This window comes from Manis pentadactyla, chromosome 6, assembly GCF_030020395.1.
Source record: "Manis pentadactyla isolate mManPen7 chromosome 6, mManPen7.hap1, whole genome shotgun sequence".
NCBI classification, from domain to species: Eukaryota; Metazoa; Chordata; class Mammalia; order Pholidota; family Manidae; genus Manis; species Manis pentadactyla.
The window spans coordinates 117203495-117347673 of NC_080024.1; the positions used below are offsets into that span (position 1 = coordinate 117203495).

The following is a 144179-nucleotide window of genomic DNA, read 5'->3' on the forward strand; positions in this document are numbered from 1 at the left end:
TGATTTGTTTTCTTCTTATGGCTGAATAATATTCCATTGTGTATATGTACCACATCTTTATCCATTCATCTACTGATGGACACTTAGGATGCTTCCATTTCTTGGCTATTGTAAATAGTGCTGCGATAAACATGGGGGTGCATTTGTTTTTTTCAAATTGGGCTACTCCATTCTTAGGGTAAATTCCTAGAAGTGGGATTCCTGGATGAAATGGTGTTTCTATTTTGAGCTTTTTGAGGAACCTCCATACTACTTTTCACAATGGTTGAACTAATTTACATTCCCACCAGCAGTGTAGGAGAGCTCCCCTTTCTCCACAACCTCGCTAACATTTGTTGTTTGTCTTTTGGATGGTGGTGATCCTTACTGGTGTGACGTGATATCTCATTGTGGTTTTAATTTGCATTTCTCTGATGACTGGCGATGTGGAGCATCATTTCATGTGTCTGTTGACCATCTGAATTTCTTCTTTGGAGAACTGTCTGTTCAGCTCCTCTGCCCATTTTTTAATTGGATTATTCGCTTTTTGTTTGTTGAATGCATGAGCTCTTTATATATTTTGGACGTCAACCCTTTATCAGATCTGTCATTTATGAATATATTCTCCCATACTGTAGGTTGCCTTTTTGTTCTATTGATGGTGTCCTTTGCTGTACAGAAGCTTTTCAGCTTGATATAGTCCCAGTTGTTCATTTTTGCTTTTGTTTCTCTTGCCAGGGGGGATATGTTCATGAAGAAGTCACTCATGTTTATGTCCAAGAGATTTTTGCCTATATTTTTTTCTAAGAGTTTTATGGTTTCATGGCTTACATTCAGGTCTTTGATCCATTTTGTGTTTACTTTTGTGTATGGAGTTAGACAATGATCCAGTTTCATTCTCTTACATGTAGCTGTCCAGTTTTGCCAACACCAGCTATTGAAGAGGCTATCATCTCCCCATTTTAAAAAATCCGTTGTGATTTTTCCTTTCCCATTTCTGATTCTGTTGATGTGTGTAGATTCTCTTTTTCTCTTAATAAGTCTGGCTAGTGGTTTATCTATTTTGTTCATTTTCTCAAAGAGCCAGCTCTTGGTTTCATTGATTTTTTCTGTTGTTGTATTCTTCTCAATCTTATTTATTTCTTCTCTGATCTTTATTATGTTTCTCCTTCTGCTGACTTTAGGCCTCATTTGTTCTTCTTTTTCTAATTTTGATAATTGTGTCTTTAGACTATTCGTTTGGGATTGTTCTTCCTTTTTTAAATATGCCTGGATTGCTATATACTATCCTCTTAAAACTGCTTTCGCTGCGTCGCACAGAAGTTGGGGCTTTGTGTTGTTGTTGTTATTTGTATCTATATATTGCTTGATCTCTATTTTGATTTGGTTGTTGATCCATTGATTATTTTGGAGCACGTTGTTATGCCTCCATGTGTTTGTGAGCCTTTTTGCTTTCTTTGTACAATTTATTTCTAGTTTTTTACCTTTGTGGTCTGAGAAGTAGGTTGATAGAATTTCAGTCTTTTAGAATTTACTGAGGCTCTTTTTCTGGCCTAGTATGTGGTCTATTCTGGAGAATGTTCCATGTGCACTTGAGAAGAATGTGTATCCTGTTGCTTTTGGGTGTAGAGTTCTATAGATGTCTATTAGGTCCATCTGTTCTACTGTGTTGTTCAGTGCCTCTGTGTCCTTACTTATTTTCTGTCTGGTGGTTCTGTCCCTTGGAGTGAGTGGTATGTTGAAGTCTCCTAAAATAAATGTATTGCATTTTATTTCCTCCTTTAATTCTGTTAGTATTTGTTTCACCTATGTTGGTGCTCCTGTGTTGGGTACATATATATTTATAATGGTTATATCCTCTTGTTGGATTGACCCCTTTATCATTATATAATGTCCTTCTTTATCTTTTGTGACTGTCTTTGTTTTGAAGTCTATTTTGTCTGATACAAGTACTGCAACACCTGCTTTTTTCTCCTTGTTGTTTGCATGAAATATCTTTTTCCATCCCTTGACTTTTAGTCTGTGCATGTCTTTGAGTTTGAGGTGAGTCTCTTGTAAGCAGCATATAGATGGGTCTTGCTTTTTTATCCATTCTATTACTCTGTGTCTTTTTATTGGTGCATTCAGTCTATTTACATTTAAGGTGATTATTGGAAGATATGTACTTATTGCCATTGCAGGCTTTAGGTTCATGGTTACCAAAGGTTCAAGGTTAGCTTCTTTACTATCTTACTGTCTAACTTAACTTGCTTATTGAGCTATTATAAACACTGTTGGTAATTCTTTATTACTCTACCTTCTTATTCCTCCTCCTCCATTCTTTGTATATTAGGTGTTTCTTTTTTTGTGGGTGTGTGCTCTTTTGTGTTTCCTTTGACTGCTTTTGTGGGTAGCTGATTTTATTTTTTGCCTTTAGTTAGTATTTGATTGTTCTGCTTTCTTTGCTGTGATTTTATTTTCTCTTTTGACATCTGTTTAGCCTTAGGAGTGCTTCCATCTAGAACAGTCCCTCTAAAATACCCTGTAGAGGTGGTTTGTGTGAGGCAAATTCCCTCAGCTTTTGCTTGTCTGGGAATTGTTTAATCCCTCCTTTGTATTTCAATGATAATTGTGCTGGATACAGTATCCTTGGTTAAAGGCCCTTCTGTTTCATTGCATTAAATATATCATGCCATTCTCTTCCGGCCTGTAAGGTTTCTGTTGAGAAGTCTGATGTTAACCTGATGGGTTTTCCTTTGTAGGTGACCTTTTCTCTCTCTCTGGCTTCCTTTAATACTGTGTCCTTTTCTTTGATCTTTGCCATTTTAATTATTATGTGTCTTGGTATTGTCCTCCTTGGGTCCCTTATGTTGGGAGTTCTGTGTGCTTCTGTGGTCTGTGAGGCTATTTCCTCCCCCAGTTTGGGGAAGTTTTCAGCAATTATTTCTTCAAAGACACTTTCTATTCCTTTTTCTCTCTCTTCTTCTTCTGGTACCCCTATAATGCGGATATTGTTCCATTTTGATTGGTCACACAGTTCTCTTAATATTCTTTCATTCCTGGAGATCCTTTTGTCTCTCTCTGTATCAGCTTCTCTGCATTCCTGTTCTCTGGTTTCTATTCCATTATTGGCCTCTTGCATCTCATCCCTTCTGCTTTTAAGTCCTTCCAGAGATTGTTTTATTTATGTATTCTCCCTCCTTAGCTCTTGCATATTTCTCTGCAAGTCCATCAGCATGGTTATGACCTTTATTTTGAATTCTTTTTCAGGAAGATTGGTTAGGTCTATCTCCCCAGGTTCCCTCTCAGGGGATGTCTGTGTGATTCTGGTCTGAATCAAATTCTTCTGCCTTTTCATGGCGATGGGCAGATGGTGCATGTGTCAGCTGGGAGAACAAAATTCCTTCCTGCTTGCTTCTCGCGTTTCTCTCCTAGGAGATCGGCGACCCCTAGCGACTTGTGTTGGGCAGCTGTGTGGAGGTGGGGCCTCTAAGTCTGGCTGGGGCTTCTGCTGTGGATGTGGCCATCCTCAGGCTGCTGCTCTGCTATGGCAGAGCCGTGCCAGAGGGGGAACTGGCAGGAGGCTGTTTATCACCGTGAGGGGCCTCAGAGCTGTGCTGCTGCCCGGGGGTTAGGTCGCCCCGAGTTCCTCGAGATTCCCAGCTGCTGGGCTGAGTGTCCCGGGATGCTTCCATCCAGTTGTGATGCCCCTGTCCCTTTAAGACTTTCAAAAAGCACTCACTTTTCTTTTGTCCCAGGGGCGCCGGCTGTTGGGTTCCGGTCACAGGTTTTACTCTCCTGTTTCTCTAGTATCCAGCACACCACACACTGTGTGTCTGTGCTCCCGGTGCAGATGGCTAGGGCTGGGTATTTAGTAATCCTGGGTTCCCTCTCCCTTCCCTCTCTGACTCCTCCCCTCCCTCTGGGGAGCTGGTGTAGGGGTGGCGCTAGAGTCCCGCCGGCCGCGGCTTGTATCTTACCCCCTTTGTGAGGCACTGGGTTCTTGTAGATGTTTATGTAGCCTGGCTGTTGTGCTGTATCTTCTGGTCTCTCTTTTAGGAATAGTTCTATTTGTTGTATTTTCAAAAATATATATGTTTTTGGGAGATTTCTGCTGTCCTACTCACACTTCCTTCTTGGCTTCTCTCTCCCAAATAAGTCATTTCTTTATAGCACATTTCAAAATTATTCTCAGAAAAGACAAATGTGGCCCTTCTACTATTCATAGCCAATAATTTAAGGGACTGGTATGTAGGCTGATTGGATTACCTATGTTATCCTGTGGGTAAAGGTACTTTCTAGGAGATAAACAAGAGCAGAGGCTCTATTTTATAATAGTGAACTTTACTTTGATCCTAAATACTTGTGGTATATGATACAGAAGATTATGTGAAATACCAAAGCAGGAATTGGATGGGGAGAGTGGAAAATAGAACCACATTTCACAGCCATAAGTGGTATAATGCCATTGCTTGGTTTTCTCTGTGGTTGGAGTTAACTTTTAGTAACACCTCAATTGTTAACACACACAATGACATTTATGTGATATAATTACTAGGGATGAATAATGATAATGATAATTTAAAAAAATTTGTATGGGAGAAAAAATAAACTGGGAAAATGTAATAAAACTTATGTCACAGATAAAGGGTTAATACATCCAATATACAAGAGCTTTTAAAAATATAGGAGAGAAATACCAAAACCCTACAGAAAAATTGGCACAAGATTTGAATGTGCAGTTAGTAGGAAAAGAAGTAAAAATGCCCTGCAACGTGTAAACAGACATTCAATCTTGTTTGCATTGAGAGATACAAGTCAAAATTATGCTGATAATTGTTCTTAGCTATCAAAAGTAACATTTCCTGTAAATACCATTGTTTGATACTCATACCATGTTCTGTTGGGGAAGCTGAATAGAAATAAGCATTCTTATATATTGCAGGTGGAATGCAAAGTTGTATAACTCCAATGGGTGGATATAGTGATACTTAGCAAATTTCACACACATTTGCTTTTTGATCCAGCAATTCCAGTTCTAGGTATCTATTAATATTCACTGGCAAAAACACAAATGACTGATGTACAAGGTGATTTATCACAACACCATCTGTAGTAGAAAATACAGGAAAGATCTCAATTATTCATCAATAGGGACTGGTAAATAAATATAGGAGCAATTATATAATGGACTGCTATGTAGATGTAGACAGAAATGAGTAAGATCTCTATACACTGCTATGGAAAGATCTCTAGTATATACAGTAAGGTACAGAATAGTATGCTCAGTCTACTGCCTTTTATTTTAGAAATGAGGGGGCATAAGAATATTTACATATTACATACAATATATAGTTTGGAACATTTACTATATAGTGTACAATAGGTAATAATCAATGCCACTGTATTAGGATTCTAGAGATATAGAACCAGCAGGATATATATGTAGGATAGGCTCATGCAGTCATGGAGACTGCCAAATCCCAAATCTGTAGGGTGGGCCAGCAGGCTGGAGGCCAGGAAGTGTTGATGCTGTAGTTCAAGTTTCAGTTTGCTGGCACAATTTCTTCTTGCTTGGGGGATGTCAGTCTTTTGTTCTGTTCAGCTCTTCAACTGGTTGGATGAAGCCCACACACACTGTGGAAGACAGTCTGCTTTACTCAGAGTCTACTGATTTAAATGTAAATCTCATCCAAAAAATATTCCTCCAGATACATCCAGAATAATGTTTGACCAAATATCTAGGTACTGTGGCCCAACCAAGTTAACATATTAAATTAACCATCACAACTATATAGAATATAATACAGAATATATTTGGTTATATTTAAAAAATAAATGAAAGAAAAAACTCCCAAACTGATTTTTAAAAAAGTAGTTCCCTATAGGGGAATAGAGGGAATAGATATGAAAGTCTGAAGTCTCAGGATATACTGTAGTTTAATTTTGACTTTGGAATTATATAAATTTCTTTTGTAATTAAGAAACAAAATTAAATCAACGTTAAAGAGTAATTCTAACGATTTGAGAGGAAAATGAAACAAATGAACTTGTGCACAAAGTTGCTTACCCACACTGAGACAAATATTTCAAGTGATTTTAAGGCACATCAATTTGTCACTGTATATCCCTGGTGGGGCGTATTTTAAAGACAAAAAGAAATCTTAAGCTTTTTTCAGGATTCATACCGTTGGTAATAATGCCAATTATTATTTAAAAATATTTTGATCTTATCCTTATTTTAAAGATATATTATGCACACAGTTGGCTTAAGTGAGTTTTGATAATGTGATAAAAAACCTTGGTTTTTAAGCAATTAGGAAAAGAGATACAAATATAAAATCGAATAATTATGTAAACCTACTGTATTTTTAAATTGAATTGGAAATTTCAGTATTGGCTCATGAGGTATTTTTTATCTGCCTACAAACAAGGCTAGAAACAGTGACCGAACCTGCCTTGATTATGTCTGTGAATATCATGTCACCTAAAAGGAACCAAGATTCCTTGAACAAATAGCTAATATCAGATCTTAGAAATTATGTAAGATGACTTTGAAATATTTGGTTGTATCAAAAAGTGAGGAGGCTGGCAAAGACAAGTGGGTCATGTGGAAAGGTCTCAAGCTCCCACTAGCCAATAACTGGACAGTTTGAAAATCAAAAGGGTTAATTACCTCAGTGGATTGAAACATATAAACTATGTTTAAAAATCCATGAATATATAAGGGTGATAAATTACAAAAACACTTATTGGTTATATTATTATTCTGAAAATAGGTGACTAGAGAGAAAGAATCAAATTAGGGAACAAATTCTATTTCCTTAACAAACACTAATTCAGGTAACTGAATAGTAAATAGTTTGTTGGGAAAATTCTCTTTTAAGGAATACCAGCTAACAAATGAAAGAGGAATAACATAATTAGACTATCTTCATTTTACATCTCTAATTTAGTTATATTTTGGATCCAGGCGATGATCATTATTGGTTGCTGAAGTCATTAGAGAAAGGCTGTTGGGGACTGCAGCAAGTGTCTGTGAAGCTCATGCAGCATCCTCTTGAACCAACTCTGAATTTAGTCTCAGTACTGTAGGCAGATCTGTTGTACTCAGATTCTTCTCCCACTGCCAGGATTGCTGAATGCATATGGACTCTTTGCTCCCTGCTCCAGAGCCTTCTCTGCTACCCTTTGAGTTCTCTGGGCTCCAGCATTTAATCAGCCATGAGTGTGGAACAGTTAATGTCCCCAGGAGCAACCCTTAAACAGGAGGTGGGAGCTGAAGGACAAATGCTTTGCCTCCTAGTTTCTAAGTGGACCATCCTTAGAGGTCTTTTGCATGCTTCCCAGGAAGTCTCAGTGGAATTGCTAATGCACACTTTCATTGCTTTCTATCCTTTCTTGTCACTGGCCTTGCTCCGTCACTGCTGTTCCCTGAAATCTCCCAAATAAACCTGCTGCATCCAGGTTCTTGGTCCAGACTCTGCTTGGGAGAAACAAAAGTAGGACAGAAACTCTATAATGGATAGATCAGGCTGACAACGCATGAGCTTCCTGGTTCATGTCATTGTTACAGAAAGTGAGATAACCAGACACTGAGTTTCCAGTACCTTATATGTTCTTTTAAATACTGAACTTGAGTCTGATTAGGCCTCTAGATTTAAGCACCCATTCACAGGAACATGTTAAACTATTCCCTAGGGATGCAATCAATAATCCAGAATGTGGGAAATTCTGCAGGACAAATGATCCAATTCTGCCACAACTAAATGGTACAAGAAAGAAAGAGGGAGAAGAAAACAATAGGTTAAAGACACTTAAAAGAGAAATCAACTAAACCTAATAGTTGAGAACAAACTATAAAAATGCTGAACTCTAAAAATTATGAAACAATTGGGGAACTTTGTTGGTATTAAGGTACTGTTACTAATTTTAAGTGTGGTATTTGATTAAGTGTCCTGTCTTATAGGGGTGTATACTGAAATATTTGTGAACAAAATGATATGTTTGGGATTTGCTTTAAAATAATCTGGTGTGTCCTCACACCAGTTAGGATGGCCATCATAGAAAAGACTAGGAACAACAAATGCTGGCGAGGATGCAGAGAAAGGGGAACCCTCCTGCACTGCTGGTGGGAATGTAAACTAGTTAAACCATTGTGGAAAGCAATATGGAGGTTCCTCAAAAAACTAAAAGTAGAAATACCATTTGACCTAGTAATTCCACTCCTAGGCATTTACCCAAAGAAAACAACTTCTCAGACTCAAAAAGACATATGCACCCATATGTTTATTGCAGCATTATTTACAATAGCCAAGAAATGGAAGCAACCTAAGTGTCCATCAGTAGATGAATGGATAAAGAAGATGTGGTACATATACACAATGGAATACTATTCAGCCATAAGAAAGAAACAAATCCTACCATTGCAACAATGTGGATGGAGCTAGAGGGTATTATGCTTAGTGAAATAAGTCAGGCAGTGAAAGACAAATACCAAATGATTTCCCTCATTTGTGGAGTATAACAATGAAGCAAAACTGAAGGAACAAAATAGCAGCAGACTCACAGACTCCAAGAAGGGACTAGTGGTTACCAAAGGGGAGGGGTGTGGGAGTGTGGGTGGGGAGGGAGGGAGAAGGGGTATCATGATTGGTGCACATGGTGTGTGTGGGGTCACGGGGAAGACAGTGTAGCTCAGAGAAGACAAATAGGGATGACTCTGTGGCATCTTACTACACTTACTGCAATGGGTTATGGGGAGGGACTTGATAATATGGGTGAATATAATAACCACACTGTTTTTCTTATGAAACCTTCATAAGAGTATATATCAATGATACCTTAATAAAAAAATAAGTAAAATAATCTGGTGTGTGAGGAAGTGGATGGGATATAGGTGTTATGAGATCATCTCATGAAAATGATGTGGAGATGAGCGATGGACACATGGGCGTTGGGGGGTTACTTTATCCTTCTCTTTACTGTTGAGTATGTTCAAAATGTGTAATAAAACCCTTTTTCAAGACAATGTATTTATCTGGACACAGAAATGAGAAATTAATGTACTAGAACTTCCAAAACAGATATATGCTTTGACTTTGTGCTGAGCCATTTGGCTTCTTTGTCCTTCTGGGCCTGTTACTTGTGAAACATGAGCATAGGCAGATTTATTCCTTGCTTTCTTGCAGGAAGTGCTGGGCTCCTATCAAGCAGGGACTAGTCTCTTTGACTAATCTTTTTTGTGACTATTGGGACCTGAAAGTGATGTTTTGGTGAAGTAAGTGCACATGCTCAATTCATGATAATGAACCTACAGCTTCCTTCCCCCTCATGGTCTCTATTTTGATGATATTTCTGAATCTCTACCCTTTGGGAAAAGCAATTTATTTTGTTAATTTTATCTATCCTGTAACACCCATCCTAGTGTGTTCATGTGATATTTCATTGTAGCTGATGGTGTGGACTGAATGTGTGTTTTCTCACCTTGTAGGAGAGGCTTGGATTCTGTCTGGGAAGATGAGCCTGTTGCTCACCTCACAGGTCAATAAGGGTGGGGTGTGTGTCCTCTAACTCCTGCAATTGTGGTGGAAGCCCATAAATTTTGACTATGTACCAAGCATCATATTGTGTACTCACATCATCTTACTTCTTTATCTTTCACTGGGATGCAATGTTTCAGATGGTCTACTGCCCCTGTAATCCTACCTTATCCTGTCTTCTGGTGTGATTTCAGATGTTTCCGTATTAGTTTGCTAGGGCTGCAATAACAACAAACTGCAGACTGGGTGGCTTAAGCAACAGAAATTACTGTTTCAGTCTGGAGGCTGGAAGTCCAAAGTGAGGGTGTGGGCAGGTTCCTTTTGAGGGTTATGAAGGAAAATCTGTTCCAAGCTTCTCTCCTTGACATGTAGATGGCTGTCTTTTCCCTATACCTCTTCCTATTGTTCTCCCTCTATGCACATCTCTGTGTCCAAATTTCTAGTTTTTAAAGGGACACTAGTTATACTGGATTAGAAGGGTCTACCCTCATGATCTCATTTTAACTTGAATATCTCTGTAAAGAACCTATTTCCAAATAAGAGTATGAGGTACAGGGCATTAAGACTTCAACATATGAATGTGGGTTGGTGGGGAACCCAATTCAACTCATAAATCTTCAAAAGAGAGAATTCCTTTTATTTATGGAATAGCTTATGACCTTTCTGAGGATTGGTTTTATTCCTTGCTCCAAAGTGGGCACTAGTAAAGAAACTTTAGGGATGGGAAAGGGTGAGAATGTTGAAGTTGTGCTTCTGGAAATTCTTAAGACACAGACAAGCGTGACGTTTCTGGCAAACTGTGAAGTACTTGATGTTCCATGTGAATTACCATGCTTACAAGCCAACTATTGGTTTGATAGTTTTCACAGGTAATTTGAGCTTCTGAGTAGCCTTTCATTAGCTTCATTTCTTGCTCCAATTTTTCAGTAACAGACAAAAAAAGGGTTAAAGAGGCAAAAGCTCTATTGATGTCAGAACTTTGGGACTTGCTGTGAGGGATGGGACAAATGGAAAGGAGGCAAAGCCCTGTTAGTGCCCTTATTCTGGCCCCAAGAGTGTGCCCTCTTCCAGTTAAAAAAATCTGAGGAAAAAGGGAAGAATAATTCCTTTAATAATAAATAGAACCAGAAAGGAGATACAGAAAGGGTATAAATACAGATGTTTCTGTTTGCTAATCTCTGTAAGTGTTATGAAAATGGTGAGGAAAAAAGATGAGGGAGTAGCTCATGTAGAGCGATGGGAAGGAAATAGTGAAGGGAGCATTTTTGGCAGTGAGAGCACTGTGGGGTACAGGATAGCCAGCTGCTGAAGGTTGCTGGGATCCTGATAGTCTCAGGATCCTGATCTTGTAGGACCTGGCTTGGCTGTGGCCCAGAGGCTTGTCCTGTGCAGTTCTGTGCACTCAGCTACACACTCACCCCGGTGCTCTGGGCTTCCTTGCTTTCTCATTCCCTGGCTCTAACTTGTGGGCTTTTCATATGTGCCTCTCTACTTAACCACCCATCCAGTCTTTACTCTAGAATTGCTGTGTGGGTCTCTGCTCTGCACATTCTCTTGCTTTTAGAGATTCCATCAGCAATGGATGAAAAAAAAAAACCCCTATGCTAGCTCAGTGCCATGGAATGCAACTACAGATTCTTGTTTTTCTTTTTTATCTGACCAGAGAAATGAATTTGCAGCTGAACTGATCAACCTGTATTCTGTGCCCCAGCTGCTTGAGGAGAATGAAATCAGAAAGCTGCTGATGAAAACTTTCTACAGATACAAAAATATGTATATTATAGTTTTAAGGACTACACAGCTTCCATATATTTTCTCTGGGGATCAAAAGCAAATCCAGTGTTAAGTGGGGGACTGTCAGTAGTTGCTTTTATACCTAGATGTGCCAGCCTGCCTTACCTCCTGGCTAGGACTTGACATGTAAATTTCATTCCAAAATATTTCTTTGGGTTCTCAGAGGTTGAAAAGAGAAGAGTGAGACTGGATGATCCCAAAGACAGGCTCTGATGTGGGGAGTATGCTGAAAGGATGCTAAGGGGAAAGAGAAGTGAGAAGGGTCTTTGGGGTTTTGTATAGGCACTGGTTTTGCCTCCCGTGGAAAGTGTAATGGTTCTGGTTTCTAAAAGAAGCCCTCTGGTTTGCAGAGGCAGGGACTGGAGGCTCTTTGAGAACATTCTTTCTTTCCTGGACCTTTAAACTCCTCGTTCTTTTCTCCCATGAAGCCTTCTCAGTTTCTCTGCTTCTCCCTGCTATTTCCTCCTTCCTGTCCTATGTCATTTCTACAGTCATGTCAACACTCCCACCGTTGCCAGACTATTCGTCTTTCCTTCTTTCTTGAGAAGATCCAGTACAAAGAATGCAAAGCTTTTTTGGGAGGGAGGGGAGATACAAGTTCTTAATGAAGATAGGAACAACAGACTTTGAAATTCTAGTGGAATTCACTGACATTCAGACATAATATTAATGCACTGGTGTCTCTGTTTTGATTCTGAAACTAATCTTAACTGTCAGGTCAGGACCCAAGCTTTCATTGTAATTCCTAACAGCTTCTTATTTGAATATAAGGGAATAACATTGATTTCTCAGGGTGAATGGCAATAACTCTGCTGGAGGAGGCCTTTCCTGAAAATTTGGTTAGAAAGGCTTTTATATGATTATGTCATGGTGACAAAAGCTAACAGTTTGTGCTTATTATCTTATATCTGTCTATCCAACTATCTATCATCTATCTATCCACAAAGAGTCAGTCATGTGGTCTTATTTTCCTTGCTAGTTGATTTGGCCATGGGCAAATGACCCAATCCTGGACAATGGAACCCAAGGGCAAGTCTGCTTGGGAGCTTCTGGAAAAGTTTCTTTAATTAAAAGTAAATAAATAAACAAAAACAGATACTCAATGTGGAATGCCCCTCCTACCTGGATGTTATCTGTTGCCTGCGAAGCTTAGAATTGCAGCCTGTTGGGACCATGAGGGGAGGCAATACTGAGAGACCAGAGTGGGACAGTGAAAGAACTTGAGTCCTGGTGGTGGTCCTGCTGCTGGGTTTTCAGTTGGCTGGTATTGTTTTGTCATGCCTCTTACTGGTTAAGCTGTTTTTCAGTACAGCTTGATCTGAGAAGCTAGTATGTGCCTTATAAATATAATTGTTTTGAATATGTCATAGACATATATCAGCTAAGGCTATGGACAGATTGAAATATGAGCAGCTGTGAAGAAGAAATATGATGAGGTAGTTAGGAACATGGGCTCTGGGATCAGTTGCTTCAGTGCGCCTCTCTGTCCCATGTCTTAGTACCTGGCTCAGGCTGGGAAAATTATTTAGCCTTTCTGGCTGTCAGATGTCTGGTATATAAAATGAGGATAATAATGGCACTGCCTAGGGCTAAATGAGTAATGGAGGCAAAGCATTGAGCACAATGGCTGGCACAGATTACATACCCAATAAGCCCTCACTATTATAGTTGTTATACTTGAGAATATCAACAGGAGCTCCAGAGAAGGTATAAAAATTGTCAGGTTTTGAAAAGAAAAAGTTTCTCAAAGATAAAAAATATTTTGAATGTTCATGATTTTCACTCTTAAGGTACAAAATTTAAAAAATGATCTGGTAATAAAGATGCATAGAATATATGAATATATAGATGCTTTGTTTTAACAAAGATTTTTAATTTAACGTAAAAAATCAAAGAGACATAATAGCACTATGTTGTCATAAATGGAATAATATATAGAAAAGACTGAATTGTGATTTAACGGCTAATCTGAGAATGCTACAAAATAGAAGAAAGGTTCAGGGACAGATTATCCAATATTTGTATTCGCTCCAAAGGTAATGCTTCCTTTAAATAGTGATGGATGATTGGGATTTAAGTATTGGCTAATATAAATTTCGCCTTTATCTGTGAATCCTAATTACTCCAATCTAATCATCAGAGATAATTGGGAATTAGGTGGTTTGCAGGATAGAATAATGTGACTGGCTTAGACTGTTCTCAACTGAAATAAAGTGTCACATCCATCTGAATATTTAACTATTAACTCTTTAAACACCATTGTGTATTTACTCCTGATACATGTTTTAATGGACCTTGTGATAGAGTTCCTTTGTTCAGTTGTAAATTATTTGGCCAGAAACAAATATTATGAAAGAGATCAGTTGATTTAAGATTGTGATGCTGACTTTTAGCTGTAGCTGCTTGCCAGAAAATTGGTAGAATCCTGGCATTCCCTGTAGAATTCTGTAATAGCTTGGTGTCATGCAAAACCTTTAGCCATTTATCACTATAATGTAATAGAGAGGTACCTTATGGGAATGAGGCTAGAAAAGGCTTTTATATGATTACATCATATGGTGATAGATGCTAACAATTTGAGCTTATTATTTTTCTGAAGAGAATTCTTGATAAATTTTGAAATTGCTTTTTACTAGATGTATAAAGATATAGCTTATATTATATCATAAATATAAATAATAAAGTTAGAAAAGGTAAGAGGGGTTGAAAATTTGTCTGGAAGGAACAAATTAGAATTTGTGCATATTTGCTCCGATCTCCTTTGATTAAAGGATGACTGGGGAGAATGAAAGAAAAGTATAATTTAGAGAAAATATTTGCTGGAATTAAAATCCATGTCTTTGTAACCCATTACCCCTGGAATAATTACTGAAGGGCACACAAGCAGAGGTCAGAAAGGATATTCCTTGCATATCTGAGTTAGAACAATACATAGACTGAATATTATTAGATGCTGAGAGCTCACTATATCTGTGTTCTTCTTTTTTATATATCTCTGTTCTTAGAGCTCAACTCCCAAGATAAGCAGCAGGCCTAATACTACCTCTAGGAGGTCATTTTGGAGCCTCTGAGCTAAGAATATGGGTACTTCAGAAATGAAGATGCCAACTTCTTTCTGTAACCTCATGTCTTGAGGGCTAAACTTACTCAGGAAGACCTCCAAGGCTCTGCTAGAACTCACCTGTTACTATACAGTGGGAGGGAGGTAAATAAATGTACATTGGCACGTGTGTATTTTTCTTGACTGGCTAGTAAATCAGTGTCAGTCAATAAAAGTTTAAGGAATTTTTACTATGTACTTAGCAATGTGAAGGTGTAATACATGGCTCCTACTCACTAAAAGCTATATTTAGGATTTATAACCTAATTAATCCAGGTCTACCTGGATCCAAATCCTATATATTTTAATACACTATACCGCTGGCTAGGCATTTTCCTCACATTATTTTCTTACATTTTAATACACTATACAACTGGCTAGGCATTTTCCTTACATTATTTTCTTACATTATTTAATATTCACAGTCAACAAAAAAGCTATTATTATAATTTGCCCAGAAACCTCAACCATTTCAGCAGAAGGAACCCAATCAACAATATAAGAAATGGAAAAAAGCATTTTTCAAAATCAAAGGAACCAAGCCAATTACACTCTATTTACAGGCTCTTGCTTATATACTTATGAAAGTATTTTCATTCTTATTATATATGAGGAAACAGAGGTCCAGAAGAGGTAAATAACCTTCCTAAGTTTTTACTGCTGGAGCAGTATATGCAGAACTCATATATAAACCCAACTCTGATGATTTTCCTTCTCTCATGCTGCTTTCCTCTAGACCGGGCATTTCAGCCTAGCCTTGGCAGTCAGGACTGTTATGGACAGACACGAGGCATGTATGTAAGAATAACCACCCATCTCTTAAAGTGATCAGAGGGACACAGGACCCATCACTTAGCTCTCAGGTGATTCAAGATAGGCCTCTGCAACTCTAAACCACCCTCTTGGAGGATTTTAGTCATAATGGGTACTTAAAACTGTGTAGCTGAATGAGTGAATAGCTGAATAGTCTGATCCAGGTTCTTAAATGAATGCTTAAGAGACTTTTTCATGAACCAAAAACATTTGTCTTCAAAGGGAAAACACTATGTTAGCTTAATTTTCTTTTGACAGATACTTGGTGATCACTAATTTTAAAACGAGGATTTTAGTCATAATGGGTACTTAAAACTGTGTAGCTGAATGAGTGAATAGCTGAATAGTCTGATCCAGGTTCTTAAATGAATGCTTAAGAGACTTTTTCATGAACCAAAAACATTTGTCTTCAAAGGGAAAACACTATGTTAGCTTAATTTTCTTTTGACAGATACTTGGTGATCACTAATTTTAAAACTACTGAAGGTAAAGAAGACAAACTGAATTGGAACCCACACAAGAGTGTTCAAGGCATGTGGGAATAGTTGCCCTTATCCCATCTGCTTCTGGAGGATCTAGAAGCCATAGGCCAACAGTAAGCGTCTTCACATTCCTGCTATTTCATCATTTATCAGGGCTTAGCGATGCTCACCAGATGGGCTTTCATGAGCCAGTAGAGTTGTTTCTCTTTTTAGGTACCTTACCTACACCCTTTTTTATTGTAATTCAACTCTGAAGTACCAGGAAAATGAACTGCTTGCTGTAATAATTAGTTCGAAAAGTTTAAATGTCACCCATTTTGTGCAAGTTGTATTCCAAAATTTTAAGAAAGTTCATCTAAAAGGTGAAAAAAGTAGCGATAGCAGTCTTTTCCGAGAAACATCAGGTTTTCCATCGTTAATTAGTTAATACAGTACTTGTAAAGTGCTTAGAAGATGAAAAGCACCATGTAATTAAGTGTTGCTTTTCTTATCAGCACCAATAGACTTTAATCACATCCTAAGGTTATAGTCTATTTGACTATACTGGAGAGCATTTTTTTTCTTTTCTTATATTGTAAATATTTCTTTAGAAGAAAATGTGGAAAGCAATTATTTTCCCTGGTTTTCGTTCTGTGTTTTCTGCCCTTAAGCCAATTGAGATTTTTGTAATTTCTGTAGGTTTTGCAATCTAGTCATAAATTCATAATGCCTTGGGGTGGGAAAGGGGAACATTTAGACCATCATGGGGTCTGGGATGACACTGAAATATAAATGTACCTCTGTAATACTGATCCCCACTCCCATCCTCTTCTGAATACTCTGCTTTTTGCTGTCTAAGATGCCTATTGATCACGCAGAAACAAAACATGTTTTGGACAAAGTTTTCCACATACACCGTTACCTCTAATTTTATTCTGATTTACGCACTGCCATCCTTTTTACTCTCAGGATTGTAAATTTGTGGTTACCATTTATTAATCTTCTCTTGAATCTCAGTTGTCTAGCCAGTTACTAAGTCCCAGACTTACTGAATTTGTCTCCTCTTTGCCAAAGACTCCAGTAACAGGTTTGGCTTAGGTCTTCTGGCCACTTGTCACTTTTCTGCTTCCCTTTCTTTATCTAAGCATATTTCTTGCATTTTGAAAGGGTCCTTGGGCATCCCAGGTGAAGGTTTTTTTTTTTCTTTTATCAAGGAATTCCATTTAAACTGTGAACAACAGCCTCATACACTGTGCATAGCATTTGTTATCATTATCTTGTGATGTTAAAACCTTAAAATTCTACCATAAGTGGAAGTCTTACCCAAGAAATTACTAGTGGTTTGTTGGGGGAGATAGTTAAATAGATTTCTTTTTTCATGAGTGAATTATTTATTTTGCAATTAATCAAGGTTGGCATACTCTTTAAACTTTTATATTGAAGAGTCATATTTTTTAAAAAATCAGAAAATTCAGGGAAACTATTTTTCAAAATAATATCAGCACACAATAACCTAGGAGGAAGAAGAGCAATGAATTTATATTCACATAAATGACTTATGTAGGGGAGGAAAAATTCTCTTCCCTCTTTTGGTCTCTGGCTGAGCCTAAGAATTAAACTGATATAAGCAAGTTGAAAGGAGAAAAGCATATACAATTCATGGAATTTTTACATGTACATGGGAGCTTTCACTAGAAAATGAAAGCTGAAGAAGTGACCAGAGCAGGAAACCTATACCTTTTAGACAAGGAAACAATAAATTTATGAAGAATTGACAAGACAAAGTGATTTGAGCTATGGGTAGTAAATGGTGAGTAACTATGAAGATAAGGGTTAGTTTAACAAGGTTTGTTTACACAGTCTTCTCAGTCCTAAATTCCCTGTGCCCAGGATAGGGATATCTTCTGTCCTCCTGGTGCAAGGAGGGTACCTTTTCATATGTAACCATAATTCCTATGTTTATTTAGCCTTTTGTCTGTATTTATATAAATAATTTCAAAGCTTCCCACTTTTTCATCCTTTTCCAGAGCTTCTCTGTTTTGGCATTCTTTTTTAGATTCACCTTGTCTTTGATGGGACTTATCCCTCAATTTTTGAAGAAGTATTGTATTCATGTACTCTCAGGTAATTTTTTTTTTTTTTGGTAGATAATTTTTTTTTATTGAAGGGTAATTGACACACAGTGTTACATTACATTAGTTTCAGGTGTACAACACAGTGATTCAACATTTATATACATGATAATTCTAGGTACCAGCTATTACCATACCAAATTGTTACCATATTTTGACTATATTCCTTATGCTATACACTACATCCCGGTTACTTATCTATTTTACAATTGGAAGTGTGTACTTTTTTTGTTGTTGTTGTTGTGAGGGCATCTCTCATATTTATTGATCCAATGGTTGTTAACAACAATAAAATTCTGTATAGGGGAGTCAATGCTCAATGCACCATCATTAATCCACCCCAAGCCTAATTTCCGTCAGTCTCCAATCTTCTGAAGCATAATGAACAAGTTCTTACATGGAGAACAAATTCTCACATATTGAATAAGTTACATGGTGAGCAGTACAAGGGCAGTCATCACAGAAACTTTTGGTTTTGCTCATACATTATGAACTATAAACAGTCAGTTCAAATATGAATACTCATTTGATTTTTATACTTGATTTATATGTGGATACCACGTTTCTCTCTTTATTATTATTATTTTTAATAAAATGCTGAAGTGGTAGGTAGATACAAGATAAAGGTAGAAAACATAGTTTAGTGTTGTAAGAGAGCAAATGTAGATGATCAGGTGTGTGCCTGTAGACTATGTGTTAATCCAAGCTAGACAAGGGCAATAAAACATCCACGTATGCAGAAGATTTCACTCAGAACAGGGGGGGTGAGGTCCTAAGCCTCACCTCTGTTGATCCCCAATTTCTCACCTGATGGCCCCCCTGCGACTGTGCCTGTCTTAGGTTGTTCCTCCCTTGAGGAATCTTACCCGTCTCTGGCTAACCAGTCATCTTCCGGGGCCATACAGGAAAATGTAAAGTTGGTAAGTGAGAGAGAAGCCTTATTGTTTGAAAAGGTTAGCTTTTTACTTCTTTGCATATTTATGCCCTGTGGCTTCTATGCCCAGCATTTGTCTTGAGGTATCTTTACTACTTGGAAGAATTATGATACTCGGTAAATTTGATATGAGGCACGAATTCTATTTAAGGGTTGTAATTAGGAAGGAAGAAGAAAAGCTATAGAAGAGGCAGGCGGAAGAAAACATGGGAAGATTGATTATTTCTTTGACATATCTTCTTGTAGAATAACTTCAGCATGTATAGGTTTTAAACTACTAATTAAATTGCGCACACACATTAACATAATAGGAGTATAGTTACATAACCAAAGCATATCTGTAATTACCAGCCATCTCCAGTGAAACCAAGAAAACCAGTTAGGCACCTTAGGGATTTGTGAAAACTTATCTATGATATGGTGGATATTGTCCAACTAAACTTGAACAGTCTGAGAGAAATCAGACAAATTAAAACAACCCATTCCTGGGGAATGTTCACATCCCATATGTTCTTTTAACAGTAAATAGTCTGTAGTTGTAAGATTTTGGAGTGCTACAATTTGCACTTCTCCTAATTCTTGGTTGAGTTCCAACAGTATAGATCCAGTCAAATTTGTTGTTTTACTGTATGCACATGCCAGCTTAGATATCTCCTTCTTCATTCCCATGGCAAGTCCAGGAACTGGTGGGATGAGTGCATCTACAGCTGTAGCAGTGCGTGGATCTTTGTTGGGGTTTTTTGATGATCATCTTCTGGCATGATTCTTCCAGAAAGTGCTGATGTTGGAAGTTCTTTCTCATATCGTATCGTAGTTCATTTTCGGGGTAGCCCAATTAGGCTTTGATCCTCTGTATAAACACAAACAGACCCTTTGCCTACATTTTATATGCCCTATATACCCTTGTGTAGAACTCATTGGAGGTCTCCACACAGGAACTGCCTTTATTTATTTATTTATTATTGTGTCATTAATCTACACTTACATGACGAATATTATGTTTACTAGGCTATCCCCTATACGAGGTCCCCCCTATAAACCCCTTTACAGTCACTGTCCATCAGCATAGCAAATGTTGTAGAATCACTACTTGCCTTCTCTGTGTTGTACAGCCTTCCCCTTTCTCCCCCCCACCCCATGCATGCTAATCTTAATACCCCCCTTCTTCTCCCCCCCACTCCTCCCCCCCCACCCATCCTCCCCAGTCCCTTTCCCTTTGGTACCTGTTAGTCCATTCTTGAGTTCTGTGATTCTGCTGCTGTTTTGTTCCTTCAGTTTTTCCTTTGTTCTTATATTCCACAGATGAGTGAAATCATTTGGTATTTCTCTTTCTCCGCTTGACTTATTTCACTGAGCATAATACCCTCCAGCTCCATCCATGTTGCTGCAAATGGTAGGATTTGCCCTTTTCTTATGGCTGAGTAGTATTCCATTGTGTATATGTACCACATCTTCTTTATCCATTCATCTATCGATGGACATTTAGGTTGCTTCCAATTCTTGGCTATTGTAAAGAGTGCTGCGATAAACATAGGGGTGCATTGGTCTTTCTCATACTTGATTGCTGCATTCTTAGGGTAAATTCCTAGGAGTGCAATTCCTGGGTCAAATGGTAAGTCTGTTTTGAGCATTTTGATGTACCTCCATACTGCTTTCCACAATGGTTGAACTAATTTACATTCCCACCAGCAGTGTAGGAGGGTTCCCCTTTCTCCACAGCCTCGCCAACATTTGTTGTTGTTTGTCTTTTGGATGGCAGCTATCCTTACTGGTGTGAGGTGATACCTCATTGTAGTTTTAATTTGCATTTCTCTGATAATTAGCGATGTGGAGCATCTTTTCATGTGTCTGTTGGCCATCTGTGTTTCTGTTTTGGAGAACTGTCTGTTCAGTTCCTCTGCCCATTTTTTAATTGGGTTATTTGTTTTTTGTTTGTTGAGGTGTGTGAGCTCTTTATATATTCTGGATGTCAAGCCTTTATCGGATCTGTCATTTTCAAAGATATTCTCCCATACTGTAGGGTTCCTTTTTGTTCTATTGATGGTGTCTTTTGCTGTACAGAAGCTTTCCAGCTTAATATAGTCCCACTTGTTCATTTTTGCTGTTGTTTTCCTTGCCCGGGGAGATATGTTCAAGAAGAGGTCACTCATGTTTATATCTAAGAGGTTTTTGCCTATGTTTTCTTCCAAGAGTTTAATGGTTTCATGACTTACATTCAGGTCTTTGATCCATTTTGAGTTTACTTTTGTATATGGGGTTAGACAATGGTCCAGTTTCATTTTCCTACATGTAGCTGTCCAGTTTTGCCAGCACCATCTATTGAAGAGACTGTCATTTCGCCATTGTATGTCCATGGCTCCTTTATCAAATATTAATTGACCATATATGTCTGGGTTAATGTCTGGATTCTCTAGTCTGTTCCATTGGTCTGTGGCTCTGTTCTTGTGCAAATACCAAATTGTCTTGATTACTGTAGCTTTTTAGTAGAGTTTGAAGTTGGGGAGTGAGATCCCCCCTACTTTATTCTTCTTTCTCAGGATTGCTTTGGCTATTCGGGGTCTTTGGTGTTTCCATATGAATTTTTGAAATATTTGTTCTAGTTCATTGAAGAATGTTGCTGGTAGTTTCATAGGGATTGCATCAAATCTGTATATTGCTTTGGGCAGGATGGCCATTTTGACGATATTAATTCTTCCTAGCCATGAGCATGGGATGAGTTTCCATCTGTTAGTGTCCCCTTTAATTTCTCTTAAGAGTGACTTGTAGTTTTCAGAGTATAAGTCTTTAACTTCTTTGGTTAGTTTTATTCCTAGGTATTTTATTTTTTTTGATGCAATTGTGAATGGAGTTGTTTTCCTGATTTCACTTTCTGTTGGTTCATTGTTAGTGTATAGGAAAGCCACAGATTTCTGTGTGTTGATTTTGTATCCTGCAACTTTGCTGTATTCCGATATCAGTTCTAGTAGTTTTGGAGTGGAGTCTTTAGGGTTTTTTATGTACAGTATCATGTCATCTGCAAATAGTGACAGTTTAACTTCTTCTTTACCAATCTGGATTCCTTGTATTTCTTTGTTTTGTCTGATTGCCGTGGCTAGGACCTCCAGTACTATGTTAAATAACAGTGGGGAGAGTGGGCATCCCTGTCTAGTTCCCAATCTCAGAGGAAATGCTTTCAGCTTCTCGCTGTTCAATATAAGGTTGGCTGTGGGTTTATCATAGATGGACTTTATTATGTTGAGGTACTTGCCCTCTATTCCCATTTTGCTGAGAGTTTTTTTCATGAATGGATGTTGAACTTTGTCAAATGCTTTTTCAGCATCTATGGAGATGATCATGTGGTTTTTGTCTTTCTTTTTGTTGATGTGGTGGATAATGTTGATGGACTTTAGAATGTTGTACCATCCTTGCATCCCTGGGATGAATCCCACTTGGTCATGGTGTATGATCCTTTTGATGTATTTCTGAATTTGGTTTGCTAATATTTTGTTGAGTATTTTTGTATCTACATTCATGAGGGATATTGGTCTGTAGTTATCTTTTTTGGTGGGGTCTTTGCCTGGTTTTGGTATTAGGGTGATGTTAGCTTCATAGAATGAGTTTGGGTGTATCCCCTCCTCCTCTATTTTTTGGAAAACTTTAAGGAGAATGGGTATTATGTCTTCCCTGTATGTCTGATAACATTGTGAAGTAAATCCATCTGGCCCGGGCGTTTTGTTCTTTGGTAGTTTTTTGATTACCGCTTCAATTTCGTTGCTTGTCATTGGTCTGTTTAGATTTTCTGTTTCTTTCTGGGTCAGTTTTGGAAGGTTGTATTTTTCTAGGAAGTTGTCCATTTCTCCTAGGTTTCCCAGCTTGTTAGCATATAGGTTTTCATAGTATTCTCTCATAATTCTTTGTATTTCTGTTGGGTCCGTCGTGATTGTTCCTTTCTCGTTTCTGATACTGTTGATTTGTGTTGACTCTCTTTTCCTCTTAATAAGTCTGGCTAGAGGCTTATCTATTTTGTTTATTTTCTCGAAGAACTAGCTCTTGGTTTCATTGATTTTTGCTATTGTTTTATTCTTCTGAATTTTATTTATTTCTTCTCTGATCTTTATTATGTCCCTCCTTCTGCTGACCTTAGGCCTCATTTGTTCTTCTTTTTCCAATTTCGATAATTGTGACATTGGACCATTCATTTGGGATTGTTCTTCCTTTTTTAAATATGCTTGAATTGCTATATACTTTCCTCTTAAGACTACTTTTCCTGTGTCCCACAGAAGTTGGGGCTTAGTGTTGTTGTTGTCATTTGTTTCCATATATTGCTGGATCTCCATTTTGATTTGGTCATTGATTCATTGATTATTTAGGAGCGTGTTGTTAAGCCTCCATGTGTTTGTGAGCCTTTTTGCTTTCTTTGTACAGTTTATTTCTAGTTTTATGCCTTTGTGGTCTGAAAAGTTGGTTGTTAGGATTCCAATCTTTTGGAATTTTCTGAGGCTCTTTTTGTGGCCTAGTATGTGGTCTATTCTGGAGAATGTTCTATGTGCACTTGAGAAGAATGTGTATTCTGTTGCTTTTGGATGTAGTGTTCTATAGATGTCTATTTGGTCCATCTGCTCTACTGTGTTGTTCAGTGCTTCCGTGTCCTTACTTATTTTCTGCCCGGTGGATCTATCCTTTGGGGTGAGTGGTGTGTTGAAGTCTCCTAGAATGAATGAATTGCAGTCTATTTCCCCCTTTAGTTCTGTTAGTATTTGTTTCACATATGCTGGTGCTCCTGTGTTGGGTGCTTATATATTTATAATGGTTATATCCTCTTGTTGGACTGAGCCCTTTATTATTATGTAGTGTCCTTCTTTATCTCTTGTTACTTTCTTTATTTTGAAGTCTATTTTGTCTGATATTAGTACTGCAACCCCTGCTTTCTTCTCACTGTTGTTTACCTGAAATATGTTTTTCCATCCCTTGACTTTTAGTCTGTACATGTCTTTGGGTTTGAGGTGAGTTTCTTGTAAGCAGCATATAGATGGGTCTTGCTTTTTTTATCCATTCTATTACTCTGTGTCTTTTGATTGGGGCATTCAGTCCATTACCATTTAGGGTGACTATTGAACGATATGTACTTATTGCCATTGCAGGCTTTAAATTCTTGGTTACCAAAGGTTCAAAGTTACCCTGTTTAGTATCTTACTGCCTAACTTAGCTTGCTTATTGAGCTGTTATATGCACTGTCTGGAGATTCTTTTCTTCTCTCCCTTCTTATTCCTCCTCCTCAATTCTTCATATGTTGGGTGTTTTGTTCTGTACTCTTTCTAAGAGTGCTCCCATCTAGAGCAGTCCCTGTAAGATGTCCTGTAGAGGTGGTTTGTGGGAAGCAAATTCCCTCAGCTTTTGTTTTTCTGGGAATTGTTTAATCCCACCATCAAATTTGAATGATAGTCGTGCTGGATACAGTATCCTTGGTTCAAGGCCCTTCTGTTTCATTGCATTTAATATATCATGCCATTCTCTTCTGGACTGTAAGGTTTCTGTTGAGAAGTCTGATGTTAGCCTGATGGGTTTTCCTTTATAGGTGACCTTTTTCTCTCTTGCTGCCTTTAAAACTCTTTCCTTGTCCTTGATCTTTGCGATTTTAATTATTATGTGTCTTAGTGTTGTCCTCCTTGGATCCTTTCTGTTGGGGGTTCTGTGTATTTCCATGGTCTGTTTGATTATTTCCTCCCCCAGTTTGGGAAAGTTTTCAGCAATTATTTCTTCCAAGATACTTTCCATCCCTTTTCCTCTCTCTTCTTCTTCTGGTACCCCTATAATACAGATATTGTTCCTTTTGGATTGGTCACTCAGTTATCTTAATATTGTTTCGTTCCTGTAGATCCTTTTATCTCTCTCCATGTCAGCTTCTATGCGTTCCTGTTCTCTGGTTTCAATTCCATCAATGGCCTCTTGCATCCTATCCATTCTACTTATAAACCCTTCCAGAGTTTGTTTCATTTCTGTAATCTCCTTTCTGGCATCTGTGATCTCCCTCCAGACTTCATCCCATATCTCCTGCGTATTTCTGTGCATCTCTGTCAGTATGTTTATGATTCTTATTTTGAATTCTTTGTCAGGAAGACTGGTTAGGTCTGTCTCCTTCTCTGGTGTTGTCTCTGTGATCTTTGTCTGCCTGTAGTTTTGCCTTTTCATGATGATAGGAATTGTTGTCAGAGCTGGGACGAGTGATGGCTGGAAGAACTTCCCTTCTCGTTGGTTTGTGGCCCTCCTCTCCTGGGAGAACAGCGACCTCAATTGGCTTGTGCTGGGTAGCTGCGCCAGACAGGGTTTCTGCTTCCTGCCCGGCTGCTATGGAGTTTATCTCTGCTGTTGCTGTGGGCGTGGCCTGGATCGGGCAGCTGCTCCAAAATGGTGGATTCCCATTGGAGGGGGAGTGGCCTGGAGGCTATTTATCTCCGTAAGGGGCCTCCGAGCTCCCTGCAGCCCAGGGGATTAGGTGCCCAGAGATCCCCGTATTCTGTACCTCTGGATTAAGTGTCCCACCCTGCCCCTTTAAGACTTCCAAAAAGCACCCACCAAAACAAAATGACCACAAAAAAAAAAAAATTTGCAAAATTAAAAAAATAAAATAAAAAAATAGAATATGCCCGCTCGTTTTTCTTTATTCTCTGGCGCCAGCCTCAGACATCTGCTCACCGGTCTTGCTGCCCTGTTTCCCTAGTATTGGGGTCCCTATCCCTTTAAGACTTCCAAAAAGCAAAACAGAAAAAAAAAAATGTCCGCTTGCTTTTCTTATGTCCTCCAGTGCCCACTCACTGTTCTTGCTGCCCTGTTTCCCTAGTATCCAGGGCCCCCCGCGCATGCACTCTGTCTGCACTCTGGCCCAGATGGCTGGGGCTGGGTGTTCAGCAGTCCTGTGCTCCGTCTCCCTCCCGCTCTGCCTACTCTTCTCCTGCAGGGAGCTGGGGGAAGGGGCGCTCGGGTCCCGCGGGGCGGGGGCTTGTATCTTACCTCCTTTACAAGGCACTGGGTTCTTGCAGGTGTGGATGTGGTCTGGATGGTGTCCTGTGTCTTCTGGTCTTTATTCTAGGAAGAGTTGTCTTTGTTATATTTTCATAGATATATGTGGTTTTGAGAGGAGATTTCTGCTGCTCTACTCATGCCGCCATCTTGGCTCCAATCGTCAGGTAATGTTTTATTTGCTCTTCTTTTCTTTTTCTCCCAAGGTCATTAAGCATACTTTTAAAACTCTTGTCTCATTATCTCTCTTTTATATCTGTCTTTTGAACAAGAAAGCAGGATATTTTAAAAGTTTGTCATCCTTTCTGAAGGCCCAAGATTCTGAGGAAAATTTTAACTTGTAATCTCTTCTTTTTAATTAACCCATGTGCATACACCCTCAGTGTTTAACGTGGAGAACACATACTGCAGCCTATTGGCTTTATAATATCACTGTTGTTTAACTCATCAACAATAGTCATGTTTCAGGTAAATCTATTATAAAGCTCTGCAGCAAAATCTTGAAGTTTTCTCTTTAATAATTTTCACATTCTAAAAGTTTTTATTGCGCTTCATCATAAGTACAGACCACAAATGTCAGAAATTCCTTAGATTTCTTTAGTCAACCTTGAACCCCATGAATTTTGTGTCTTCTTACCATATCATTAAAACATGACCTGACTCCTATTTTTAACTCTTCCAGTGACATGGAACTTGCTATTTTGGCTGAAGTTCTTTTCATTGTTGAGAATTCTTATATAAGCTCCATCATTATTCCTGCTAATTATTTGATGTAATGAAAGTGGGCCTATTTCCTCTTCCATGAGAGTTTTTCAGCACTTTGAAGAGTTATGTCTAACCTAATTCTTTTCCATTCATTTTCCTCCTTTGTAATCTCTATTTTGAAAAAAGATTCTGAGGAAAATTTTAACCTGTAATCTCTTCTTTTTAATTAACCCAATATCCTTTTAAATCACTTCCTTTCTCAGAAAACTGTGCAAATATAGTTTATGAGTATGAATTGTGTAAAATTATAAAGCAGAAAGGCATTTGTAGTAAGAATATATGTGATATCTGTATAGTACAAATTCTTAACTGCTAAGAGGATGGCATCAATGCTAGTTAAATAAAAATATTACACACATGTTGGGGACTGGAATTGTGTACCAAAAACAAAACAAAACAAGTCTGTGATACCACATAAAAGCCATCCATGTAGGCAAGGGTTCCTGAGTTCCAAGTCAGATGAGGAATATAGGTCCACTCCTTGTCAGGTGCAGTGAGGATAAGCCAGCACAGGTTGCTCACTACATTCAGTGAAGGATGTAAAATTCTCTAAAAAGCTGTTAACTGAAATCAACATAGCTATTGTATAAAAGAGAGAGAGTCTATTCAGAGTCAAACTGTGGACATAGCTGCTGTATAGCCTGGGAGGACAGTCAGTCAGACTGTTCTGAATAGACTGTTCCTAAGCCCTTTGCCTGGTGTGGCTTATATACCTTTTTACAAGAGGGAACATGTGCAGGAAAGACAATACATTAATGAATACATCAAACAGTGTGTCCAGAAGACATCAGGTGTCTTACAGGAACATACTATGCACACTCTGATGCTATCTATATGAGAGGAGACAAGGATTAGGCTTGTTAACCATTCTTCTAAAGATTTCTACAAAGAACGTGAGAAACAGACTCTCATCCAGTTTATCTTCTTTGCTCCCATGTACTTATCTTCTTTGAGCATTCCAGGCTGTTTCTCTTCTCAACAATGGGTGGGGGGCTGTGGTGGTCTTGCTGACCCACGCAAGAATGGCTGCATGGCATCTTCACAGCACAGCCTGAGTTGATTTGGCTGATTTAGGGCCTTTACAATTTGTTCAGCTCTCCTTGCCTGTGGGAATACCATGGAGATCCAAAATTTTTAAAATTTTATTTCACAAAGCCATTTCAGGATGGAGCAGCTCTGAAGATGGTTTTCACTTCCCATTTCTGTGGACATCTCTGACTTTTAATATTGCTAAGTAAGTTAATAACAAGAGGAAACATCAGTGCCTTTTCTTTCCTCCTCCCCATTTATTTCTTTTTGTTTTACAGAATAAGATGGAGGAGAAAAATAGGTTGTTATTGTTTTTGGTTTCTAAGAAGCACTGGAGAAAAGCTGTCTGTGGTAGTGTCAATGATAAAGAATCTTGAAATGTAAATCTATATACTCTTGGTCAGTATTTCTCTTAATGACCTAGTGTTAATTATCCAAAACAGAACTCAAACTAAACACCATGAGTACACAATATTCTCAAATTCTTGATCTGGATCACTTTAACTAATGAGGCTTAAGTTTTCATTATCCTCTTTAGGCTGGTTTATACTGTTGGTTCATACTGATTTTATAATTAAGCAAATTAGCAGGTAATTTTCATAATAAATGTAGTTAAAGAATATCTCCTCATGCTGTATTTGTGCAATTAAAAAATTCTAAAATTTAAATGCAGGATTTACATTTATTTGTTGTCCAGTTTTTTTTGATGTTGGTTCAAGACAGCAAGATAATTTTGAATATTGAGCCCATCATATCACATCAAGGCTTTATTTAGATTTCTGTGAGAAATGTGTTCTCATTTAGATAAAAACAATTGCAAACTGTTGTATGAGACAGAAGTTTGGTTGAAGCCCTGTGGCATATGCAAAAGTCCTTCCTCTAGGTGGATATTTTGCCATTAGTCAACACTGTTTACTTTATGTGAGTCTGCTAGCCATGAATCCATGGAACTCTACTGTCATGCAGCCAAGATTTTAGTGTTTTAGTTACATGCACCAAAAAACTCACATTTTCATAGCAAAGATGTCTAAAATCAAGGTATATGATATAGATGGCATTCCCCAGTATAATACTCCATTCTTAAATATTAGAAGATTTTTTCTGATTTCTTGTCTATTACTTTTATTTATGTTTAAGTCATTTTGTCATTTATTCCCTGCCCCATCCCCACCCCCTGCCGCCAGCTACTGCTTTATCCACTCTCTTTACTCTGTTCTGTTTTCAGTTTGAGGCACTCTGAATGAACACAGAGCTGCAGATTTGCTGAAACATAGATATACACCCAAGGAAATGATTACCTATTGATTATTGGTCTGAGAATTAAGAACTATGTGTCTGCAGCACCAAGCTTGAATGGTTCTTAACATGTGAATGTTTGCTTTCTAAAGAAACCAAAAGAAAGTATTAATTTCATCTTCAAGGTATTGATCTATAGAAATGGAGGAGTTGTTTGATTTAATTTTCTCCCACCCAAATGTAACTGTGGGATTCTAGCTTATGGGTGAAATAATAAGAAAAGATCAGAGGCAAAGACGTGGCAGGATGCTAGAAATTCTAAATGGTTTTAATAAAAATCTTCTGATCTGTCACATCAAGTGCTGTGAACCATTTCCAGACAGGAGAAAAAAAAGGTGAGTGAAAGACAAACACTGAGGGGTATTGCTTAATAATTGAGGATGAATTTGGCAAATGGCAGCTCCATTCTCTGCCCCCAAGCAGGGGGAGGATAAAGTGAACTTTCCTCTGGAGAGAAGAGAAAGTAGCTCTTTTACACCTTGATAGATGCCAGTGGATCTGGGTATGTTCTCTGCCTTTGTCTGATATTTCAGCTCTATGTTTCTGAAATAGAACCTGTCTAGGATGTACTGGCAGAAATTCCTTTTTATGCTTTGAATAACAATCCTGAAAAAAGCTTACAGTTGTATGATAACCAGTTCTGAATCACTATATTAGAATTTTTACATGATCACTTGCAATGAGTTGTCAATATAAGAGAAATTAAGGTAATGTATAAAGATGTGACACCAGGTAGGTTACACAGAACTCTTTTGGATGGCAAGAGGCTAGTTATATAATTACAACATTTCTGAGTTGGAGAAGACCTTCAGATAGATTGCTTAGTCCAACCCCCTTATTTTTGGATGATTAGGATAACATTAAATCTCTTTGTGCCAAGATAAAATAATTAATAAATTGTGTTCATTATTTCCATGATGATGAAAACAATAAAAGTGAACATTAATGGAGTGCCAGGTACTGTTATAAACACTTTGCATATGTTATCACATTTAATCCTTACAATCAGCATAGGAGATGAGTACAATTTTTTTTTAATTCACAAGATTATTGAAAGCTTTATTTACAATTGGAATCATTCAATGAAAAAGCAAAAGCAAATGAGCCTGAAAAAGGAACTAACCTGTTATCTAGAATGTCCTCAGAACATCGGTACCTCAGTAGCTAGGCTGCCTCTGTACCTGGGGGGCATGACAACAGTGGCTCAACATACACAGCAGTTGCACTAACAGCAGCACAAATATTCCCCTTAAAACTTGCCCAGAAAAAAGCCAGACAACAAGGGGAGAGTATAAACTCTGCCAAAGTGAGTGTTTTTAAGTACTGCATGAAATTGTTAACAGCCTGAACCTTTTCCCTCACTGTTGATAGTTACAGATATAGTAACTGTCATTTAGCAAATGCAGAAAGTATGATGAAGAAATCAGGTGGCCTTAAAAATCCAAACATGAATGGTACTGATGAACTTTCCTGGTCTATCTTCAAGGTCGTCTTTCATGACTTTTCTTTGTGTAAGAATAGCTCCAGCATTACCGAGCACCTGAAGCAAAGGTAAAGCAGCTAGCAGTGTTCCAAGCATTCAGTCACTCTAGAGATAGATTTCTGGCTTGTGGTTCCAACCGCACTAGTAAGATTCATGAAGCTCAGGAATTTTTTGAGCATCTCTGTCATTATTGAAAAGTCCCCTTCTGGCAGTGACTCCCACACGGCAGTCACATTGATTGGACTCTCCTGGCAGAGATACCCGAGAAGCAGCGCTGTGTACAAGGCCGCGATGCAGTCCTCCATGTGTTTGCCAGCATGCTGAAGAACTTTATTGAGGTCAAGTTCTTCATCCTCCTCCTCCTTCTGTTTCTCTTCTGTACCATCGGGCTTTTCAGTTGATACCTACTGTACCTCTCCACTTGTTTCTTGCCACTCTCTACTCTTATCCTGCTGAATGGTGGGAGCGTCTGATCAATTCATCTGTTTTACTTTCTGCCAACTGGGCTGCTCGCTCTCGCTCAAGGAGTAGCTGCACTCAAGCCTGAGCAGCATGAGCTTGTCCATCTGTCCTTAAACTATCATCTCCTTCTCTGCTACAGAAGGAAGAATCAAAAGAACATGACAGTGTCGATTCTGACACTATACTCCACTAGATTTATCAGTAGACCTAAGCCCAGCACTCGAATATCAAATCTCAACTCCTGAGGCAGGTATTTTGGAACCTGAGGCACACAGTTCATAGCTGTGCCAATCAGGCCATCCTGTTCTCCTGTTTTGGTGCTGCCCCACTCATTATCATTAGTCAAATTGAGCAGCACCCCAATGATGGCCCTCATGCAGTCTTCCACTGCTTTGCCCACGTGGCTGGTTACATTCTGGTGAGGCAGAGGCTTACTGTCAGGTAAACGTATACTGTTCTCAGCATGGTATATTGCTGAATCAATTCTTCACAATGTTGTAATCTTTAGCTGATGAAACAATGAGTTGTGAATCTTTATATACTATCAAATAGCTTTGATTCTCTGGATTATGCACTGTTATACTTCCTAAAACTCATAAACATCTCTCTGCTCCCCATAATGAGGCTACTAGTTTCTCTTCATCCTCATGTCTACTTAAATGATCCACACATTCTTTCACTTTATCTACAATATGATCCAGACCACCCGAAAGCTGGAATTCTTCTTTAAACCAGTCTCCTGCTCTTTTAGAAGTAAAGGATAGGAATGTCTCCATAGCTAAATGTCCCGTCGTCGTATTTTCTAGATCAAGATGCTTATTGTGTACAGTTTCACAGAGCCTTCGAATTTTTTCTTTGATTTTGTCCTTTTCATTCAGTAGCTTAGCTGAAGAAGCATCTTGTTCCAGTTCTAGAAGTCGAATCACTAGATCTACGCTAGTTCTATCAAGATCCATGTTCAAACAATCTCTACTCAATATGTACATAAGGGCAGCTGTACAAAGGGACAGATTCTGATGGTGCTGAGAATCATACAAAGTTTTAAAGACCATTGCTACCATTCCATGTGCTCTCAGGTGCATTTGAAAAGTGGGCATGACGCATTTAATAGCCAAGCTAATAACACTAAGGCAACGTGTGTTCAGAGGCTGAGTGCTCTTTAAGCCACTTAACAAGTACTCAATGTCATCAGTGAACTCTTGATTTTCACTGGATTCCACCACATCATTGAAGTGCTTTACATGCTGAGCAACAGTATATAGTTCTTTGTCTTCTTTTCTGTATTTCAGTGCAGTAACTATATCCTGGTAGGGCTGAGTAGGTATTGTCACAGTTTTTATCACTTTGGGTGGTGGTACAGGAGCCTTAAAAACTCCATCATCTTTTTGATTTGGTTCCTTTGAAGACAGCCTCACTGGGACACTTGGAGGTTTTACTACTGGCGGCTCAGGTAGTTCTTCTGAGTCTGGATGGTTCCAATGTCTGGCATTATATACAGCTTTTGTAGGAGACTTTTGTTACCTGTATTCAATGTTCCAATATTCAATCACGGTGAAAGAAGGGGTGCACCTTTCCTGGAAGTACTGCACTACCAGGCCAATGCATGAAGTGGACAGAGCAAGCTCCTACTCCAACTTCCTGCTCCAAAAATTCATTTAATATATTGTCCTCAGATAGAGAACGTAACAGATATTAAACTGATAAGAACAGATACTATACGTGATCTTAGCCAAAAGGCCGAGAAGAGATGAATACAGTTTTTATGTCCCAATTTTCTGATGGATAAGCATGCAGAGGTAATTTGCTTAAGAGATGTGGCAGAGCCTTGGATTTGAACCCAAAAACTCCAGTTCCTTAGCCTACAACACTTAACTGCAATGCTGTCTTACCTGTCAGGATTGTAGAAAGATAAAAGTAACTACAAATTTGAAGTATAAACTATTTGCTGGGGGTTAGTTAATCAGTGTAATAAGTAATCAAGGATGCTATATTGGTGGCAGTTCTGGACTGGTAGCATAAAAATGGTGAATTTGTCAAATTTAAGTTCTGTCCCCAACAAGCTTGGAGTTGTATGATAATTTGTCTGGTCTTTGTCCCAAGTTCCTGGCATGGAGCTTTTCAAGCCCTTGGAACTTCCCAAGTGATGAAAGTATCCTCGTTATTCATGAGCCCCTTGGATCCCTTCTGAGTTTAGGGAGTCATGGTAGGCTCCTAGGTAGCTTCAGAAAGACCAGTCATTTAACTGGAGGGTTAAAACTGAGCCAGCCTGACCTCTGTGGAGGGACATGTGGTCAATGATGTAATCAGTCATGCTTATGTAATGGAACCGCAACAGAAACTCTGGACGTCAAAGCTTAGTAACTCCTGGCTGGTGAACACATTGATGTGTTAGGAGGAGGATGTTCCTCGATTCCACGAAGACAGGGTGCAGAGGCTCCATGTTTGGGACCCTCCCAGGCCTTGCCATGTGTGTCTCTTTGTTCGGTTGTTCCTGAGTTATATCATTTATAGTAAAACTGTAATCATAAGTATAGTGTTTTCCTAAGTTCTGTGAGTCAGTCTAGTGAATTATCAAACTTTAGGGGGCTTGTAAGAATGCCCCAGATTTGTAGCTGGTTGGTCTGAAGTAAGGGTATTCTTGTAGACCAGATGCTTTAACCTGTGGGCTCTGTACTAACTCCAACTGGTTCATATCACGGTTGAATTGAAGTACACCAGCGGAGGTGAATAAAGACAAATTAATTACTTCCTTGCATTTGGTAATAAATCTAAGACTTTATTTCATTAAGTACTGCAGTTAGGGTTGTAGAGAGATGCAGAAGATGACTTTGATCTTGAGTTCTTCCTGAAGGATGTATGTGTGTGTATAAGTGCACTGTGTAAGTGTGTATAAAAAAATGGAACATTTTGAACTATATAAGTCATTATAAGCTTTGATTAGAGAGAAAAATACTACCAAGAAACAAAAGCTGGAACAGTTTAATTGGCTTAGAATCTCTCTTTTCATTGCAAATTTATAAACCCTTTGGTAGGAAGGAGCTTATGATGTCACTGAATTTACTCCTTTTACTTTACTTATGAGGACATTGAAATCCTTCAATTCAGATTTGATAACTTATCTAAGGTCACACATCTAATCAGGATAGAATTGGGACTGAATTCCAAACAGCTCTAAGGCTTTATATGCTTTAGTCTACAGTTCTATTCATTGAAGAAGAGGTTGTGCATATATATTAAACATTTATATATTTGTACTCTTTATGTGAATTCGCAAATAATATATACATGCATCTATATTGGAAATTTCAACAACACAAATACCTAGAATAACTGTCAAAGTTCCTTTTCTCCCACACTAACCAGAGTTCCATCCTGGAGCATGCCATTTTTGCAGTTTGGTATATATTCTTCCAAACATTTCCCAGGTGTTTGCATATTCATAGTGATATATTGGTTTGGTTAAAAGTGCTTTTCCATAAATGAGTTCATAAATACATGCTCCTCTTCAACATTCTTTTCACACTTAATGATAGGTATTAGGCATATTTCTATGTTAGCATTATAGGTCTAATCCATTCTTCTAACTTCTGCATGGATTGTACATATTCAATTGTGTATAAAAAACAAAAAAGAAGAAAACAATCACATCATATGACTGAGAGCAAACCAAGGAGTTTCAGTGCTTTCCTTTTATTATTGTTGTTTCCTGTGTTGTATTTTTTCCCTGATATTCAGCTGTTTTTCTCTAAATGTCTTTCATCTCTTTCTCCTTCCTAAAAGAAATGTATTTATAAGAGTTGCCTTTTGCAGCATTTTCTAACTTTAGCTTATTTAAATACTTCATCGTGTGATTAATTGTAAATCCAAGTCTATTTCTTTTTTTTAAGGTATGATTGATATATAATCTTATGAAGGTTTCACATGGAAAAACAATGTGGTTACTACATTTACCCATATTATCAAGTTCCCACCCATACCCCAATGCAGTCACTGTCCATCAGTGCAGCAAGATGCCACAGATCCACTGTGTGCCTTCTCTGTGCTACACTGTTCTCCCTGTGATCCCCCACCCATGTGTACTAAACATAATACCCCTCAGTCCCCTTCTCCCTCCCTCCCCACCTGCCTTCCCACACCCCTCCCCTTTGGTAACCACTAGTTCATTCTTGGAGTCTCTGAGTCTGCTGCTATTTTGTTCCTTCACTTTTGCTTCGTTGTTATACTCCACAAATGAGGGAAATCATTTGGCACTTGTCTTTCTCCACATGGCTTATTTCACTGAGCATAATGTCCTCCAGCTCCATCCATGTTGTTGCAAATGGTAGGATTTGTTTTCTTCTTATGGCTGAATAATATTCCATAGTGTATATGTACCACCTCTGCTTTATCCATTCATCTACTGATGGACAATTAGGTTGCTTCCATCTTGGCTATTGTAAAAAGTGCTGCAATATACATATGGGTGCATATGTCTTTTTGATTCTGAGAAGTTGTATTCTTTGGGTAAATTCCAAGGAGTGGGATTTCTGGGTCAATGGTATTTCTATTTTTAGTTTTTTGAGGAACCTCCATATTGCTTTTTTCCACAATGGTTGAACTAGCTTACATTCCCACCAGCAGTGTACGAATGTTCCCCTTTCTCCACATCCTCGCCTGCATTTGTTGTTCTTAGTCTTTTCGATGCTGGCCATCTTTACTGGTGTGAGGTGATATCTCATTGTGGTTTTAGTTTGCATTTCCCTGATGATTAGTGATGTGGAGCATCTTTTCATGTGTCTGTTGGCCATCTGAATTTCTTTGGAGAGCTGTCTCTTCATATCCTCTGCCCATTTGTCAATCAGGTTATTTGCTTTTTGGGTGTTAAGATGTGTAAGTTCTTTATACATTTTGGATGTTAACCCCTTGTTGAATATGTCATTTACAAATATATTCTCCAATACTGTAGGATGCCTTTTTGTTCTGTTGATGGTGTCCTTTGCCATACAGAAACTTTTCAGTTTGATTTAGTCCCATTACTTCATTTTTGCTTTTGTTTCCCTTGCTTGAGGAGATGTGTTCAGGAAGAAGTTGCTCATGCTTATATTCAGGAGATGTTTGCCTATGTTGTCTTCTAAGAGTTTTATGGTTTCATGACTTACATTCAAGTCTTTAATCCATTTCAAGTTTACTTTTGTACATGGGGTTAAACAATAATCCAGTTTCATTCTCTTGCATGTAGCTGTCCAGTTTTGCCAACACCAGCTGTTGAAGAGGCTGTCTTTTCCCCATTGTATGTCCATGAATCATTTATCATATATTAATTGACCATATATGATTGGGTTTATATCAGGGCTCTCTATAGTCTGTTCCATTGGTCTATGGGTCTGTTCTTGTGCCAGTACCAAATTGTCTTGATTACTGTGGCTTTGCAATAGAGCTTAAAGTTGGGAGTGTAATTCCCCCTGCTTTATTCTTCCTTCTCAGGATTGCTTTGGCTATTTGAGGTCTTTTATGGTTCCATATGAATTTTAGAACCCTCTTCTCTAGTTTGTTGAAGAATGCTGTTGGTATTTTGATAGGAATTGCATTGTATCTATAGATTTTGCTTTAGGCAGGATGGCCATTTTGACAATATTAATTCTTCCTATCCATGAGCATGGGTTGTGTTTCCATTTATTGGTATCCTCTTTAATTTCTCTCATGAGTGTCTTATAGTTTTCAGAGTATAGGTCTTTCACTTCCTTGGTTAGGTTTATTCCTAGGTCTTTTATTCTTTTTGATGCAATTGTGAATGGAATTGTTTTCCTGATTTCTCTCTCTGCTAGTTCATCATTAGTGTATAGGAATGCCACAGATTTCTGTGTATTAATTTTGTATCCTGCAACTTTGCTGAAATCAGATATTAGATCTAGTAGTTTTGGGGTGGATTCTTTAGGGTTTCTTATGTACAATATCATGTTACCTGCAAACAGGGACAGTTTAACTTCTTCCTTGTCAATCTGGATGCCTTTTATTTCTTTGTGTTGTCTGATTGCCATAGCTAAGACCTCCGGTACTATGTTGAATAGAAGTGGGGAAAGTCAGCATCCTTGTCTTGTTCCCGATCTTAAAGGAAAAGCTTTCAGCTTCTCTCTGTTAAGTATGATGTTGGCTGTGGGTTTGCCGTTTATAGCCTTTATTATGTTGAGGTACTTGCCCTTTATACCCATTTTGTTGAGAGTTTTTATTATGAATGGATGTTGAATTTTGTCGAATGCTTTTTTAGCATCTATGGAGATGATCATGTGGTTTTTGTCCTTCTTTTCATTGATGTTGTGGATGATGTTGATGGATTTTCGAATGTTGTAGCATCCTTGCATCCCTGGAATAAATCCTACTTGATCATGATGGATGGCCTTTGTGATGTATTTTTGGATTTGGTTTGCTAATATTCTGTTGATTATTTTTGCATGTATGTTCATCAAGGATATTGGTATGTAATTTTCCTCTTTTGTGGTGTCTTTGCCTGGTTTTGGTATTAGTGTGATGCTAGGCTCATAGAATGAGTTTGGGTGCATTCCTTCCTCTTCTACTTTTTGGAAAACTTTATGGAGGATGAGTATTAGGTCTTCACTAAATGTTTGATAAAATTCAGCAGTGAAAACATCTGTTTCAGGGGTTTTGTTCTTAGGTAGTGTTTTGAATACCAATTCAATTTCCTTGCTGGTATTTGGTCTGTTCAGATTTTCTGTTTCTTCCTTGATCAGCCTTGGAAGGTTGTATTTTTCTAGAAGGTGGTCCATTTCTTCTAGATTATACAGTTTGTTAGCATATAATTTTTCATAATATTTGCTAATAATTCTTTGTATTTCTGTGGTGTCTGTAGTGATTTTTCCTTTCTCATTTCTGATTCTGTTTATGTGTGTAGACTCTCTTTTTTTCTTGATAAGTCTGGCTAGGGGTTTATATATTTTGTTTATTTTATTGAAGAAACAGCTCTTGCTTTCATTGATTCTTTCTATTGTTTTATTCTTCTTGATTTTATTTATTTCTGCTCTAATCTTTATTATGTCCCTCCTTCTACTGACTTTGGGCCTCATTTGTTCTTCTTTTTCTAGTTTTGTTAATTGTAAGTTTAAACTGTTCTTTTGGGATTGTTCTTCTTTCCTGAGGTAGGCCTGTATTGCAATATACTTTCCTATCAGCACGGCCTTTGCTGCATCCCACAGGTTTTGCGATGTTGAATCATTGTTGTCATTTGTCTCTATATATTGCTTGATCTCTGTTTTTATTTGCTCATTGATCCATTGGTTATTTACAAGCATGTTGTGAAGCCTCAATGTGTTTGTGGGCTTTTTTGTTTTCTTTGTATAATTTATTTCTAGTTTCATACCTTTGTGGTCTGAGAAACAGGTTGGTACAATTTCAGTGTTTCTGAATTTACTGAGGCTTTTTTTGTGGCCTAGTTTATGATCTATTCTTAAAAATGTTCAATGTGCACTTGAGAAGGATGTGTATCCTGCTGCTTTTGGGTGTAGAGTTCTGTAGATGTCTGTTAGGGCCATCTGTTCTAATATATTGTTCAGTGCCTCTGTATCCTTACTTATTTTCTGTCTGGTAGATCTGTCTTTCAGAGTGAGTGGAGTGTTGAAGTCTCCTAGAATGAATGCATCATAGTCTATTTCCCCTTTTAATTCAGTTAGTATTTGTTTTACATATGTAGGTGATCCTGTGTTCAGAACATAGAGATATTTATAATGGTTATATCTTCTTGTTGGATTGACCCCTTTATCATTATGTAATGTCCTTCTTTGTCTCTTGTGACTTTCTTTGTTTTGAAGTCTATTTTGTCTGATACAAGTACTGCAACTCCTGCTTTTTTCTCCCTATTAGTTGCATGAAATATGTTTTTCCATCCCTTCACTTTTAGTCTGTGTATGTCTTTGGGTTTAAAGTGAGTCTCTTCTAGGCAGTGTATAGATGGGTCTTGTTTTTTATCCATTCAGTGAGTCTATGTCTTTTGACTGACACATTCAGTCCATTTACATTTAGGGTGATTATCGATAAGTATGCACTTATTGCCATTGCAGGCTTTAGGTTCGTGGTTACTGAAGGTTCAAGGTTAACTTCCTTAGTATCTAGGAGTCTAACTTAACTCACTTAATATGCTATTACAAACACAATCTGAAGGTTCTTTTCTTTTTCTCCTCATTTTTTTCCTTCTCCATTCTTTATATATTAAGTATCATATTCTGTACTCTTTGTCTATCCCTTGGTTGACTTTGGGGATAGTTAATTTAATTTTGCATTTGCTTAGTAATTAGCTGTTCTACTTTCTTTACTGTGGTTTTATTACCTCTGGTGACAGCTATTTAACCTTGGGAACACTTCCATCTATAGCAGTCCCTCCAAAATACACTGTAGTGGTAGTTTCTGGGAGGTAATTTCTCTCAGCTTTGGCTTATCTGGGAATTGTTTAATCCCTCCTTCAAATTTAAATGATAATCTTCCCAGATAAAGTAATCTTGGTTCTGGGCCCTTCTGCTTCATTGCATTAAATACATAATGCCACTTCCTTTTGGGCTATAATGTTTCTGCTGAGAAGTCTGATGTTAGCCTGATGGGTTTTCCTTTGTATGTGATCTTATTTTCTCTCTCTGGCTGCTTTTAATGGTCTGACCTTATCCTTGGTTTTTGCCATTTTAATCACTATATGTCTTGGTGTTGTCTTTCTTGGGTCACTTGTGTTGGGAGATCTGTGCACCTCCATGGCCTGAGACACTATCTCCTTTCCCAGATTGGGGAAGTTTACAGCAACTACCTCCTCAAAGACACTTTCTATCCCTTTCTCTCTCTTCTTCTTCTGGTACCCCTATGATGTGAATATTGTTCTGTTTGGATTGGTCACACAGTTCTCTCAATACTCTTTCATTCTTAGAGATCCTTTTTTCTCTCTGGGCCTCAGTTTCTTTGAATTCCTCTTCTCTAATTTCTGTTTCATTTATCGTCTCCTCCACTGTATCTAATCTGCTTTTAATACATCTTCATTGTGCTCTTCCACGATTGGATCTTCAACCAGAATTCATTCCTGAGTTCTTGAATATTTTTCTGTACCTCCATGAGCATGTTAATTATTTTTCTTTTGAGCTCCCTTTCAGGAAGATTCATGAAGTCAATGTCATCTTTCTCAGGAGCTGTATTAATAATTTTGCTTTGGGCCAGGTTCCTTTGGCTTTTCATATTTGTATATGGCACCCTCTAATGTCCAGAAGCTCTACTCTCTGGAGCTGCTGAGCCCCTGAAGCAATATGGGGGATTGCAGGGGAGTGATATTTGTGCCTGGTGGGAGGAAAGACCTGTTCCCTGCTTCCCGGCTGCTATGCCTGTCTCCACTGCCTGAGACTGTGGGCCGAGCACACAAGTATAAGCCTCTATGCTGTGTGTTTGTAGTTGCTGTAGACCAATCTTTCCTCTGGCTGGCCTAATGCCAGGGTAGGGTTTGCCAGTTTGTGAGCCAGGTAGGACTGGCTGGGAGAAAGGTGCAGTAGGCTGCGTATCACAAGGGGGTCCTTGGAGCTGTGTAGCCAGCCAGGGAGCTGGAGCACCTGAAGATTGTGAAAGCTCCCAACCTGCTGGGCAGAGTGCTCCTGAACAATTTTGTCTACCTGTCCTTTCTCCTGAGCAGTATGCTCTGTGCAATCCTTGCCCCTTTAGCAGCCCTCTTGCTAAGGGCTTCCTTGTTAGGAAGTCTCTCAGACTGCCCGCCTTTCTTCTTTCCCAGAGCAGCCGGATATGGATTTCTGTTTTCCACAAGTGGCTGGAATCTCAGTCTCTCCAGGAATTCTGCCTGTCTTAGCTTTCCAACCCCCTTATCATGAGAGTATCATGAAAGCACCATGAAATGTAGGATTGTGCTCTCAGAGCAGATCTCCAGAGTTAGGTATTCAGCAGTCCCAGGCCTCCACTCCCTCCCTGCTCTGTTTCTCTTCCTCCCGCCTGTGAGCTGGGGTGGGGGAAGGGCTTGGGTCCCACCAGGCCACAGCTTTGGTACGTTACCCTGTTTCGTGAGATCTGCTCTTTTCTCCAGATGTATGCAGTCTGGCGGAGTCCTCTTTCCTGTTGCTTTTTCAGGATTAGTTGTATTAATTATATCTTCATATTATATGTGGTTTTAGGAGGAAGCCTCTGTCTCATCTCTCACGCTGCCATCTTTAATCCTTCGGCTCCAAGTCTATTTCTTTAGGTACTCTGATGAGAGGGCTATTTAGTTTAACTTTCTAAACTTCAGTTTTCTGAAATAAAATTGGATAATGATACCTACTTTAAGATGGTTGTGAGGATTAAATGGGCATGTAAGAGTTTAGCACCAAAATATTCTCTCTGTATACTCATACATGGTAGATATGATTGGGAGTTTGGAGTCATTTATTATGTAGGAAATCTCATGGCTCTGTGCAAACAGATATTCTATCATCAGATCTGATTCCAAGTTGAAAAGCCATTCTACATGTGCATTCAAGAAATGGTTTTGAGTATGTACTTTGAGGCAGGCATCATTTCAATTAGGAGAGTGAACAAAGCATTTGGTACTTTAATGGAGCTTATATAGATAAAGAACAAACATAGAAATGAGATACATGAGTAAAATTTAATTATGGTAGATGATGATGAATGCTAAAGAGGAAATAAGGGGGATAGACAATGTTGGAGTGCATTTGCAATTTTAGATACCATGGCAGGGAAATCTTCTCTAAGAAGGTAACATTTGAGCAAAGATCTAAAAGAGATAGTGGTGAAAGCCATTAGGATATTTGGTGAATAATTCCTACAAAGCTCTGAGGTGAGAGTAAAGTTGGTGTGTTCAGGGAACAGCCAGTAGTCCACTGTAAGTAAGATAAGGCTGAGATCAGAGATACAGATGGGGCCAGGTTTTACAGAATGGTGCAGACCATTGTGCATTATTCTATGCAGGCCATGGTAGAGGTCAGGACTTAGTGATGAGCAAGGAGCTGATGCTCCAATGCAGACCATCTGGGTGAATGGTATACTTCTGTACCTGTGCTATTCCCTCACCTACACTGGTTAAGGGAATTACGATCAGCAAGGGCATGGGAACTTAAAGATCTTCCCAGGAATCCCAGCTCCCTTGCATTTTTACCTTGTGACCTTGGGGAAGCTGATTGCTTTCCATACCCTCCATCCAGTGTTCTTGTCTGTAAAATTTGTACTAGCATTGTGATGAAATTAAATGGGAAAATGCCTGTCTTAAAGTAAATATTCAATAAATGACATTATTATCATTAGGGGTATTTAAAATATGAAGGAAAGTTTATTATTTATACTAGAATGTATTGTTTTGAATTTTTTAACATCTGGTTAATTTGATTATTGAGAAACAATGTTTCATTTTCCTTTTCATATATCAAATGAGTGTATCAAGAATAGAGAAAATAAAATACAGCTCATTGATATTTATTTATTCACTAGCCAGACAATGAGAAAACACTTAACTTATAATATGTTGAATTGTACTCTATAGTTAATGGAAGAGAAAAAAACAGGAGAAGACAATCTTTCCTTTAAAGTGCTCACAATTGGAGTGAAACAATGATCTGAAATAATTGCTAAAGTGTACAGTGATAGGACTGGACTGGATCTGTACCTCAAAATCTGTGTGATGATAAGTAGATATTATTTCAAAAGGATTTGGCAGCCAAGCCAATTGAGAGCTTGCTTGGCCTTTTGCCATGTATGTATAATGTAATCACACAATACATTATTGCCCTTTTTACTTTAAACAATCAAATTTCTATAAAGATATGAAATACAGTCTTTTATAATTATGCACAGTTACCACTTCTGCAAAGTTGGGCTTTCATCTGGGATCATTTTTTTCAGCTTGGAGAGCTCCCCTTAGTAATTTTTGAGGTGTGGGTCTGTTGGTGATGAATTCTCTAAGTTTTAGTTTGTCTGAAAAATATATTTCATCTTAATTGATATTGCATATAGGATTCAAGATTGACTTTGTGTGTGTGTCAGCATTTAAAAAATGTCATCAAACTTTCATTGTTTAGGATAAGAAGTTTTTGTTACTCTCAAATTACTATTGATTCTCTCAAATATATGTATTTTTTGTTTACTCTGGTTGTTTTTAAGATACTCATTTTGTTTTTTATTTTCAGGAGGTTGATTGTGATATCCCTGGTATAGTATCCTTTACATTTATTCTGATTGATAGTTGCTAAGCATTGTGAATCTTTGGACTGATGATTTTCATTAATTTTGAAATATTTTTGAACATTACTTTTGATACTTCTTTTATCCCAGGCTGTATTCTTGAATTTCAATTCCATGAATGTTATGGTCTCACAAGTTTCTGGTGTTTGGTGTCATTTGATTTTAGTTATTTTATCTCCTTTTTCTTCAGATTGGGTAATTCTATCTGTCCACAAGTTCATTGATCCTTTATTCTACTAAGCCCAGTGTGTTTTTCAGCTCATCCAATAAATTCTTTATTTCAACTTAAAAATTTTTAATTTCTAGGATTTTTACTTTCTTTCTCAAAGCTTCCATTTTCTTTGCTAAAATCCCTATTGATTACTCATTTTGTCCATCTTTTTCTCTGTCCTTTAAATATTTACAGTATTTAAAAATCCTAGTCTATTAATGACAATGTCTTGATCAATTGCAGATTTGCTTCTATTAACATTTTTCTCCCTTGGTTATTGGTCACATTTTCAAGCTTTAGCTTGTGTCATAATTTTTGATTGCATGCTGGATGCTGGATATTATATGTAAAAAATGGGAAAGCTTGAACAAAATTAATTTTTTTATAGAGGACATGCCTTTTCCTTTGTGAGGAAGCTAGGCGGAAGAGGTGATATTGCTTATTTTTATTAGAGTTGAGCTGTATCAGTGCTAAGTTGAAGCTTTAATCAGTTTCAGATCATCTCGGTTTTTAGATATCTTATGGGTGTGTTCAGGTGCACTTCCTGAGCAGGACTTCATGATTCAGGAATTAGAAGTCTATGATATTTTTTCTTTTTTGAACCCTGCCCTCAGCTCCTACTTACAAGTGGGACTGGGGAAGAATTGTTGGATCAGGAAGACTGGCATTTGATATGGGGCTCTTCCAAATTAAACACCGTCTCTTCAGTTCATGCAGTCATGTAGTTTTGTTTTGTTTTCTCCTTGTCCCAACAAAGAAATGCTTATGACAGTCCAGCTCCTCTACCTGTTTTTATCTCCAGATTAGACAGACTGCAAGGGATGAAAGCAATCATCAGTCTATTCACTTAATAAGGGATCACTGTCCTCTGGAATTTTGAATTCTTTGTGTCCATTATTCTTTGATGGCTTTAAAGAAAAGCATACTTTTTAGTTTATCGGGTGTTTCTTATTGTGGCAGCTACAATATTCTTCTATGGTTTTCTATACTCTGAGTAGAAATGGAAATGTAGCATTTAATTTGATATCTTTAATAATAAAAAAAACTTGATGAAGGTCCTTAATTAAAGGTACTTTGACAATATGTACATACAAGGAGCTATTCAAATTAGTGTAGTAGAGGACCAATTAAGACAGACATTGGCTATTACAAGCTATTGGTGAGAGGACTGGCATATTTTAAAATAGCACTTTTACAGTGAGTATAAAGATAGGTTGATTATGAAAGTATCATGAGACAGTGAATGGGAAAAGCATTTTAAACTTTGCATTTCAAATGAAAGTTTAGCAAATACAGCTCTCATTTGGAATGGCATTAGCAATCTCAGGTTCAAAGTAACAGACACTTTTTGACTGCACCTGTTACCTGTCTAGTATTAGAGAGAAGTCATGCCATGAATCTGTATTTCCCATATTTCTAATCTTTTGACTAATTACACTCTAAGCCATTTAGAGGGACCTTATTGTTTTACCAGTTGAAGTTTGGCTCTTGAAAATTCTGTCAGTTGGTACTGTGTGAAATGAGTGCCCTGGTGGAAAAATAGAGGCTCAGCTTCCTTTATAGATCTTGTTCACAGTGGGAGGCAGGGGCTGTGATCCTTATCCTGCTGGCAGCCCAGCGATAAAAATCAGGCTCTTTCAGTTCAGTCAGCTTCACCTACAGCGAATGAAATCCAGGTCTTTAAGTAACATATGGCAAGGCTGTGGTTTCATTGCTCTGCCAGGCCGTGATCTAAGCTGTCAGTTGCTAATCTAAAGAAAGACAGAGAAAACGAGGAGGAAATGACAATGAAACATTTCATGTTTTTGGGAAGAAGGCAGGATCTTATGCTCCAATAAATAAATTAATAAATAAAATAACTATATTTGGGAGTTGATTTTAGAGTCTGACAGTCTGGCTTACCGAGAATATTTGTGGCCTCTTAGGTTTTAGTTTTTAGTGTCTTTATCCTAAACTTCAAGATAAACATCTGGAGAATGTAGTCCCTTTTTTTCCTTAAACATTTTGCGTTCATAACAGTACATGTTATGAGACATAATTTTGATTTTAAACTCACACTTAAGAGTGTATTTCTGGATTTGTGCTTTGAAAAAATATGCTATATCAAAAGAGGAACAAATGAGAGCAACAAATAGCTCCTACTACTGTACTAACTTTAAACGTTATGCACTTACTAAGTACCATGCTTTGTATTAAATATATCAAGTAGTTCAAGAAAATGCTGGATGGAAATCTAACACCTTTGGAAATATTGTGATAAATTGATAAGAAAAAAATTTTATACTGTTGTTAAGCAGTAGAAATTAATAACAGAATATGATATTTTTCAGGTTGAAACAGTCCTTTTTGAGGAAATATAGCACGTAGAGAAAAGAGACTATTGAAGTACAATTCTGTATATAGGCAGATTTTAAACCCCGAAAAAGAGATAAAAGATGCTTTTAGTGTCAGAAGTTCTGATGTGTGTGTTTGTGTACATGTGACACAAGTCATGAAGCCATCCCTAAATTCTAAAGACTTTCTGAAGAAGTCTAAAGAGTTTTTCTAACATAATTCCTAAAAGTGTTCATTTACAATTTTACTGGGTGTTTTGCTTTGTCTGTATTTCCTCCGTTCTTGTTTCCCCCATGTTCCAGAATCGCACTCATCTTTCAGATATTCTGCTGCCATGCTAGAGGAACACAGGATTTGTTGATAGCTATATAATTAGCATTCTAAACGTAAACCCAAGAAAAATTCCTCCTCTGCAAGACATTGGAAAATGGACAGAGGTTTTCTTTTCAGTCCTCTGCTCCTCTGGATCCCCTCTCCGTCTTTCTCCAGCCTGCCTTTTGCCCTAGGAGGTGAACCTGTGTTGCTCTCATTCCCTTTGCCTTCAGGTGGGTTTGGCCAGTGGGGAGCCCTGGTAAAAGAGCAGAGGGAGGGAGGAGAGTGCTGATTGGATATTTGTTTCAGGGAGTCATTTCCTGTGAGGCTGATTCAGAGCCTCTCATCAGAAGCCTCTGGTCTTCCCAAGGCATTTTCTCTGCTTGATCTCCCTCTCCAGATTCAGCGCCCACTGCTTCCCTTGCGGGAGTGTGCGCTTTGGAGGGTCACTTTGTTCTCTGTGTTTGCTTATGTATGAAGTGGGGATAATTATAATGGCTCTTTATTAGGAGAATTACTTTGTGAATTATATCTGTTAATGTGTGTAGAAACATGGCAGAGTGTATTGTTATTTTTTATATGTTTGAAGTATTTAATAAATTGTAAATGAGAATGAGTCCTGGTGTAATTATAGAATTGAATTATTAAACATGTACTAGGTGACTCTTTAGGCTTAAGGTTAAAGTAATCTCTTGTGTATAAATGTAGAAGGGTAAAAGATCTTCCTCTGACAAAAAGAAAAAAAAAAGAGGTTGAGAGCTGTGCGCTCCTTCCTGGCCCCAGGTGCAAACACTAGCCCCCTTGGATGGGTAGCGCAGCCGGCCCAACTCAGAGCTCAGCGCCGGTCTGTATCTCTGCTCTGCTGGAACTCGCAACGCAAAGAGTAGCTTCTGAAAAACTGGTTTTAATACCTTGTTAAGATAATATTCCCAAGAGTTTAGGTCCACAAATAAATAATATTTTAATCATTTCTTTTGACAGCAAACAGGATTTTAATCTGGCCTTTGCTTAAGTATCTTCCTGCTTTCTTCAAAAAGAAAAAAAATGGTTACACACCGAACTCAGACCTCTCTCCCTAACCCAAACCCCAAAAGGAGACACAACCATAGGGCCTTTACCAGTTCTCAAGAGCCAGAACAGTTAAAGGAAAATGTTAGCTTCCCACTACAGGTAATTTAAGAGAATATTCTTATTATGTGCTGAATGTATAAGGGTATGCAGTTAAGAATGAATTCGTAAGGCAATGCTTAACAGCAGATGCCTTGCCACTTCAAAACAAAAATAATTTGAATCCATTTGCACTTAGAACACATATATGCATCACAGGCTACTGCTCAGAGGGAAGGGGCAATGACAGCATCAAACAAACGATGAGATGATACATCTTTTGGGGGATGAATCCCTCCTGTTATGAAACATGCTTAGGGCACAGCTATGCTTCTAGGCAGAAACCAAGTTGCTCCTAGGTTGTGGAAATTAGATTTGAATTAGCTTTGGAGAGGTAAATCTAGGAGAGAATCTTAGGCATTATGAATGATCGTAACAGGAAAAAGTATTAAGGATGGAAAGAAAAGACAACCTTATTTTGCTTTATTTTTCCTGATGGCGGTGTTGGTGTTAGTGGTGGTGGTGGTGGTGGTGCTGGTGTGTGTGTGTGTGAATGTATGAGAAGTAAAATATGTATTCTAGACCCTGAAGTCACGCTGAACCTTTAACAGACTCTTCAATGAATTAAAGGGAGAATATAATACAGCAAGTGTCACCAACTCACATGCACTTGGGGCAGCGTGTAAGTTCCATGTTGAGGGGGAAGGATGGAGGCTCCAAGGACTGGCGAGGGCTGTGTTGGAATGAACATGCACACCTCCTAGAGGCATTTAAAGTACATTTCTTTCTTCAAAACTCCATGCAGCCCAAACAAAACAGCTGTATGGGCTCAAATCCATCTCCTGGATTGGCAGCCAGTTTGTAAACTCTGGGCAAAAGTTTAAAGAGTAGGGGCTCTGCAGTCAAAACTATCTAGGCTCAGTGCTTGTTAACTGGGCAGGCTAGGAAGTTTGGAAAGTTATTTACAGCATTTGAAAGCCTCATTTTTTCTTATCTCTAAAACGTGAATGATAATAGTATTTGTACCTCATGGGGTTATTGTAATGGTATTGTGATATGTATATACACAACATGTTTAACAGAATGACTAGTAACTAAGAAGCAATAAAAATTAACTGTACACACACACACACACACACACACACACACACACACACACACGAGGCTGTATATGCAAATGACCATTTCTTCTTTCAAATAGCCATCTGGGAAAGTCATAATGAAGTCTTGCAGCATATTCTTTTGAATGTAATTGATGGCAGCAAACCTTTTCTTTCAGAAGTGGGAGGAGATTTGGGTTTTGGAAAATATAAGTCCTTTGAATTAACAACTGATCAATAAGATAAATAATCAAATTGGATAATATGATTTTTTGAAAAAAGATGAGCCAATAAAAGGAAACAAGAATTTTGGGATATAAAGATGAGTAGAATAGATACAGGAATTCAGAGAGAATGGGTCATAACTATTTTGTTGTGTCATCAGCTACTCAAAATGGTGAAGGACATTGGTGTAGTACACTGATTTTTCTGGTATCCCATTAGGTACCACCCACAGCCCTTTGCGGTGCTTAGCTTCTGTTTCTCTGAGCTGTGGGTTTTACTGAGTTTTTAAGAGAACTTCCAGTTTTCTCACTAGGAGGACTGTCTTTTAACCTGTATTGTTGTAGGGTACAGAGGCATTTATTTCTTTTCTGTGAATCTGTTCTCTCTTTTTTCTTTATTAAGGTATCATTGATATTCAATCTTATGCTCAGGTTTCACATGAGCAGCATTGTGATTACTATATTCATCATATTATCAAGTCCCCCTGCATAACCCATTACAGTCACTGTCCATTTGCATAGTAAGAGGCCATAGAGTCACTACTTGTCTTCTCTGTGCTATACTTCCTTCCCTGTGCCCCCCCGCCCACGTTATGTGTGCTAATCATAATACCCCTTAATCACCTTATCCCTCTCTTTCCACCCACCCTCCCCAACCCCTTTCCCTTTGGTAACCACTAGTCCATTCTTGGGGTCTGTGAGTTGGCTGCTCTTTTGTTCCTTTAGTTTTTCCCTTGTTCTTATACTCCACACATGAGGGAAATCATCTGATACTTTTCTTCTCCACCTAGCTTATTTCACTGAGTGTAATACCCTCTAGCTCCATCCATGTTGTTGCAAATGGTAGGATTTGTTTTCTTCTTACGGCTGAATAATATTCCATTGTGTATATGTACTACATCTTCTTTATCCATTCATCTACTGATGGAGACTTAGGTTGCTTCCATGTCTTGGCTATTGTAAATAGTGCTGCAAAAAACATAGGGGTGCATATGTCTTTTAAAATCTGGGATCCTGTTTTCTTAGGGTAAATTCCTAGGAGTGGAATTCCTGGGTCAAATGGTATTTCTATTTATAGTTTTTTCAGGAACCTCCATATTGCTTTTCACAACATTGAACTAATTTACATTCCCACCAGCAGTGTAGGAGGGTTCCCCTTTTTCTGCATTCTTGTCAGCATTTGTTGTTCCTAGTCTTTTCTATGTTGGGCATCCTAACTGGTGTGAAGTGATATCTCATTGTGGTTTTAATTTGTATTTCTCTGATGATTAGCGATGTGGGGCATCTTTTCATGTGCCTGTTGGCCATCTGAATTTCTTCTTTGGAGAAGTGTCTGTTCAGATCCTCTGCCCATTTTTTAATCAGGTTATTTGTTTTTTGGGTGTTGAGGCATGTGAGCTATTTATGTATTTTGGAGGCCAACCCCTAATTGGATATGTCATTTATGAATATATTCTCCATACAGTAGGATGTCTTTTTATTCTGCTGATGGTGTCCTTTGCTGTACAGAAGCTTTTAAGTTTGATGTAGTCCCGTGAGTTCATTTTTGCTTTTGTTTCCCCTGCCTGAGGAGATATGTTCATGAAAAAGTTGCTTATGTTTATATTCAAGAGAGTTTTGCCTATGTTTTCTTCTAAGAGTTTTATGGTTTCATGACTTACATTCAGGTCTCTGATCCATTTTGAGTTTACTTTTGTGTACGGAGTTAGAGAGTAATCTAGTTTCATTCTCTTGCATGTAGCTGTCCAATTTTGCCAACACCAGCTGTTGAAGGGGCTCTCATTTCCCCACTGTATGTCCATGGCTCCTTTATCATATATTAATTGGCCATATATGTGTGGGTTTGTGTCTGGGCTTTCTATTCTGTTCCATTGATCTATGGCTCTGTTCTTGTGCCAGTACCAAATTGTCTTGATTACTGTGGCTTTGGCTTTGTAATAGAGCTTGAAGTTGGAGAGCGTAATCCAACCACTTTATTCTTACTTCTAAGGATTGTTTTGGCAATTCAGGGACGTTTGTGGTTCCATATGAATTTTAGAACTATTTGTTCCAGTTTGTTAAAGAATGCTGTCAGTATTTTGATAAGGATGGCATTGAATCTGTAGATTGCTTTAGGCAGGATGGCCCTTTTGACAATATTAATTCTTCCTACACAAGAGCATGGGATGTATTTCCATTTATTAGTGTCCTATTTAATTTCTCTCAGGAATGTCTTGTAGTTTTCAGGGTCTAGGTCTTTCACTTCCTTGGTTAGGTTTATTCCTAGGTATTTTATTTTTTTTATGCAATTGTGCTGGTAATTGGTCTGTTCAGATTTTCTGTTTCTTCCTGGGTCATCTTGGAAGGTTGTATTTTTCTAGAAAGTTGTCCATTCCTTCTAGGTTTTCAATTTGTTAGCATCTAATCTTTCATAGTATTCTCTCATAATTCTTTGTATTTCTGTGGTGTCCATAGTGATTTTTCCTTTCTCACTTCTGATTCTGTTTATGTGTGTAGACTCTCTTTTTTTCTTGATAAGTCTGGCTTGGGGTTTATCTATTTTGTTTATTTTCTCAAAGAACCAGCTCCTGGTTTCATCGATTCTTTCTATTGTTTTATTCTTCTCAATTTTATTTATTTATTCTCTGATCTTTATTATATCCCTCCTTCTACTGACTTTGGGCCTCATTTACTCTTCTTTTTCCAGTTTCATTAATTGTCAGTTTAGACTGTTCATTTGGGATTATTCTTCCTTCTGTAAATAGGCCTCAGTTGCTATATACTTTCCTCTTAGAACTGCATTTCTTGTCCGTTGGGTGTGGGCTGAGTCATTCCTGATGAGTACTTTTGGCCTCCTATGGTCTTCAACTGAAAGAACCCCTCTAGGAATGGTTCTCTCTGTTCTTTCTTTCTTTTCTTCTCTCTCCTTCCTTCCTTCTTTCTTTCTTTAAAATTGGCATGTTACATTATATTACTTTTACGTTACAACATAATCTCATATTTGTGTACACTAAATAGTGATCATGACAGTAAGCCTAGTTACCATCCATCACCATTCAACTGACTTCCTCCACCTTTTTGCCCACCTCCAACCCACTTCTACTCTGATGATGACCAATCTGTTCTCTGTATCTATGAGTTTTATTTTGTTTTTTAGATTCCACTGATAAGTGAAATCATATGGTGTTTCTCTTTCTCTGTCTGACTATGCTAAGGGACCTTAACTAATACCCTCAAGATTCATTCATATTGTTGCAAAAGGCAAGGTTTCCTTTTTAATGGCTGAGTAGTATTCATTAAATATAAATGTAAATATGTATATGTGCACCAAGTCTTTGTAATTTCATCTGTCAATGGACACTTAGGTTGCTTCTAAATCTTGCCTATTGCAAATAATGCTGCAGTAAAGATGGGAGTGTATGTTTCTTTTTGCATTACCGTTTTTGTTTTCTTTGGACAAATACACATAAGTAGAATAACAGGATCATATAGTGGATCTATTTTTAATTTTTTGAGGTCACTCCAGACTGTTTTCCACAGTTCTGCACCAATTTACATTCCCACTAACAGTGTACAATGGTTCTCTTTTCTCTGCATCTTCAAAACTTGTTATTTCTTGTCTTTTGGATAACAGCCATTCTTATAGGTGTGAGGCAACATCTTATTGTGTTTTTGAGTAGCATTTCCCTGATAATTAGTGATGCTGAACATCTTTTCATGTGCCTGTTGGCCATCTGCATATCTTTTTCAGAAAAATTTCTATTTACATCCTTACCCATTTTTTAATAGGAATGTTTGTGTTTTGGTTATTGAGTTGTATGAGTTCTTTATATATTTTCAATATTAACCTCCTATCAGATATATGATTAGCAAATCTCTTCTCTGATTCAGTAGGTTGACTGTTTGTTTGTTGATAGTTTCCTTTGCTGTGCAGAAGGTTTTTAGTTTGATGTAGTCCCACTAACTGATTTTGCTTTTGTTGCCTTTGCTTTTGGAGTTAGATCCAAAAATTCAGCACTAAGACCAATGTCAAGGAGTGTACTGCCTGTTTTCTTCATAAGTTTTATGGTTTAGATCTTATATTTAGGTCTCTACTCTACTTTAAATTGATTTTTGCATATGATGTAAGAAAACAGTCCTATTTCATTCTTTTATGTACATCTGTCTAGTTTTCCCATCACCATTTATTGAAGAGACTGTCCTTTCCCCATTTATATTCTTGGTTTCTGTATTTAAATGAATTGGCCATATATATATGGATTTATTTTTGGGCTGTCTATTCAGTTCCATTGATTTATGGGCCTTTCTTTATTTTTTTGCCAATACCATACCGTTTTGATTACTATATAACTTTGTAGTACAGTTTGAAATCAGGGAACATGATACCTCCAGTTTTGTTCTTTCTCAAGATTGCTTTGGCTGTTTGGGGTGTTTTGTGGTTCCATACACATTTTAGGATTCTTTGTTCTAGTTCTGTGAAAAATGTCATTTGTATTTTGATGGGGATTGTATTGAATCTTTAGATTGCTTTGGGTGATATGGACATCTTAGCAATATTAATTCTTCCAATTCATTAACATGGAGTATTTTTTCATTTATGTGTGTCTTCTTCAGTTTTTCATCAGTGTCATATAGTTTACAGTGTACAAGTCTTTCACCTCATTGGTTAAATTTATTCATAGGTATTTTATTGTTTTTGATGCAGCTGTAAATGGGATAGTTTTCTTAATTTTTCTGTTAGTTTATTATTAGTGTATAGAAATGGAACAGGTTTCTGTATATTGATTTTGTATTCTGCAACTTTGCTGAATTAATTTATAATTTCTAATGTTTTTGGTAGAATCTTTAGGGTTTTTTATGTATAGTATCATGTCATCTGCTAATAGTGACAGTTTTACTTCTTCCTTACCAATTTGGATGCCTTTTATTCCTTTTCCTTGTCTAATTGCCCTGTCTAGAATTTCCAACACTATGTTGAATAAAAGTGGAACAAAACAGATGGTACTGGCACAAAAATAGACACAGAGATCAATGAAAGAGAATAGAGAATCCAGGAATCAACCTGTGCTTATATGGTCAATTAATTTATGACAAAGGGGGCAAGAATATACAATGGGGAAAAGACAATCTCTTCAATTAATGGTGATGGGGAAACTAAAGAGCTACATACAAAAGAGCAGAACTTGGCCGCTGTCTTACATCATATACAAAAACAAACTCAAGATGGATTAAAGACCAAAATGTGAGACCTGAAACCATAAAACTACTAAAAAAAAACAGAAGCAGTAAACGGTTGGATATTGGTATTAGCAATATTATTTTAGTTCTGTCTCCTCAAGCAAAGACAACAAAAGCAAAAATAAAAAATCAGGACTACATCGAACTGAAAAGCTTTTGCACAGTGAAGGAATCCATCGAGAAAACAAAAGGCAGCCTCTGGAATGTGAGAAGATACTTGCAAATCATATTTCTGCTAAGGATTTAATATCAAAATATATAAGGAACTCATACAATGGAACACCAAAAAATACCCCAAGCAATCTCATTAAAAAATGGGCAGAGGACCTGAATGACATTTTTCCAAATAAGACATAGAGATGGCCAACAGACACATGAAAAAGATGCTCAGCATCACTAATCATCAAGGGAATTCAAATCAAAATCACAATGGGGTATCACCTTACACGAGTCAGAATGGCTACTATTAAGGAGAATAACATGTTAGTGAGGATGTTGAGAAAAAGGAACCTTTATGTGCTGCTGGTGGGAATGTAAATTGGTGGAGCACTGTGAAAACAGTATGGAGATCCCTTTAAAAATTAAATAGAAATACTATATAATCCAGTAATTCTACTTCTTGATATTTACTCAGAGAAAATGAAAACACTAATTCACAGGATAAGTACACCCCTCTCTTTGTTGCAGGATTATTTATAAAAGCCTAGATTTGGAAGCAACCTAAGTGTCCACTGATAGTTGAATGGATAAAGAATATATGGTACGTATATATATACAATTGAACGTTATCCATAAAAAAGGATGAAATTTTGCCATTTGCAAGAAAATGGATGGACCTAAAGGGTATTCTGCTAGATGAAATAACTCAGACAGAGAAAGATGAATACTGTATGATTTTATTTATATGTGGAATATAAAAATCAAAACAATTGAATAAACAAACAAAAACAAAAACAGACTAACAAATACAGAGAACAAACTGGAGGTTGCCAGAGTGGGGAGAGGTGGGGAGATGGGCAAAATAGGTGATGGGGATTAAGAGACACAAACTTCCTGTTTTAAAAGGAATAAGTCACAGAGATGAAAAAGTTCAGCACTGGAAATATGGTCAATTCTACTGTAAAAATTTTGGTGACAGATTGTTAGCTACCCTTATTGTGGTAAGCATTTTGTGGTGTATGTAAATGTCAAATCACTATGTTGCACACCTGAAACTAATATAATACTATGTGTCAATTATATTTCAATTAAAAAAAAAAAGATTAGTAGAGAAGGAATCAAGTCTCTATCCTGTCTTTCCTATATAACCAAATGGTTTGGAAAGGGAAATTTCTTTCTATAAAAATGTTCCAGGTAATAAATAAAGAAGGAATGATAACACTAGAATATCATCATTTTCCCTAGTGAATTAATAGAGTTAGTCAATAATCATCAATGGCTGCTCATATCACAAAAAGGAGAGATATTCAGACAATATGTGTTTCCTGATGGAAGCACATGATCACTACCTATGATGCATTGTTCTCCAAAAATTAAGTATGGAATCTGAATTTGAACAGGCCTCTAGATCCAGCTAGTAATTTGTAAGAAATACAGAAGACAGAGGAAAATGTTAAACATTATTGATGTTAAAACCCAGAGTATTGGAAACTCTGCAGAACAAACAGCCTGGTTTCTTCAATAAATAATTGCAGTTGAAAAAAAAAGAAGGCAGGTGGGGAGCAGATAGATTGAAAAAGACTTAAGAGACATAGCCGCCAATCACAATGTGTGAACCTTTCATAATCTGAGCAAACTAATATTCCTTGTAATACTTTTTGTCCTTAGAATGCTTCCTCCCTACTTAAGTACAAAGAACTGTGTTGGATAATCACTTGAAATAAATTCTTTTTCTGTGTGGTTGTTATGAAAAAAATAGCACTTAAAGAGTGTACATGGAAAATTTTGTAAATTTTAGAATTCCCAGTTTAAACATTTCAGAAAATCTGACTTCTTAGATTAAAAATTGAAGAGAAGTCCTTGTGGGAAATAGGAGGAAGGAAAGATACCAATTTTTATTGAGCTGGAAGTCTTAATATGTATTGTATCTCTGAGTTTGGTAATAATCACTCCTCTGGAGTAGGTATAACTGGTCCTTTTGCATAGCTAGGGAACCAGGGCTCAGGCGGTTACTTACACTTTCAGGGACGCCCAGTCCGTAAGTAGTAGAGCTAGAATACAAACCCATGCCAGCTGGTGCCAGAGCCCCATTCTATTGCCTGTGTCATGTTGCCTGGTTATTACTGCCTGGGCAGAATTTAAGTTTCTTATTGTTTCTAATTATTTCTCATGCTTCATTCTCTTTCAGCCATTGGACAGCTGTCATTATGTTAAAACGAACCTCTATCATTGGTTAGTTTTAGCATAAACTGGACTGTCTTGAAGAATTAGCATGAAAAAGTTGGAAGTAAGGCTTCGATACTGATTTAGTCAAGGTCCTCCAGAAAACCAGAACAAAATGAGCCATGATAGACAACTGTAGTCTCTGCCATCACTGGAGGTTGATTAATAGACAATTGATATCTTCAGTATGATCCTGAGTCTAGTAATAATGCTTGTTGCAGCCTAAGATAAGGGTGATGCTTGAAGTCATGCCTTCAAATTGTGCTGCTTGTTTCTGCCTCTTTTCATTTGGTACCAATACTCAAGTGATTTCTATTTTGGTACAGTACAATGGGAAGAACCATAGACCAATTACTCGATGAAAAAGCCACAGAGGCATTTTACCTGGAAAATCTACTCAATTATTCTGCTTTTGCAATACTTATCTTTTAAATGTGTTGTTATCAAGATATTCTCTACTGATGGAATGTCCAGCCACTACTGATAAGCAGAGTGCTTTATTTTCTAGGTTGATGGGTAATCTCATATATTGGAAATGGTGAATGTTTTGTAAACCTTGCAAGAAAACACACACTGCGGTGCTACTATTGTGTGTGTATGTGTGTGTGTGTCTTGACATTGGGTCAGAAATCAAGGTATTCTTTTTTTCCTTTTATTTTAATATATGTTTTTACTCCTTTCACTTCTTTCTGTAGAAACTGCAAATATCAGCCTGCAGAAATTTCACTTCTTCAGGTTCCTGAACTCATAGGTCACATTGCTTTTTTACTGGAATCTCTACCTGGCTCAGTAACCAAGGCAACAAATCCCTGGTTAATGATTCACTAGAAATTCACTGTGGAGGTGGCTTATTAGTTTTTTCTTCCAAGAGCTGGGATAAAAAGCTTGCTCATGATTTTTTTCATCTATTCTCCTTTCCGTCTTACTTGAGATCCGGACAACCTAAAGTAAATTTAATTAAAGTCAATAGACAAAAAAATCCAGTTGTTTAAATTCCTATTTTGGGACTCATAGTATTTTTATATGTAAGCATGACATATTAATAAGTTTAAGAATATTTTATTTTGCAACTCTATAGTTCTTTCAGTTTGCATTTTTGGATATGTGGATAAAAAAACATAATTTTTAGGTAGTGATTTTTCATTCAATTAGTATCCTAGTCTGAAAAGTTGTTTGGAGAAGCTATCTTTATGAGGTACTAATGTGCCTTAAGGGAAAGAAGAGAGGACAAGTTAAAATCAGACAGAAATTTGAATGGAAAAAAAAGTCAACTATGAAAAGGAGTAAATGTGGGAATAAATTGCCAAGAGGCCAGAAAACATGAAACTCAGAAAACCTTTGAGGTTTCTTAAAAATATCCTATAGTATGCAAAAGATACAGGCTTCATGGATAAATAAATCTAAATGTATTTCCAGAAAATTTTTTTTTTGCCCTCAAAAATATTTAATGGGAAGCAAGAGGGAGAGGAAGTGATAAAACGACAGATGACAACTTTCTCAAGTATTTACAGAAGAGAAAAAAGCAGTGAGTGGCATTGGTGAACACAGTCACCAGGCTTTAAAGTGCTAAAAGGAATGGACCTCTTAAGAGAAATGGGATACATTAACAACAGAATTTTTGCACGTTTCCCCTTGCCACAGGGAGCTTTTAGTGCCATATTGAAAAGGGTAAAAATAACTCAAATCATGAGTCAAGAACTGTTAACTCAAGGAAATATTGTAGAACCTCTATTAAGAATTGGAGACAACTAATAAAAAGTTAGACTCTGTAAATTAATGGAAGGTATTTATCTATGGCATGACAGTTGTTCATAATGTCAAAAGTAGATAATGAAAAAGAGCTCAAAACTTTTTTTATATTAAAATCTTGAGAAGACCACACTAAAGGACAGTGGAAGCTGAGATACACTATCAATATATTTATTATTTTTATATTATACAAATTTGGAAATGGTTTCTGGAAGAACCAATACGAATTTTGTTTGGTAGTTCTGTAGAATGTGCTTGCTATTAAGGAACATCATGGCAGCATAATACAGATCCCACAGAGGGTTACTATTCTGACCAAATTCATCACTAGGAAAAACAACAAATCACCTGAAAAGTGGATATAGTTCTATAAGTGACTATGGATTGGTTTTGTGTTCCCTTGTCCCTATCCTGCCACCTCCCTTTTGCCTGGAAGCCACTCGACCTTCCCTCCTGGCCCACAAGCTTTGGTGGGGCTGCCTTTACACCTGGACTCCAGAGCAGGAGCCCGTACCCAAGCTAAGCCAGTCAGCACCACCAGCCTGGCCAATTTAACCAAGAAGACTCAATCCAAACTTTAGTTTCAGCTTTTGTTGGCTTCTCCCTCTGGTGTGGCCTGCATGTGATTGGTGATGGGAACCCGAATTTGCAGGAGCTGGTGCAGGGAGCCTGAGAATGGAGTCAACTCAGAGGAAGCAAATTGGTGTTATCATGTGGGGGGATCCTGGATGAAGCCACACCTGAAGTCACTACTTAGTGTGGACTTGTCATTTACATGAATAGTAAATACATTTTTGTTTAAGCCAATTTGATATTTTCTTTCCCACCTGCAACTAAAAGATTTCTAACAGAGGCAGAGCCCTCTAACCTATCCACAGGTACAGAACTTTCAGAGTAGAGCTACTAGGGCTGAGAAATTCTGTAATGAAGGGAAATGTTAATGGCTTTTCTTGGTTAAAGACTGGAATATTAGAAAAGAATTTAAAGGATGTGCCAGGCCTTCAGAAAGCCTGTATCTTAATTAAGGAGAAAAAGAACAAGAGCAACAAAACCAAAGAACTGTTAGGCTCCCTGTTCTGACCTCATTTAGTAACCGTGTAAAGTATACACAGTGGGCAGGAGATAGTGATTAGAAAGCTTTGAGGAAATGGGAAACACAGGAAATAAGAACAACTGGCTTAATGCTTACATTATGTGTGGGCCACAGTTTAATTTTGGAAATTTTGAAAATTTCTTACAGTTTATTCCATCCAAGATTGTCTATACTGGTCAACATTCTAGCAGAAAGTAACTGACTAGGTCATTTTAGGGCATGTAAACAGATACTGAGAATTGTTTTAGTTTTTGGAACATAATTTGGGAATGAGGGTACCAAACGGAGAGAATATATTAAATGACTTTGTAGCAGATATGAACATTTTTCATTAATAATGTGGCTCACCCTAAAAGGATGACTGTTCTGGTTTTAGCCATTTGTAAGTGGTTCTGTGCATTAGAGACTTTTTTTTTCTTTGTTTTATGAGAATATACAGCAGATCTATGGCTCAGGTATGAGAAATATTTATTTTCCAACTATTTTTTTCTTATTTCTGAAAGGTAATATTGGAATAAAGTTGAAGATCAGTCTGAATGATAAATTCTGATATTTTATGCATAAGTAAATATTGAGTTCTTGTTTAAAATTGAATAAACCCATTGGTTATATAGGAAAGACAGATTAGAGACTTGATTCCTTCTCTTTACTAATCCTTTTTTTTAAATTGAAATATAGATGCCCATTTGTATATCTTCTTTGGAGAAATGTCTATTCAAGTCTTTTGACCATTTTGGAATAGAATTGGGGTTTTTGTTATGGTTGTTGAGTTTGGGGAGTTCTCTATGTATTCAAGATGTTAATCCCTTATCAGATATATATCATTTGCAAATACTTCCTCCCATTCTGTGGGTTGCCTGTTTGTTGACTTTTGCTGCATAAAACTTGAACATTTCCACAGAGTCAAATTTGCCTATTTTTGTTGTTGCCTGTGTCTTTGGTATATACCCAAGAAATTATTGCTGAACCCAATGTTATGAAGCTTTTGCCTTTTGCTTTCTTCAAAGAGTTTTAAAGTTTACTTTTACACAGGGAGCTTTTTTCAGTGCTCCTCAATTAATCTTCTGTTCTGACTGCTTTGTGAGATTACCCTAGACATCCCTTCCCTCTATCCCAAAAGGGGAGATGTTTAAAAATCTTTTCTTTGATTAAATATTTGGCTCTAGTTTGAACTCCATTCTACTTGTAATAACTGTAGGGTTTTTCATCAAATTTTACTTTTTTTTTCAGCTAGCAATATTTGGAAATCCTTACACAATTGATGGCATCTCAGGTTTCCCTCTCAATGCAATGAAAATAACCAGGATTTTAAAAGATGAAACAGCAATAATGTTACTGAAAATTATAATTTTAACTTTTTATGTATAAACTGCTTATATTATCATCAAACCCGAAAGTACAAATTAAATAATGATAGAGTTTAGGAATGACTGGATATCAATACATACATAAAGACTTTTCCTTTTACTAACAATAGCTATAAAATATATTAACAAAATGATTTCTTTCATGATAAAAAATGTGAATAACCTTAGTAAAAAATGTGTGAGAAGCATATGAAGAAAATATATATAGCTTAGCTGTATTTGACTGAGACTGAATTCAATCCATACATAAATTTGGGAAGAATTGCTATCTATAGGAAGTATGAGTACTGTAAACATTAATTTATGCTAATTTCATATATAATATTAATACAGTTCCAATTAAGTACACTTAAGATTTATTTTCTGAACAGGACACTATTTTTCTGAAGTTTATATGGAAGAATAAATGGGCAAGATATGCAAGGAAGTTTTAAAAAGAAGAATTATGTATAATGAACTTAATTGACATATAATAGGATATATTGTTAATTAATATTGACTAGAAGTATGTTTCTAAAAGAAAAATGGACAGAAAGGCCCAAGGAAAGGGTCAGGTGAGAAACAGACTAATATATACCCAAGCAATAGATGATTAAGTAGGCATCATGAACAAATATAAAATTTATAAGTTGCATAGCTAATTAGGAAAATCTACTAGAAATGTTAATAAATTTCATTAATAGTCTTATAATTTTCAAAAGAAATTTAGCTGTCCCGAGTAGCTGATTAGAACTATCAAACTATAAAAAGTCAGAAGAATACATACAGAAAAAGCTGACAACTATATGTATAAGAACTTTCCAGGTGTAAATTGATAGAAGAATTACACAGAAAATTTAATACATTTTAACATAAATACCCCAAAGTAGAAAAAGATAGTGGTATGTCTATACAATAAATATATACCAAAAACATTTGTATAGCATTTCTAATAACTGTTAAGGGATAAAAATAAAATACAGATTTAAATGTGATGGTTTCAAAACAACATAAAATGCATTTAAAATATGGATGAGAATGCACTATGATATTCATAACATTTGTCTTTGTATTGTAGGATTATGGATATTATTTTGTTTTCTGTTTACTCTGATGTGTTTTCTAAATTTTCCCCAAAGGGAATCTGATACTGTAAATAGGAAAAATAAGCCACAGAAACAATCACAAGCCTCTTCCCATGTAAAATTTAATTTGCTTACATTCTAGTTTTTCTTTGACTTTTTCTGTAATAGCCTACTTTTCTTTTTCTCCTTTCTAGAGAAAGTATTTTTCAAATATTTTTACTTTCTTGTATCTGTAATTTTGCATCTTCCCATCTTCTCTGTTATGTTCTACCTGGCCCTTTATTTCCTTTCTCATCTCAGGAATATCTCTTCTGGAAGATTCCATTTTATTGCCTCACAATTGGCTTTGGCACATTGGAAAGGCCTTATCTGTGTCTCATCTCTGTTAAAAGCTCTGCATTATAGTTTAAAAAAGGTCAAATGCAGTGATAAATGTGTTTGTGTAATCTCTATCTTCTAGTAACCTAAAAACAATTCACAGTCATGTTTTCTATTTTCAGTTATAATTAGGTGAGGATATAACATAATTTGATCCATATATTATGACCACTGTCAAGTGTAATTACTTCTCCAGTGTCACATTATAGCATCAAGCTTATGGGAGGTGTCAAGCAAACATTAAATATTGAACAATAAGGGGTTATGGTATACATTTCTTTTCTGGTTTTAGTAATCTCTCATAGATGTATTTGAAGAGATGATTATATGTGTACTTTCTTACAGACTTAATCTTTTTCTCTTCCCCTGCCAACCCCTCATTTCCAATAAAATTTTCCTTGTTATTATTTCTGCAACTCAACCTCATTCTTGATGGTCATACTGTGAAGGATGAAGAAACAAAATGAGTTCTTGAAATCTGCAAGATTTCTACTCTGTGTTCTCTCTTTATATTTTGTCTTCCTAAGAAATTATTCAGTGGACCTAAGTAATCTTTGGTCAGGAAGTCAGGGCTTTTGGGAAAGAAGATTCAGGCTGGTAGGTTTGGGGAGAGTGGCGAAGCCCACCTGCATCCTGGCCTGGGCTGCGAGCCAGGCAGGCTGCCTGTGAGTGCAGGAGTGCGTGCTCCTGAGGACGGACCCTTTCAGACACCTGGCCTGTCTGGACATACTTGAGCCCAAAGATTCAACTCGCTTTCGTGGTCCCTTGGAAGGTCTTTTGGGGCAGGACCCCAGGACAGAGCAGGGCTGTTGGTGAAATTAGTTTTTTTTCTGTTTGGATTTGTTAATTGGAAGTTGATGAAACAATAGACAATTTTCAGCTTGGATTTGCTGACACACAGGCAATTTTCCTTTGAGGTATAATATACGTTAGGGGGGAAAAAACTGAATTGAATGTATCTGGTTCCATATCTGCGAGTTTATAGCTGTTGTTGTAAGAGACAGCTTTGATAGATAACAGCCAAGGAAAATTCATGTAATTTGGGGCTGCCCTTCCAGCTGGTCTCTTGGGAAGAGCTTTAATAAATCCTCAGATGGGGGTGGGGAGGACAGGGCACTTCCCTGTCACATAAAATATTAATTTAAAAGTTGATCAAGGCAGTTCAGTAGCAAACCTGCTTCTAGTCTCCTGGAATATGTGCCCTTGCTGCCGTCTTTTTTTTTTTTTCAGTCACAGAGAACTACAATGGGTATTGACACAATTCTTTTCTATTTATACTCAGTAGGGTTTCAGCTTTTAGAGGCCCAATCCTTGTGTCACCTATACTTTCTCAGATACACATCACCACAAAGTTAAATAAAAAAAAAAATCAAACTACTGAAAATAACCTGTGACCATGCAGCCTTAGTGGGGATATGAAAGCTGCCCTGGGCTGGGATTCTGGAACTTTCCTCATATCAGAGCACTTCCTTAGGTGACAGGGGCTGGTTGTGAAATGACTGTGTTCCCATGCATTCTAGCCTCAACAGCTCCCTGATCCCATGGGAGAGATCAGCTCTGAAAGAAGGAAAATGGTCTTTGGCTTTCTACCATCTATTTTCTTTCCTTCTCTCTCTCATTTCTGTTCCTTTGTTCTCCTGTACACACACACACACACACACACACACACACACACACACACACACACACAGACTTCACACATGCACACATACACGCACACACAGACATTATGCCCACCCGAACTTGTAAACAACATAGAGACACACACACACACACACACACACACATGTACGCAGATACCATGCACATGTACACAGAAACAGAGGTATCACACAGACATACATATTTATAAACCTTAGATTTAGGTTTTGCTTTTATATTAATGGCCTTTGCTGATAATTTGAATATTGTTGTGGCACTATGCAGTAACATTCCTTGGCAATATATGGTATCATTTGAAAACCCCTATAGTCAGGAATCATATTGTTATCTGCAGACCTCTTTGGTTATATGTGACCTGATGAAACTGCCATTCTTTATTGGGCAGTTGCAGTTCATCATGAGGCAGTACTGAAAACAAACAGGAATGTGGAAAATGGAAAGGTTGAGTAAGAAAGGCCTGACTGTACGGAGATTCTCTATTTTGTTATGCTAATATCCAATAATTAGGGTTCTATTGAATTTGCTAATTCTTTCTAGAGTAACTCAGTACAGAAAAAAATATATGCTGAATTGGAGTCTTTACTGCAAAGTGCAAGATAAGTGAAATATAAGATCATTAGTGAAATTCAAACTGAGTGTTAACTGATTATCACAAATTACATTAATAAAGGAGGATCATTTTATTTCAAACATTATTATTGCACTTTGGTAAAGATGACTACAAAAGAACCTGAGAAATGAATACGTTGATTGCAGGCTATGACAGTAGGTGGCTAAAAAAAAACCCAACCTCTTCTAATAACAATAATTATAGATTCCTAAACTGTCAGAAATGCATATAATATAAAGTAGAAATGAGATAAGTATAAATATTAATATCAGAGAAGAAAAACACTATGTGAAATCAAATGTAAACTTCAGAAGAGCAAGAACTTACTTGAGATCATTGTTGATTTAAATAAAGCAAACACAATTTTGTAAGTCATCAGTTCGTTTTAATTGCATGGTGGTGAAACAAAGAATAGCCAAGTGGAGTTAAGATTTTCCTTGATCTTACAAAAAAGCAGGAAGCAATGCTTTAATATAATATAAAATCCTCAGAAATGTGGTAAATTCTCTTTATGAAAGAACTGGATATTTCAAATTTATTGAGTCTTTACAGTTTATAAGTGTTACAATTGACAAACTTAAAAACTTACAAACATATTATAGAAAGTATTTTAAACTTAAAAACATATTATAGAAAGTCAAATTTTCTCTCTTTAAAATGCTGAAATGATGGGGTTCAATTTTTATTCTGGGGTTGTGCAAAGAAGCTGTTGACCTTGGTTGCCAACCCACAGCAGTTTATGTAATTTGCCAAGCAGAACAGTGATTGTTATTCAAATGATAATGTTGAGATTCTTCTGTATGATCACAGTGTTTTCAGAGTGAAAGAAACATTCAACAATTGGAGGGTCAAAGTTCTAACTGTGGCTTTCAGGGAGACAATTTCATACAGCTTCAGTGCCGGAAGTCTGTCCCTTGCTAGGTCTAGGTAGGTTTGATAAAAGTGGAAAGAGTTTTGATTAGGAAATAAATTGAAAACAGAATTTGTCTTACTAATGCCCAAAATCATACAATGCAAAAATCCTGAAGAAAGGCCTAGTCCCTATTGAACAGATTAGTCTACATGAGCAGAAATGAGGGAATAATTCTTTGCTGTGGTGTTCTTTTACATTTTTCAGTCTCTGACTCCATATTTAGAATTTGCTTACAACTGATTCTATACTAAATTGAGGGAGGCATGTGTAACAATGATGAATAATTTTTGTTATATGATGTCAAAAACAGCTCTCAGAAAACCCATAAATTATACTCCCACTATCAGAAGTTTTCTTTCACATATGATTGAAAAAAAAGATACAATAACTTTCTGAAAGAGTTCACTGGCAGAAGAGAAGTTCTGGGATCGCGGAGGACAGGAGAAGAGTGTAAATCACATTTTAAATTGTGCATTATTGGTTACAAAGCACACAGAGAAGCTAACAGGTTACTCTGAGAAGTAAGGAGAGCTGTGTTCAAATCTCAAATCCTTCATTGACTTTTTGGGAATATTCAAGAAGTCATTAACCTATCACTGTCTAGGGATAACGATACTGGTGTTGGAGTGAAGGTAGTGTAACTGTGGCACTGTGGATGACCAGGGTTTGTGTGGAAGACATGACATGACGGCCTTGGCAGCTGTCCACAGTGTCCTATGAGTCGGTGCCTCAGGCTGGGTTCACTAGCAGAAGGAATATGTACAGCATCTTTACACACAGAGTGTATCCGTTTGGGTTGAATAGGTTGTGCTCTGGAAGAAAACAACCCCAAATGCCAGCATCCTAAAATGGTTCTGATGCTGCTCCTTGGGTTGAGAGTGATGAGCTGGTCCATCCAGACAGAAAGGGTAACAGAATAAATCAGCGATCACAGAACTTACAGCAGCAAAGTGGCAGTGGATGGTGGCTGCGCGTTTCTCCTGGTGCCGCTGGGATGACATCTTGCTTCTCTCATGTACTCACCAGTAGGGGAAAAGAAACAATCCCAGGTTTCGTTGTCATTGGCCTAAAATATTTTAGGGGGAACGATGGAAATATAATGGTGATGACTAGGGAAGCTAGGATTGGGAGTTCTGTCTAATACGAAGACACATTTGAGTCAGATTAATTTGGTTCTGACTACCCTCAGTAAAAGGTGGAACATCTGCCATACAGAGGCAGCTCTACATATATAATTTCCATAGCTATTCCTTAGTGTTTGATGGTTTTTAACCCCAAAATTCAACCATTATAAATAATTCAAATCCAAATCTAGTTTTAGGATACTACTGTTACCCCAAAAGTTCCCTTGTGCCCATTTGCTATCAGTCACTGTTCCCAGTCCTGAACTCAGGGAACCACAGATGTACTGTTGGTCTCTGAGTTTTAAAAAAAAAATTAAACTATTAAATTCATGACATAAATAGAATCATGCCAACAGGTGGTCTTTAGGGTCTGATTTCTTTCACATAGCATAGTGTTGACAAGGTTCATCTGTATTGCAAATATCAGGAGTTCATTATTTTTGATTGCTAACTACTACTCCCTTATATTTATCCATGCACTAGTTGATAGACAATTGGTTTGTTTCCAGTTTTTGGCTATTGTGAATAATGATGCTATGAATATTCATGTAAAAGTCTTTGTAAGGATAAATGTTCTTTTTTCTCTAGGGTAGATACCTACGAGTGGACTTGCTGGGTTATTTTCTGTGTTTATGCTTAAAACTTTTCTAGGAAATTACCAAACTGTTTTCTAAAAAGCCTGCCATTTTGCATTGTCACCAGCAATATATGAGGGTTCCAGTATCTCCACATCATTGCCGACACTTGGCATCACCAGTTTTTCTGATTATAGCTATTATAGTGTATATGTAGTTACATTTCTTTGTGATTTAATTTTTTTCTGTGCAATGGCAACTGATGTTGAGCATCTTTTCAGGTATTTTTTAGCTATCTATATGTCTTCCTTGGTGAAAAGTCTACTCAAATCTTTTGCCATTTTCTTAATTAGTATTTATTTGGGGTTGTGAAGGGGTAAGGAAACCCAGTCCTATCTCAGTTCCTGTAGTTTAAAATTTATATAGTCTAGATGAAATAAAGCATGCACACATGTGATGACATGAGATAAAAGTCATTTTGGTTGAAAAACATCTTTGGAAATTTCTTAAGGGCTGAATGTACTGAGAATATCAGTTTATAAGAAGGTATGGAAAAGAAGAGGTAGTGTTTTGTTTATAAAAAACGGAGTCAGATTTCATGGGAAAGGAAGCTTCTATTGTCTGGTACATTCACTGGCCACCATCTGGCTCTGTTCATTAAAAGAGTAACCCAAGCAGAGGAACCTGCTGGTTGCAGCAAAGGTTGGAGCCAATGGGCTTCAGGTGCTTTGCAGGAGGCAAGCAGTTACATTCCATGTTCCCAGACAGTTGAGGTCAAAGAGGCACATGTTCTGTCTGTATGTGCTGAAAGATGCCTGCAGCCATGGGTTCAGAGGAATGCCCTTGGATGTTTTTGGTTTTAAAAGACGTTTGTGAAACCACAGCTTTAAGCATGAGGGGCAGAAGATCAATATGAAGCTTGATCTGATCTGAGGAATTTATGGTGTTCTCTTTATTATTTCTAAATTTGTATGAGGGAACTTTATTTGGTTTCTTGGTAAAAGAAATGATCTCTATCCATGTATCTCTATCTATCTATCTATCTATCTATCTATCTATCTATCTATCTATCATCTATCTATCTATCTATCATCTATCTATCTATCTATCTATCTATCTATCTATCTATCTATCTATCTATCTATCTATCTATCTATCATCTATCTATCTATATCTATCTATCTATATCTACCTTCTATCTAAGTGTGTGTGTGGTGTACTTGAAATAATGGAATTTGGAGTTGAATGATGAGTTTGAGTTTGGTTTCAATTTTTAGTAACCATACACTTTAGATATTGTTAAGTGTCTCTGAACTTTAGCTTTCTACACCTTTGAAAGGTCTTGTTTACTTCACAGAGTGAGATCAAATGAAATACTTATGTAGAAGGATTCTGTAAGCAATGGGAGATATAAATGTTATCCTTAATACAATGTAGATAATTTTACTAGAGGTTTGTAGAAAGCAGAATAAATTTGTTGCTCAAAAGTGGACAGCAGTATTTTTCAGTTATGTTGATATAATTATTGGTGGTATGAAAATGAAAATTTAGTTATTCTAGATCTGCTTAATTCATTTATACTTTGACACCCCCCAGTTTCCCCAATAACACCCACTGGAAAATGATATTGATAGGATGAGACATTTCTTGCTGGTAATTGGAGAAGCACATAACATTAATTTACTTTGGTTCAGATCAACATTTTTTTTCTTTCTAATATAGTGTCAAAAGCAACACCATTAGTGAGTTAGCACTTGAACTGAGGCATTGTATATTCAGGAATCCATTATTAAAATTCAAATTATGCATATTTAGGAGCAATAACAAAATAATCTGTGATTTCTTGATAATTAACATTGTGTAGAAAACAAGATAAGAAAATACCATCCTTGTAACTTAGAGGCATGGTTACCATCCTATCTACATATATATTAATCTAAACCCTAATCTTGAGTTTTGGATTCAATAAAATAAAATTATAACTTGGTGTTCTTCTAATATGATCACTTTGGGTACCAAAGAATAATACATAATATATTAATGTAATTATATCTTAATTAGTATCAGAGAAAAGTAGATCAAAGCAGCAACATCTAGGAAATATTTCACTAGTTATAAAGAATGAAAGTTTCATTAGTCTTCAATCCAGAGGTCTAGTTCATAAACATTTTGTTGTGCTTTTCTCAAATATTCTCTTAAACTAAGTAATAACATTTTATAAGATTGCAAGCCTCACAGCAATAATAATTAAGAATCTGAGGTGTTAGGAAAACAACCAAAATTAAATTTGGTATGATACTGACTGAACACAATAAACCAAATTTTTGTCAACAAACTCAATGGAATATCACAAAAAGAGGAGTTCCACTTGAAAGTTTTCCTTTGTAGTTTCTTCAGTGAACTAGCTTTTAGTTTCATGATCTTTTCTATTGTCTCTTTAGTCTCTATTTCATTTATTTCTGCTCTGATCTTTATTATTTCCTTCCTTCTGCTAACTTTGGGCTTCGACTGCTCTCTTTCTCTTAGTTCCTTTAGAAAAGTAGAGTGCCAATGCTGGTACTAGCAAGGTAGAGATAGAACTAAAATGATGCCCACCAGGGCCTCTGTCCTCGGAGAGAGCCCCAGCAGGCTTTTGCCCTTTGGCAGATGCTTTAAGATTAACAAACGAATCTCCTTTGCATGTGATCTAGGCGCTTTTCAAACTGCTGATTTTGCATTGATTTCCTGGGGACAGTGAGTAGTGAACCCTGTAAGCGCAGCATCTCCATTTCCTGTAGCTCTATGGTTCTCTGTTTAAGTCCCATTGACTTTCAGAGTGAGATGTTTTGGGAGTTTGTATCTCTGGTGCATATCCCAAAGGTTGGGGTACCTGATGTGGGGTGCAAACCCCTCTGCTCCTCGGGGAGGAGGACCCTTCCCAATGGCTGGTAGCCACCTGGGGTGGGGCTTTTGGTGAGACCATGTCTCTGCCTCGCATACTCATCTTGATGTGGCCTTTTTATCCTTTGTGTGGAGTAGCTGTTCAGCTGGCTCTCAGGTTCTTTTCAGAGGGAATTGTTCTGTACGTAGCTGTAGATTTTATTGTATCTGTAGGAGGAAGTGAGTTCAAGATCTTCCTGTGCTGCCATCTTGAACGGCCTCTTGTTTTCTTACTGAGTTTTGAGAGTTTTAAAATTTATTCTGGATACAGGTCTTAAGATAGGTGATTTGCAAATATTTTCTCCCAGTCTACTGTTTTTCTTTTCATTTTAATAACAGTGCCTTTGGAATTCTGTAGTTTTAAGTCTTCCATTTAGGTCTATAATCCATTTTGTTAATTTTTGTACATATGATACAGTATAAGGGGTCAAGATCTTTTTGTTTCCTTTTTGGCTGTGGATATCCAATTGTTTAGCACAATTCGTTAAAAAGATTATCTACTCTCCACTGACTTCCTTTTACAACTTTGTAAAAAAATGGATCAATCTCTATTATGTACTAAATTGTGTGTCTCCAAATTCATATGTTGGAGCTCTAATCTCCAATTTGACTATTTTTGGAGGCAGGGACTTTATGGAGGTAATTCAGATTAAATGAGGTCAAGAAGGCTGCCATCTATAAGCCAGAAAGGGGCCTCACAGAAATCAACCCTGCTGATACTTTGATATTGGACTTCCTGCCTCCAGAACTGTGAGAAAATAAATGTCTGTTATTTAGACCGCCCTGTCTGTGGTGTTTTGTTATGGCAGCCCAAGCCAACCAATACAATTATATATATATGTGTGGGTCTACTTCTGCTTCATAAAGGACCTATTCAGTTTCATTGATCTATTTGTCTGTTTTGATACAGTACCACAGTGTCTTGATGAGTGTATATTTACAGTAAATCTTCAATTTGGGAATGAAATTTTCCAAACTCTTTAGGTTTTTTCCAAATTGTTTTACTGTTCTAGTTTCTTTGAATTTCTATGTAGATTTTATACCATCTTCCTATTTAAAAATAGTGTTTAAATGAATAAATTTGTTAGGGGATTAAAATCAATAGTAGGAAACAAAGCTAATTTTTAAAGGTAATTAATAAAACATTTCCAAGGTAAATACTTGAAAAATCTAATTTTGATACTATTTTACATGCCTTTAAGATTGCCCAGACTATCCCATCAACTGAGTCAATTTCTTAAACATTCATCATTTAGGAAAACTATTACAGATCTGCAAAATTTTGACAAATGAAAATTTCTGTTATTTGTGACTTAGCTGTTACTGCCTTTGACTTTATGTACAGTGTTTAGATTAAAATTATATCATCTTGTTAACGGTTTATATATTTCACTGTGATGATGTTCATTTGGAAAGTCTAATTACAAAATGCATAAATTCTTGGTAGTAATAATTATATTTTCTATTTTTCACCATTCTATTTCAATATATATGCATTCATTTATATTTCTAAACAAATTGGGCATAGAGGATCTTGCAATTAAAAAAATGTAGTTAAGTAATGCAAAAGACTATCCCACAATCTGTTTTTTCCTTTTGTTAGTGAACTTGATTCTTTTACAGTTTGTTAAAACCTCAGTAAAAAGCAAAAAATATATATATGTAGACATATATATGTATCTAACACACACACATATAGAAATATGTATATATATGTATATATATATATGAAATATGTATATCTTATCTCCCTACCTCTTTAGTTTAACAAATTTCTAATTGTTCACCTTTAACAATGTTCACCTTTAACATCATAGTTTGTAACTCAGGCTTTTTTAGGATATGAGGGTTTTAATTCTTTTTGTTGGTTCGTTTAGAAAATTTTTTTCTATTTTTTCTTTTTTTTTTTAATTTAATTTTTATTTTGGTATCATTAATATACAATTACATGAGCAACATTGTGGTTACTAGTTTACCCCCATTAACAAGTCCCTACCACATACCCCATTACAGTCACTGTCCATCAGCATAGTAAGATGCTATAGAGTCATAACTTGTCTTCTCTGTGCTATACTGCCTTCCCTGTGCCCCCACTACATTCTGTGTGCTAATCGTAATGCCCCATAATCCCCTTCTCCCTCCCTTCCTGCCCATCCCCCACCTAGTCCCATTCCCTTTGGCAACTGTTAGTCCATTCTTTGATTCTGTGAGTCTGCTGCTGTTTTGTTCCTTCAGTATTTGCTTTGTTCTTATGCTCCACAGATGAGTGAAATCATTTGGTACTTGTCTTTCTCCGCCTAGCATATTTCACTGAGCATAATACCCTCTAGCTCCATCCATGTTGCTGCAAATGGTAACATTTGTTTTCTTCTTATGGCTGAATAATATTCTATTGTATATATGTACCACATCTTCTTTATCTATTCGTCTACGGATGGACACTTAGGTTGCTTCCATATCTTGGCTATTGTAAATACTGCTGTGATAAACATAGGGGTGTATATGTCTTTTTGAAACTGGGATCTTGCATTCTTAGGATAAATTCCTAGGAGTGGAATTCCTGGGTCAAATGGTATTTCTATTTTTAGTTTTTTGAGAAACCTCCATACTGCTTTCCACAATGGTTAAACTAGTTTACATTCCCACCAGCAGTGTAGTAAGGTTCCCCTTTCTCCTCATCCTCACCAGCATGTTCCTATTCTTTTCTATGTTGTTCCTATTCTTTACTATGTTGGCTGTCCTAACTGGTGTGAGGTGATATCTCATTGTGGTTTTAATTTGCATTTCCCTGATAATCAGCGATGTGGAGCATCTTTTCTTGTGCCTGTTGGCCATCTGAATTTCTTCTTCAGAGAAGTGTCTGTTCATATCCTCCCAGTTTTTAATAGGGTTATTTGCTTTTTGGGTGTTGAAGCATGTGAGTTCTTTATATATTTTGGATGTTAACCCCATGTCAGATATGTTATTTACAAATATATTCCCCCATACTGTAGGATGCCTTTTTGTTCTGCTGATGGTATCCTTTGCTGTACAGAAGCTTTTTAGCATGATGTAGTCCCATTTGTTCATTTTTTATTTTGTTTCCCTTGCCTGAGGAGATGCATTCAGGAAAAAGTTGCTCATGTTTATATTCAAGAGATTTTTGCCTATGTTTTCTTCTAAGAGTTTTATAGTTTCATGACTTACATCCAGGTCTTTGATCCATTTTGAGTTTACTTTTGTGTGTGGGGTTAGACAATGATCCAGTTTCATTCTCTTACATGTAGCTGTCCAGTTTTGCCAACACCAACTGTTGAAGAAGCTGTCATTTCCCCCATTGTGTATACATGGCTCCTTTATTGTATATTAATTGGCCATATATGCTTGGGTTTATATCTGTGCTCTCTAGTCTGTTATATTGATCTATGGTTCTGTTCTTGTGCCAGTACCAAATTGTCTTGATTACCGTGGCTTTTTAGTAGAACTTGAAGTCAGGGAGCATAATTCCCCCAGCTTTATTCTTCCTTCTCAGGATTGTTTTGGCTCTTTGGGGTCTTTTGTGGTTCCATATGAATTTTAGAACTATTTGCTGTAGGTCGCTGAAGAATGCTCTTGGTATTTTGATAGGGATTGCATAGAATCTGTAGATTGCTTTAGGCAGGATGGCCATTTTGATGATATTAATTCTTCCTATCCATGAGCATGGGATGTGTTTCCATTTATTGGTATCTTCTTTAATTTATCTCATGAGTGTCTTGAAGTTTTCAGAGTATAGGTCTTTTACTTCCTTGCTTAGGTTTATTCCTAGGTATTTTATTCTTTTTGATACAACTGTGAATGGAATTGTTTTCCTGATTTCTCTTTCTGCTAGTTCATCGTTAGTGTATAGGAATGCAGCAGATTTCTGTGTATTAATTTTGTATCCTGTAACTTTGCTGAATTCAGATATTAGATCTAGTTGTTTTGGGGTGGATTCTTTAGGGATTTTTGTATACAATATCATGTCATCTGCAAATAGTTGACAGTTTGACTTCTTCCTTACCAATCTGGATGCCTTTTATTTCTTTGTGTTGTCTGATTGCCATGGCTAGGACCTCCAGTACTATGTTGGATAAAAGTGGGGAGAGTGGGCATCCTTGTCTTGTTCCCCATCTTAAAGGAAAAGCTTTCAGCTTCTCACTGACATGTTTCAGCTTCTCACTGATAATGTTGGCTGTGGGTTAGTCATATATGGCCTTTATTATGTTGAGATACTTGCCCTCTATACCCATTTTTTTTGAGAGTTTTTATCATGAGTGGATGTTGAATTTTGTCAAATTCTTTTTCAGCGTCTATGGAGGTGATTATGTGGTTTTTGTCCTTTTCATTGATGTTGTGGTTGATGTTGATGGATTTTTGAATGTTGTAGCATCCTTGCATCCCTGGAATAAATTCTACTTGATCATCATGGATGACCTTTGTGATGTATTTTTGGATTTGGTTTGCTAATATTTTGTTGATTATTTTTGCATGTATGTTTATCAAGGATATTGGTATGTAATTTTCCTCTTTTGTGGTGTCTTTTCCTGGTTTCGGTATTAGAGTGATGCTAGGCTCGTAGAATGAGTTCGGATGCATTTATTCTTCTTCTACTATTTGGAAAACTTTATGGATGATGAGTATTAGGTCTTCACTAAATGTTTGATAAAATTCAGCAGTGAAAACATCTGTTTCAAGGGTTTTGTCCTTAGGTACTTTTTTGATTACCAATTCAATTTCCTTGCTGGTAATTGGTCTGTTCAGATTTTCTGTTTCTTCCTTTGTCAGCCTTGGAAGGCTGTATTTTTCTTGAAAGTTGTCCATTTCTTCTAGGTTGTCCAGTTTGTTAGCATATAATTTTTCATAGTATTCTCTAATGATTGTTTTTATTTCTGTGGTGTCCACAGTGATTTTTCCTTTCTCATTTCTGATTCTGTTTATGTGTGTAGACTCTCTTTTTTTCTTGATAAGTATGGCTAGAGGTTTATCTATTTTGTTTATTTTCTTGAAGAAAGAGCTCCTGCTTTCATTGATTCTTTCTATTGTTTTATTCTTCTTGATTTTATTTATTTCTGCTCTAATCTTTATTATGTCCCTCCTTCTACTGACTTTGGGCCTCATTTGTTCTTCTTTTTCTAGTTTTTTTAATTGTGAATTTAAACTGTTCTTTTGGGATTGTTCTTCTTACCTGAGGTAGGCCTGTATTGCAATATACTTTCCTCTCAGCATGGCCTTTGCTGCATCCCACGGGTTTTATGATGTTGAATCATTGTTGTCATTTGTCTCTACGTATTGCTTGATCTCTGTTTTTATTTACTCATTGATCCATTGGTTATTTACAAGCATGTTGTGAAGCCTCCATGTGTTTGTGGGCTTTTTTGTTTTCTTTGTAAAATTTATTTCTAGTTTCATACCTTTGTGATCTGAGAAGCTGGTTAGTACAATTCCAATCTTTTTAAATTTACTGAGACTGTTTTTGTGGCCTGGTATATGATCTATCCCTGAAAATGTTCCATGTGCACTTGATCTTTACCATTTTAATTATTATATATTGTGATGTTGTCTTCCTTGGATCCCTTTGTGTTGGGAGATCTGTGCACCTCCATGGCCTGAGACCCTATCTCATTTGCCAGATTGGGGAAGTTTTCAGCAATTACCTCCTCAAAGACACTTCTATCCCTTTTTCTCTCTCTTCTTCTTCTGGTACCTCAATAATGCAAATATTGTTCCATTTGGATTGGTCACACAGTTCTATCACTATCCTTTCATTCCTAGAGATCCTTTTTTTTCTCTCTGTGCCTCAGTTTCTTTGTGTTCCTCTTCTATAATTTCTATTCCCTTTACCATCTCTTCTACTACATCTAGTCTGCTTTTAAATCCCTCCATTGTTTGTTGCATTTCATATATGGCTTCTTAATGATTGTATCTCTGTCCTAAATTCATCCCTGAATTCTTGAATATTTTTCTGTACCTCCATGAGGATTTTTATGATTTTTATTTTATACTCTGTTTATGAAGATTGGTGAGTTCAGTTTCATTTGGCCCTTTTTCTGAGGTTTTTTAGATTTTGGTCTGGATCAGGTTCCTTTGACGTTTCATAATTCTATGTGGCACCCTCTAGTGCCTAGAAGTTCTAGTCTCTGGAGGTGCTCAGCCCCTGGAGTGAGGTTGGGGGTTGCAGGAGAGCAGCACTGGTGCCTGGGGGCAGTAACGAGCTGTTTTCTGCTTTCCGGCTGCAGTGCCTGTCTCCACTGTCAGAAACAGTAGGCCAAGCACACAGGTGTAAGCCTCTGTGTTTTGCATCTGTAGCTTCCATAGGCAGGGCCTCACTCTGACTTGCCTGATGCCAGTACAGTGACTCCCAGTTTGCGAGCCAGGGCCTACAGGCCAGGAGGAAGGCGCAGCAGGCTGCGTATCACATTGGGGGGCCTCGGAGCCATGGAGATGGAGCACCTATAGCTCCTGAAAGTTCCCAACTTGCTGGGCAGGGCACGCCCAGACAACCTTGTCCATCTATTCCTTCTCCCAGTGCAGCAAGCTCCATGCAAACCCTGCCCCTTCAGTAGCCCTTTTGCTGCTAGGAAGCCCCTCAGATGGCCCACTTTCCTTTGTCTTAGAGTGGATGGATGTGGATTCCTGTCCTCCACAAATAGCCAGAATCTTAGTCTCTCAAGTATTCCACGTGTCTTAACTTTCCAACCCCACTAATCTCCAGAACACCATGCAATGTAGGTTTGTGCTCCCAAAGCAGATCTCCAGGGCTGGGTGTTCAGCAGTCCTAGGCTTCCACTCCCTCCCTGCTCTGTTTCTCTTCATTCTGCTGGTGAGCTGGGGTGGAGGTTGGGCTTGGGTCCCACTGGATTAAGTCTTCAGTATGTTACCATGTTTCATGAGGTCTGCTCTGTTCTCCAGGTGTAAGCAGTCTGGTTCAGCCTTCTTTCCTGTTGCTCTTTTAGGATTGGTTGTATTAACTATATTTTCATATTACATGTGGTTTTGGGAGGGAGGAGTTCTCTGTGTCACCTCTCATGCTGCCATCTTGAATCAATCTCTCAAGCCTTATAATTCTTATAAAATTAAATAAAATGTATTATCAGACCCATATATTTCTTGTGAAATTAAAATAATGCCATATCAGACCCCTGCATTTCTGAGAATGACTGACTACAATGACCCGTGTAACAGAATAGAAAGTATCTAGATTATAAGTCTAGATTCTGACACTAACTGACTCAAGCAAAAATGAGCCATTCCTTAGAAGGCTATTGGATTATGTCATGAGACTGAGGGATGAGTTGACTTAGGAAAGAAGGAATTTGGGAAATTCTAGAGACTTAGCAGCAATTGTACATGGACTTTCTTTCTGTTAAGCCTGTCACCAAGGAGACATAGCTCCAGTGATTCCCAGCATCTCTATCTCTGGGTTCCTATGTTTAATTTCCCAGGATACAGAATATGAGTGATTTTTTTTGTCAGGTCCCTACTCTTGGAACAATTAGCTATGGCTCAGGGGACAGAGTCACACAGAACAGACTGGCATACTGGTGAGTGGAGCAGTCTCATTCTCAGAGAGGGGAATGCACTGTGCGTAGGGCAGCTGTCCCTAAACATTGTCTATTACAGCAGGAGACTTGAAGATAGGTAACGCACTTGAGGCCACACTGCTCCCTTCTGCTGTAGGTGCGTGAGCGTGTCAAAGACACTTAACCTCCAGGTGGATCTCCTCCGTGGTTGGGCCTTAACCCTGGTACTGAACCCTCTGTCTGTAGCTGTCAGAGCATGCCATCAGATACAGAAAAATTTCTATTGTCTAACTGTTAATTGACAAGGTTCTATTTCATTTGTCTTATTCAATCCTCATAAAAATTATATGAGGCAAAAATTTACTCATTATTGTTTTTTTAAATTATGAGAAAACTGAGACTCAGAGAATCCCCTAAGCTAGAGAGCAGCAAAGAGCTAAGTGGGACATTAAACCAAAGTCTATGTGTACAGATAAGTAAAGAGTAGGGCACTTCTTTTTCATACATTCTTCCAGGTACATAAACTTTGGTTGTGTGAATAAAGATTTGCTTTAAAAAACCTGAAAAAAGTTCTCCCACATGTGGAAAGTACTGCCTGGTGCCTGGCTGGCTTAGCCTCATCCTCTAATATGCTAGCAGCTTATTTGCTGTAAATGTGGCATCTCCTTTCTCCAGTGGTCCTGTGCAGACTCCATTTATGTTATATTTTTCTTATTATAACATTCCTCTGAGTAGTAGATTTTGCTATACTCATTTTGTTTGCTGATGTATTGTTTGATAAAAGCATGACATAAAATGATATTAAGCATTTTAAAAGTATTTATTATGTTCCAGGCATGTGATAGGAGAATACCTCATTTAATTCTCATAATAATCACTTAAGGTAATTCTATTATTTTACTATTACCTTCATTTTACAAATGAAGAAACTGAGGCTTAGAGAAGATAGGTACACATGGCAAGTAAGTGGTGAAGCTAAGATTCAAACCCAGTTTCTATATAAAGCCTTATGTTATGTTGCTGTTGTTTATTTCCAACAATAATTTTCTTACACCTCCACCAGTAGGGTGCAAATTCTAAATATAATTTCGAAGTTTGGTGAATAAGTTACACCCTTCATGCATCTTCTCTTGCCCAATCCCCCTTGTGACCAATAGGACACATTTTCTATGATCATGTAATAGAGGGGTGTTAATAAGTTGCTAGCACTGCTGTAAAAAATTACCACAATCTGGGTGGCTTAAAATGACAGAAGTGTATTTTCTGACAGTTTGATAGGCCAGGAGTCCAAAATGAGTTGTCATCACAGTTGATTTCTTCTGTAAGTTCTGAGGGAGACTCCATTCCATGCCTCCTAGCTCCTGGTGATTGTTGGCAATCCTTGGCATTCCTCGGACACATCACTCCAGTCTTTGCCTCCATCTTCACATTTCCTTCTGTGTGTTTGTCTCCAAACTCCATTTCCTTTCTCTTATAATGATTTTAGTCATTGGATTTAGGAACCATCTTAAATCCAGGATGATCTCATCTAGAGACCCTTAATTACATCCTTAAAGACACTTATTTCATATAAGGTCACATTCTGAGTTTCTGGGTAGACCAAGAACTTTGGGGGAACACTATCATCCACCACAATAGACCTGTATGGGACAGAATGCCTTAACTAGCCTTCACTACTATTTTCCTTTCTGTCTCATACTATTTCTTCCCTGAAGAAGAGGAGGCCAGTTCAATTGGTTAGTGTTCAGTAGGATTGATTTGGCTATGTTTGCAGGTGGGCAGGGCAACTGGGTATTAACAGAACAAGCACTACACTTGGTCTTTTTCTCTTTCACGCTAGAAGGCAGAATTGCTAGGCAGAGTCAGCGTCCTGCCTGGGGGGGCCAGCTAGCTTGTTTTTGTTCCCCTATTTCCATTCCTAGCAGAGAGTTTTGGTTATTGCTTTGATTTCCTGCAGGCTAGAATGTGAAAGATCCACAAATTCTGATTTGAATTGAGGGCAAACAGTCCTACTTAGATACCAAAGTATGTATGGCAACCACTACCAGAGACTTTTGCTGTGTCTCCACTAATAATCCAGCAGTACTTTGACTTCTTTTACCGTGCCGCTCATCTCTGTCCTCCCTTGAGACCTCCACAGGCAGAAGTGGTGAGTGGCAGAGCAGGGTTTGGGCATTCTTAGCATCCTTGCCAAAGTGCCAACAAATAGCCTATCAAGTTTCCACTTGTTATACCTCAGAACCACTTCCCCTTCACTGGTGTGTGGGGGAAATGCTGCCCTTCACTGGGCATCCTTCTTCAGAGGAAGTATCTGAGATAGACAGATGTGCTTGTGTGCCACAGAGCAGGTGTAGCTTTGGACATCTATCCAAATAAGTGGTTTTGTTAGCACTATTCAGAGAGAGCCTAGCTACAAACTTGCCTAAAAAGTATTATTCAGAGTACATTCATTCAGCTTAAAACAACATGTGGGTCTAGTTAGGTCTCTGTTGTCAAATTGAAGTTTTTCTCAGATAAATAGTAGTAGTGGCTATTAGAGAAAGCATTAAAACACATTTTTTATAAAGGAAAAAGAACTAACAATTCTTATATTACTACATATTATAAATGTATTTAAAAATTAATGGAAGAGCACAAATATGATGTTTTGAAGACAAGGCATGCAATAGGAAAAAGGAGTAGAGATTAGAGATAGAAGAATGGAAATGTGAGACTGTAAATGGAAGAAACGGCCGAAGGCAGATTTTTTAGTGAATTTCAGTAACTATTTTGTAAGAAAAGTGGGAATATAATAAGGGGAAATATACACCTATTTGGTAAGTGTCTCCCTCTGTTAGTAATAAAAGCTGTAGTTTCTTTGCCTCTGAATCTCCTTTAAAACTGAATATTGAACCAATAGTTTTTCTTCATAGATAGTAACTTTTCTGAATTTATGGGTCCACAAAATACCTTGAGTTGTCTTTTGACCATTATTTCTATGTTTTTAGTGTAGCAGAGTGTTGAAAGTCTGTGTAAATAAAAGAAAGCAGAAGAGCAGGGCTGGCTCTAGGAAAGAAAAAATATTGGAAACTCAAACTTCATAGAACTGTCTATAAATTCAAGTCTGTATTTCAGGATTTATTTTGTAATATTACTAAGTTCTAGTGGCGCTTGATGTAAGTTCAGCCCAGGGTTCCCTCATGCTTATTTTATATTCATAGTAAGGAGGTGAAAAAAGTAATAATGTTGATGAGTTACAAGGTCTATTAAATGAGTCAGTAATAATTATGAAAGAAGTGAATAAAATAGAAAGGAAGGAAAATGTTCTCCAAATATGAAGCACCTTTATTTTATTGCATCCAGACGCTCAGTGTTGAAAATAGGAGAGATGATCTGTGAGCCAGAATATTTCTTTGATTTTTTTTTTATCCTCCATACAGGCATATCTTAGAAGATATAATATTAGAGGATTCCCACTGGTGAAATAAATATCAAATCTTTCAGTTACAATATCTCCCACAAAAGCTATTATTCTCCTTTATTCTTTTGTATTTGTCATTCTTCCTTTCTCATTAGAGTGGATTTCCAGAAGCTCTCTCTGCAATTTGTAAAAATGATAAATTAATTTATAATTCCCATCAGGTGCATACTGGTTGGGATGCAGGAACTTAGGACACCTTTCTGACTCTTGATTCTTTATGAAACAGAGAAAGCTGATCTCAGCCTAAAACTCAAGTGAATCTCAGATAATTTGTTTCTGTAAAGATACTGTTGGAGAGTGTAATAGTATTCCTGGTACTAGTGCCCAAGGTACCACCTAGAACTTCAGCAGCCAGTTTGGAATATGAGGAGGATTTTAGGGGGACAATAGCCATCTTTCTCCAGCATCCTTCTTCATCTTTATTGTATCAGTGGAAATGAAGATAATGTTACCTTAGATATTGTCCACCCTGGCTTGTACTCTTTCACTGATCAAAAATTCTTTATGCCCTGTAGCTTCTATGCTCAGCATTTGTCTTGAGGTATCTTTACCACTTGGAAGAATTATGATACTCGGTAAATTTGATATGAGGCACGAATTCTATTTAAGGGTTGTAATTAGGAAGGAAGAAGAAAAGCTATAGAAGTAGCAGGCAGAAGAAAACATGGGAAGATTGATTATTTCTTTTGACATATCTTCTTGTAGAGTAACTTCAGCATGTATAGGTTTTAAGCTACTACTTAAATTGCACACACACATTAACATAATAGGAGTATAGTTACATAACCAAAGCATACCTGTAATTACCAGCCATCTCCAGTGAAACCAAGAAAACCAGTTAGGCACCTTAGGCATTTGTGAAAACTTATCTATGATATGGTGGATATTGTCCAACTGAACTTGAACAGTCTGAGAGAAATCAGACAAATTAAAACAACCCATTCCTGGGGAATGTTCACATCCCTTATGTTCTTTTAACAGTAAATAGTCTATAGTTGTAAGATTTTGGAGCGCTACAATTTGCACTTCTCCTAATTCTTGATTGAGTTCCAACAGTATAGATCCAGTCAAATTTGTTGTTTTACTGTATGCACAGGCCAGCTTAGATATCTCCTTCTTCATTCCCATGACAAGTGCAGGAACTGGTGGGATGAGTGCACCTACAGCTGTAGCAGTGCGTGGATCTTTGTTGGGGTTTTTTGATGATCATCTTCTGGCATGAGTCTTCCAGAGAGTGCTGATGTTGGAAGTTCTTTTTTATCATCGTATCTTAGTTCATTTTCAGGGTAGCCAAATTAGGCTTTGATCCTCTGTATAAACACAAACAGACCCTATGCCTACACTTTTATATGCCCTCTATACCCTTGTGTAGAACTCATTGGAGGTTACCACACAGGAACTGCCCTTTTTTTTTTGTATCACTAATCTACACTTACATGATGAATATTATGTTTACTAGGCTTTCCCCTATACCAGGTCCCCCCTATAAACCCCTTTACAGTCACTGTCCATCAGCATAGCAAAATGTTGTAGAATCACTACATGCCTTCTCTCTGTTGTACAGCCCTCCCTTTTCTCCTACCCCCCATGCATGCTAATCTTAATGCCCCCTTACTTCTCCCCCCCTTATCCCTCCCTACCCACCCATCATCCCCAGTCCCTCCCCCTTTGGTACCTGTTAGTCCATTCTTGAGTTCTGTGATTCTGCTGCTGTTTTGTTCCTTCAGTTTTTCCTTTGTTCTTATATTCCACAGATAAGTGAAATCATTTGGTATTTCTCTTTCTCTGCTTGGCTTGTTTCACTGAGCATAATACCCTCCAGCTCCATCCATGTTGCTGCAAATGGTTGGATTTGCCCTTTTCTTATGGCTGAGTAGTATTCCATTGTGTATATGTACCACATCTTCTTTATCCATTCATCTATCGATGGACATTTAGGTTGCTTCCAATTCTTGGCTATTTTAAATAGTGCTGCAATTAACATAGGGGTGCACTGATCTTTCTCATACTTGATTGCTGCATTCTTAGGGTAAATTCCTAGGAGTGCAATTCCTGGGTCAAATGGTAGGTTCTGTTTTGAGCATTTTGCTGTACCTCCATACTGCTTTCCACAATGGTTGAACTAACTTACATTCCCACCAGCAGTGTAGGAGGGTTCCCCTTTCTCCACAGCCTCGCCAACATTTGTTGTTGTTTGTCTTTTGGATGGCAGCCATCCTTACTGATATGAGGTGATACCTCATTGTAGTTTTAATTTGCATTTCTCTGATAATTAGCGATGTGGAGCATCTTTTCATGTGTCTGTTGGCCATCTGTATTTCTTTTTTGGAGAACTGTCTGTTCAGTTCCTCTGCCCATTTTTTAATTGGGTTATTTGTTTTTTGTTTGTTGAGGTGTGTGAGCTCTTTTTATATTCTGGATGTCAAGCCTTTATCAGATGTGTCATTTTCAAATATATTCTCCCATGCTGTAGGGTTCTTTTTTGTTCTATTGATGGTGTCTTTTGCTGTACAGAAGCTTTCCAGCTTAATATAGTCCCACTTATTCATCTTTGCTGTTGTTTTCCTTGCCCAGGGAGATATGTTCAAGAAAAGGTCACTCATGTTTATGTCTAAGAGGTTTTTGCCTATGTTTTCTTCCAAGAGTTTAATGGTTTCATGACTTACATTCAGGTCTTTGATCCATTTTGAGTTTACTTTTGTATATGGGGTTAGTCAATGGTCCAGTTTCATTCTCCTACATGTAGCTGTCCAGTTTTGGCAGGACCATCTGTTGAAGAGACTGTCATTTTGCCATTGTATGTCCATGGCTCCTTTATCAAATATTAATTGACCATATATGTCTGGGTTAAGGTCTGGAGTCTCTAGTCTGTTCCATTGGTCTGTGGCTCTGCTCTTGTGCCAGTGCCAAATTGTCTTGATTACTATGGCTTTATAGTAGAGCTTGAAGTTGGGGAGTGAGATACCCCCTACTTTATTCTTCTTTCTCAGGATTGCTTTGGCTATTCGGGGTCTTTGGTGTTTCCATATGAATTTTTGAATTATTTGTTCCAGTTCATTGAAGAATGTTGCTGGTAGTGTCATAGGGATTGCATCAAATCTGTATATTGCTTTGGGCAGGATGGCCATTTTGACGATATTAATTCTTCCTAGCCACGAGCATGGGATGAGTTTCCATATGTTAGTGTCCCCTTTAATTTCTCTTAAGAGTGACTTGTAGTTTTCAGAGTATAAGTCTTTCACTTCTTTGGTTAGGCTTATTCCTAGGTATTTTATTTTTTTTGATGCAATTGTGAATGGAGTTGTTTTCCTGATTTCTCTTTCTGTTGGTTCATTGTTAGTATATAGGAAAGCCACAGATTTCTGTGTGTTGATTTTGTATCCTGCAACTTTGCTGTATTCCGATATCAGTTCTAGTAGTTTTGGGGTGGAGTCTTTAGGGTTTTTTTATGTACAGTATCATGTCATCTGCAAATAGTGACAGTTTAACTTCTTCTTTACCAATCTGGATTCCTTGTATTTCTTTGTTTTGTCTGATTGCCGTGGCTAGGACCTCCAGTCCTATGTTAAATAACAGTGGAGAGAGTGGGCATCTCTGTCTAGTTACCGATCTCAGAGGAAATGCTTTCAGCTTCTCGCTATTCAATATAATGTTGGCTGTGGGTTTATCATAGATGGCCTTTATTATGTTGAGGTACTTGCCTCTATTCCCATTTTGCTGGGAGTTTTTATCATGAACGGATGTTGAACTTTGTGAAATGCTTTTTCAGCATCTATGGAGATGATCATGTGGTTTTTGTCTTTCTTTTTGTTGATGTGGTGCATGATGTTAATGGACTTTCGAATGTTGTACCATCCTTGCATCCCTGGGACGAATCCCACTTGGTCATGGTGTATGATCCTTTTGATGTGTTTTTGAATTTCGTTTGCTAATATTTTGTTGAGTATTTTTGCATCTACGTTCATTAGGGATATTGGTCTGCAGTTATCTTTTTTGGTTGGGTCTTTGCCTGGTTTTGGTATTAGGGTGATGTTGGCTTCATAGAATGAGTTTGGGAGTATCCCTTACTCCTCTATTTTTTGGAAAACTTTAAGGAGAATGGGTATTATGTCTTCCCTGTATGTCTGATAAAATTCCGAGGTAAATCCATCTGGCCTGGGGGTTTTGTTCTTTGGTAGTTTTTTGATTACCGCTTCAATTTCATTGCTTGTAATTGGTCTGTTTAGATTTTCTGTTTCTTTCTGGGTCAGTCTTGGAAGGTTGTATTTTTCTAGGAAGTTGTCCATTTCTCCTAGGTTTCCCAGCTTGTAAGCATATAGGTTTTCATAGTATTCTCTAATAATTCTTTGTATTTCTGTGGGGTCTGTCGTGATTGTTCCTTTCTCGTTTCTGATACTGTTGATTTGTGTTGACTCTCTTTTCTTCTTAATAAGTCTGGCTAGAGGCTTATCTATTTTGTTTATTTTCTCGAAGAACCAGCTCTTGGTTTCATTGATTTTTGCTATTGTTTTATTCTTCTCAATTTTATTTATTTCTTCTCTGATCTTTATTATGTCCCTCCTTCTGCTGACGTTAGGCCTCATTTGTTCTTCTTTTTCCAATTTCGATAGTTGTGACATTAGACCGTTCATTTGGGATTACTCTTCCTTTTTTAAATATGCTTGGATTGCTATATACTTTCCTCTTAAGACTGCTTTTTCTGTGTCCCACAGAAGTTGCGGCTTAGTGTTGTTGTTGTCATTTGTTTCCATATATTGCTGGATCTCCATTTTGATTTGGTCATTGATCCATTGATTATTTAGGGGCGTGTTGTTAAGCCTCCATGGATTTGTGAGCCTCTTTGCTTTCTTTGTACACTTTATTTCTAGTTTTATGCCTTTGTGGTCTGAAAAGTTGGTTGGTAGGATTTCAATCTTTTGGAATTTTCTGAGGCTCTTTTTGTGGCCTAGTATGTGGTCTATTCTGGAGAATGTTCCATGTGCACTTGAGAAGAATGTGTATCCTGTTGCTTTTGGATGTAGAGTTCTATAGATGTCTATTAGGTCCATCTGCTCTACTGTGTTGTTCAGTGCTTCCGTGTCCTTACTTATTTTCTGCCCACTGGATCTGTCCTTTGGGGTGAGTGGTGTGTTGAAGTCTCCTAGAATGAATGCATTGCAGTCTATTTCCCCCTTTAGTTCTGTTAGTATTTGTTTCACATATGCTGGTGCTCCTGTGTTGGGTGCATATATATTTAGAATGGTTATATCCTCTTGTTGGACTGAGCCCTTTATCATTATGTAGTGTCCTTCTTTATCTCTTGTTACTTTCTTTATTTTGAAGTCTATTTTGTCTTATATTAGTACTGCAACCCCTGCTTTCTTCTCGCTGTTGTTTGCTTGAAATATGTTTTTCCATCCCTTGACTTTTAGTCTGTACATGTCTTTGGGTTTTAGGTGAGTTTTTTGTAAGCAGCATATAGATGGGTCTTGCTTTTTTATCCATTCTATTACTCTATGTCTTTTGATTGGTGCATTCAGCCCATTAACATTTAGGGTGACTATTGAAAGATATGTACTTATTGCCATTGCAGGCTTTAAATTCGTGGTTACCAAAGGTTCAAGGTTAGCCTCTTTAGTATCTTACTGCCTAACTTAGCTCGCTTATTGAGCTGTTATATACACTGTCTGGAGATTGTTTTCTTCTCTCCCTTCTTATTCCTCCTCCTCGATTCTTCATATGTTGGGTGTTTTGTTCTGTGCTCTTTCTAGGAGTGCTCCCATCTAGAGCAGTCCCTGTAAGATGTCCTGTAGAGGTGGTTTGTGGGAAGCAAATTCCCTCAGGTTTTGTTTGTCTGGGAATTGTTTAATCCCACCGTCATATTTGAATGATAGTCGTGCTGGATACAGTATCCTTGGTTCAAGGGCCTTCTCTTTCTTTGTATTAAATATATCATGCCACTCTCTTCTGGCCTGTAGGGTTTCTGTCTAGAAGTCTGATGTTAGCCTGATGGGTTTTCCTTTATAGGTGACCTTTTTCTCTCTAGCTGCCTTTAAAACTCTTTCCTTGTCCTTGATCTTTGCCATTTTAATTATTATGTGTCTTGGTGTTGTCCTCCTTGGATCCTTTGTGTTGGGGGTTCTGTGTATTTCCGTGGTCTGTTCGATTATTTCCTCCCCCAGTTTGGGGAAGTTTTCAGCAATTATTTCTTCTAAGATACTTTCCATCTCTTTTCCTCTCTCTTCTTCTTCTGGAACCCCTATAATATGGATATTGTTCCTTTTGGATTGGTCACACAGTTCTCTTAATATTGTTTCATTCCTGGAGATCCTTTTGTCTCTCTCTATGTCAGCTTCTATGCATTCCTGTTCTCCATTTTCAATTCCATCAATGGTCTCTTGCATCCTATCCATTCTACTTATAAACCCTTCCAGAGTTTGTTTTATTTGTGCAATCTCCTTTCTGCTATCTGTGATCTCCCTCCGGACTTTATCCCATTTCTCTTGCGTATTTCTCTGCATCTCTGTCAGCATGTTTATGATTCTTATTTTTAATTCTTTGTCAGGAAGACTGGTTAGGTCTGTGTCCTTCTCTGGTGTTGTCTCTGTGATCTTTGTCTGTCTGTAGCTTTGCCTTTTCATGGTGATAGGAATAGTTTGCAGAGCTGGGACGAGTGATGGCCTGAAGAACTTCCCTTCTTGTTGGTTTGTGGCCCTCCTCTCCTGGGAGAACAGTGACCTCTAGTGGCTTGTGCTGGGCAGCTGTGTGCAGACAGGGTTTCTGCTTCTTGCCCTGCTGCTATGGAGTTTGTCTCTGCTGTTGCTGTGGGCATGGCCTGGTTCGGGCTTCTGCTCCAAATTGGTGGATTCTCGTTGGAGGGGGAGTGGCCTGGAGGCTATTTATCTCCATAAGGGGCCTCCCTGTTCCCTGCAGCCCAGGGGTTAGGGTGCCCAGAGATCTCCGGATTCCTACCTCTGGATTAAGTGTTCCCCTGTGCCCCTTTAAGACTTCCAAAAAGCACCTGCCAAAACAAAACAATGACCACACACACACAAAAAATGTTGGCCGCTCGTTTTTCTTTATTCTCCAACTCCAGCCTCAGGCATCTGCTCACCGGTCTTGCTGCCCTGTTTCCCTAGTATTGGGGTCCCTATCCCTTTTAGACTTCCAAAAAGCGCTCGCCAAAACAAAACAGAAAAAAAAAATGGTCACTTGCTTTTCTGGTGTCCTCCGGCACCAGGCCACCAGTGCCCGCTCACTGTTCTTGCTGCCCTGTTTCCCTAGTATTGGGGTCCCTATCCCTTTAAGTCTTCCAAAACGCAAAAAAAAAAAAAAATTGATTGCTTGTTTTTCTTATGTCCTCCGGCACCCGGCCTCTGGTGCCCACTCACTGTTCTTGCTGCCCTATTTCCCTAGTATCCAGGGCCCTGTGCATGCACTGTGTCAGCACTCTGGCCCGGATGGCTGGGGCTGGGTGTTCGGCAGTCCTGGGCTCCGTCTCCCTCCCGCTCTGCCTATTGTTCTCCCGCCGGGAGCTGGGGGGATGGGCGGTCGGCTCCCTCCGGGCCGGGGCTTGTATCTTACCCCTTTTGTGAGGTGCTGGGTTCTCTCAGGTGCAGATGTGGTCTGGATATTGTCTTGTGTCCTCTGGTCTTTATTCTAGGAAGGGTTGTATTTGTTATATTTTCATAGATACATGTGGTTTTGGGAGGAGATTTCTGCTGCTCTACTCATGCTGCCATCTTCCGCCCATCCTCTTTAGGGTTTTTTATGTACAATATCATGTCATCTGCAAATAGTGACAGTTTGACTTCTTCTTTACCAATCTGGATTCCTTGTATTTCTTTGTTTTGTCTGATTGCTGTGGCTAGGACCTCCAGTACCACACTGAATAACAGTGGGGAGAGTGGGCATCCCTGTCTTGTTCCTGATCTCAGAGAAAAAGGTTTCAGCCTCTCACTGTTCAGTATGATGTTAGCTGTGGGCTTATCATATATGGCCTTTATTATGTTGAGGTACTTGCCCTCTATTCCCATTTTGCTGAGAGTTTTTATCATGAATGGATGTTCAACTTTGTCAAATGCTTTTTCAGCATCTATGGAGATGATCATGTGGTTTTTGTCCTTCTTTTTGTTGATGTGCTGGATGATGTTGATGGATTTTCGAATGTTGTACCATCCTTGCATCCCTGGGATGAATCCCACTTGGTCATGGTGTGTGATCCTTTTGATGTATTTTTGAATTCAGTTTGCTAATATTTTGTTGAGTATTTTTGCATCTATGTTGATCAGGGATATTGGTCTGTAGTTTTCTTTTTTGGTGGGGTCTTTGCCTGGTTTTGGTATTAGGGTGATGTTGGCTTCATAGAATGAGTTTGGGAGTATTCCCTCCTCTTCTATTTTTTGGAAAACTTTAAGGAGAATGGGTGTTATGTCTTCTCTGTATGTCTGATAAAATTCCGAGGTAAATCCATCTGGCCCTGGGGTTTTGTTCTTGGGTAGTTTTTTATTACCAGTTCAATTTCATTGCTGGTAATTAGTCTGTTTAGATTTTCTGTTTCTTTCTGGGTCAGTCTTGGAAGGTTGTATTTTTCTAGGAAGTTGTCCATTTCTCCTAGGTTTTCCAGCTTGGTAGCATATAGGTTTTCATAGTATTCTCTAATAATTCTTTGTATTTCTGTGGGGTCCGTCATGATTTTTCCTTTATCGTTTCTGATTCTGTTGATGTGTGTTGACTCTCTTTTCCCCTTAATAAGTCTGGCTAGAGGCTTATCTATTTTGTTTATTTTCTCGAAGATCCAACTCTTGGTTTCATTGATTTTTTCTATTGTTTTATTCTTCTCAATTTTATTTATTTCTTCTCTGATCTTTATTATGTCCCTCAGTCTGCTGTCCTTATGCCTCATTTGTTCTTCTTTTTCCAATTTTGATAACTGTGACATTAGACTATTCATTTGGGATTGTTCTTCCTGCTTTAAATATGCCTGGATTGCTATATACTTTCCTCTTATGAGTGCTTTTGCTGCGTCCCACAAAAGTTGGGGCTTTTTGTTATTGTTGTCATTTGTTTACATATATTGCTGGATCTCCATTTTAATTTGGTCATTGATCCATTGATTATTTAGGAGCATGTTGTTAAATCTCCATGTGTTTGTGATCCTTTTTGCTTTCTTTGTACAATTTATTTCTAGTTTTATACCTTTGTGGTCTGAAAAGTTGTTTGGTAGGATTTCAATATTTTGGAATTTACTGAGGCTCTTTTTGTGGCCTAGTATGTGGTCTATTCTGGAGAATGTTCCATGTGCACTTGAGAAGAATGTGTATCCTGTTGCTTTTGGGTGTAGAGTTCTATAGATGTCTATTAGGTCCATCTGTTCTAGTGTGTTGTTCAGTGCCTCTGTGTCCTTACTTATTTTCTGTCTGGTGAATCTGTCCCTTGGCATGATTGGTGTGTTAAAGTCTCCCAAAATGAATGCATTGCATTCTTTTTCCTCCTTTATTTCAGTTAGTATTTGTTTCACATATATTGGTGCTCCTCTATTGGGTGCATATATGTTTATAATGGTTATATCCTCTTGTTGGACTTAGCCCTTTATCATTATGTAATGTCCTTCTTTATCTCTTGTTACTTTCTTTATTTTGATGTCTATTTTGTCTGATACTAGTATTGCAACACCTGCTTTTTTCTCTCTGTTGTTTGCATGAAATATCTTTTTCCATCCCTTGACTTTTAATCTGTGCATGTCTTTGGGTTTGAGGTGAGTTTCTTGTAAGCAGCATATAGATGGGTCTTGCTTTTTTATCCATTCTATTACTCTGTGTCTTTTCATTGGTGAATTCAATCCATTTACATTTAGGGTGATTATTGTAAGATATGTACTTATTTCCATTGCAGGCTTTGGATTTGTGGTTACCAAAGGTTCTAGGTTAGCTTTTTTAGTACCTTACTGTCTGGCCTCACTCGCTTATTGAGCTGTTAGAAACACAGTCTAATGATTATTTCTTTCCCTTCTTTTTCCTCCTCCTCCATTCTTCATATGTTGTGTGTTTTGTTCTGTGCTCTTTTTAGGAGTGCTCCCATCTAGAGCAGTCCCTCTGAGATACCCTGTAGAGGTTATTTGTGGGAGGCAAATTGCCTCAACTTTTGCTTGTCTGGGAATTGTTTAATCCCTCCTTCGTATTTAAATGATGATCGTGCTGGATACAGTATCCTTGGTTCAAGGTCCTTCTGTTTCATTGCATTAAATATATCATGCCATTCTCTTCTGGCCTGTAAGGTTTCTGTTGAGAAGTCTGATGATAGCCTGATGAGTTTTCCTTTGTAGGTGACCTTTTTACTCTCTCTGGCTGCCTTTAATACTCTGTCCTTGTCCTTGATCTTTGCCATTTTAATTATTATGTGTCTTGCTCTTGTCCTCTTTGGATCCCGTCTCTCGTGAGTTCTGTGTTCCTCTATAGTCTGAATAACTATTTCCTCCCCCAGTTGGGGGAAGTTCTCAGCAATTATTTATTCAAAGACACTTTCTATCTCTTTTTCTCTCTCTTCTTCCTCTGGTACCCCTCTAATGCAGATATTGTTCCTTTTGGATTGGTCACACAGTTCTCTTAATATTGTTTAATTCCTGGAGATCCTTTTATCTCTCTCTGCATCAGCTTCTATGTGTTCCTGTTCTCTGGTTTCTATTCCATCAATGGCCTCTTGCATCTTATCCATTCTGCTGATAAATCCTTCCAGATTCTGTTTCACTTCTGTAATCTCTGTCCGGATGTCTGTTATCTCCCTCCGGATGTCTGTAATCTCCCTCCGGACTTCATCCTTTAGCTCTTCCATATTTCTCTGCAGCTCTGTCAGCGTGTTTATCATTTTTATTTTGAATTCTTTTTCAGGGAGACTGGTTAGGTCTGCCTCTTCAGATCCTTTCTCAGGTGTTGTTTGAAGTATCTTGGTCTGGACCAAAGTTTTTTGCCTTTTCATGGTGATAACAATGGCTGTAGGCAGGTTGTGGGTGTGTCAGCTGGGAGAAGAAAGTCCTTTCCTGCTTGCTGGATGCCTTGCCCTTCTCTGCTGCCTGTGATGGTTACCAGCACTCCTGGAGGAGCCCCCGGTTTAGTCCCCTAAGCTGCTGTGGGTGAGGTATCCGTCAGAGCAGCATGGAGCCCTATGGGGAGTGGCAGGCACACCAGGTGTTCTCCTCCATGCTAGCGGCGACCCTGCCGGGCAGCTCTGTGCCAACAGCAGCCTTTTGGTCTGGCCCGGGATGCTATGCCTTCGGCTGGGATTCCAGTTGGCTGCTGGAAGCGTGCCTGCTCCCTCTGGCTCTGCTGCAGGTGCGCACAGGCCTCTACCAGGCTCCTCTGGCTCCCCTGCCACTGGTGCATGCGAGCCGCACCCGGCCTGTTCGGTCACACCGCTGCAGTCTCGCACAAGTCTCTCCTGGTCTCCTCTGGTGCCTTTGGTGCGCAGATCTGCTCTCAGTCCCTCCCGGCAGCGCCATCCCCGGCACGCGCTGTCACTCTCCCACTACTGGGCCAGTGTGTCGGGTCCACGCCAGTTGGAGGAATGACTGGCAGGCTGCTTAGTGCCGTTAGGGGCTTCAGAGCTGCACTGCCTCCCCGGGGTTTACAGCGCCTAAGTTTCCCCGTGATTCCCACCTGCTGGCTATGTGTGCCGCGACAACTTCGTCGAGCTATGGGGTCCCTGTCTCTTTAAGACTTGCAGAAAGCACTCGCTTTTCTTTTATCTCAGGGACGTCGGTTGCAGGAACCTGCCCACAGGTTTTGCTTTTCTGTTTCTCTAATATCCAGCACCCAATGCACCTTGTGTCTGCATTCCAGGTGCGGATTTCTAGAGCTGGTTGTTGAGCAGTCCTGGGCTTTCACTCCCTCCCTGTTCTGACTCCTTTCTTCCTGCAGGGTTTTGGGGTTCGGGAGCATTCGGGTCCCGCCTGGCCATGGCTTGTATCTTACCCCCTTCATGTGATGCTGAGTTCTCGCAGATGTAGATATATCCTGGCTGTTGTACTGCATCCACTGGTGTCTCTTTTAGGAATAGTTGTATTTATGGTATTTTCATAAATATATATATTTTGGGGAAGAGATTTCCTCTGAACTACTCACGCCGCCATCTTCCCGTGATCCCTGTACCCATCTTTTAAGATACTTTTAGCATGCTGATGTTGTGTAGCTTCTAACTTGGGGTAAAGATTACATCTTTTAAAAATGTATCTGTCTTCCAAGTATAAAGGAGGTGATATCAGCAGCACTCATCCCTGGACATGTGCTTTATATAGAAGGAAATAGTGACAGCTGGGAAATGACCTGGAAGGCTCAGTGTTGAAGAAGACAGGTGGTCGGTGAGCCTGGGAGGTTCCTGAAGAGCCATGCTGTGAGTAGCAGTGCTGAGCTAGCACCTCTGGTGGCCACAATTTTGTATGGAAGGTCATGGCTCTTATCTACATGGGAAATGTAAATCAGAGCTGTTCCATGTCCATGGAGTCTGTTACTGATGTATAAGGTAAGATAAGTACAGAAATAAAGAATAAACACTTAGGGAATTTTGCAACAACTTGACATTGCTGTGATGTTCAAGTTTGGCATTCAAGCTTGGATCAGTGGCCTCTCTTGTTGAATGAGTTGAATGAGTAGAGACCAGTTGGTGTATCAGCAAACTCGCATGTGTTAACTGGGTACCAGTCGTATGTATGATGGCCTCAAAATAATAAAAAAAAGCTTGTCCTTCCCCACAAAGAGTGGAACTGCAGGCTTTTTCTGTCTGGATATACCAAAGCCTCACAAACATACTGAATCCACATGCAAGTAAGTGGCTTGAAGGGTACCTCCAAAGACACACAGCCGCAAGCTGTGTTGGTAAACTTAGTAAGCAAATAGAGTACTTAAGTGCTCATTGAATTACCAGAGAAGAAGAAAGGAGGACATCTGAGTCAGTGCTAAAAAGAAAATGGCAATAATCTAGAAGACAAAGATTGTGAAGTTTATGCCCTAAAGATGATATTTTATAAGTGGTATTTAGATATACTCAATAACATAAAATAATTTGAAATTAGCACAGAAAGTCCCACAGGTATTTATCTCCAAAGCCTTGCAGGCACAAGAGGCAATGGCAGAGGATTAACCTGGCTCTCCAGTGCTGTCCAGTGGAAGAAGGCAATTGTGGATAAAACTAATATTTCAAGAATATCTCTCCTGGCTTTAGTGCATCTGCATAGCAACAGGTGTTCCTAAGGGGTGGAGAGAAGTAGTTCATCTCCATATCAATGGGTAATTACCTGGGTGACCGAGGGCTTATATGAACATGAGAGGTTTGGGGGAGGTCTTGCTTCTGCTGGAGCAGGAGAGAGAAACTGCTCCAGACCGCAGTTTATAAGCAATAAACGGGTTTTAAACTTTAGTTCTCCTTTTGACTGATTTTGGTTTTAGAGGTGTTTTTCCCAGGTATTTTCTCTCCCCAGAGTTACAGCAGTGTAGCCTAATTGTCTGATGCCAATTTGGGGGTAGAGGTAAATTTTTTTAATTGAAATACCGTTGATATACAATATTGGTTTCAGATGTACCACATAGTGATTTGACAATTATATACCTTACTAAATGCTCACCATGATGTGTAGTTACCATCTGTCAACATAAAAAGAAATTACAATATTATTGGCCATGTTCCCTATGCTGTACTTCCAACTCTGTGACTACCTTATTTTATAATTTAAGTTTGTGTCTTTTTATCCCCTTCACTTATTTCACCCATCTCCTCACCCCTTTCCCCTATGGCAGCCATCAGTCTGCTCTCTTTATTTATGGATAAAGAAGAGGTGATGCATATATACAATGGAATATACTCAACCATAAAAAAGAGTGAAGTCTTTCCATTTGTGACAACATGGATGGACCTAGAAAGTATTATGCTAAGGAAAATAAGTCAGACAAGATTTCACTTATATGTGGGATCCATAAAACAAAACAAATGAACAAACAGAAATAGACTCATAAAATGGAGGCAATTTTTTTCTTGTTTTCCAAGCTTCTTGACACTGTACTACCTAGCAAAAGGCACAATGTGGAGATCCTACAAATTCCCTGCAAAAATTATTTAAGTAGCCACCTGGTTTGGTGACCTTGAAACCAAGCATCTTTCTCTGACAGAAATTACATTAGAGAAACACATCACATTCAAAAATGGTCAAAACAAAGTTTGGATCCTTTCAGTAACTAAACTGGAACAATGCAGTAATTGGTTCTCAAATAAATCAAGAGAATACTTTGTACTTCACACCTTGTACCATATTAACATATACAGGTTTCATATCTTGATATTCTCTACTTTTTCCATTTTATATTTCTCTTACTCATCACTAGCATGTAAACTCCTCATGGACAAAGGTTGGGCATTTTAGTTCTTATGCTTCATACATTAAAAACAATTCACACCATTAGTTATTTATTAGGCATTTAATAAGTGCTTCTTGTATAGATGGTATGTTGAGGCATTCTTAATACAGCAAAAAGAGCCCTGGGCATAGCTAAGGTTTCCAGGTGCAACATTACCAGTTGCTGGTAATGTGACCTCGGGCAGTACTTAACTTCTTTAGATTTTTCTCATTTGTAAAAAGGGAAAACAATTCCTGCCTTGCTTAAGAAAGGGTTGCTTGAAGAGTCAGTTAGCTTGACATTAAAATGGTTTTTAAATTATAAAATATTATAAAATATTAAGGAATAAAAGCATAGGCAGATCTTTTTCATAATTTCATAATGCCTCCCTGAAACAATTAAGTTGAATCATTCCATTCCAAATGAACTAGAGCTGAAATTGAATGTAACTGATAAAAATGAATACAAACCAAAACAACAATGACTTTACATAACCTTGGCTAAACTTCTTTATTTTGGAACTCAATTACTTCAAGCATTTGTTGTGTTTTGTTTTCTTTTTTGAGCTAGAGGTCTTATAACAGGATGCTTCATCCTCTGATTTGATGAAATATATGTCACAACCTTTTAGCATGAAAGGCAAGAGAAGAACTCTTATCTTGGGCCATGGGGAGATTAAATGAAATGAACCCTTTTCAAATGGACACACTGAAATAGAAATAAATTAATACATGTATTTTCAACAGCCTGGAATAAAATTCTTCTGAGTGTAAATATAGCTGCTATTGCAAAAAGGAATTGGGAGATTGAAAGATAAACTGTAATGCTTATGAACTAGACCTAAATTCCCCTAGGAAGAGACAGTTTATTTAACAAGTGTACAATGATAATACATAACTTTTTATAGAGTAATTTTGGTTAAAAATTTGAACTTTGGTATGGCTTACATAAGAAGCCAGGAAAAATCATGGAGGTGACAGTTTTAAAATGCTTATATCCATTTCTAATTCTGTAAAACTTTAGCACTTCAAGGTAAGAGAGATATTTACATATGCATAAATATGACTTATTTATGCATGTGTAATGTGTATTTATACTTATGTAATTATGCATAATGATGCTATTAATAAAATATAAAAGCAGAACTTCACACTTCACTATAGACATCCAGAAATTCTGCCTTCTAAAGGTAATTTTATATTTTGCTGTCTAAAGGTAAGGAACTATGACTTCTGTGGAAATAAGATGGTTTATATAAAAAAAAGAAAATCCATACGAAGAAGTATAAAAACTGTATAGCAGACAATGAGTTTAGTATGGGAACTGGGAATACTTTTATTCCTCTCACTATCTGTAACCCTCAAATGAGCTCATTTTGAGCATGTTCTTAATTTAGTATCTGCAATAATGGAAAATGATAGTCTTTCCTACATCAAAAGCTCTAGCTATTAAGAAACATATGTAAAAAGAAAAATCCCACTTGAAGTGTTGAAATCAGGAACTACATAAAGCCTCGAATTTGGACAGGGGTTTTCTTGTTAGCTGATGTTTTTGGTTAGCTAAATTTGAACCTTTGAGCGAGGAAGATTACTTGTACATTGATAGAAGAAAAGGAGAAGAAAAGGAGGAGAGAGAAATTGAGAAGGGCCTAACATGTAGCTAAGTATCTGAGGTTAAATTTCCAGAGGCTTCTGTTTGATATTCAGTCTTATCCTTTAACAGATCCAGGTTCTTTGTTACATGATGCCATTGCTTTTTAGTTTGTTCTTATCCTGTTGCTTCTATGGGTCCCTTTATTCTCTCACTGTTTTCTCAAGTACATTGGAAAAAAATGTGGGTCAGTTCAGAAATGTGAAAAAATGTGCATAGTGCCATACAGAACCTAGAGGAATATTTGGTCCTGTACACAACCTAGAGGAATTTATTTTGGTGCCATACACAACCTAGAGGAATATTTATAAATGATTTTATTTGAATGTGTCATAAAGTTTTAATTTTCAGTTCTATTGCCAGGTATAGCAGGACCCAGTCATTAAACAAAAGGACATCTGACCCACACTAAATTCCTCCTACAAAGTTGTAGAAAATCAGTAAAAATTTGAACTTAAATGAGACTGGTCTATTGATCAGTGAAGGACTGATCTGAGGACTCAAGTAAATCCCTTAGACAGACAAATAAATAAACAAAAAGAAATTAAACTGTTGTTTCATCTCCTAGTACAAAGCATTTGGACTCTATGGGCAACTAAAATAATTATTTAAAAAAGCTTTGAAGCTTAATGAAGTCAAAAGAACTGTGTATGAACCAGTGATGAACAAGCAGGGAAGGATTAGAGATATTTTAGAATAATCTCTTGAGATCTCATTAGTGTTTAAAGAGGATGAGTTTCCTTTTAGTCTGCAGAAATCATGTAACATAGTTTGAAACAGCTTACCTGAGTCTAAAATATGTCTTATCAAAGATTTGATAGGATATTTTTCACTTTTTCAAAATACACTTAATGTTCCATGTATTTACCTGGTCGCAAAGGAGCAATTGCTATGTAATTGCTCTGTTTGCTGAATAGATGACCTGGAGGAGGAACTCTATTTTCATGGTTTCAAAATAATTTCTCATGTCACAAGTATTTTCTGTTGTTATATATCATTACTGGTTAGTGTCCAAAAGGATCACTAAAGTGTATGCAAGTGTTTTGAGAAAGACTGCTAAAAATTAATCTGTAGGATGGAGGTGAGGATCATCCAATGCCTGGAGTTCAAAGCCTCAGCTTTTGCAAGGAAAGAGAGGCTTCATCTGGTGTATATTCATCAGCAGGTCATTCTTGCATGGGGAGGGGATGATATTTTGAAGTTCAACAGAAACATGTTTGTAATCACACATGCACACACTTTTTTTGGCTAATGCTTTCTTCTTATTTTTCCTTCTTTTAAATTGTGGTGGACTATGTATTCCTCTGTTGCTTTCTGGGGAGAGAGAGAATTCTTTTTTCATATGATTTTTGGTATAAGCCAAGAATGTTTCCAGACCTTCCAGTAGTCAGGATGCAAAGATGAAAACTGGGCTCTCCTGACAATTCTGGAAAGGCTAGTCCAGCTATTAAATAGCAGCTATGGATCCTTGGAGATAATGTTGATCTAAAGGGTTGTGTACGAGAAATGCACGTTTTTCTTCCTTAATATTTCTGCATCATCTAAAGTTGCCATCAGAATCATGCAACATTATGATGCTGTATTGAAATAGCATGGTGACTTTGTAAAAAAAAAACCCTGCCCCATCTTTTAACTTTATAAAATCAGAGTCAGGAGAGACAACAGTAAAATTTTGTTTTTGAGCATGTCTATTTTATTTTTAGGTTTTATTAAAATACATCTGCTAAATTTTTTCAGGTTATTAGTCTCTGCCTCAAAGCTTCTGCTCCATCTACTTTATCTTGGCTTGGATCCATATCCATAGAAAATAAGGAAAATTTGCTTTGTTTTTTTCTTTTTGGAGGCAGAAAATGTTCAATATGTAATGTAAGTTAATGAAAGGTGAAAATCAGTTACACTTTATTCTGTGTTGTCATAAACCTGCTATGCAATGTTTGATTATTCAAATGTCTCAATATTCTGTACGGTCAAGAAAAGAATTATATAGGCTCTTCCCCTGCTGTTTTTGATTTTCAACCTGATGTTGGTTTTCTTCCACTTGTGATTCAATTTCCATTAGTGCTTTCTAACCTTTTGTAGGAAATTGCCTTAGACATTTCTATATGGCAATGAAATATCTTTTAAATAACATTTTTGTTACAGTATAAAAAAATGATACATTCCTAATAGCTTTGGGAAAACCAGAACTGTAAAGAAGAAAATTATAATTACACTCTTTCCACTAGCTAGAGATACTCTTTGCAATATTTTACCCTTTAGTCTCTCTTATTCATATCTAAAATATAAGTATGTATACTATGCTTTTTTGTTCATAGAACATATATAGACATATATGAATATTATGTGTTAGAGCTGAGTTGATACTGAATATATTTATAAATAAATAAATTTTATTTAAAATTTTATATAAAAGTATGTATATTTTTAATCCCTATTTATTCACTCATATATTACTGTGGTGAATTAAAATGGTCACAGTTGCTTTGCCACTTCTCCCACTGAGAGATGCAACCTGATTTCTGTTCCCTGGAATTGGGAGTGACCCTGGGACATGTTTTGACCAATAAAATGCAGCAGAAATGATGCCATGTAAGTTGTGACGCTAGGTCTTAAGAGATCTATAGCTTCCATTTTTGCTGCGTGGAACATTTCTTCTTGCACTGCAGTCCCCATTCTCTGAGGAAGTCTAAGGACTGTGCATATGGCTCACGTGGAGAACCTCAGGGTAGGGCTAAGAGGTAGGCCTCTTCAGCCTTCCAGCTGTTCCAGCATCCCAGCTAAGTGTAACCCCTAGAACTGCAAGAAATATAAACTGGTATTTTAAGACATAATATTTTTCCATAAACATTGGACAGATTGACATGGTTTTAAACAAAGTGCTTAGTGTATGCTTTTCATTATACCTTTTCAGCACTGAAAACAGGCATTTGAGAAAAAACAAAATAAACCAATAAAAAATTGAAATATTTTGACAATTTGATAGACACAAATGATATTTTGTTTTAAACTGCATTCTTTCTTAGTGAGATTAAACTATTTAAATGTTTAATAGCCCCTTTCGATTTAATCATTATTGAATTGTATATTAATATATTTACCATTAAAAATATAATATTAATATTTTCTAATTAAAATGATAGAAGTAAAATTATTAGTATTTTTCTCACCAATTTTAAGAGCTCTTTCTTTTCAGGGCTGTTGCTTTTTTATGTTTCTAGCAAATATTTTTTAAGAGCTATTGTTGTCTTTTAATTTTATTTGTAGTGCTTTTTGATTTGTTTAAATTTATTCAAATTTATCCACTTGCTTTTATATGACTTCAGTGGCCTTTAATTCTTTTCTATTGAGATACAGTTGATATACAATCTGATACTGGTTTCAAGTATACAACACAGTGGTTCATCTGTCAACCCTCACCCCCACTAGTGCAGTTACTACCTTGTCAACATAGGAAAATGTTAGAGAATCATTGCCATTTTCTTTAAGTGCTCCTTCTTGTACAATATGATAATCATTTAGGAAAATGTAATTTATATTCCAAGTGGTTGGATATTTTTAAACTTTTCCTTTTGCTTCCTTTTCATTTTTGTGTTTCCTTCAGGAACTTGTATATCATTTGTTCTTTGTGGGGTAAGTTAGTTGAAATTTTCTCTGTGGCCTAGTCACGATTCATTTTTGTGAACATTTGATTCACAGATGTGTTTTCCATTTCTGAGGTTACAAAGTTCAGCATATTTAATGTAACCTTGTTATATACTTCAATTCTTCTATGCCCTTATTTATTTTTTATTCAATTGATTCGTCATAGATTGATAGTGGTGTGTTAAAGTACCTCATGATTGCATAACTGTCATTTCTACTTTCATTTATAACAGTTTTTACTTTATATGTTTTGATCTGTTATTTAGCACAAAAGATTTGTGACTGACTCCATTCATTCATTCAACATTTATCAAGAGCTGGAGATAAAAAGATAAGGTATGGTCACCCCTCTGAAAGAACTCAGTAATGGGTAAACCCACTGGAAGACATGATGACAATACAGTTAGAGAGGTTGCAGGAGAGGTGAGGGGTTGGGGGTGTGTGTGTGAAACCTAATTCAGACTGGATGGAGAGAGGTTAAAGCGATTCTCTGTCATGTTGAATGATTTCAACCTGAATTCTGCTTCATTTAATATTGTGTCTTTCTTCTATTTCCATCCTTGGGTAAGCTGCATGTAATTGGATTTTCTTTTAAAATTCAATCTGAAAGTCTGACTTTTAGTGAAAGAAATAACAAATTCATTTTATAAACATGTATTGAATTCCTACTATGTGCCAGGTACTGGGGTAGGCCTGGGGATAAAATGGCAAAGACAGTGCTCATGGAGCTTCTGGTTCACTGCAGGAAAGGCAGAAAAGGCAAATAAATAACCTATTGGAACCCATAGGAGGAGTTCCAGTCTAGATATAAGTCTTGGGGCCTGAAAGGTAAGTAGGAGTTATCTAGCAAGAGAGGGAGACAGGGATGGGTGTTTCAGACAGAAAATAGCTGATCCAAAGTCCAAGCGCTGAGGGAGAGCCTGATTGGTTCTAGGATATGTGAGTAGTTGAGTGTGTAAGTCACGGAGGCTGAGGGTTGATGGGAGAGGTAGGAGCTGTGAGAGAGGGAGCTAAAGAGGCGGATAGGGCAGATCTCAATGGATTCTATAAGGTTTAACTTCATTCATATTATCAGGGGCCTTTTTAAGTTGTCTAGTGATATATCTGGATCTGCTTTTGAGAGATGCCATGGGGAATGGAGAGGATCTGAGCTACTCTGGAAGAAGTGGGACCAACTAGAGATTATTAAAATATTTTAGGAGGAGAGAATGATGGAGTGGTGTTTAAGATGAAAAAACTGGACTATTCTAAAGATACCAATAAAGTAGTTTCTACTTCATTGGTATTCTACATAAATCTTTGTTTATTCTACAAAGATCAGGACTTTATGATTGACTGGATATGGGAGATTAGGGAGACTGTCAAAGCTCATACCAACCTTCTCTTCACCACGTGGTCCCTATCCTCTACATTTGGGAAACTGGGTGGATGGTGGTACCAGTCATTGACATGAGAAGTACTGAGGAGGAAACTAACTGGAAATTTTGGAGGGGTTGAGTTTGAGGTGCTTGGAGGATATCTAAGTGGAGTTGTCCAATAGACAATTGACTGTAGAGTCTGGAACATAACACAGAGCTCTGAGGTGTTGCCATAGGGCTGCCCAATCAGTGACACAGAAGGTAGAGCTGAACTCTTAGAGAAGAGGGAATCTCCCAGGTATAGAGAGAGAAGAGAAAAGGGCCAGTAATTCTAAATTCTAAACCATTAGTGTGTCTGTCTTCTATCTTCTTTATTTTATTCTTCCTTCCTTCCTTCCTTCCTTCCTTCCTTCCTTCCTTCCTTCCTTCCTTCCTTCCTTCCTTCCTTCCTTCCTTCCTTCCTTCCTTCCTTCCTTCCTTCCTTCCTTCCTTCCTTCCTTCCTTCCTTCCTTCCTTCCTTCCTTCCTTCCTTCCTTCTTTCCTTCCTCCCTCCCTCCCTTCCTTCCATCCTTTTTTATTTGCTTTTTTTCATCTTTTTATATGGATATTTAATTTAAGATACTTTGTTTGCAAACCATTCACATTCTCTCAAGTGCAGAGGGGTTATTGGAAAGGGAAAACATGAGATCCTTAGGTACATAGGCAGTCCTCTGGGAAAAGAAGATACTAGATGGAGACTGGACCTGGATTCTAGGGCTTTTACAGACCCAAGCAGTAGAAAATTTAGGCTGGCTACATGGGCACTGCCGTGAGAAGGCCAAGCTACTGTGATGGTCACTGCATTTCCTTCTCCATTGCTTCTCTTTCTTCTGTTAACTGGCTTCCACACTCTCTGTTTTGCAATTTCTCCTGCACCTTACTTCTTTGATGACTACTAGTTCCTGCTACTTTGTAACTTAAGTTAGTTTTAATTTCTATTTGCTGAAAGACCCATTCATGCAGCTTCTCCATTTTAGTTACTGGTCCTAATTGCCTGCATATTTCTTTAATTTCAAATTGCAATTTCAGAGGTCAAGAATCAGATCAATTCAGATCATCCTTACTAAAAACAGAGCTTTTATCATTAGTGTTAGACTGAAGAAAGGAAAAACAAGGACATGCAAACAGAACAGAGAGATGCCATAGGGGGAGAACAGAACAGACCCCAAAGTCCGTGCCGTATATGGAAAGGGGACAGCTCTCCCTGAATTCCATCCTGATGTGCCAACTAAGACCCGGATGTCAGCCTCCTCCCTCCTGGAAGGAAAAAGGTTTCTAGTTGTCTATTATGTCACCTTTAGCCAATCATACCTCTCCACACCCCCTAAGATAGCTTGCCCACTCCTCCCCCTCCTAACCCCTTATAAGCCCCCACCTCCCTAACCGGGTGTGACTTCTCTGGCCTGTGACAAGAAGGCCACAGAACCTCACCAGGGGGTATTTAAATAAATTACCTGGCCCTTTGTTGCCTCCCTTCACCTGCTTATTTTGGCTAGAATTTATCTTACAATTAGGATATCTCACAGGGCACCAGACATTCTCATGCATTCATGGCCTATTATGTACTGGCTCTCAGTATCCAGTAACTTTAAAATCTGTTACTGAATGCTCACCCCTGTGTTCATGACTCCTTAGGGGACATAGAAGTAAGAACACTAGGGCATGTAGAATCTCAGGGAATTATGGAAAACTTCTGGAAGGTTAGTCATATTATGTAAACAGGACATACCCAAACTTAAGCCTGATTAAGGCAACTTCCAAAGTTTTTTATATCTTAATCTATTTATGGTGGTTAGATCTCATCTCATTTCCTTCCAATTATCCCGTCATCTTCATAACAACTGACATTCCATAACGAACAGTTATAGCCATTGTCAAATGGGGGTGGCTCTGCATGTGTGGGGGCAGCGGATGTATTTTCTGCTCAAATTTGAAGTGAACTTAACACTGCTTTAAAAAAACAGCCTATAAAAAAATAGGCTGTTTCACATGTTTCTGAAGAAAATGACCGTACATATGGAAAAAATATAATTAGATGCAATGCACAAAAATTAATTCTACTTAAAGACTTAAATATGAAAAAGGAACCTTTAAGGAAAACTTTGAGAAGAAAATGTTCAAGAACATCTTCATGACACTGGCATAAGGAAGGACTTCTTTCACAAAATAAAGAAAAACACAGTCCATGAGGGAAAAGATTTAAACACATAACTGCATTAGAGCAGAACATTTCAACAAAACAAAATATAAGCATATTGAATATGTAAGAAAGATGGAGAGAAGATATGTTTCATTCACAAAGCATTAATATTCAGAATATTTAAGTCAGTTAGAAATAGACAATCAATCCAATAGGGAAAAAAAATAGGTAAAGAATATAAAATTGTTTTTCTTGAGGGCATCCTGTAATTCTTATAGGCTTACTTCATTCACTCTTTTCATTCTTATTTTTTTTTTCTCTGACTGAATAAATATTGAGAGTTCTGTCTTCCAGTTCACAGATGCTTTCTTCTGCTTGATTGAGCCTTTATTGAAACTCTCTATTACAGTTTTCATTTCATTGTATTCTGTAGCTCCAGACTTTGGTTCTTTTTTCATGATTTCTTCAAACTTCTCATTTTGTTCATGCATTGTTTCCTGAGTTCATTGGGTTGCCTGTCTGTGCTATCTTGAATCTTGCTGAGCTTCCTTAAAATTACCATTTTGAATTCCTTTCAGGTAACTGTGGGTCTCCATTTCTTTGGGGTTGGTTACTGGAAAATTATTGTGTCTTTTTGGTAGTGTTATGTTTCCTTGTGTTCTCATGGCCTTACATGGATGTCTGTGCATTTGTGGGAGCAGTCGTCTCCGCCAGACTTTTTGGATTGGCTTCGGTGGTGAAAGACTTTCACCTGAAGTTGGATGTGAGGGCTCCAGTTGGGTGGGGTGTAGCATCTCTGATTCCTGGAAGGACATGAGGCATAGTCTGTGCAGCTCCGTCAGCTGACGTCATTGTTGGCAAAGACTGAGGGGGTCTTCAGTGGCCAAGAATGTCAAGGTTCTGTGCACGGCTGTGATGGTTAGCGCTATTGGGGCCCTCAGAGGCAAAGGCGGCTGGGTCTTCTTGTTATACTTTTTGGTCTGTGGGAGGACAATCCTTCTGGTGCCTGGTCTAGCATGCTCACCCTCAGAATGGCAGCAGATCTGGGGTTCTGGGACCAGGCACATGTGGAACTGCCTCAGTGCCTGGTCCTGGGACATAGATGTACTTGCTGTGGCACAGTGCCAGTGGTTGAGGTGCACATATATGCAGACCTCGAGCAGAATTAGGTTCTAGGTTTCTGGGGCTCTCCCAGTGGGAGGCATGCATCTTCAGCATGGGCCCTGCAATGACAGAGTGCATTGGCAGGTTGGGCCCAGGGGCAGGGGCAGTGCCAGCATGCCCTTGGGGTGGTGGGTCAAAGTCCTAACTTTGTCCCCAGGGGCTGGGGTGTAGAGCAGCCGCAGCTTGGTGCTGGTCATGCTGGGCCATGTTCCTGACTCAGGACACAGGGGGTGGGGCACAGGGCTCAGGGCTGAGGGGGCAGCACTTCCTGGTGATGATGGGCCAAAGCTGTTGGCTGAGGACCCAGAGGAGGGGCACAGAGCACAGAGCAGCAGTGCAGCCCAGTCATAGTGGGTCAAAACTCCAAGTTGGGGTTCAGATGAGAGTGCAGAGCGGTGGCAGCTTGGTACCCATAATGGCAGATTGAAGCATGCCTTTAGACTTGGGGGCAGGGCACAGAGCGGTAGTGTGGTTTGGTTATGGTGGGCCAAAGCCTGGACTTAAGACCCACGGCAGAGCTGTGGCTACTTCAGTCCTGTAGCTGGTGAGCTGCTGTGATGTCCTAACCCCATGAGTCTGGCACAGTAGTGACTGCGGCCCCTGGGGGCAGGTCAGTTTCACTGCAGAACAGCTCAGCCTTAAGGGGGAGATGCAGCAGTGGGGCCTCCGGGCAGCTTTGTCAGCTGGGCTCAGCTTTGATGAAGGCCATGGGGTCCTCAGTAGCAAAGGGTGCCGACATTCCTGGTGGCGAGGCTTGCTGGGGTTCTCCCTCAGTCCTTTACCCTGCAGGGTAAAACCCCTCTGAGGGGGTCCCACTTGGCACTGAGCTGCTCTGGAATGGGGCTTGGGGTGATGCAGCTAAAATGCTTCCTATGTGTTTTCAGATGGCCATCCTGAGTTTTTGAGGTTCACAGGGTTTTGGCTACCTTTTCCTTGTAGTCCAGAGCTTTCCCAGGGCTATTTTCATCAGTTTGTAGTTTGTTTTATAGGGATAATTAGTGTTGGGACCTTCTAGTCTGCCATCTTGCAAATGTCACCTTGAGCAACCAATAATTTTTTTCTTGTCTTCATAGTTTTGCCTTTTCAGGAATCTCATATATTAGGTCAATTTTCATTTTGTTTTTGTTTTTCTTCATTTAATGTGCATTTCAGTTTCCTCTGTGTCTTTTCATGACTCGACATCTCATTTCTTTTTAGTGCTGAATAATATTCTATTGTCTGGATATGCCACAGTTTATTTATCCATTCGCTTACTGAAGGAGCTCTTGGGTTTTGCTTCCACGTTTTGGCAATTATGAAAAAAGCTGCTATAAATATCCCCACTCAGGTTTTTGAGTGGATTTAAGATTAATTCCTCTGATGCCCAGGAGCAAAACTGCTGGAGCATTTGGTCAGAGTATATTTAGCATTGTAAGAAACTGTCAAAATGTCTTCTCAAGGGGCTGTACCATTTTGCATTCCTACCAGCAATGAATCAGGCTTCTTATTGCTCCACATCCTCACCAGTATTTGGAATTATCAGTGTTTTGGATTTTGGCTATTCTGATAGGTATGTAGTGGTATCTCGTTGTTTGAATTTGCAATTTCCTGATGACATATGATGTGGAGCATCTTCATATATTTATTTGCCATATATGTATCTTCAGTGTAGTGTCTATTCACATATTTTGCCATTTTTGAATTGAGTGCTTTTAAATTGTTGGGTTTTAAGAGTTTGTGTAATATGAATAACTTTCCTTTATCAAATGTGTTTTCCAGATATTTCCTCCCAGTTTGTGGCTTGTCTTCTCATTCTCTCAATAGTGTCTTTTGCAGAGCATGGACAGCCTATATTTTGATAATTGGAATTCCACATTAAGGCAGCCAAAAACTAGAGTAAGTTTTCTGTACATTTAGCCTTCCAAAGACTGGTATTCAGCCTTCCAAAGACTGGTATTCTGTGTAAAATAATAAGAGATGCCTGGTAGATCTCCTCAGAGGAAGAGCTAAAGGAAGGGAAAATATGTGATGTGGACTTTTATCTTTATCTCATGCAAGTGACTTGTGTATGTAGCACACGGCAGACCTTCAAGAAGTTAGGGTTGAGAAAGGAGAAGGCAGAGGTCAACAGAAGAAGGCACCAGCTACTTAACATAGTTGGTTCAAACCCACTACTTGCTGTGTGACCTTACTGTGTGGCTTCACACAAACCATTTACTCTTTTTGAGCCATAATTTCTTAATATCTACGATGGTAGAATATTACCTACTTTGCCGGTCCTCTGTGAGGATTAAATGATGTAGCCCATGTGTGGCACCTAATAAGGTGCCTAGTTTGTGATATGTGCTCCTCACATTAGCCACTGCTCACCGTCTTCCCTCAGCATGCTTCCTCTTTGTGGAGGGATTTGAGGCAATGCAATGCATAGCCATTAAAAAAGTGTATAGGTGAGCCAGTACCAACTTGAAACATAGCTAGTAATTCTCAGTGGCCACCAAATTACACACTTATGTGTCTTTATAGAAGAAAAATTCTTCCTTATGTCACTTCTATTAAATAGCGGGCAGGCCAAAAGGCCCATTTGAAAAGAACTACTGAGGATGCAGAACCGAGTTTTAATAAAACAAAATTCTGGATGACTGGAAGGCGAAAAGCAAACTAATAGTTCCAAAGGTCTTGATAAATGAATTAGGAAAGTAATCAAAATGGCTTAGCAAAGCGATGCTGTCATCCTTCCTCTTAATAAATCTCTTAAAGAGTAAGTAAATAAAAGGAGAAAGATGAAAGTGATTATTGACTGTATACCTAGTTATTGGAGCTGCTGGTATATCCAAGGAATACAGTTCATAAAGCTGAGGCTGTAGGTGAATATACATATACATGTCACGTAGCTGCGTCAGAGCTGGGGAATTATACATCATGTTTACATAGTGTGTAAATAGTTGTTTTAATGAATGTGTTATGTAGAACTCTCTTCCTCTCTCATCTCCTGCTAAATATGTAGGGTCAGTGCCTCAGGAGTTTAATGGGCTAGAGAGCACATGAGAAGAGGTGTCAGAGACTTGAGTCAGCTCCTCTTTCTACCACTCCTTGCTGACTAGATTAAGGCACTGAATTTTCTGGCCTACATCAAATAGCAAAGCAGATGGAGAAGACAAATGAGGGAAAAAGGTTTTTAGTGTTTCAAAATAGGACAATGAATGACCCAGAATATTATTATTGCTGTGAGAAATGTACTACACCCTCTTTCCATGTATTGGAGGACAGTTTAAAGGTACACATTTTATTTGTATCTACCCAATGGGACACTCTTAGACCTGGGAAATTCTGGTTCATTTTAATGGTTGATGAAGAATTAGCCTTGTCATTTTGTCATATTGACTGGTACAGCTATTAAATCATATTTTTCAGCAAGTTGTAACTCATTATTTAATAATCATGTTACTTTATGTTTTAAATTTAAAGGCACTTATAAATTCTCTCATGAAATCCTTGTGAAGTAAGTGTGGAAGTATTATTCCATTTTTATGCAGGAAGCAATATATATATGTATATATATATATATATAAAATAAGTTACAAAAACAACTTTATATAGATATGATTTTAAAAAACAAAATAAAGATATACATACTATTTTTTTTTACCTGATTTATTTTATTTAGCAGTATATTGTGAACAAGATTCACACTACTGCATATCCTTCCACGTTATTCTTAAAGGTTGTATAGATTCTGGAATGTGGATATACCACAGTTATTTAACCAAACTCTATACTTGGACACTTAGGTTATTTCCATTAAAAAAATAATAACCCAATGGTGAATATATTTGTATCTGTTTGTGCTCCTTTTTTATTCCTTCATTAGGATTGATTCCTAGTGGTGAAACTTTTGAGTTGAAGAGTCAGAGCAACATCAGGGCAGAAAAGTTTTGAATAAGCTTGAAACTTTTAAAGAAATGATTTTTAAAACAATGAAGGATTACCCAGAACAATGGACACTTTATTTAAGCAGGGACAGCTCTAAGGATCAGAACAGATATCACATGCCTAGAGAAGGGCATTGTTAATTCAACACATGGGCTGTGTTAGTCAGGGTTGTGGTTGTAAAAAGGCATTAAAAAATTTCACTTGAAATTAAGGGAGTGGATTTAAGACATGCTTTCCCAGTGATTAACCAACTAGATGTCGCCTTCTTGATGGACTGGTGTACTAAAAGAGAACATGGTTTGGAAAATTTCCTAAAAATCATGGGGCAATCTTTTACTGTTGCGGGCTTCATCCGACCATTGTATAATGGTTCAAACTGATGTGGAAGCAACAGGAAGAGGCAAATTTTCCTAGTGTCCATGACTGCACATAGTTTTTCAGAGCAGAGATTTTAAGAGGCAAATATTTCAGACCTGACCACACAGTGCAGCAGAATTGACCTTTTCCAGAATGATTCTTTTTTTTATTTTTGTAGGGGAGGATCATTTTATGATTGGTTCAGACATAATGTATCCATCTGATTGCATTTGATTTAATTCTGTTCTCAAAATGTTAAGTTTTGGATTGATTGTTCTTCAGGCATATTTTTCTGTCTAGACATAACCTAAATGACAGACAGCAAGAGGCTCCATAAATATCAGTTATACCTGCAAATCCAAAGTCACATATCTGTCATTTCTATCATATTTAAACAAAGTATGTTAATCTTAGCTTCCCCCTGTCCTGCTCAGCATCACGCCCTGAAGAATTTCAGCTGGTAAAAGTAGCTACACTCAGTCTTTGCGTCAATACTAATCTAATCTGTAAGGATTTTAGTACCTTACCTTATCTAGGAGGTGAGGTGAGCAATTAGTCAAATGTCTGTCGTTTGAACTCTCTGAGAAGCTACAGCCTCAGCACCCTAATGTCCTCAAAACCCCTGAGTTACATACATGCTGTATGATTGGGCTGGTACCTGAATTCCATTTGACTGGGACCCTAGCATTTCCCCCTGACACATACTTCTTATTCTAGACCTCTTGTCTGGTGTCTTGCTTCATCCTGGGCACGTTACCTTTTATCCAGAACTTGTCCCTTACAACTTGCCTCTAGGCCTTGAATGGTCTCCTGCTGCTCTAATATCCAGTTACCATATTAGGCCCTTTGAATATTGATGTTTACCTATATTGAGCCCAGAGCACCATGTTGATTTGTATCTAGGGCAAGGCCAAAGACATTTACGTTATTTCCTCCTGGCCTTTGCCCCATCTAACCTAATATATTCTCATCTCTCCTGTTTGCATTTAAGATCTCAACACACCTAGGGGCAGAGACTAAAAGCTAGTTATACTTAACGAGGCTGAAGGCATACTGTAGGAAAAGCACTATATTCGTTGCCCCATCTTTAAATTTGAAAATGAAGGTTAAGTATATTTATTGCAAATAATGTAATGTACAGTTTAAATGACTGCTTTTACTGAATTATTTTTATTGCCAATTTCCCTGTCAATTTTGGAAACACAATGCAGAAGTTTTTGTTTCCTTTGGTATAATCTTTTGGTTATTTATAGCTCTTTATAACAGCAGTCTGGAATTGCTAAAGGCACGGCAGAGGAAAAAGCATGAACTGTGTTTAATTTTGTTGGCTGATATTTAATGGAAGGGCTAATCAACACTTGTAATATTTTAATAGCTCCTGTCAAGCTTTCAGAAAATCTGAACAGTTACTATTGCCTTACTGGGGAGACTTACATGAAAAAATTTTTATTTCTTTCCCTAAAATGATAGTCATGGGGATATATTAAAGGGATGTAATATAGGCTGACCATTAGGTACTTGACTCTAGGAAGTGCCATTTAGGCAAGTTTGTTGGATTTCCACTTCTACATATTTTGCTATTCTATTCTATTTTAGTGGTAAAGTCTTAAGATGAGGGGCAAAGGAGGAAAGAGACAGTATGGTTATAATCCATATCCTGTAATAATATATTTGTTGTTATTAAGTAAATAGAATCCAGATACTTAAAATAATTAGAATTGAGTAATGAAAAACATTTAGATGTGGAGTTTTATATTTTTATACTCAAATCAGTATTGTTAAATTTGTTCATACATTTATATTAGTAATTTGAAACCGAAACTGTTTAAATTTAAGATAAACATAATGAATTATGACCATTTTTCAATGAACCTTGTATACAGGTTTTTTGGGGGATGGAATTTAAAAGCAACGAGATGTGGGTTAGTATGTGATAGGTACTCTGCACATTTCTTTTTTCAGTTTCTAAGGAAAACAGGGGTATAGTGGTGGCTTCCAGGTGACCTTGAAAGTCATATCCAACCTTAGTTTCTCTGACCAGTGGTTCATAAAAGGACCTTTGCTATTACACTGTGTTTCATTCAACTCAATATTATTGGCATTTACTATATGTTACTCAAGAATGTCCTTGGTAGCTATACAAGGGGGATGTGAGCACGTGGGGAATGCATTGGTTTCTTTTCTTCCTAGCTTTCTTGCACCCTCAGTGTACTGCCACCTTCTGACTGTGTCATCTGGAGCTTGTCCGTTGCCTCCAGCTCCAGCAGTGTGCTCCCCAGTATCCTAAGTTTTTCCTCCCTAGGGCTCATTCCATAACCCCCAAAGCAATACCTAGCTTAGCAGCTGCTGTGAGGGTAAAGGAATTGGAACATGAAAGCACTTAGGACAGTTGCTTGGCATTAAGTAAGCGCTCAACAGATTTTAGTTATTATTGTTCTCTGTGCATTTCCCATGGGTCGGGGCTTGTTCTACAGGGTCAGCTATCTTCTGTTCGTGTCCTTTCTGGGAGAGAAGATCCCTTGCTGTCTAAGAGGAATGTAAGGAAGATCAGAGCAAGGAGAAGAGTCTGGGTATTTGGGGTTAAAGACAATATTGGAAGTGACCTTTGTTAGATAAGGAACTATGAAGTTATCTATAGGACAAGCATATCTATACAATAAAGTATTGATAAATAAAATATTACTTACATTTGTCATAGGTTGTATTTATTTTGTCATACTTTTCATATTTTAAGCTGTGTGACCAATTTCTGTATATATGTGTATATATGGTATCAAAACTGAGAGAAACTCCAGAGAAAAGGCATCCATGGACAATCACATCTTTCTCATTCCCCAAACAGCTCAGTTTATTTCTAACAAGAACATCAGAAAGTTTCTTACCACAGAAGAGTGACCTTTAAAGAAAAGACCTGACAACCAGATAAACTACACACCATTTACAGAGGGATTCAGTGGAATTTACTCCATCTATTTCCCTGGTCTCTGGAGGAAATTATTCATTCTAGAAGGGCGCCGCTGATTGAGTTGAAGGAAGGCTTGGATTAAAAAGAGACAGTGGTTTCAAAGAAAAGGAGTCCAGACCTTTGGACTGTTACCTACAAAGTGAGGCAGCTGGACTGGATCGTTGTAAAGGAGCTTTCCAGCTCAGAGAGGGTGAGCCCACCATGCTAAGCTAAACCGTGTCTGTGTGACTTAAGCAGAAAGCATGAACTCACCACCAGACTGCAAGCACCTGGCTGGGTGAGACCAGGAACTTCAGTTCACTAGTCCTCAGATTCTCAGTAGTAACCCGATTCCTAACTGGTCTTGTAGGCTCTATCATGTACACTTGCAGAGAGATTCTGTAGCAGAATGTTTTACCTCTCAGGATGTGGGGGTGGGTCAAGTAAAGTAATGCATTTAGAAGTACTTAGAGAGCTGAGAAGGTCTCTTTTTCTTTTTCTTTTTGAAATGTAAAGTGAAGTTGTAAAATGAAGGAACTGAGGATAGATTGAGAATATGTCTTTGATTCTGAGAACCTAGAGCTGGAAGAATATGTGATATCTCGTGCAGTCTAGTCATTTACAGTGGAGGCAAAGTGATTACCTAGGAGGGTTGCTGGTGACAGATCAGAAAGCAGAGTGTGGTGATTCTGAATTCATGAACCTCCAGCTTTTGATTAGTTAATATGAAAATTTCTAAAAGAGAATAAGGCAAAATAAAGGAGATTGCCTACACCAATATAACACCCAGATGGAGGCCATTGCAATATTTGCTCCTGAAGATTGCAACTAAGTAATTAATAGTTCTTTCACATAAGGACACTACACTCTAAATCAGGTGTCTCCATAACAGATGGAAATAGGAGTCTAAATGTGGGAATAGTTTCTCTTCTCATTTGGATGCTCTTTTTTTTTTATCATGGAAGACTTTAGGCAGAGGCTGCTTTTATTTACCCTGGCTGGGCTAGTTTTCATACATGCAAACATCCTTGATTTGGTGGTATTGAAGTCAGCCTTCAGTTTGCTTCCTGCATTAATGCATATGTTCAGCTGAATAACTGAGAAGTTGAAACACATTTACTTGTTATAGATACAGCTTTTAAGTGAAAAGCTTGAGAAGTCTTACTTTATAGGGTGCAGAAAAGATTCTGTGAACTCAGGAACATGCAAAATAGGTGCGTGTGTTGTAGGTGGATGTGTCTTTAGGATCACCTGAATTTTCAAAATTTACCTACAGGTAATTAGCGTTGGTGTTCATCCTAACCCAGTGGTCTTGCAGTGTGGATGGGGTGAGTGGGAACTCAGAGTCACGTGCATTAGCAGATGAGTGCCCAGAGAGATTGGATAGCAATAGAGAAAAGAAGAAAAGCAGGATTAAGCACACTATTCACATGTGTCTTTTAAAATAATGATCTATTCTCATAAGAAAAACATGCTCATTTTAGAACATTTAGAAGACACTAATAACCACACAAAAAAAAGGAAAAAAATATTCCTGCAATCCTATTACCCAATGATGGTAACTACTACCTAGTAAGTATGTGGCACTCTCCAGGCTGTTTCCTAGATACTTAAAACATATATAGAAGCAAACATGAAATCTTACTATTTTATAATCAGTCTTTCCCACCTACAATACCATGAATATATTTTCATGAAATTTAATAGAGCATGTTCTTCAAATCACATACTAAACAGATTCCTTAGTATCACTGGAACCAAATGTTATAATAAAAAACTTGATTTGTAAGTTTCTTAAACTCATTAATTCCTATCCAGCTCATACTTTGCACTATGCCAGGCACACATGAGAGTTTATGATTTCGTGGTAGTGTGGTACTATGAGATATATTTTTTAGGATAATGGTTTGGATCTTTACTTGGGACTTGTGATTTTGAATTCATAGAACTGGTTCTCACTCATACTCACAGCCTAGAAGTAACAAACATTTTCCCCAGAAGCATTCCCTTATTGTCTTCCCTTCATAACATGAGGAAAACTAGGGATTTTAGAACTTCTGGACAATGCATTATGTAAGGCATCTTAATAAAGTTCTCTGGATTATGATATATAGGGCAGATTGAATAGGACCCCTAACTCAGGAACTCTTTAAAATGTCTCTTTATTGCTTTGAGGAACTATGAATGAGCTGAACCACCACTATAAACACCCTAAAATGTTCCTATATTCAGGATGCTGGGACTGAGATAAACCATCACATTTTTCTGAAAGAACAAAATACCTGAAAGAAAGAAGAGAAGCAAAATGGTTTTAATTCTAATGCACAACATAGAACAAAATTGCATTTTTCTCTGAACTGGGAAAATTTAACAAGGATTCCTGCTAAAATAGTAATAGGAGACAATTATGTAAAGATTCAAAGTAATTTTTAACACAGTTGGCTCATTCATGCATGTGTTCAGTTATTTATTTAAAAATATTTTTTGGTATCTAGTATCTGTAGGCTCAGCTCACTCCTTGACTAACACTCTTTGAAGAGAGAGGGCCCTCCTGTTACTGAATGTTTATAACTCTTGTTAGACTATCATGCTTATTGTATTATATTATGCCAGAGTATTTTGGTGTTTGGGACTTTGAAGGGGGCTCTTCTTATTAGAGGGTTGAGAAATAAATCAGAGTAAACAAAAGAAGAAAGCTTTATTGCTAACAGAGGCTGTCATAAGTCCTAGTGCAGTGTGAGAGGCATATGGTCCTGCTCACCTTACTCCCAAAGGAAAAATGGGCAGAACTGAGCCAAGTGTGGTTGTTTATTCTTCCCAAATCAATCACATAAGTCACTCCACTTCCCAGGTATGGAGTAAGTAAAGGGCCAGAAGGAATCTAGGGATGTGTTGTGGCTAGATCCTGCCTCATGAGAACCAGAAGTGAGGGAGAAAACATTCTTCTCTGTTAGTGGGTGCTTCATAGAGCATTTTAATGTGAATGAATGAATGCATGCATTCCTCAGTGAATTATGGGTATACGAATAGCATGTCTTTCTCAACTCAAGGTTGCCTAAGAAATAGTCAGCTAGCCGGCCTTCAGATGACTGGTTGTTCCTAGGATCACCCCACAATTGGACTACAGTCTTGAGCCCACATTGCTCTGGGTGCAGCAGGTGTGTTCAAGTGACCATTTTTGCCCCAATCCCACATGTTGCTAGCTGGAACCTGGAAGCCTGGCACTAGTCTCTGAATCTCAGTCCCCAGATTGGGGAACTTGACCTTGTCACCTGGATCATGCTGGCTGCTTTCTAGGGGTTGTTGTACAGTTTTAGGCTTAATAAGCTTTCTTTAAGTTTCCAGATTTTCACATTTACTGATCCATCTGAAGTTAAAAAACTCCATCATGCTGGGTGGAGCCAAGATGGCGGTGTGAGTAGAGCAGCAGAAATCTCCTCCCAAAACCACATATATTTATGAAAATATAATAAAGACAACTCTTTCTAGAATAGAGACCAGAGGACACAGGACAACATCCAGACCACATCCACACCTGCGAGAACCCAGCGCCTCGCGAAGGGGGTAAGATACAAGCCCCAGCCGGGCGGGACCCGAGCGCCCCTCCCCCCAGCTCCTGGCGGGAGGAGAGGAGTCAGAGCTGGAGGGAGAGGGAGCCAAGGACTGCTGAACACCCAGCCCCAGCCATCCGGACCAGAGCGCAGACACAGTGCATGCGTGGGGTCCTGGATACTAGGGAAACAGGACAGCAAGACCTGTGAGTGGGTCCCTGAGGCCGGCACCCAGGGACAAAGAAAAGCAAGCGGCTTTAAAAAAAAAATTATTATTTAATTTTTTTTGAAAGTGCTTTTTGGAAGTCTTAAAGGGACAGGGACCCCAAAACCAGACGGAAACGTCCCAGGACAATTAGTATAGCAGCAGGGAATCTGGGGATCTCTGGGCACTCTAACCCCCTGGGCAGCAGGGAGCATGGAGGCCCCTCACGGAGATAAATAGCCTCCTGGCCGTTCCCCCTCCAACTCAGCTCCACCATTTCGAAGCAGCGGCCCGAGGCAGGCCTTGCCCACAGCAACAGTGGAGATAAGCTACATAGCAGCCGGGCAAGAATCAGAAGCCCTTTCTGCACACAGCTGCCCAGCACAAGCCACTAGAGGTCGCTGTTCTCCCAGGAAAGGAAGGCCACAAACCAACAAGAAGGGAAGTCCTTCCAGCCGTCACTTGTGCCAGCTCTGCAAACTATCTCTATCACCATGAAAAAGCAAAATTACAGGCAGACAAAGATCACAGAGACAACACCAGAGGAGACAGACCTAACCAGTCTTCCTGAAAAAGAATTCAAAATAAAAATCATAAACATGCTGACGGAGATGCAGAGAAATGTACAAGAGCTAAGGGATGAAGTCTGGAGGGAGATTACAAACGTCCAGAAGGAGATTACAGAAATGAAACAAAATCTGGAAGGATTTATGAGCAGAATGGATAAGATGCAAGAGGCCATTGATGGAATAGAAACCAGAGAACAGGAACGCATAGAAGCTGACATAGAGAGAGAAAAAAGGTTCTCCAGGAACGAAACAATATTAAGAGAACTGTGTGACCAATCCAAAAGGAACAATATCCGTATTATAGGGGCACCAGAAAAAGAAGAAGAGAGAAAAAGGGATAGAAAGTGTCTTTGAAGAAATAATTGCTGAAAACTTCCCCAAACTGGGGGAGGAAATAATCGAACAGACCATGGAAATACACAGAACTCCCAACAGAAAGGACCCAAGGAGGACAACACCAAGACACATAATAATTAAAATGGCAAAGATCAAGGACAAGGAAAGAGTTTTCAAGGCAGCTAGAGAGAAAAAGGTGACCTATAAAGGAAAACCCATCAGGCTAACATCAGACTTCTCGACAGAAACCTTACAGGCCAGAAGAGAATGGCATGATATATTTAATGCAATGAAACAGAAGGGCCTTGAACCAAGGATACTGTATCCAGCACAATTATCATTTAAATATGAAGGAGGGATTAAACAATTCCCAGACAAGCAAAAGCTGAGGGAATTTGCCTACCACAAACCACCTCTACAGGGTATTTTAGAGGGACTGTTCAAGATGGGAGCACTCCTAAAACTAAACAGATGTCACCAGAGAAAATAAAATCACAGCAAAGAAAGCAGACCAACCAAATACTAACAAATGGCGAAAAAATAAAATCAACTACCCACTAAAAGCAGTTAAAGGAAACACGAAAGAGCACAGAATAAAACAACCAACATATAAAGAATGGAGGAGGAGGAATAAGAAGGGAGAGAAGAAAAGAATCTCCAGACAGTGTATATAACAGCTCAATAACCGAGCTAAGTTAGGCAGTAAGATACTAAAGAAACTAACCTTGAACCTTTGGTAACCACGAATCTAAAGCCTGCAATGGCAATAAGTACACATCTTTCAATAGTCATCCTAAATGTAAATGGACTGAATGCACCAATCAAAAGACACAGAGTAATAGAAAGGATAAAAAAGCAAGACTCATCTATATGCTACTTACAAGAAACTCACCTCAAACCCAAAGACATGTACAGACTAAAAGTCAAGGGATGGAAAAACATATTTCAGGCAAACAACAGAGAGAAAAAAGCAGGGGTTGCAGTACTAATATCAGACAAAATAGACTTCAAAACAAAGAAAGTAACAAGAGATAAAGAAGGACATTACATAATGATAAAGGGCTCAGTCCAACAAGAGGATATAACCATACTAAATATATATGCACCAAACACAGGAGCACCAGCATATGTGAAACAAATACTAACAGAACTAAAGGGGAAATAGACTGCAATGCATTCATTTTAGGAGACTTCAACACGCCACTCACCCCAAAGGATAGATCCACTGGGCAGAAAATAAGTAAGGACATGGAAGCACTGAACAACACAGTAGAACAGATGGACCTAATAGACATCTATAGAACTCTACATCCAAAAGCAACAGGATATACATTCTTCTCAAGTGCACATGGAATATTCTCCAGAATAGACCACATACTAGGCCACAAAAAGAGCCTCAGTAAATTCCAAAATATTGAAATTCTACCAACCAACTTTTCAGATGACAAAGGTATAAAACTAGAAGTAAATTCTACAAAGAAAACAAAAAGGCTCACAAACACATGGAGGCTTAACAACATGCTCCTAAGTAATCAATGGATCAATGAACAAATTAAAGTAGAGATCAAGGAATATATGGAAACAAATGACAACAACAACACAAAGTCCCAACTTCCGTGGGATACAGCAAAAGCAGTCTTAAGATGAAAGTATATAGTGATCCAGGCACACTTGAAGAAGGAAGAACAATCCCAAATGAATAGTCTAACATCACAATTATCGAAACTGGATAAAGAAGTAAAATTAGGCCTAAGTCAGCAGAAGGAGGGACATAATAAAGATCAGAGAAGAAATAAACAAAATTGAGAAGAATAAAACAATAGCAAAAATCAATGAAACCAAGAGCTGGTCCTTCGAGAAAATAAACAAAATAGATAAGCCTCTAGCCAATCTTATTAAGAGAAAAAGAGAATCAACACAAATCAACAGAATCATAAATGACAATGGAAAAATCACGACAGAATCCACAGAAATACAAAGAATTATTAAAGACTACTATGAAAACCTATATGCCAACAAGCTGGAAAACCTAGAAGAAATGGACAACTTCCTAGAAAAATACAACCTTCCAAGACTGACCAAGGAAGAAACACAAAAGTTAAACAAACCAATTACGAGCAAAGAAATTGAAACGGTAATCAAAAAACTACCCAAGAACAAAACCTCTGGGCTGAACGGATTAACCTCGGAATTTTATCGGACATACAGAGAAGACATAATACCCATTCTCCTTAAAGTTTTCCAAAAATAGAAGAGAAGGGAATACTCGCAAACTCATTCTATAAAGCCAACATCACCCTAATACCAAAACCAGGCAAAGACCCAACCGAAAAAGAAAACTACAGACCAATATCCCTGATGAAAGTAGATGCAAAAATACTCAATAAAATATTAGCAAGCCGAATTCAAAAATATATCAAAAGGATCATACACCATGACCAAGAGGGATTCATCCCAGGGATGCAAGGATGGTACAACATTCGAAAATCCATCAACATCATCCACCACATCAAAAAAAAGAAAGAGAAAAACCACATAATCATCTCCATAGATGCTGAAAAAGCATTTGACAAAATTCAACATTCATTCATGATAAAAACTCTCATCAAAATGGGTATAGAGAGCAAGTACCTCAACATAATAAAGGCCATATATGATAAACCCACAGCCAACATTATACTGAACAGCGAGAAGCTGAAAGCTTTTCCTCTGAGATTGGGAACAAGACAGGGATGCCCACTCTCCCCACTGTTATTTAACATAGTACTGGAGGTCCTAGCCACAGCAATCAGACAAAACAAAGAAATACAAGGAATCCAGATTGGTAAAGAAGAAGTTAAACTGTCAGTATTTGCAGATGCCATGGTATTGTACATAGAAAATCCTGAAGACTCCACTCCAAAACAACTAGAACTGATAACGGAATACAGCAAAGTTGCAGGATACAAAATTAACACACAGAAATCTGTGACTTTCCTATACACTAACAATGAACCAATAGAAAGAGAAATCAGGAAAACAACTCCATTCACAATTGCATCAGAAAGAATAAAATACCTGGGAATAAACCTAACCAAAGAAGTGAAAGACCTATATCCTGAAAACTACAAGTCACTCTTAAGAGAAATTAAAGGGGACACTAACAAATGGAAACTCATCCCATGCTCCTGGCTAGGAAGAATTAATATTGTCAAAATGGCCATCCTGCCCGAAGCAATATACAGATTTGATGCAATCCCTATCAAATTACCAGCAACATTCTTCAACGAACTGGAACCAATAGTTCAAGAATTCATATGGAAACACCAAAGACCCCGAATAGCCAAAGCAATCCTGAGAAAGAAGAATAAAGTGGGGGGATCTCACTCCCCAACTTCATGCTCTACTACAAAGCCATAGTAATCAAGACAATTTGGTACTGTCACAAGAACAGAGCCACAGACCAGTGGAACAGATTAGAGACTCCAGACATTAACCCAAACATATATGGTCAATTAATATTTGTTAAAGGAGCCATGGACATACAATGGGGAAATGACAGTCTCTTCAACAGATGGTGCTGGAAAAACTGGACAGCTACATGTAGGAGAATAAAACTGGACCATTGTCTAACCCCATACATAAAAGTAAATTCAAAATGGATCAAAGACCTGAATGTAAGTCATGAAATCATTAAACTCTTAGAAAAAAACATAGGCAAAAACCTCTTAGACATAAACATGAGTGACCTCTTCTTGAACATATCTCCCCGGGCAAGGAAAACAACGGGAAAAATGAACAAGTGGGACTATATTAAGCTGAAAAGCTTCTGTACAGCAAAGGACAGCATCAATAGAACAAAAAGGTACCCTACAGTATGGGAAAATATGCTTGTAAATGACAGATCCGATAAGGGCTTGACGTCCAAAATATATAAAGAGCTCACACACCTCAACAAACAAAAAACAAATAATCCAATTAAAAAATGGGCAGAGGAACTGAACAGACAGTTTTCCAAAAAAGAAATACAGACGGCCAACAGACACACGAAAAGATGCTCCACATCGCTAATTATCAGAGAAATGCAAATTAAAACCACAATGAGTTATCACCTCACACCAGTAAGAATGGCTGCCATCCAAAAGACAAACAACAATAAATGTTGGCGAGGTTGTGGAGAAAGGGGAACCCTCCTACACTGCTGGTGGGAATGTAAGTTAGTTCAACCATTGTGGAAAGCAGTATGGAGGTTCCTCAAAATGCTCAAGATAGACTTACCATTTGACCCAGGAATTCCACTCCTAGGAATTTACCCTAAGAATGCAGCCCTCAAGTTTGAAAAAGACAGATGCACCCCTATGTTTATCACAGCAGTATTTACAATAGCCAAGAATTGTAAGCAACCTAAGTGTCCATCAGTAGATGAATGGATAAAGAAGATGTGGTACATATACACAATGGAATATTATTCAGCCATAAGAAGAAAACAAATCCTACCATTTGCAGCAATATGTATGGAGGTAGAGGGTATTATGCTCAGTGAAATAAGCCAAGCGGAGAAAGAGAAATACCAAATGATTTCACTCATCTGTGGACTATAAGAACAAAGGAAAAACTGAAGGAACAAAACAGCAGCAGAATCACAGAACCCAAGAATGGACTAACAGATACCAAAGGGAAAGGGACTGGGGAGGATGGGTGGGTTTGGAGGGATAACGGGGGGCGAGAAGAAAGGGGGTATTATGATTAGCATGCATAATGTGGGGGTTGGGAGAAAGGGGAGGGTTGTACAACACAGAGAAGACAAGTAGTGATTATACAACATTTTGCTATGCTGATGGACAGTGACTGTAAGGGGTTTTTTGCAGGGGATCTGGTATAGGGGAGAGCCTAGTAAACATAATGTTCTTCAAGTAATTGTAGATCAATGATAACAAAAAAAAAAGGAAGAAAAGGGGGATTACTCCCTGATAGGATAAAACTAACTGAAAATCACCTATTAATGCATGCTTTAAATATCCTTAATTTGATCATTTAAAGGGTGTCAGATGATCAGCTATGGAAGTACATTTTTCTGATAATATTCCTTTCTCTTAAAAAAAAAGCAGTTCCTGTGTGGTGATCTCCAATATGTTCTTCACAATGGTATAAAGGGCATATCAAAGTGTGGGCAAAGGGTTTGTTTGTGTTTATACAGAAGATCAAAGCCTAGTTTGGCTACCCAGAAAACGAATTAAAATACAATATGAAGAAGAACTTCCAACATCAACATTCTCTGGAAGAGTCATTCCAGAAGATGATCATCAAAAAACTTCAACAAAAATCCTGGTGCTGTTGCAGTTGTAGCTGCATTCATCCCACCAGTTCCTGGAATTGCCATTGGAATGAAGAGGGAGATATCTAAGCTGGCCTGTGCATACAGTAAAACAACAAATTTGACTGGATCTATACTGTTGGAACTCAACAAAGAATTAGGAGAAGTGCAAGTTGCAGCGCTCCAAAATCTTACGACTATAGACTATCTACTGTTAAAAGAACATATGGGATGTGAACAGTCCCCAGAAATGTGTTGTTTTAATTTGTCTGATTTTTCTCAAACCATTCAAATTCAGTTAGACAATGTCCATCATATCATTGATAAGTTTTCACAAATGCGTAGGGTGCCTAACTGGTTTTCTTGGTTTCACTGGATATGGCTGGTAATTGTAGGTCTGCTTTGGTTATGTAGCTGTATTCCTATTATGTTAATGTGTGCATGCAATTTAATTAGTAGTTTAAAACCTATACATGCTTATGTTACACTACAAGAAGATATGTCAAAGAAATAATCAATATCCCATGTTTTCTTCCATCTGCTACTTCTATAGCTTTTCTTCTTCCTTCCTAATTACAACCCTTAAGTAGAATTCGTGCCTCATATCGAAATTACCAAGTATCATAATTCTTCCAAGTGGTAAAGATACCTCAAGACAAATGCTGGGCATAGAAGCCACAGGGCATAAATCTGCAAAGAAGTGAAAAGCTAACCTTTTCAAACAATATTGCTTCTCTCTCACTTACCAACTTTACATTTCCCTGTATGGCCCTGGAAGATGACTGGTTAGCCAGAGACGGGTAAGATTCCTCAAGGGAGGAGCAACCTAAGACAGGCACAGTCATAGGGGGGCCATCAGGTGAGAAATTGGGAATCAACAGAGGTGAGGCTTAGAACCTCACCCCCTCTGTTTTGAGAGAAATCTTCTGCAACCGTGGATGTTTTGTTGCCCTTGTCTAGCTTGGATTAATACTTAATCTATAGGCACACACCTGATCATCTACATTTGCCCTCTTACAGCACTAAACTATGTTTTCTACCTTTATATTGCACCTACCTACCACTTCAGCATTTTATTTAAAAAATATTAATAATAATAATAATAAGGGAGAAATATGGGATTCACATATAAATCAAGTATAAAAATCAAACGAATAATCATAATTGACCTGATTGTTTATAGTTGATGATGCGTGATCAAAACCGAAAGTTTCTGTGATGACTGCCCTTGCACTGTTCACCATGTAAGAACTTATTCACTATGTAAGACCTTGTTCACCATGTAAGAACTTGTTCGTTATGCTTCAGAAGATTGGAGACTGTTGAGAATTAGGCTTGGGGTTGATTAATGATTGTGCATTGAGTCCCCTATACAGAATTTTATTGTTGTTAACAACCATACGATCAATAAATATGAGAGATGCCCTCTCAAAAAAAAAAAAAAAACTCCGTCATCGTGAAATACTGGTATTGTTTCCCAATCTGTTTTCACACTGGGAATGTGGGCTTCTGTTAGTTTTTTTGTATTTGAAGCTCTCCGCACACCCCCCACACTTTCTGAACTTCAGTACTGGACTTAAGATTCTTTGTCCAGCCCTCCCATTCTAGATGCAGGAAAACAACCTCTTGCTTTTGCTCAGTTAGTTTGGCTTCCTAACTGCACTGCCCACTGCAAACATTTTGGGGTTTAAACAATTACGACAGCTGTATTTTAATTAGATCTCAAGCTCCTGGAAAAGTAGGGGTCATGTTTTATTCTTTTGTGCACTTAGGGACTTAAGTTTGCTCTTATATGTAGAAAGGAATGTCTTAGGAATTGTGGTACAAGCTACCCAGTAACAATAAGACCCGGAGTAGCCCACAAATATTTTAAAGCTGAAAAGCCCAAGTGTGATGCATGATGAACACGGCCAGAAAGACCAAGGCTAAGGTGATTGAAGCAATTGATAAATCACTATCTGAAAGATGCACTCTTGCTAAGTTACAAAGGTTGCTTCTGCCTTGTCCCCTTGGTGCTAAAGCCAAGGAACAGGCAAGAAGCAGTGCCGGAGGAGGGAAGTGGCAGAGACAGCAGAGATTATGGGGAGCCTTTTCTCTCCCATATATTATTTTATTTAATCCTCACAATAACTCATTGAAGCAGGCACAGTATTTATGTTTTCATTTAAAGAAAAAAATTGAAGATTAGTGAGGTTTGGTAATTTGCCTAAGAACATCTTCATGTGGTTGTGGTGGAGTTGACATTCTAATCTTTATCTGTTTGGCTCTTTCGGGGTGTAACTTCCTTTCCTATTGTTAACTGATTTGTATATGAGGATGGCCACCGTGTCCTGTTCCTGGCCTCTTGACACTCCTTCCTCTCCTAGACATTACTGGTTATTCAGGGAGCAGGATTTCAGCTTCATGTTTGTTTTTCAGGAACTAGCTGCTTGCAGGAAGCAGATTTCTGGCCTGTCTCTCCATGTTCTGTCTTTCTAAGGCCAGCCCCTAGAAGATAGCCTGGTATTTGGGTAAGTCTGTCATGTCCTGGGTTTTTTTTTAAGCAACCCATGGTTCTCAGAACCCAAGTCACAGTAATGAATAGCAGTGATGACGATATTAAAAAACAGATATTTGATTTTTCACTTACCTATACTTTTTTTGATTAGTTTGGTTCAGAAGTTAAGTTGGGGAAAAGAGGGGCTTATGTTTTGACTCCAAATTATATTCCTTTCCCTATAGAAAGCTAAAAAGGAAAATTCAACATAAAATGGATAGAAAATAAAAAGAAGACAGTAAATAGCAGACATGAAGTTGGAAAGAGAAGGGAAAAAAAAAATAAAACAGCTCAGCTGTTGGGGAAAATTCAGAGAAGGAATAATCAACTCCATATATCACAATCGCAGAGTGCACAGCATAGCACAGTAATCGATGTTCATGATGACAGTCCTTGATCCATCAAGAAAAATTAAATTATGCTCAGTAGACTTTCCTTCCTTTACCTAAGCTGGGGAAGAATATATAATACATTTTACAAAGATTTATTCTTTTGATAAAGGAAATATCATTTTACTTGCTGGATTATCTAAGAATGCCATTGCGAAATCCTTTAAATATAGACAAGCAAAAGGGATTGTTGAGGATAATTTAAGAATACATTATCTTTAAAATTAAAGATTTTACCTCAATGGCTGCATTTTCCTCCTCTACTTCAGTAATGGATAAACAATGTTATGTTCATTCCAGAGCACAGATATTTTAATTGACATTGTCGGCAGGAAAGGGGAAGTTTGGCAGTTTGAATGTTTCAGGAGAAGGTGTGAAGTCATGAAATTCTCAGTACGAGACCCTGCACAGTGGCATTATACTGGTGGATTTTGTATGGCCCATGACCTGGCTTGGGCCAAATCCTGGAGTTGAGTAGACCAAGAGAGGATGATCTCATGCTAATCATTCCGTAAGAGACTAAAATACACAAGCAGACTGCTAGTTTATCAAATCACAATGGACTTGGGGAAGATGAGGAGGAATATCATAACCTCATACAGGGCACCCTCTTGGTTGCATCAGAATACCTAGGAAACCACATGAATCACAACATTGTTTGGTAAACATGGAATTGAAGCAAAGGGAGATGGGTCATCTTGAAGATTGCAACTGGCTGATAGTAGGGCCTATTAAATCAACCCTGAAATACAATGGAGTTGTAACAATATATGATAATATTTATTAATCACTTTGCCAGGCACTTTATTAATGCTTTGCTTATATTAATTCACAAATCCTCCCAGCAACTCCATGAGATAACCTCCTATGAGGTGTCCTCCTTGCTAAGTGGATGAGAAAATGGAGAGCCAGAGCTTAAGTGGTGCAGGGCTGGCAAATTTCAGAGGTTGGATTCAAACCCAAGGAATTGGATCCAAAGACTACATTCTTAAAAGCTACACTATTTTATCTCTCTAGGGGTAGTTTGTTTTTCTTGGATTCAGTGCTTCTTCTCTCAGGGTAATGCTGTTTAAACACTGCCAAGTTCTCATTTCTTCCGCCTTTCATTTCTATGTTCCAAGCTCTCCATTGCAATGTTTTCTTAGTTTTCCTCCAGATAAATCACAATCATATAGATCATTGCTGTCTACTAATTTACAATCTCCTTCTAGCCTTTCACTCTGAGATTTCATCTAGTCCATTTGGATTGAGAGTTAGGTACTTGCAAATTCTCCAGTCATCCACTTAATACAACATTTTGATTACTTTCAGAGGGGCTGAGTGTCTTGAAACTCATTCCCAATTAAGTGTATATATATTTTACTAGCTTTATTGCCACCCAATTTCTGTTACTTTTAATTAAGTTCCTGGCAATCTGGTACAACATACTTCTCATTATTGTCTTTATATACTACCAACAATAGATAAAATATTTATGGAAAAGAGCCTCAGAAGGGACTATTTAACTTTTGATAAATGGGTACATCCCTAAGAATTCCAAAATTAATCATTATTAACTGAATCCCAACCTTTTATAATTTTCTTTCTAAATTCACTGAATTGTAACAACTGAGTCTGGCAAAGAAGTCTCACTTGTCACAGTTTATTTTTTTTATTTGCACTTAGAGGTTGTTTAAGAATAGCATGAAAGGGGATTTTACATTCGTGGTTGCTGATATGATCAATTCCCCATCATTAATCATATGAATCATGGCTGTGAAATGAGCTTAAAATTCCCCCCAATGTATTTTTTGTTCTCCTGTAAGTGAAGAGATAACATCCGACTTGAATGCTAATGTTAGGATATATTGCAGATCCTCTGAGCAGTTCCTTGCAATCCTTGGAAGAAAGGTGCTTTATATAGTCTCTTAACAAAGTATTCAAGATAGACACTTATGAATTACTGTGTGCTGAGAACTTTAACTGACTGTACCAAAAGATGTGGTGTGGATTATGAATCAGCTTGTGGAGGCAACTCAATTTTCTAGACTGTCAATCACCTTAAAGACAGGTGAGGTCGTATAACAAATAACCTTGCTCCTCCAAAATCCTGCATGTTCAGACCTTCTGAAAGCTTTGACTGGATTTTCCTGCCTCGGCAATAAACTGTCAAATGATCTGCAAAGTCAATGTGTCACTTGGCAGAGCGACAGGGCTGGCTGCCACCTGCACCAACCAGCAGAACACAAGGGACTGGGACTGTCTAACCCACTGTACAACACGTACAGATGTGTGGCCTGGATTACACCCTGGGTTGCATTCAGTCTTTGGAAACATATCAATTCATAAATTATACATGTTGTATATTGCTGCATGGGTCATGAGAGAATAGCAGATGATAATTCCAAGGCTGTGTTTAGAGGAAAGCAATCCTTTGGGAGAAAGGGAGGTGGGATGAGAGACAAAGAGAGGGAATTAGAAATGCATTTAGTCCAGAGAGGCTGAAGTAATGCTACGAGGACAGTTACAGTTTGGAAATGTCAGCAGCAGATGGGATCTGCCATCACCTGCTAGTTGCAGACTGTTTCAGGCCCCATAACAAATGCATGGTTCCCTTGGAGCAAAGGGTGGTTTTACAAAACAATAGCAGAAATGTCTAAAGAGTTTGAAACTGCGGAACAGCAGTTTAGCCATAAACATACCCTATTGGGAGAAATGTTGTATGAGGCAGGAAGATGCAAGCAAGGAGAATACATAGGGGAGCCAGCTAAAGTTTAAGAATCATGTGAGTCTTGTTTCAAACTTCATTTAATCACAATCGTAAAAGATTATCTTTTGATACTTTCTTGGGTTGCCTGTTTTTGAATGAAATAATGTGCCTTTTGCATTTGAAAAATCCATTTTAAAGTAATAGCCTATAAACTGGTTTCAAAATCAAAAGTCAAAAAATAAAGTCATAGTAAAAAATGATGTTTTTCCAAGTTCAAAATAGATATTTTTCACATTGTGGGGAAGTTGGGGTTCCTATGGCCAGGATCCTCACTGAACTTAAACCACCTGATGATGTAACTGGCTTGTTGCTAGGCTACCGCTTCCACACCTTTAGGCAATAAGCTATTATTGTGCTATACAGAGAGCTCGGCCCAGTGCTCTGGGCGGAGGCAGAGATGCTAGTGCTTGACCTACCGCTGGGAGAACAATTAGGGTAATAAACCCTTTCACCCCAAAGAACGTTTTGTTGTCAATTTCTTTGGTCACATTGAATCCATAGCAAACTTGCCTGGGGCTGAAACCCATTGGCAAGACAGTAGGCATTTGGTAAACGACATCATTTCATGCGGCAGCAAAGTTCATAGTCTCCTATCTGAGGTTTTGGGGCAGAATCACACAGTCTGGGAGGAATGCTAGTGGTCATCAAGATCCCATGTCACAAGAGGGTAGAAGCCAGAGGGCTGCACAGATTGAGGGAACAGCACTTTTGAGAAGCCCCAGTTTTTGTTTGGAGAAGTGCGGTTCTCAGCCCATGTGGTTCGGGTGGGCTGATCCCACCATTAGTTCCTGGAATGGGCCTTTTTACCAGCTTAAATCAATGAGCACATGCTCTCTGCCTGCTCATGGCTTAGGGCATAAAATTAGGACCCAAACAAGGAGGCTTCAGGAAGAGAGGTCCTCCTTTGCTAGACTTGAACAAGAGAATGTGTGAGGAGAAAGCCATCTTGTTCCCACCGAGATTCTGAGCACAATACCAACACTGAGGACTTGGGAGCCCAGAGGTAGAAAGAGAGGAATCGGATCCTGGTCACATGGCTGGAGCTTCAGCATCAAGCTTTGCTGAGACAGTCAGGGGTATAAAACAGGACTTGCTGAGGAGTGATACTAGTGAGAGGAGAAGGGGAGAAGCAGGACTGACCTGGAGAGTGATCAGACCAGGGTGCAGACTTGATGAAGCCTCTGCCAGCCTCTGCCACAGGAGGCTGCGGTGTGCACTGCTCCCTAGGGTGGTGTCTGTTGCATGGAAATGCCTAGGTCTCCGAACCAGTGCTTTGGTGGTCACCAACTCTGGGCTACCCTGGGAAGAGCAGGACCTTCACTACCACTGCCTTCCTCAGTCCCTGGCTGGGGGCTGCAAGGGGAGAATATGATGTGGCTCAGAAGCTGAGATTAACCATGCAGGAGCTAAAAGTTGGAGGTGGTTAACTAACCACACACCTCCCAGCTGGGCAGCCAGTCCCATCTCAAAGGGTGATCTGGGAGGGCATTAGGCATTACTGCATCTGCCAAATGAGCTCCTGAAAAAGCCAGCTGTCTCATTTATGTGGCCCAATGACTCCTTGAGGCTTGAGATACTGACATGCACTGGAAAGGTTCTGACTTGGGGAGGGAACCTGGGTTTCTGTTCCAGGGTGGCAGGTGAGAGCATATCCTGTGGGTCTGAGATTGAGGAACTCACAGAGTATGTTGATCAGCACTTGGTAAAGAAGCTGGATCATCAAATACAGAGGGGATTTGATGATCAGCACCCCTCGGATGAGAAGATGGAGGAAGAGTTCTGTGTTTCCTGTCTATAATTCACGTTGGTTTTGTTACCTGGTCCTTTTTATGACTGTATCTGCCCTGGATGATTTCAACATTCATGTGGATCAGCTTTCCAAACCTAATCTCATAACTCTGACCTCCACTACCTTACTGGCTTTCACCTCAAGTTCCCTTAAGTAACTGACCTCTTAGTCTATGCTCTGGATTTTGTCATCAACCAGAACTCTTTTGCTTCCCAAATTGTAGGCTCCCAGAGCTCATTTTACAATCACACCCTCTAATGCTTCCATCTTTCTCACTGTCTGTAATCAATACAAACTACAAACATATAGACATTTCTGAATTGTTCTAAATTTTAGGCCACTTTTGGCTTTACTTCATTTCCAGCCCAGCAAGGACCCAATGGTCTTAACTGTTCTTCCTCCCTCCAGTTTTAAATGTATGCTGTAATTCTACTCTTATTCTGTTTGCTCTTCCAGGATATCATATCCCTATGGTTTCCCCTCCATTTTTTCACAGATGAAATTCAAGTCTATCTTAGTGTAGTTTTAATTTGTTTCATATACCAGAGTGGCAAAAATTCCCCAAACTTGACAAGAGACGCCGATAATGAGATTGTAGGGAAACAGTTTCTCTCATACATTTCTGGGGGGATGGAAAAAAGTATACCACCTTGGGAAAGGAATCCATTAATACCTAGAAAAATTTTATATACATTTGCCCTTAAACTCAGAAATCCCCATTCTAGGTGTCTAACCCAAACATATACCTGAAAAAATGAAAAATGACATATGTGTAAGGTTTTCACTGTGGTGTCATTTATAATAGCAAAAGGTTGGAAATAACCCAACTACCCACCAATTGGGGACTGGTTGTATAAATTATGGTACATATGGAGTACCATGAACCTGTAAAAGAGAATAGCTTAATTTACCTTTCAATTTCTTTGCAATGTTCTAGGTTGAGCTGGTATAGGCTATAGATAAATATACAAATAGTTATGTTTCTAAAGGAGGTAAAAGAATGCCCTTGGAGGTGCTCCTCTCTCTGAGGTCACCCGCACTTTTCAAGCATGTAACCTTTTAATCTTAGACTCTTTCTCTCCAACCTTTCAGTGTGCTGCTCTGAGGTCACCTGCACTTTGTAAGTGCGTAACTTTAACTTTTCCCAACCTTTCAGGTCGCTCCTCACTCTCTGAGGTCACCTGCACTTTCTAAGTAACTTTAAATAAAATTTTTACTCTGCTTCAAAAAAAAAAAAAAAAGAATGCCCTTGGATTCTTTTATTTTGTTTTGCATTTTTTAGCATCATTATGAAGTAAATAGGTCAAGTGTTATTTTATTTAGCTTCATAAGTCTGTATTAGTGGACTAATTAGGCTATTATTACAAAGAAAGGGAGCTATTTGAAATTTGGGACAGACGTGTAAAGGAAGGCTTCTGTCAGCACCTGGTGGAGGCATCCTGTTTATTTTGAAACTCACAGGATGGGGTGACCTTATAGGGGGGTCCAGGTCAAATGGATGGGACTTTAAAGGGCAGGCCACTTGATCTTTGTTTCAACTACTCAACTTTGTTGTGGCAAGAAAGCAGCTATACACGCTGTGTAAACAAATGAGTATGACTGTATTGTGATAAGTGTATTTACAAACATGAGTGATGACTGGACTGGACCATGGTCCCCAGTTTGCCATCTTCTGCTTTAGGCCAAACTCTAAGATGGGTGTGGCTCACCATTGTGGCTCCCTCTGCCTCTTCTAGACTCTTCACTTGAGCTGGCATTCTCGTTCTCCAACACCACGATAGTATCCTGTTTTCTAGAGTGTGTGATGCTCCATAGATGGTCTGGTTGGTGAGTGACAGGACAAGGTGTTCTGTGAGTCTCAAGAAGTTTATCCTATTAAGGGCATATCAGCATTAAATAGGGAATTCTCAAATGAAAATGCCTGTCTATGAAAAATAGAGTTAGTTTTATTTTATTTGATCATAAAAATGATGCATATTGATTATAGTAAATTTGGAAAAGAAGGAAGAAGAGTGTCATAAGCTCAACTGTTGTCAACGTTTTGGAGCACTAATGGGTGAATTTTCTGTTGCAGTATTTCAGACTCCCAGGCTTGGAGCTGGTATCCCCACCTTACATAGTATGCTTGTCTGCAGCCTAAAGAGGGCTGCTGCCCATTTTTTTATTGGTGAGGGCAGCTCTATTTCCACATCTTTCATTCTATCTAGCTCTTACTTTCGTATCTCTCCAATGAGACAAATTCTTTGACAGGAGTATTGAATTGAAATTTCAACTGGAGTAAGCAGAACTGAGAAAAAAATAGTGTATGACTTGAGTCAAATTGCTTATTTTCCGTGGTTTTCAGTTTTCTTTCTTGGCAAATGAGGGAGTGGGCCTAGATGTTGACTAAGGTCTTGCAGCTCTCAGATTCCAATACCTTGTGCAAACAATTTTGACTTAATCATTTCAATTTCTTGGCCACTTTATAAGGATATAATACAGGTTAGTAAGATCAAATAGAGTAAAATTGTATGGAATTAAAACCAGAATCACTTGAAAGTGGATTCCAGGGCCCGAGAATATTATGGGATATACTATGAAGACGAAACCAGAGAGAGAGACATTGTGGGAAAAATGAGGAATTAAGTGACAACTTACCTGGACAGGATCAGGTACTTCAGTAGAAAAACAGAGAAGGTAAGAATACTTAATTCATTTATTCCATTTGATATATGTTGGAAATCCTTTATATACCAGGCCAATAGGCCTTAGGGATACAAATATATAAGATATTATCCCTTTCTTTGAGGAGCCAGTAATCCAATTGTGTAGACACATTAACAAATAATTGCCCCCATCTAACAAGTGCTTTAATGGAATAGAGAGGTCACAAATGTTGGGTTGTTACAAGGCCAGAATGCTCTTATACGGTGGCAACTTTGTAGAGGAGTTTGTATAGAAGCCAACGCTCTATTTCAACTCTAAAACTAGACTTCTGAGTTTCTTTGACAAGTATTCACACCCCATGTTTATAAAACACGTTATAGAATTTCTATGATTAAATTTATTTGCTAACTTAACAAATTACATGCAATGCCAAATTTTCAATTTAGGTCTAAACCTTATTTTGTTTTTCTGAGAAAGGGAAGAGAGAGAATAAAGCCCTTAAAAATTAAACCTGGCAACTGCTGGAATAGTCTCCATCAGGCCCAGCCAGCTGCCTGTTGGATTCTAAATATAACTTGTCAGCTTGTGACAAAATCAAGTTTTGAGAATAAGTAAAAATCCATTTCAATTTTCAATTGTTTAGTATATTTTAAAATAAAAAATTATACAAGGCTTTTTCATATTTATTTTGTGTCAGGTGATCGGGAATTATATCCTCTGTGTTCCTAGACTATGGTAAGATTGATGAGTTATTTATGCAGGCAATCAGAATTCAGTCCAGACACTATTACATAATGCATTGTCTCCACTTATTTAGCTTAATATGATTTCATGCCTAAGTTATTTCTGAATGACACCCACAAAGAAATTTAATTCATTGATTTATGCCGCAAAGAGTTATTCTACATGGTAGTTGTGTGGCAGTTAATGTATTTTATGACTGGTAATTGTTCTTACTGATTTACAGAAATTCTCAACATAATTTGCATTTTAGAATTTAAAATGCAGTATTTAATTTTTCAATATAAGGAATGGGCGATGTTTAAAGCCTGAGGTAGAAGACAAAAACTCATGTAAGGAGAATAATTAAAAGAGCATAAAAACTAGACCTATAACAATGCTGTAACTTTTTTCAAAAACATTCTCCAACAGACAGCCTAACAAAAATAAATCTCCTTAATATAGTCAAGTTGATGTAACCAAATTTTCATTTACAAAAAATGTAGAGAATTTAATTCATCCTTGTCAGTTGACAGTTTCTACTAGGCAGGCTTCCCTTTTTTGGCCACAAAAGAAAATGTTGTCTTTCTTTGACCCTAACTAAATAATCGGTTTTCACCAAAAAAAAAAAAAAAGATTTGATAGTGGAATATGGGAATACTTGCTTTTGTAGAAGAAAGAAATGTTTAAGCATATTCATTTGCCTTAAGTGGTTAAGGATAAACATTCTGAAAAGCAGGAAGACATTAAAGTTCTCTAACTTCGTCTTCTTTTATTTTTGCATTTTAAAAACTGAGGTATAATTTACAAGCAGTAAAATGCTCAAATTTTAAGTACTACCACCAACCCGATAAAAATGAGATGGAGCATCTCCATTACTCTAAATGCTCCTTCTTACCCCTTTCTTGAAGAGGTAATTATTTTTCAGATTTCTATCATAATAAATTAGCTTTATCTGTTCCTGAGCTTCATACAAATGAATAATTTAGTTCTGTGATTATGACTTTTACAAATCATGTCTATGTCATCCCTAGTAGTTTATTTAGGTGTCGCTGTATACCAGATATAATGCTCCAAACTCATCGTGTTCTCTCTTCATTTTGCATTTCCTGTCTGTGTCATAATGAGAAGTGGATTACTTTTGCTTAAGTTAAATGATTCTGAATTCAAATGGGATGGGTCTGAAGCAGTTCATTTTGGTGGAGTAGAGCCCCTGGCAAATCTGGGACGTGGACTAGGCTGACATATGGGCAGAAGGGCTCTGTGTGCTGGGGGAACAGAACGGCGGACACTTTTTTGAGTCTGGGTCACTGGAACATAGAGTATATTAGAATCTGTTTTCAGAAGTGGGGAACATGGTGAGGCCTGAGTTATGGAAATAGGAGTAGAGCCTATACTAGGGTGAGGGGCGAGGAGGGAAAATGTGATGCATTTCAACAAGGGGCCTCCGGATTTGCCTGTATCCATTCCTTCTATTAAAGGTCAAGATTAGTCCTTCTGTCTGTGATGATTCATCCCAGCCTGCAGATGGAAGTTGTGCGGCTCCATCCTTCTGTTCAGGGAGGTGACAAATAGAAGTTAGGGGAAAGCAAGACCACCCTTCCTACAGAATCTGCAAGATGAAGGCCTGGCTCCTGAACAGGGCATATATGCTCCTCTTTACCAGGCCTGTACATTGTCTGATATCAGCACTCTGCTAGATGTCCTCTTAGTTTCAGGCAACCAAAACTGTGTATAAACTGCTTCATCTGTCTTCCTTGTTCCTCCCCCTTATCAACAGAACAAATAAGTACAGACAGTGAGAAGACAAGCTCAGATGATTGGCCTGTCTGCACTTCTATCTGAGCTCTATCTTACTGGCTTTATGACTCTGGGAAAGTTACTTTACTCCTCCAAGACTTAGTTTCTCCATTTGTCAAAGAGGGACAAACAGGAACTTGACTCATGGGGTTAAATGAGATAATCTGTGTAAGTGGCTAGTAGCCCAGTTGGTCACCATTTCCACTGGATGGAAAAGAAGAAAAGAACCCATTTAAACTATAGGTCATCAAAATTCCGCTAAAAATAACTCTATTCAAAAGACATTCCTCCAGAAAAAGTAAAGTTTTCTTTATAGTCTCTGTAATGGTGCACACATTTTTTTGTCAAATAACTATTTCCTTCCCAACTCTTCCTCTGGACACTATACTACCTAAGGGTAGGAACTGTGTCCTTCATGTTTACCGTTCTAGTACTTGATGGTGTCAGGCACATATAGGACACTCAGAAAATATTTGTCACATACACGAATAAAGTCTGTTCTTTGGCAATTTCATCTTGCCCGTCATTTTTTTTTGGTAGTTTTCCTTTGGTGTACGGTTTATGTTCAATATTATTCTGTAAGGAAGGTATGAGTTTCACTGAATCCTTTAAGTTTACCTGTTGAGCTACTCTAGCTATTTTAAATTGGCTTGACAACACCAACACAAAATTACTATTTATGAAATGATTCTCTGTGGGAAGGCTCGACAGTGACACTGTGGAAATAGCTGTAATTTAGCAATTCAGTAGCATTTGCCTCAGTGAAGTAGTTAGTAGAAATAATAACCTTTAGCTCCAACTGACACCACAGAACCTGTGTCAGACTTCCAGAACAAAGATTTACACAGAAGCCTGGCTATTACTGTCAAATTACGGTTTCAGTATTGTCATAACATATACAAGTTTAAGTTCTGACTTTAAGCCACAGTTTTGAGAAATGAGACTAGCAAAGGAGGAAACAATCCCACTTAACCAGAAATGTAACTACAGGTTATTTTGATATTATTAAAAAGCCTGCATACCTACCAACAAGGGAAGCAAGATGAATGCCACAGGCAATTTCTGTAACATTGCTGGCAGTGTCCACTCCCTTCCCTGGAAAATATCCTCTATGTGCACCAATAGTCTAAATCAGGAACAAAACAACTCACCTTACACTTATAAACCTCTTGGTGAGTATTAATGATTCAGTTCTCAATCCCCATGACAACAAAGACATCAGAGAGTTGATATCCTAACCATCTTTATGACAAAGTGTGTTTCACTTTCTCCTTTATTCAGAATATCATGTGTCCATATTAAATGGAATCTCCATTTAAACAATCATTTAACACATTTATGATATGATAATCATCTTAGTTTACTGTGGTCATGCTGGAGACATAAGATTGGCTGGAAATGATTATCTTTAGTTTTTAAAGAAGATATGGAGAAATTAGGAGAGATTTAGAAAATTTTATCTTGGTACCATGGTAACAGCTTTTCTAGGAAATGGTACAGGAACGGAGAAAATTTGTGGAATAAAGCACAAAGTCCATTCTCTGCTTTGCTGTGATAGACTATTAAGACGGGCCCATTTTAACTATGAGCATTGAATTTAATGACTGCAATGAGTCTCTTTTTTTAATAACTATCTAATTATCTTTGTTTTTGAAATAAATGGAGACTTGGTTTATTAAAATTTGCTATATATATACTTTTTACTGTAAAAAGAATAACATAAAATTTACCATCTTAACCATTTTTAAGTGTACAGTTCAGGAGTAACTATATGCACATTGTTGTGTAATTGATGTCTAGAACTTTTTCATCTTTCTAAATGGAAATTCTGTACCTATCGAATAACAACGCTCCCTTTTGCCATACCCCCAGCCCCTGGCAACCACCTTGCTACTTTCTGTTTCTAAGAGTTTGATTACTATAGAAACCTCATATAAATGGAATCATGCAGTATTCATCTTTTTGTGACTGGCTTATTTCACTTAGCATAATGTATTCAAGGTTCATCCTTGTTGTAGCATATGACAGGATTTCCTTCTTTTAAACACTGACAAATATTCCACTGTATGTATATACTACATTTTCTTTATTCATTCATCCCTTGGTGGACATTTAGATTCCTTACATGTCTTGGCTACTGTAACACTGAAATGAACATGGATGCCCAAATATATCTCTGAGTTCTTTCTTTCAAATATTTTGGGTATTACCCAGAAATGGAATTATTTGATTATATGGTAATTTTGTTTATACTAATTTTATTTTTGATTTTTTGAGGAACCTCCATACTGTTTTCCATGGTAGCTGCACCATTTTACATTCCCACCAATAGTGCATAAGGGCTCCAATTCCTCCACATCCTGGCCAGTACTTGTTCTCGTCTCCTCTCCTCTCCTCTCCTCTCCTCTCCTCTCCTCTCCTCTCCTCTCCTCTCTTCTCTTCTTCTCCCTTCCCCTCCCCTCCCCTCCCCTCCTCTCCTCTCCTCTCCTCTTCTTCTCTTCTCTTCTCTTCCCTCTCCTCTCATTTCCTCTTCCCTTCCCTTCTTTTCTTTCCACATAGTTGAGTACAATGTATAGATTTTTCATATTTAGCCTTTGTTATGTTGAGGTAATTTCCTTTTATTTCTAGGTTGTTGAGTGTTCTTTATTGTAAAAGAGTTGAATTTTGTTAAATGCTTTTTCTGCATCAATTGAGATGATCATGTTATTTTTGTCTTTTATTTTTTTAATGTGGTATATCACATTGAATGACATTCATATGTTGAACCAGCCTTGAATTCCAGGAATGAATCCCACTTGATCATGGTGTGTAATCCTTTAAATGTGCTGTTGAATTTGGTTTGTTAGTATTTTGTTGAAGATTTTTACATCAACATTTTATCATGTATATTTTTCTATAGTTTTCATTTCTTGTAGTGCCTTCAGTGTTGGTATCAGGGTAATACTGGCATCATAAATTGAGTTTAGAAACAACCCACCCTATTCAACTTTGGGAAGAATTTGAGAAGGATTGGTGTTAATTCTTCCTTAAATGTTTGGTAGAATTCTCGAGCTAGCCATTTGGTGTTGGGCTTTTCTTTGTGGGGAGAGTTTAGATGATTGACTCAATCTTCTTACTAGTTATAGATCTATTCAGATTTTTAAAAATTTCTTTATGATTCAGTCTTGGTAGGGTGTATTTCTAAGAGTTTAGCTCTTTCTTCTAGGTTATCCAATTTGTATACTTGTTCATAGTAGTCTTTTTGTTTTGTGGCATCAGTTGCAATGTCTTTTTCATTTATGATTTTATTTATTTAAGTCTTTTTTTCTTACTCCAGGTAAGAGTTTGTCAGTTCTGTTGATATTCTCAAAAAACCAACTTAGTTTTGTTGATTTTTTGCTATTTTTCAATTCTCACATTCATTTATTTATGGCAAAAATCCCTAAAGACCCCACCTAAAAAAAATTAGAATTAATAAATAAACAAGTTGCAAGATATAAAATCAGTATATAAGAATCAGTTGTGAATCTAGGATTAAAGATGGTGGCATGAGAGATGAGACAGAGGCCTCCTCCCAAAACCACATATAACACTAAAATAAAGTTAATACAAATAATCCTAAAAGAGCAACAGAAAAGAAGGCTGTGCCACACTGCATACCCCTGGAGAAAAATAACAGACCTCATGGAACAGGGTAATGTACCAAAGCTATGATCCCACAGGATCCAAGCCCTTCCCCCACCCCAGCTCACTGGCAGCAGGAAGAGAAACAGAGCAGAGAGAGGGTGGAGGCCTAGGACTGCTGAACATTCAGCCTTGGAGATCTGTTCTGGGAGCATGAACCTACACTGCATGGTGCTCTGGAGATTAGTGGGGTTGTAAAGCTAAGACAGGCAGAATACTTGGAGAGAGTGAGATTCCAGCTGCTTGTGGAAAACAGGGACCTACATCTGGCTGCTCTGGTACAAAAGAAAGGCAGGTGGTCTGAGAGACTTCTTGACAGTGAGAGGGCTGCTAAAGGGGCAAGGATTTCACAGAGCTTGCTACTCAGGGGAAAGGACAGGTGGACAAAATTTTCCAGGCATACTCTGCCCAGCTGGTTGGGAACTTTCAGGAACTTCAGGTGCTCCACCCTCCAGGTTGGCTACACAGCTCCAAGGCCACTCACCATGATATGCAGCCTGCTGCTCCTTCCTCCCAGCTGGGCCTGCACTGGCACACAAACTGGCAGTCCCTACCCTGGTGTCAGGCCAGTGAGAGGGAGGCCCCACCTATGGCAGCTACAAATGCAAAGCATAGAAGCTTATACCTGTGTACTTGGCCGACTGGATAGGCAAAACAGCCAGGAAGCAGGAAACAGCTCTTTCCTCCCCGAAGACAGCAGTGCTGCTTCCCTGTAACCACCAACACTGCTCCAAGGGCTGATCAACTCCAGAGAGTAGAGCTTCTGGGCACTAGAGGGTGCTACATACAAATATAAAATATCAAAGAAACCTGGTTCAAACCCAAATCCCACAAACACCAGAAAAAGGGCCAACTGAAACTGAACTCATCAGTCTTCCAGAAAGAGATTTCAAAATGAAAATCATAAACATGCTGGAGGGGACTCGTTCAAGATGGCAGCATGAGTAGGGTGGCAGAAAACTCAAAAAGCCATATCTATTTTGAAAACACAGCAAATGCAACTATTCCTAAAAGAGAGACCAGAAGATACAGTAAAACAGCCAGGCTACATTTACATCTGCAAGAACTCAGTGTCGCACAATAAGGATAAGATACAAAGCTGTGACCTGGCAGGACCCGAGCACTGCCCCCACCCCAGTTCACCAGCGGGGGGAAAAGAATCAGAGTGGGGAGGGAGTGGAAGCACAGGACTGTTAAATAACCAGCCCTAATAATCTGTACCAGAAGCACAGACACACATCGCATGGTGTACTGGATATTAGAGAAATGGAAAAGTAAAATCTGAGACTGAGACTGCAAACAGGTCCCCACAGCCAGCTGCTCTGGGACAAAAGAAAAGCGGGCACTTTAAAAGTCTTAAAGGGACAAGGGTTTAACAGTTGGGCAAAATCATCCTGGCACACTCAGCCCAGTAGCCTGGGAATTTTAAGGAACTTCAGGCACCCTAATACCCTGGGTGGCAATGCAGCTCTGAAGCCCCTCACAGTGATAAGTAGCCTGCCATTCATTGCCCCCCACTGGCACTGCAAGCAAACTGGATGACCCACCATTGATGAGGACCAGGTGGGGAGCAGCCCTGTCCATGGCAACCACAGAGAATTTTCTCCCAGAAAGCAGCTAACCAGGCCAGACCCAGAGGCTTCCCCTGTGTGCAGCTGCCCGGTACAGGCAGATGAAGCCAGCGCAAAGTCCAGAAGGCACGAGGGGGTGCCACTCTCACAGGAGAACACATGCCACTTGTCTGCAACCCCCACTAGTGCCCTAGGCTATCCTGAGGGCCATCCCGCCCACAGCAGCTCAGGGGATTAACCCAGACACTGCTCCCTGTTTGTGGTTAACAGGCACAGTCAGTGGAGAAGGGTAAGCCAAACAGAAAGCAGGAAGGGACTTTGTTCTCCCAGTTGACATACACGCCACTCACTGGCAATCACTTCTATTGCCATGAAAAGGCAGAAGAACCTGTTCCAGCCCCAAATCACCCAAACACCAGAGAGAGGGCCTGGTGAGACTGATATAACCAATCTTCCTGAAAAAGAATTCAAAATAAAAGAAACATGCTGATGGAGCTGCAGAGAAATATGCAAGAGCTAAGGGATAAATTCTAGAGGGAGAAAACAGAAATGAAACAAGCAATGGAAGGACTTAAGAGCAGACTGGATGAGCTGCAAGAGGCCTTTAGTGGAATAGAAGTCAGAGAACAGAAATACAGAGAAGCTGAGGCAGAGAGAGATAAAAGGATCTCCAGGAATGAAAGAATATTAACAGAACTATGTGACCAATCCAAATGCAACAATATTTGCATTATAGGGGTACCAGAAGAAGAAGAGAGAGAAATGGATAGAAAGTGTCTTTGAAGAAATAATTGCTTAAAACTTCCCCAAACTGGGGGAGGAAATTGTCTCTCAGACCATGGAAGCCCACAGATCTCCCAACACAAGGAACCCAAGGAGGACACAGCAAGACATATAATAATTAAAGTGGCAAAGATCAAAGACAAAGACAGAGTACTAAAGGCAGCCAGAGAGAGAAAAAAGGTCACCTACAAAGGAAAACCCATCAGGCTATCATCAGACTTCTCAACAGAAATCTTACAGAACAGAAGAGAATGGCATGATATATTTAATGTAATGAAACAGAAGGGCCTTGAACCAAGAATACTGTATCCAGCACAATAATCATTAAAATATGAAGGAGGGATTAAACAATTCCCAGACCAGCAAAAGTTGAGGGAATTTGCGTCCCACAAACCACCTCTACAGGATATTTTAAAGGGACTGCTCTAGATGGAAGCACTCCTAAGGTTAACTAGATGTCACCAGAGAAAATAAAATCTCGCCAAAGAAAGCAGACCAACCAAATACTAACTAAAGGCAAAAAAATAAAATTAGCTATGCACAAAAGCAGTCAAAGGAAACACAAAAGAATACAGATTAAAACACCTAACATATAAAGAATGGAGGAGGAGGAATAAGAAGGGAGAGAAATAAAGAATCATCAGACTGTGTTTATAATAGCTTAATAATGGAGTTAAGTTAGATGGTTAGATAGTAGAGAAGCTACACTTGAACCTTTGGTAACCATGAATCTAAAGCCTGCAATGGCAATAAGTACATATCTTTCAATAGTCACCCTAAATGTAAATGGACTGAATGCACCAATAAAAAGACACAGAGTAATAGAATGGCTAAAAAAGCAAGACCCATCTACATGCTGCTTATAAGAGACTCACCTCAAACCCAAAGACACACACAGACTAAAAGTTAAGGGATGGAAAAAGATATTTCATGCAAACAATAGGGAGAAAAAAGCAGGTGTTGCAGTACTTGTATCAGACAAAATAGACTTCAAAACAAAGAGTGTAACAAGAGATAAAGAAGGATATTACATAATGATAAAATGCTCAGTCCAACAAGAGTATATAAGGTAAATATATATGCACCCAATACAGGAGCACCAACATATGTGAAACAAATACTAACAGAATTAAAGGAGGAAATAGAATGCAGTGCCTTTGTTCTAGGAGGCTTCAACATACCACTCATGTCAAAGGACAGACCCATCAGACAGAAAATAAGTAAGGACACAGAGGCACTGAACAACACACTAGAACAGATGGACCTAATAGACATCTACAGAACTCTACAACCAAAAGCAGCAGGACACACATTCTTCTCAAGTGCACATGGAACATTTTCCAGAATAGACTGCATACTAGGCCACAAAAAGAGCCTCAGTAAATTCAAGAAGATTGAAATTCTACCAAGCAACTTCTCAGACCACAAAGGTATAAAACTAGAAATAAATTGTACAAAGAAAACAAAAAGGCTCACAAAGACATGGAGGCTTAACAACTTGCTCCTAAATAATCAATGGATCAATGACCAAATTAAAATAGAGACTGAGCAATATATGGAGACAAATGACAACAGCACAAAGCCCCAACTTCTGTGGGATGCAGTGAAGGCAGTTCTAAGAGGAAAGTATATAGCAATCAAGGCCTATTTAAAGAAGGAAGAACAATCCCAAATGAATAGTCTAAAGTCACAATTATTGAAATTGGAAAAAGAACAACAAATGAGGCCAAAAGTCAGCAGAAGAAGGGACATAATAAAGATCAGAGAAGAAATAAATAAAATTGAGAAGAATAAAACAATAGAAAAAATCAATAAAACCAAGAGCTGGTTCTTTGAGAAAATAAACAAAATAGATAAGCCCCTAGCCAGACTTATTAAGAGAAAAAGAGAACCTACACACATAAACAGAATCGGAAATGAGAAAGGAAAAATCACGACGGACCCCACAGAAATAAGAAGCATTATTAGAGAATACTATGAGAATCTATATGCTAACAAACTGGAAAACCTAGAAGGAATGGACAACTTCCTAGAAAAATACAACCTTCCAAGACTGAACAAGGCAGAAACAGAAAATCTAAACAGACCAATTACCAGCAATGAAATTGAATCAGTAATCAAAAAACTACCCAAGAATAAAACCCCCGGGCCAGATGGATTTACCACTGAATTTTATCAGACATGTAGAGAAGACAAATACCCATTCTCCTTAAAGTTTCCCAGAAAATAGAAGAGGAGGAAATACTTCCAAACTCATTCTATGAAGCCAGCCAGCATCACTGTAATACCAAAACCAGGCAAAGACCCACCAAAAAAAGAAAATTACAGACCAAAATTCCTGATGAACATAGATGCAGAAATGCTCAACAAAATATTAGCAAACTGAATTCAAAAATACGTCAAGAAAATCATCCACAATGATCAAGTGGGATTCATCTCAGAGATGCTGAATGGTACAACATTCGAAAATCCATCAACATTATGCACCACATCAACAAAAAGAAAGACAAAAACCACATGATCATCTCCATAGGTGCTGAAAAAGTATTTGATAAAATTCAACATCCATTCATGATAAAAACTCTCAACAAAATGGGTATAGAGGGCAAGTACCTCAACAGAATAAAGGCCATATATGACAAACCCACAGCCAACATCATACTTAACAGCAAGAAGCTGAAAGCTTTTCCTCTAAGATCGGGAACAAGACAGGGATGCCCACTCTCCCCAACGTTATTCCACATGGTTCTGGAGGTACTAGCCATGGCAATCAGACAAAACAAAGAAATACGAGGCATCCAGATTGGTAAAGAAGAAGTCAAACTGTCACTATTTTCAGATGATATGATACTGTAAATAAAAACCCCTAAAGACTCCACTCCAAAACTACTAGAACAAATATCTGAATTCAGCAAAGTTGCAGGACACAAAATTAGTACACAGAAATCTGTTGCTTTCCTATACACTAATGATGAACTAGCAGAAAGAGAAATGAGGAAAACGGTTTCATTCACAATTGCATCAAAAAGAATAAAATACCTCGGAATAAACATAACCAAGAAAGTGAAAGACCTATACCCCGAAAACTACACGACACTCTTAAGAGAAATTAAAGAGGACACTAACAAATAAAAACTCATCCCATGCTTTTGGCTAGGAAGAATTAATGTTGTCAAAATGGCCATCCTGACTAAAGCAATCTACAGATTCAATGCAATCCCTATCAAAATACCAATAACATTCTTCAACGAACTGTAACAAATAGTTTTAAAATTCATATGGAACCACAAAAGACCCCAAATAGCCAAAGCAATCCTGAGAGGGAAGAATAAGGCAGGGGGGAATCTTGCTTCCCAACTTCAAACTCTACTACAAAGTGACAGAAATCAAGATAATTTGGTACTGACACAAGAACAGACCCACAGACCAGTGGAACAGGATAGAGAGTCCAGATATTAACCCAAACATATTTGGTCAATTAATATATGATAAAGGAGCCATGGACATACAATGGGGAAATGAAAGCCTCTTCAACAGCTGGTGTTGGCAAAACTGGACAGCTACATGTAAGAGAATGAAACTGGATTATTGTCTTACCCCATACACAAAAGTAAATTTGCAATGAATCAAAGACCTGAATGTAAGTCATGAAACCATAAAACTCTTAGAAAAAAACATAGGCAAAAATCTCTTGGACATAAACATGAGCAACTTCTTCATGAACATATCTCTCTGGGC

The 144179-nt window shown here is 38.1% G+C and overlaps 1 non-coding gene and 1 pseudogene across 1 annotated transcript; both read right to left on the reverse strand.

Annotated features, from left to right (window-relative positions):
- Positions 1-30013: 30013 nt before the first annotated feature.
- Positions 30014-91754, reverse strand: LOC118922703 (wings apart-like protein homolog; annotated as a pseudogene).
- Positions 32324-32514, reverse strand: LOC118922777 (U2 spliceosomal RNA). Its single transcript, XR_005028880.1, has one exon. It is a non-coding gene; the product is annotated as a U2 spliceosomal RNA (small nuclear RNA).
- Positions 91755-144179: the final 52425 nt, after the last annotated feature.